General features: G+C 46.7%; 1 protein-coding gene and 1 non-coding gene across 7 annotated transcripts; both read left to right on the top strand.

Moving 5' to 3' along the window:
• The first annotated feature begins 3,911 nt into the window (after positions 1-3,911).
• On the top strand, positions 3,912-103,062 carry DENND2A (DENN domain containing 2A). 6 transcript variants are annotated; one of them, XM_068549570.1, is made up of 20 exons: positions 3,912-4,183; positions 29,705-29,806; positions 32,808-33,971; positions 49,734-49,861; positions 51,480-51,601; positions 59,419-59,619; positions 65,655-65,748; positions 66,215-66,265; positions 67,435-67,622; positions 72,096-72,205; positions 73,135-73,204; positions 74,608-74,685; positions 78,329-78,469; positions 79,838-79,986; positions 94,218-94,395; positions 96,020-96,061; positions 99,337-99,454; positions 99,850-100,095; positions 101,727-101,813; positions 102,733-103,062. In XM_068549570.1, the coding sequence occupies exons 2-20, from the start codon at positions 29,733-29,735 to the stop codon at positions 102,762-102,764; spliced, it is 3,273 nt and encodes a 1,090-aa protein (XP_068405671.1). In that variant the 5' UTR covers positions 3,912-4,183; positions 29,705-29,732; the 3' UTR covers positions 102,765-103,062. The 6 variants fall into 6 exon arrangements, with proteins under 6 accessions (XP_068405671.1, XP_068405673.1, XP_068405670.1 ...); XM_068549569.1 differs by lacking the exon at positions 3,912-4,183 and adding an exon at positions 17,215-17,303 and having other exon boundaries at positions 59,422-59,619; XM_068549568.1 differs by lacking the exon at positions 3,912-4,183 and adding an exon at positions 17,215-17,303.
• Positions 55,886-55,958, top strand: TRNAQ-CUG (transfer RNA glutamine (anticodon CUG)). The gene has a single exon. It is a non-coding gene; the product is annotated as a tRNA-Gln (tRNA).
• Positions 103,063-103,369: the final 307 nt, after the last annotated feature.

Raw genomic sequence — 103,369 nt, 5'->3', positions numbered from 1 at the left:
GGCTTGCCGTTGGCCAATATATATAAATATTTTTAAGGTGATATATAGTTGATTTACAGTATTGCATCTTTGGCCAATATTTTGATTTTGATTTGATTTGATCTGAGAGATATAGGAAGTGGATCAGATATTAGGGCCTTCCAGAAATATGCTCCCCCCCGGCAAGGTGTGCCCTCTGAGAGGCAGCCCAATGACTTACAGCCATTTGGAGGTCTGAAGGCTGAGATCAAGGTCTGGGTGGGTGTTAGCAGAGGGGACAAGCTGGCAGGCTCTAAGCCCAGAGATGTGGTGCCCAGATCCTAACGTGTGATGAAAATGTTTGAAGGGGATTCTTGCCGCCCCCTTATGTCTGAGGAGATTGCCTAGTTGGTCGGGAAGTAGAGGGGAAGGCTCTGAGAAGCAAGAGGTGGAAGCCTTGTGTCCTCAGCAGGGTCCAGAGCCGGTCCGACTGCCCTCCTGTGTTCCGAAATCACAGTGCACAGGAAGAGCGAGACCTGCTTAAACACAGAAATTCGTGCCTCTAAAAGAGTATGTCAGTCACCATCCTCTAGTTCCTTTCCCTGAAGTTTAACTGGATCTTCCAGAAGGAACAGAGAAGAATATAAGCGTAGAGGGTACTGGGCATTGCAGGTATGATAGTTGAGACTTTGCCTAATGGTGAAAGATGCAGGCCTTCCATGACTTGGTTCTCTCTTTTTGTCATAGACACACTAATCCTTGTAAAGTTATGAACGCTTTAACTCTGTGGAAAAAAAAAACATGACCCTTCAAAGTAAGCTAGGGGCATAGAAGTGAAACAGGTGGTGCTTATGCAAAAATTACAGATTATTGTGATATTTGCCAATTCGGTGATTCTTTGAGATTTCCAGTGGTACCCTGACAAATGTCAGTGGTGATCAACAAACGCTACCTTCTCCACAGCACCCCCTAAAGGGCCCCCACAGCTTCCAATCTCCCAGCCCCAGCACAGGAGGTAGAAGGCAGAAGAGCATCAATTGGGGCAGGGTGGAGGGCAGCAAAGACAGGCCCTTCGAAGCTAGGGGAGGATGTCAGAGCACCAGGGCCCTCAGTCTGGGCTCTGCTCACCCCTTCCCCTGGGTGGCCTCCACTTCCCCCGCCCCATACTTCCCCTCCCATCCCACACCTCCTGGATGACATCTGATTGGGACCGAGAACAAACCCAGCCTGGGTTTGAGGTTTGGGTGGGATGCTTGGCTTGGTTTTATTTCCTCAGAGGGAGGCAGCTGGGGGTTGTGGTGGGACTGGCGGGAGGTCGCATCCAGCTGCCTCTAGGCTGGGGAGAATGAGCCACGGATGCAACGCGAGTAGCATGGAATGAGAACGGCAGGAGGGAGATGGCTTCCTGGGGAGGAAAGGAGTAGGATGCCTGCGAAAGACTGAGGCAGCCCTGCCGCCAGCCCAGATGGCTCCGTGGGCTCAGGCCCATTCTCAAGGGATGAGGAGAATCTTCACCAAAGGCATGTCAAGGTGAGGCTGTGGACTTTCCCTGCCCCTAAAATAGGCTCCTTCCTTGCTCTACCTTATCCAAATGTCACGGCCCCAAACATAGATAAGTGATTCCTCTCCCCATCCAGGCTTCTAGATAAAATAATAGTAATTTAAAAAAATAACCAAACTTCTCATCTATCATCTACTGTGTGTATAACTTTCAACTACGCGCTGGCAGGCCAATGGCCTTGAGATAGAAGTTCCTGCCGGGCAAGGAGTCGAAAAGGAATGGGTCACAGTGACCCAAGCAAGGGGTACCCAGTCTCTGGGGAGCGGTGTCAGAGATGCCCGTGGCTTCCAGAGCAGGGAGCATACCCAGGACGAGGGTTGAATGCTTATCCAGAAACCCCCCTCCAGAGTGACTGGTGCTGGGCAGAGCCCTTGCTCTCAGGCAACTTGGTGTGACAACAAGGCCTGGGCCCGTGTGACCTCAAATAAGTCACATAACCCCTTAAAACTTGGCTTTCCCGCCCATAAAATGGTAGGGGTGATAGGTAATTGCCCAGGAGTGTGGAGTGGATCAGGTGCCATGACAGAGGTGAAGTACCTGGAACTGAAAAGACACTCAGGATGTGTGTAGCATCCCAAAGGAATTTAAGTGGACGTTAAACAATTTGGGGGAGAGTAGATGTTCAAAGGCTCCTTCTCAGGCTCTCTCCTCCTCTTATTCAGACTAGCCTCCTTTCCCTGGTCCCGCAGTTCTCCTTCATTTGGCTTATGGTGCGGGCTCTGTGCTGCTAGCCACGCTCTGGCAGAAGGCCCTGGACCTAAACGGATTGGGGGGAGGGGGAAGCTCAACTCAGAAGGGAGAAGAAACACTGCCTGCTGCCCTCCTCCCTCCTTGAACCTTTGCTCCTGCAAAGAAAAGAGATTAGGAAAAGAATAACAAACAGGAGCTGAGGGAGCGCGCCCGCCATAGGCCAGTCCAGGTACTACACCCTTTACTTGAAGATCTGCTTTAATCCCCACACCATGAGGTCGGTTATAACCGCTTTTTCCACCATACGGATGAAGACACTGAGAGTTAGAGGCCAGGCAACCTGCTCCAGAGCCGGATTTGGCCGTTTGTCCCAGAGCCTGTGCTCCTCTACAGGATGCTGAAGGAAGAGGAGGGTGGGGATGAGAGATGGTCTGCAGTGCCTCGTGGTCGCTCTAGGTGGAAACAGCAGCATTCAAGATCAAGAATCAATCATTTAAATGCTCATACTTAAAAAAACAAAAAAACCTGCTTACACCTTGCAAATTTGTATTCTAAAATTTTACCGTGTTTAGTTGAAATGGGTATGGTGTGAAGGAGTTGAGGGAGGTTTAAGGAGGTCTACAAAAGCTTTGAAGATCTTGTAGAATGAGCAAACCCCTCAACAAAGAAGATGGAGCTTTTCTGTCTTTGTGACTTTTATATCTGAATAAGCCTCTCAGAGCTCAGGCCCCCAGTCTGCAGGAACTGCCTAGGCAGTATCTAATGTTCCCCATGTTCTGCAATCCTTTATTTTCTCTTTCCCCTCTCTCCTGCACACCCCTTTTCTGAATTAGTAGGCTAAGCCTCTCTCTCCCCTTTTCACCCCTTGCCTAGGCTGTAGGTCCCTCCTTCTAGGAGCCTCGTGGGCGAAAGACAAGAATGACTTTCCCGGCGGGGTAGACACGGGCCTGGACCCTTCCCCCAACACTCATCAATCACCACTGCCAGCTCCATCTCCCTTTCAGCAGGGCACTCCTCTGCTCAAATCTTTCCATGGTCCCCAGCTGCCCTCAGCATCAACTGCCCACAGCATTTTCACGTGTACTTTGGCAGTCCTAAATCGTGCCGATCTGTGTTCCTTGATCCTTTGTCCTACGCAAGTGGGGGCAGCAGGCACCGTAAAGTCACTTCTCCTCTGGGAAGGTTTCCTGACCCCCGCCCGGTTTGGGAGTCTTGTGCCCCGCGCTCAGGGCCCCTGGGCTTTCACTGATAGTGCCAGGGTGTCGGCGCCCCGGCCAGACTTGGAGCTGCAAGGGGCAAGGGTGGCGGCTGACTCGTTGCCTAGGGTGTCCCAGCCCCCAGCCCCCAGCCCTGCGCCTGAGCCCTAGTAGGTGCCCCATAAACGCGTTAAAAGACTGGAGTGAATTGAGGGTAGGGAGTGTCGCCGCCACTCCGGTGCATCTATCTCACGGTCTCAGTCCCCGGCTGAGCGCGTCGCGCGGATAAACCCCGGGCCCGGTGGAGACGGAGCCTGCCACTCGGTGGTCTCCAGCAAAAAAAGGGTTAAGCCGCCATCTCCCCACCCCCCAAAAAGGGCGAAGGGAAGAGTCCGGCAGAAGGTCCTGTTTACTGGAGCCGCTCGAGTCCGCGCGGCCCTGGGAGAGGCGTTGTCGTGGCAACGGGCCGGGCGCCCGCCAGCTGCGGATGAGCTCACTGAGCGGCAGCGGGCGGGGACCGGCGGGGCGAGCGGCCCGGCTCAGAGCCGCAGCGCCACCGGGAGAGGAAGGGGCCGCCGGCCGAGCCCGCCCTCTACTCGCCCACAGCGGCGGCCGGGCGGCGGGGACGCGAGCGGAGGGCGCCGGGAGAGGCCCGGCCGACACGAGAGCGGGGGGCTGCGGGCCATGGCGCCCCGGGCCCTCGCCGCCCGCCGCCCCCGCCCGCCCGGGCGCCCCCGAGCTGCGCCTCGGAGCCCACGGAGCCTCGGCCCGCCAGGAGGTAGGGCCGTGCCGCGGGACCGAGGAGGGGACGCGCGGGGGGACCGAGGAGGGGACGCGCGGGGGTGTGGGTAAGAGAGGAGACGGCCGGAGCTGCCCCAACCCGGAGCTGGGAAGTGGCTCTTTGCAGACCAAAGACTAGGTTTCCCGTGTGCGGACGTGGGGACCGAGGCGCTTGAGCCCGACCTGTGGGACTGGAGCAAAGTGCTGTCCGGACGTCCTTCCGGGAACTCGGGAGGCCGTGGTCCCGCGCCTGGGAAACCTGCAGAAACCGGGCAGAGCCCCCGCCCTGCGCCGTGCTCGTCCCAGGGGCGCGGGAGAGAGAGAGACAGAGACAGAGAGACAGAGAGAGAGAGAGAGAGAGTGTGTGTGTGTGTTTTTACAGAAAGAAATTTGCAGTGTTGAGAAAGCAGGGAGGTAAAGATGACTGCATGATCTTATTTCTCCCACTTTTCCCCTCAGGATGGAGTTGGGACCAGATGGAGCCCAGGGGTAGTCTCTTAACACAGGATATAATGATATTTAGGAGGGTCACAGGGAACTGGCTTCAAACCACTGAGGAGAGCTGGACCTCAGCGGAGGAATCCTGTCCTTAAGGGTATCGGGTGGGGAAAGCCGGACATTGCCTCCAGGGGCAGAGATTGGGAAAAGGGAAGTGCACTGACTTTGTTTTTAGCCAGCTGGTGCTGGGGAAGGAGCAGACGGACTTGTAGCTGGTGTTGAGATGCGCTTCAGGGATGCAACTTCTCTAGTGTTCTGAATGACACAGAGTAATAACAGCCCCAGGGTTATAATAGGCACTCTACAGTAATTTTGCTATTAAACTCTTACACCTGCAGTGGTTACTACATAAAAGAACAAAATCCTTTCTGCTTGCACCATCAAGTATCAAACACACCAAAGGAGTGGAGTAGACCCTCTTTGGGGTGGACCGCCTAGGATGAGCAGAATTCTACAAGAAGTCAAGGCAAACAGTAACTGTTTTTAGGAAGGGCAGTGAAAAGGCTGGCCTTCAGTCCTACTATTCCGGAAGAGGTGAACCCTGCCTGTGTCGTGCATTCATTCACTTAACAGTTCTACAGCTCGACATGCTAGGCGTTAGGGACAGAGTGATGAATAAGATATCTCCCTTCCTTCCAGGCACTCACCGTCCTAGCTGGGTAGTCAAACAAAAAATTAAATACAGTCTGCATCTGGCCTGGCCATCCATGCGTGCTGTGTGCTAGGGGAAACCAGAGCAGGGCTGCCCAGCTCAGGGGAAACCCACAGAATAGGTAAGGTCAGGCTGAGCCCTGAAAACCTTTTCACCAAGAAAGCAAAGCAGAGAAGGTTGTTTCAGGCTGAGGGAACAGCGTGTGCAAAATCACTAAGCGGGAGGGAGGAGGACAGGCAAGTGTGGGGAATTCATGGTTGCAGTTCCCAGAGGGAAGAAGGATCTCGCTGAAGCAGGGGCCATGGGATTGGTCTGTATCTTAGAAAGCTCACTCTGCTTGCTGGGTGGAGGCTCAGAGGAGGATGAGACCAAGGCCTTGCAGCACCCAGGCTGTAGTTACTGACGCGCAGGATGACCGCAGTGGTGACGTGGGATAGAAAGAGCCAAGAGATAGATAGAGAGGTGGGACCTGGTGACAGACTTGGGCACAGGGTCAGATAACTTAGAACTAAATGCAGAAAAGCTCAGGAGAAAACAAAGCAAAGCAAAAGGAATGAATATTTTGAATGGCCTGAATTTAGCAGATTATAACACTTGGACAATGAATTTGGCTCTAAGTTTTCTGGCAGCTTAGAGACAAACAAAAATACACTAGATTGCACAGTTTTGGATTTTGGACAAGAGAAAGCACACAAATTCAGCACAAATTTTTTCCTGGAATTGAACTCCACTGGGAATTTGTCATGTGGAAGTTTGTGTAAAGACTAGAGTGACGTAGAAAAAGGAATTTCATTGTCAGTGTTACAAAAGATGGGAAGATAAAATTCCACATGACTGTCTTCCTATATCATCTTCCTGTTATGACTTGGGGACATACTGCATTTCTGTGGGGGACTGAGTGCCAGCTCAGGCCTGTGGGCAGTCATGATGCAGGGCAGTGAGGGCCTGGGGAATCCTATATGGAGGAGCCCATGGGCTCTCAAGTGTAGGAAGAGGTGATACCTACTTTGATGAATGTAGAGAGCACAGCACCCCAGGTACCCACCATGAAGGGGGAAGCAGGCACATCCTAGTATAGCCCACAGACAGGTGGGCTGAGACTGGTCTGGAGAAGGGGTCTGGTAGGGCAGAGTATTGGGAGGGTTGCCTTCGGAAATCCTGACCAAAGAGAAACAGAATGGGAAGAGCATTTCAGGATTCCATTCAGCTGGGTGGGTCCACTTCCCCTAGTGGTCCAGGTCTTTCTGCCCTCAGACCTGATGTTAAGGCTGCTTCTAGGGGTGGGGAAAGGGTGGGACTCAAGACACCAGAGATCCATTCTACTGAGGTCAGGGAGGGTGGGAAACTTCTTCGCTGCAACATAAGGAATGTTGCAGAAGAACCGGGAGTGAGGGCTGGGAGGTAAGGCTCTACACTCAGTCGCACATCTCCTGACCAGGCCCTTCCCGTTGGTTTCTGCAGAAGGGTGAATCTGCAGAATCTATGTCAATGCATTTCTTTTTATTTTTTATTATTGAAAAGGGGTTTTTAAAATCAACTTGTTTATTTATTTATGTATTTATTTATTTTTGGCTGCATTGGGTCTTCGTTGCTGCACGCGGGCTTTCTCTAGTTGCGTCGAGCGGGGGCCGCTCCTCGCCGCGCTGTGCAGGATTCTCACTGCGGCGGCCTCTCCCATCGTGGAGCACGGGCTCCAGGCGCGCGGGCCTCAGCAGTCGTGGCACGTGGGCTCAGCAGTTGTGGCTCGTGGGCTTGGTTGCTCTGTGGCATGTGGGATCTTCCCGGACCAGGGCTCAAACCCGTGTCCCCTGCATTGGCAGGCGGGTTCCTAACCACTGCGCCACCAGGGAAGCCCTATGTCAATGCATTTCTGATGTGCCCTCCGAAGTTTAAACCACTTCTTGTCAGCTGTAGAAGTCTTAACACTGAGTAGGTGTGATACTCTACTCCATCATGCCTCCACATCACAGTTCTTAGCATTTTAAACCCAGGGAACACATTACACATTTAAATGCTGGGGTCAGGGGGCATTTTTTAAACAAGTGATTCCTGGGCTCTGCCCCAGACCAAGTAAATCAAAATCTCTGAGAATGGGCCCTGGGCGTCAGTATTTTTATAAGGTGCCAGGTGATTTTAAGGTACAGCCAAGATTGAGAGCAGCTGCTTTAACAATCACCTAGAGGGCTCATTACAGCAGGGGACAGAAACCTCAGATTGCAAAAGCAAGGACCCCGTAGTATTTAAAATTTGGAAGCCTGTTACAATGAAATCAACTGGCTAGTCAGCCTTCAACATCAAGGTCTAAAGCCATCTTGAGCAGATACAGATAAGGAGGCTAGTAACAAACACATTTATGTGAAGTTTTGTGTGTATGTGTGTGAAGCACTTTTTTTGAACAGAAATTCTAAAAGCATAATTACAAGCCTTCTACAGTTAGATCTGTCTGGTCTAATACTATCATATGCAGTGCTGCACCATAGCCAAAACTGAAAAGCCTCAGAACCTTTCTCTTTTTGCCTAGGACCCACATAGGTCTATCTTTTTTGAGTGCTGAGCCTCTGAGTTTTCTTTCTACTTCCCTCCTGATATTCAAGTGTATGTGTTCTCTGACCTCCGTCTTCCAGATTGGAAAGAAGCTGGGAGAATTCATTTGCAATTTAACTTGCCTAAAGTCTCAATCAAAAGGAGTGAATCTCTAAGAGTTGAATTTCAGTAACTCTGACAGGATAACGGGAAATATTTTGAGGCTCCGTGGCTTTCCCAACAACCCTCAAATATACCTCGCAGGCAGTTACTTCTTTGGCTGTGGGCAAAGTTGACTCATCCTCCCCTACTATCTCTGGAATCCAGCCCCCTTATTTTGCTTCCTGAGGGTCTGTGGAATGTCTGACAGTTACTCATGAGTGACAAAGACCCCTGCTTGTGCCTCGTGTCACTCCCAGTCTCCTGTGTCCAGGCATGGTCCCTTCTTCCTTCACCAGAACCAGACAGCTGCCACAGGTACCCTGGGCTCTCTTTGAAACCCCTGCACTGGCCACCCAACAGAGGGACTCACAGGCACCACTGCCCCTTTAATGATGGGAGGCAAGTCAGTGGCGGGAACTGAGGTGAGTGATTCTCTACATTTGACATCCAAAAGACAGCAATATGTCGGGAAGCCAGCGTCAGACCATCTTTTCCCCTCGTGGTAAAATCATTGTCTGATTTGGACAAAATTTATCCAAACTCAGTTTGCCTAGAAGTTAAGCCCCTGCCAGCTGGAGCCCAGAATTGCTTTCTCTTTGGCTTCTCTTTGACACGTTCATCCTTGGCCTGTGGTGGGCTGAAAGAGGGATGAGCCTGAGACCCCCTTTTCCAACTGGCTAAACTACTAAAAACCAAGTTATGGTTTCCCCCGCCCCCAGCCTTAGGGAAAGAGGGGTGAGTCACCCTCGCAGCAAGCTTAGGGAAGAGGTTAGCTTCCCTCTGTATTGGGGAACCAGGAGGTTCCATGCTTCCCTTCAGAAGGAAATGAGAGCAGGATTGAGCTGGAGAATGGGGACAGGACAGGAAGCTGTGACCGTGACCACGACCGTGACTGTTCTTCCATGGTACCCAGGCCTTCCAAGGGCTGCATGTCTTATCAGGAGGGCTGTCAGACCAGTTCAAGCAGAGTATCAAACGCATTTCCTTTTGTTTTGTTTTCTTTAAAAGTGTGCTTTAAAATTTTAGGATTACTTTTATATACATACTTTTATATACACATATGTATTTATATGTAAATATGAAAGTTATCCTTATTATAAAACATTTGAGCAATACATAAAAAGAACACAATGAAAAATGAAAGTTTTCCCCATACTGACTCCCTCCTCAGAGGCCATCACTGTTCGGTGTATATACCAAATCCCCCAGACTTCTTTTCTTTACACGTAATATATTATGTTTGTTTGTTTGTTTGTTACAAAAATGGAAGCATGCTATCATAACTGAACAGTATTTTGTGAGAATAATTCCATGTGGGACATACATAGTCCTCTCCTTTCTAACAGCTGCCTAGTCTTCCTTTGTATGGATCGATTTCATTTGTTTAACACATTATTTATTGATGAGCAATTAGTTGTTTCTGATTTTAGCCACTGCTAAGACTCCCCAGCACTCATTCCAACATTTCTATAAGATGAATTCCCAGAAGTGAAATTGCTAGGTTAAAAGATTTCAAAGCCAAATGCATATTGAATATATCTGTGCCCAGTGATGGATGTTTTAAAAATGAGATTCTGATACTCAGTCTTAAAATATTGTAAAATATTATTACTTCTCTCTCCCCTAACCCAAGTGTCCCCACCCTAGTTCCCCACTGAATTTACTATGAATTTCTATTTAAGATAATACGAAAATTAAAATTCATAGTGTGGTAATTCATAGAGACAATCTATTATTTTGAGTTTTGTTAAATTTAAAAAGGCAACATATTAAAACTAGAGTTTCTAAGAAATTTTTTATGGTTTATAGATTGTCATCCAACAAACTGTCCCAATATTGTCTCTTGCTGTTGGTTTCGTGTACCCAAAATCTTGATCCCATATAACCACGATTTCACATAATTGTGCAGGCTGAAACCTGGGATGGGTGGGCTGGGTTATACACAAGAGCCAACCCAGGGAAATAATCCAAGGTGTCTCCCTCTTTCTCCCTCTTTCTTCCTCACTTTTCAGAAGGGAAGATGTCATAGGGTTGAATTTGATTTAACCCTAAGTTCTCTGCAAATCCACTGTGGATAATGGATAGGGTAACCATATATACAAAGTGCGACACTTGTAAAGTAAAAAGGGAGCACTAAAGATAATTGATATACAGCAGGCCTCTCCTGGGACTGTTCCTGCAAACTGCCACCTGGTGAAGGATTGGACATGCCCATCCATTCTCCCTGCTGGTCCAGGTGCATTGACCTAGGGACATGGTTCTGTGCCATCCCTCTGACCCCAGCCTTTCTCAGCCCCCCTAGAGTAGAGGTCTGAGTGCAGGGAAGGAGGAGGGGGGCAGGTGGCTAACGCAGTGCTGTGTGTCAACTCATTCCCACTAAACGAGTCAGAGGAGACAGGTACCACTTCCCTGCTCCCCGCAGCTCTCCATGGAAAAAGTAACAGCTGCCTTTCCCCAGCAAACTGGAACCATTAAAGCAAGACATTTCTGTAATTTTATTTGTGCTTCTCACGTCCCTGGGAAATACAGGCTCAACCGCCCCGGATGACCGAGCAGAGGTATTTGTAGGGAACCACACCGCAAATCAGGATTAAAACTGACCTTGCATGGTCAGGAGAGAAGTTAGCTGGGGGAGAAGCCATAGAGCACCAATTTGGTCACTGGGCAGGAGCAATGGGACAGCATGAGACACAGAACCTGCATCCCCTACAGCTGGAGTGGGACCAGTTTCTCAGCCACAGACTTGGTCAGAGGGGTGGCTGGGAAGACACGGTGGAGCTTCCCACCAAAACACCTTGCCAGGGCACTGGGCTTCTGCCAGGGCAACGTCTCTAGCTCACCGGGGGCTCAGAGGCATTTCTCCATTTGATACTCTGAGCTGGAGGTGAGAGTTGTTCAGATGTGAAATGAAGTGTGTGGTCATCCAACCCCAAGTATAACTCCCTGGCAGCCTGACATCCTTTACATCTGGTCCATTTCATTATCTGTGTTTGTGACAATCAACAAACATACGCAAGCTCCCAGGACATCAAAAAGGGACCAGTAAAAAAAAAAAAAAAAAAAAAAAAGGGACCAGTGTTCTGTTTACCCGCCAGCCAAACTGATGCATCTAATGGGATAGAAAAACATCAGAGAGGAGAGGCTCCTTGATGCCTCCCAAAACGGTGAGACGTGGAGATTCCGGCACCGCAGAGTCAAGAGAGGCTCCTGTTCCAGGCTCTCCTTTCACCTGAAGGCAGGTCAGTCAAGATCACTGGCCTAGGACAGAGGGAAGAGCGACAGGGAAAAGAGTCAGAGGCTGCTTCTAGGCACACACACAGCCCAAGTTCAGGCTGCCTGTTGACTGGAGGGCAAGAGAAGGAGAATGCTGCTTTCAGGACGGGGAGATAGAGCACCTGCAAGAGCTCCTGGGGCGGGTCCACAAGCTCCTCCTCACATCCCTGAGGTCTGGCCTCCATCCCTAACCATCTGTGGAGACTTTATCCCGTTACTCATGATGCAGTCATTGAATAGCTAGTTTGCTGTTCTCATTGGGTTTTTTTGTTTGTTTGTTTGTTTTAATTTATTTATTTTTGGCTGTGTTGGGTCTTTGTTTCTGTGCGAGGGCTTTCTCCAGTTGTGGCAAGCGGGGGCCACTCACTATCGCGGTCTCTCGTTGCGGAGCACAGCCTCCAGACGCGCAGGCTCAGTAGTTGTGGCTCACGGGCCTAGTTGCTCCGCGGCATGTGGGATCTTCCCAGACCAGGGCTCGAACCCCTGTCCCCTGCATTGGCAGGCAGATTCTCAACCACTGCGCCACCAGGGAAGTCCCAGTTCTCATTGTTTTTGAGCTTCCTAATGTATGCAACTCTCCTGACCCGGGTCACAGTCGATATAAAACTGGTATGATGACACATCTATGCCACTTGTCAAAACGCTGAAATGCTTCTCTACTGGTTGGTTAATAGTCACTCCCGGTGTCCCACAATCCTGGGAGCCCCTAGACCAGATCCAGCCATTAAAGGGTCAACAGTAAGGCCACTGCAATTGGCTGGTGTCCGAGCCCCACCTTTGTGAAGTGTTTTGAAGAATCGCTCCTCCCCTGAGACACCACACCATCTGGGTTGTCCTAATTGTCTTTGGAAAAGGAGATCTTCACTGATTTCCTTTTCTTCTTCGAATTCAACAAGCATTCGTACCACACCCACGATAGACCAAGATCTGATCTAGACATTGCAGAGGAATAAAAAGAAGCCCAATGCAGGTGTTGTGTCATCAGACCTCCCTGTCCGGTTGGAAGGCCCAGATGAAGAAACATTAAAAAGAACTGAGTCAAGAGCTGGGTAACAGGGGTAAAGTGAGAGTCACCCCTACACCTCAATTCTTCACTGTCTTCTTTTGCTTCACTTTCTCCCTCAGAGAGCTTGTTCATGCTCACTGGTTCTTCAGCTGCGTCCCCAGTTTACACCTCCAGGGTTGTGCTTTCGCCAGACTCTTAGATCTCTACCTCTGACTGCCTGCTTTACACATTTCCTGTTTTTTTTTTAAAGGTCTATTTTAAAGATTATTTTTATTTATTAGTTTTAAAAAAATATTTATTTATTTGTTTATTTAGGTTGCGCTGGGTCTTAGTTGCAGCTCGAGGGCTCCTTAGTTGCGGCATGCAGGATCCTTAGTTGCGGCATGTATGCGGGATCTAGTTCCCTGACCAGGGATCGAACCCGGGCCCGCTGCATTAGGAGCATGGAGGCTTACCCACTGGACCACCAGGGAAGTCCCTACATGTTTCCTCTTGAATGTACAAAAAGAACACGTATGTTTATCACGTCTCCTCTTTATGTTCCACAGAGAGCAAACCTTACCTCCTCTTTCTGATTCCAGAACGTCTCCAAGTCTCATCCGCCAGCCCCTTCCATCCTCCTCTCTGTGTTTCCCCATCACACGTCCCAGAGTAGCTGTCCCACCATCAGTCTTGTCCGGGGCAGGGTGCACCGTCCCCTTTTCCTCATGCCCTTGCCTCGCCTAAACACTCTCCCAGCTGTCGGAACCCAATCTATCAAAGGGCCACCAGATTCTGCCTCTTCTCTGAAGCAGTCCATGACTCCTGACTTTCATTGCCTGCCTCTAAATTCCTCCAGTTATATTTACTTCATAACATTTACCACTGTAGTTTGAATTTAGTCCCTAAGCCACTCTCACATTGTGGTTTTTGTTAAACGTGTTGTCAGGCATTCCCTGGACTGCTCTTGTCTTTTCGTCTTGAACAGTTGTAATCTTTTCTTGCTAGTGGTTGATCGGGTTTGCATCTTTTATCCCTAGCTCTAGGGCAGGGACCATTGCATGTATTGGTGAATTTCCCAGCAGCACCTCACATGGAGTACCGTGCTCAGCTCCTTGATTAATCTTACTAATTAATTTCAAATCCATCCATGCTGGCTCAGATTAGCTAAATAAAATCATAGGGGAAAGACCATTGCCCATATCTCAAAGCTTAGCTAAATAAAACTGAGCACATTCCCAGGCATTGTGCAACTTCTAAGTATAAAACACCAAGCACAGATAGTAAACAAACAGAAACAGGGCCTCAGCTTATAAGAAGCCAAAAAACAGGGTGGGAGGGAAGGGGAGTCAGGGCGAGCAGGCCCTGCTGATTGGTGTGGGCCCCTCCTTCCTTTCACGTCTGGCATCAAGGCTGAGCACTGACTCTACTGAAAAGGGAAGAGTGTCAGCTCCTTATCCGATTTCAAAACCAACTTTTACAGATTACATTGTAACAGTAATGATATGTTTGAGAGGTCTTACGACTGTAACACACTTGCAAACAATTGAAGCTGGGTAAGCAGCCCTGCGGATGAGTTGAGAAGGTGGACGATGATGATGATTGTAACAAAGTCCTGTATTTTTACTTGGATTATTTGGCAGAGTTAAGTTCGGTTCATAATAACAGAAGCCGTGTTGGGCGCTTCTTACAGGACACGCACTGTGCCGGAAGTTTTACAGCTGCGATCTCCTATAAGCCTTTCAAAGCGAGCCTTTCTCGCTTCTGTCACCATTTTACAGAGGCGAGAACTAAAGGCTTAGCAAAGTAACTTGCCCAAGGTCCCACAGCTCTCAGGCTTCAGAGCTGGAATTTGAATCTGGGTCTGTCTGCTTCCAAACCCTTTGCTTTCAACGCCCACGATGTGCCATCGCTCAAGCTCGTTCCCAGAACTGGGAGCGGGGCGGGAACGGCCGCAGCCCCCTGCTCCCTCTCGGGGCTCGGGGAGCCACGGTGCTGGCCCCGGAAAAGGGGATGGGAGATGACGTCTCCCTCCAAGATTGCTGCCTTTTGTCCAAATGTGCTGGCCGGGAGCCAGACTGGAAACTCTCTGCTCATGGAAAGAAAGAGAACAGAAGCCAGCAAAAGAGGGTGGGAAAGGGTCTGAGGGGGAGGAAGGGGTCTGAGGGGGAGGAAGGGAAGAGGAGGGCAGGAAGGCGAGAGGGAGAGGAGGTGGAGAGTGAAGAGTTTGGGGCGGCACAGCTGGAGCCAGGGAGGGCTGCCGGGAAGCAAATAAAGCCTGGCCTTCAGGTGCATCCCCTGCAAGTGGCTACTTCTGGTGTGGTGTGAGCTTCCAGGTGTCCAGAGGCCAGGACACAGGACAGATGCCACAGGGGACCCTTCTTCCCCTCCTCAGTACTACCTGTCAGTGTGGCCAGGTTAAAAGAACATGAGGAAACCCTTCAGAGGGAAAAACAAACCCCAAAATGGCAGCCCAAGGGCTGCCTCTGGAAGTGGAGGGCTGGCCAGGTTGTGCCCTGGTGCCACGGTGTGCCTGGAGAGGAGGGAGGGGGTGAATAAAACCCAATTGTAACAATTCCCTGAGTAGCTATTCTGTATCCGGGAGGGGAAGGCCCCTTGCCTTGCCCCCAAGGCACTCAACTTGGCATTAGGCACCTGGACTTGAATCTGACCACCTGGATTCATTCAGCATCCACGTGGCCTTGGGACAAGTTCATCTCTCCAGGCCTTGCTTTCCACATCTGTAAAGTGGAGGCAATTGTAGGGTTGGTGTGAGGAGTCAGTGAAACAATCTGTGTAGAATCTGGCCTAGAAAATATTGTGTTTGACCTGCCAATGATGGGGACATGGGTTCAATCCCTGGTCTGGGAAGATCCCACATGCCGCGGAGCAACTAAGCCTGTGCGCCACAACTACTGAGCCCATGTGCCACAACTACTGAAGCCCACGCACCTAGAGCCCGTGCTTCACAACAAGAGAAACCACCGCAATGAGAAGCCCATGCGCCACAACGAAGAGTAGCCCCTGCTCGCCACAACTAGAGAACAGCCTGCGTGCAGCAACGAAGACCCAACACAGCCAAAAATAAATAAATTTTAAAAATTTTAAAAAATAACTATGTGAAATCTTAAATAAATAACATATAAATAACAATCGAAGCCAACCATGAAAGAGATACCACATGGTTATGCACATTTAGTAGGACTACCAAATGTAGATAAGTTAAAAATATCCAGAGAAATTCAGAGGAGAGAGGAAGAACTTCAGTTTGGGGTGGCCAGGGCTAACCCCAGAATTCTCTCCGGGTTTCTGAAAAGGTGGGCTCCTAGCTGACAAAAAAGAAGAAAAAGGAAGAAAAGAAGAATATGTAATTAGTGGACCCAGGTTCTCCTGGGATAGCTTCTCTATAGATACGTCAGTCTATACATTTCTGGGGAGGGGAAATGAGTGTAGAGGAGGTGAATGAGCCTTAGGTCGACAGATGGGGTGACAGGAACCTTGGGTCCTGCTCCTGCCTCTGCCACCCCCCTAGACAGGTGACCGAAGCTAGGTGAGCCACAAAATCCTGGGCCACAGTGTGAGTGTGGTCATTTCTAGCCCTGACTTCCTCCCTGCTACCTTTGTCTGTTCATATTTGGGAGCTTCTCCATGCCAGGGGCTTTTCTAGCTTCATTATGTACCTTTTTTCCCCCCTTTCCTCTTTGAATTTCCGCAATAGACTGGGGACTCTAAGAAGAACTGTCATTTACAGGCTGGGTTCCCAGTGACTGACGGGGTCACAAGGGGAGAGCTGCCGAGGCCAGGAGGAGGATGTGGAAGGCTGGGTCAGCCAGCGCAGGCGTCATTCCCAACAGGGTCCTGGGAGAAGGGGCTCAGCATTTCCTGAAGGGAAATGACTCCCATAAATAGACAGAGGGATGGGAAAAGGATTCGTCCATCCCTTTCCTACTGTCAACTCAGCTCTTCTTCTGGTGTTCAGACAATGCAACCTCTTGTAAATGTTTTTTTATTCATATGTGTCCCTGCTAGTGTATGTGGGAGAGATGTGAGATCTGCTTTCTTGTATATTGTAGATCCAAATAAGAGCTGAAGAAGGCATACATTCCTTTATTTGTTCATTTACCCACAGTAACCTCTCATTGTAAGAGGCCCAATGTAAGGCCAGAGTTTTTTCAGTGAGGTTTTATTCGGAAGGAAGGAAAGAAACTGTACACCTTCTGATACCATGTCCTATTTAACTTCATCCAAGAGTTCAGCAGATCTTCCTGTACTAATGCTTATAATATGCTGTTCAGGTCCTTGGAAAGATTAGGTCTCATGACATGGCTTTACTAAGACTTCAGATGTTCCCAGCACCTCCAGTGTCATGATGAATCTCCCCAGAAAGGGAAAGGGACTTCTCAATAGGGTAATAGGAATGATTAGATCACAGGCAACCTTCTGTGCCACGCTGGAGGCAAACCTAATGGGGGTTTGGTTTCCTTAGTAGCTGCAGTTGGCTCAGCTTCAGCCATATGGGTGCAGATTCATGTTTAAAACTCACACACACACACACACACACACACACACACTAGCTTTCTTTTTTCGTTTTGGGAAAGTAGTTGAACATAGATTGAACATGACACTGTGTTAGTGGGGATTCTTTTGGTTGCTTAAGCAAACAAGGGTATAAAGATACCTCGTGGAACCCGTGGGCAGGAATGCAGCCTGGCCTTAAGAGTGGCTTGGATTGAGGGAGTGCAGAGCCCTCTTTCCGCCGGCATCATTCTTCTCCCCCACGGCCCAGCTCCCTCTGCTTCTTCGTCCACAGGGTGGAAAATGGCAGCCTCACAACGCCATGTTTCCGTGTTCCAGCCACACTACCTGGAAGCAGAACCTGATTGGCCCGACTTGAGTTAGGCCTCCTCTAGAGCCAATCAGCTCTGGCTGGGGGTGGGATCATCATTCGAACATGGCTGCCCGGGTCTCAGTGGCCTCCGTGGAGGAGGGAAGGGGCAGTTTTCAGGAAAGGGAGCCTTTTGTGAGGTAGGCAAGCCCTGGATAGTGCCTGTCAGATCTACTACCTGTTATGTTTCTGTAACCGTATGTGTTCATTTGTCTTAACCACTGTATTCATAAGAATCCTGGTTCCTCAGATTCACTCGCTACTCTGCTAGAGATAGTGCTTGTGAAGGAGGTAATGGCGTACTAGAGCGAGGGCTTTGGGGCTACACACATCTCTTAAACTCCCAGGGATACTATTATAACTTCCAAATATGTACCTGGTACATGCTGCCAGATGCTTAGTCTGTCTCTCTCCCTCCCTCTCTCTATGTCTCTTCTACCCCTCTCCTTCCTGTCCCCCCTCCTTCTCCCTCCCTCCCTCCCTCCCTTCTTTCCTTCCTTCCTTCCTTCTCTCCTCCCTCCCTCCCTTCCTTCTTTCCTTCCTTCCTTCCTTCCGTCCCTCCTTCCCTCCCTTCCTCCTTCCCTCCCTCCTTTCCTTCCTCCCTCCCTCCCTTCCTTTTTTTGTAACAGTTTTATTGAGGTATAATTCACATATCAAAAAAATTCATCCATTTAAAGTGTACAGTTTAATGGTTTTTAGTATATTCACAGAGCGTGCAACCGTCACCAATTTTAGAACATTTTCATCACACGGCAAAAGAAACCCACACCCCTTAGCCATCACCCCCAATGCCCACTCCATCTCCTCCAGCACTAAGCACTCATCAATCTACTTTCTGTCTCTGTAGATATCCCTGTTCCAGACATTTCGTATAAATGGACTTATACAATATGTGGCCTTTTGTGACTGGCTTCTGTTCATTTAGCATTATGTCTTCAAGGCTCAGCCATGTTGTAGCGTGTGTCGTCATTCCTTTGATGGCTGAATATTATTTCATTGTATGGGTATACCACATTTTGTTTATTCATCAGTCGATGGCATTTGGACTGTTTCCACTTCATGACCATCAAGAATAATGTGCTCTGAATGTTAGTGTACAAGAACGTATGTGGATATATGTCTTCATTTCTCTTGGGAGATGCGTTATTTCTAAGATTATGTTGGTAAAGTGCTTAATACAGTGCCTAACAGGTCATAGGATGTAACAGTGTTCATTTCCTTACCCTGGCCTTTCCAAAGGTTATGAATGAAAGCTATTTCCTGCTTGCTGCCCTTGGAAGAAAGGAGGTCAGGCCTTCAGGTTACTGTCCCCAGGGGTGCTGGCATCACTGAGTAGCAGATTCTTGCATCAGGCTTGTGAGAGGTGTCGATTGGGTGGTTCTGGTTGAAGGTACTAAGAGAACAGATAACAAGGTTTGGGGGCAAAATACAGAATTCGGAGTAGAAAGATACAAATCATAAGATTCTCTATTCTGCTACTTAAACACTGTGATCCTGGGCAAGCCTCTGAAACTTAATCTTCTCTTCAAAAATAAGCATAACAAGAATTACATCTGGAAACTGGCAGGAGGCAGGGGGCTTACGTACGTTATAATGTGTGTATGATGCGGAAATCAGGTGCTGTACAAATGTGTGATAAGCTCTAGGGCTGCCATAGGGGGGAAAATCAGAATTTTGAAATTACGTTCAAATCACAGCAGGTTCAGAGGGCATTTGGAGCTCTTTAGGGGATATGGCAGATACTGGTCAGATCCTTCAGGGGCTACTGTCAACCCCTCAGGGCTGCAGCCCCTCTGTGGAGCTAGTTCTTGCCTGCAGCTGGTTTTCTGGCTCTGAGAAAGACCCAAGTAATTCTCAGTTCACCAGGGCTGCAGGCACATCAGATTCACAGTGTGATCTTACTTGAACATCTTGGGGCTATTCAGTTATTCCAGCACCATTTATTAAAAAGTCCATCTTTGTCCTAGTGATTTAAGACGCCACCTTGATCATATATAAAGTTCTATGAGTACTTAGGCCTATGTCTAGACTTTCTATTCTATCAGTCTATTTATCTATTGTGGCAGTACCACACTGTTTTAATTATAGAGGCTTTATAGTATGTTTGAACATCTGGTAGGGGCAGTCACCTCTGGCCCCCAGCTTTTTTTATTTTTCTGTGTTTTCCTAGCTCTTCTTACACGTTTGGTAATCTGGTTTTAAAGTGTTCTGTGTCCTCCTGGGAGGCCCTGGTGGAGGGTCAGGAGTGGATTGGGGTTGAGTTGTCTTTTGGACCTGGGTGTGCTTACTTCACTAAACTGGTTTTGTAAGATTCTATTTTCTTTTAGATTCATGAGCACTGAAGGCTTCTAGTGGCTGGATAACACTCATTTTCCCTGAAGCTCCAAAAGAGCATTTTAGAATACTCTTTAATTGAGAGAGAATATTAAAACGTGGTGAATGTCGTTAAAGAGTATATGAGTTCTCTGTACTGTTCTTGCAACTGTTCTGTAAACTTGAAATTATTTTGAAATAAAAAAAATTAAGGTCGCCATGCTTCTGGTAACATCTTGGTAAAAGCTTTCAGCAGTCTACACAAGTTGTGTTCAGATTCTGTCTTAGTTCACATCTTGATTGACTCCTGCAAGGAAATCCAGCAAATCAGTTGGGTGTAATTCCTTACAGAATCAGTGCTGCTTTTCATTCAGTGGTTTGTACTTCCTTAAGCATTTAGCCACTTTGAGACTATGCAAACATCTATGCCTTTCACCCATACACCCCAAAGGAAATTCAGCCCACCCTTTGAGCCCAGATCCGCAAAGGAATCTGCTGTCACCTGTTTTGCTTATCATATTGTGTTTTGTATTAAAGACATTTGTTTGCATCTTTTTTCCCTCAGCTTTATTGAGATATAATTGACATATAACATTGTGTGAGTTTAAGGTGTACATGTGATGATTTGATATACATTTGTATTGTGACATGATTACCATATACCGTTAGTGAACACATCCATCGCCTCACACAGTTAACTTTTTTTTGTTTGTGTGGTGAAAACATTTAAGATCTACTCTCTTAGCAACTTCCAAGTATATAATACGGTACTGTCGTGCACATCTTATTTTCTGTATGAGAATGAAAACTCTCAGAGGGCAAGTAAATGATTTAGTTTACATTTCTCCCAGCTTCACTCAGTTCCCTGTGTGAAGCAGACACAATTATTAGTTGGAAGAATGAATTACATGACTATTTCCCTGTTAGCCATAGGTCCCCATATAATCTCTCTTTGAACCCATGGGAACATCTGTACTGGGAAGTGGTTACTGGAGACCAGGGTCCAAGCCTTGGGTGGTCACTAAGGGAAAGGAGGAAATGAGAATAAAGTATCACTTACCCTTTCGTTCAGGAGATACTGTGGCAAAGCGCAACAAGTAGTGGAGTGACGGGCTCAGCCCACCCGATACCCTGCAGCTGTCGTTGTAGCTGCAGAGCGACCATGTGGCCTGTTGGGGGCGCCACAGGGCAGACCCTGACTCCCACAGGTAACAGCTGAGTTTACATTTTCCCCTGTTATTTTTGATAGTAATAATAATGCATGCTTATGACAAAAAATTTGGAAATCTATTTTTTGTTGTTGTTGAAAATATAGATAAGTAGAACAGAAAAAAATCATTCCAAGATTCTTACCCGATGACAGCTACTGTTAATCCTTTGTTACATTTCCTTCCAGTCATTTTCTTATGTGTGAGATTTTGAGTAGGAATAAATTCCTTCCCCCTGCCCCCTTTAAAACCATGTTTTACTCATATAGTATGCAAGCTTTTGGATCCTGTTCCTTTTGGCTAACATTACAACATGAGCATTTTTTCCATTTAGTAATAGTCTTTTTTTTTTTTTTTCTGTGCCGCATGCATGCAAACCAGGGATCGAACCCGTGCCCCCTGCAGTGGAAGCTCAGTCTTAACCCCTGGACCGCCAGGGAAGTCCCAATAGTCTCTTTTCTTTAGCTTGACTTTTTAATTTACTTTTTTAAAAATAACAGCTTTATTGAGATATAATTCACATATAGTACAATTCACCCATTTAAAGTGTACAGTTTAATGGTTTTTAGTGTATTCACAGAGTTGTGCAACCATCACCACAATCAATTTTAGAAATTTTCGTCACTCCAGAAAGAAACCGCATACTCATTAGCAGTCACTCCCCATTTTCCCCACCTACCCACTTCCAACCTAGGCAACCACTAATCTACTTTCTACCTCAATAGAATTGTAGTAGTCTTAAACATAATTTAATTTGCTATATAATATTTCACTGAAAGCTGTATTACAGTTTATATTACCATTATATTGCTTGACATTTGAGTTATTTGTAATTTTCAGTATTATAAATAATATAGCTATGAACATTTATGCATACATTTTTCCATATTTAGGATTATTCTTTAGGATAGACTCCCAAAGTAGAGAAATGTTTAATCACAGAACCATAAAAAGAGAGACCCACAAAAAAACCTTCAGTCTCCTTCCCAGCTCACTCAGTTAGCAAGTGTTTATGAAATTCAGCATGGTGTAAAAGGATAAAGCAATTGCTGATCTTGAAGAGCTGAACAACACTAAAAATAATCAGCTAGAGTCTAGTTCTCATCTAGATTAGAAAATGTAATATGAAGCCACAGTGATCCTGTATAAGGAGTACCAGGCTTGGGCTCAAAACATAGACTCATTCCTGGCTCTACCACTTAAGAGTTGTTATATGTACTTAGACAAGTGACTTAAGTTCCCTTGGTTTGATTTCCTCATCAGAAGAATGGTAGGAGCATTGACATTGACTTCTGCAGAGGTTAGAAATAAGAAGTGGCTTCTGGCCTAGCCAAGAACAGAGAGAAGCAAGAGCAAGTTTAAATGTTTGAGAGTTGAAAGAAGTTAGAACCTGACTCCTCCAAGTTTGGTGACCTGTAATACCTAAAAGAAACAAAAGGAAGTGTCCTTTTTTACTTAAAAGAAATATTTACCTGAATTCAGATTTTTAAACCATATTTTAGCAGTATTAGCATATTTCATAACTCCCATAACTCCTACTTTTATGATTTATGGCAAACTCATAGTAACTTTTTCCAGAGAGGTGACTCTAGTAGTTATCAAGCATTAACCTGGGAGGGCTGACACCACTAAAACCTTATACACACAGTAGTTTAGTGTTCATATGCAAGATGGCCACCTAATTGTACTTTCTTGCTTTTTATCCTCCACAAAATGGTGAACCAAAAGGCAACATACGGAAGTATTTCCACACTGCAAGTGAGTGAAGGGAAACACATGATTTGCAAATATTGTCAAGTGAAAATTTGTTTCCATCCTACTAAGGTGGCTAAATACATCTCCCTATGTAGGATTGTTCTGCAGGTGTGAAAAAAATCCTTCCTGGGTTTACGAAAAGTGAGAATAATAAAAATCTTTCTCTGTCTCTGGCCTCAGGAGCATCAAAAAGTGTGGTCCAGTCTACAGCCTCAGGCTGCTCAAGCCACAGATTCCCAGTGGCTTCATTTGTCAGACAACTGACAGGTGTAGGTCAAGAAAATACTGATCAAGTTGTTCAAAGAAACTGTTATTGTCAGTAACTGGGTATTCATACTCACAGAAAGGTCTTAAAATGACTCAGATTATGCTCTCGGTCTTGAGGCCACTCCTTAGAGTGAAAAGGAGCCTTGCTGTTGAAGCCTGCCTGTGTAGGGACGATCTATGAAACAGCATCTTGGAGCATTTACACCTGGGCTTGAGGGACAGGAGCAACTCACTGTGTGCTGATAACACCTCCATCGGATTTCAGACATGCTCTGAAAAATAGGAGCAAAGAGACACACTGGAGTAAAAGACTGCCTTACAAAGGAAGAGGGCAAAGGAGAGTAGATCTGTTGCTGACTGGCAATACCAGTGACAGGAAAATAAACTCTAGGGTTCGACTCTAAGCCTATGAATTCCCTGGGGAAGTTATAAATGCAGATTCCTAGGCCCTCTTCTAGCAGTCTGATTCACTCAGTCTGGGGTGGGGCCAACACTCCTCACTTTTAGCAGCTGTCCCTGCTGATTAAAAAAAAAAATAACAGGGGACTTCCCTGGTGGCAAAGTGGTTAAGACTCCGTGCTCCCAAGGCAGGGGGCCTGGGTTCGATCCCTGGTCAGGGAACCAGACCCCACATGCATGCCGCAACTAAGAGTTCGCATGTCGCAACTAAAGAGCCCGCCTGCGCAACTAAGACCCAGCGCAACCAGCTAAATAAGTAAATATTAAAAAAAACCCAGCATTATTGAGATATAATTCACATACCATAAAATTCACCCCTTTAATACAGTTTTTAGGGTTTTTAACATATTAACTATAAGTATTTTTAGCATATTAACTATTCTGTGCAACTATCACCACTAATTTTAGAACATTTTCATCACTCTCCTCCCCTGGAAAATCCGTACCTATTAGCAGTCACTCCCCACGCCCCGTCACACAGCCCCTGGCAACACTATCAATACTTCCATCTCTATGGATTTATCTGTTCTGCACATTTCATGTAGATTGAATCATACTATATTTCTTTTGTGTCTGGGCTTTTTTCCACTTAGTATTTTTTTACGCTTCATCATGTTGTAGCATGTAATAGTCCTTCATTTTTTTAAATGGCTGAATAATATTCCGTTTGTATGGCTAGACCACATTTTGTTTATCCAGTCATCTGTTGAGTATAAGAAAATGGTATATGCGTTCGCTCATTCAACAAATATTTCTTTTCTTTTTTTAAAATATTTATTTATTTATTTTTGGCTGCGTTGGGTCTTCGTTGCTGTGCGCAGGCTTTCTCTAGTTGCGGCAAGCGGGGGCTACTCTTCGTTGCAGTGTGTGGGCTTTTCACTGCAGTGGCTTCTCTTGTTGTGGAGCACGGGCTCTAGGTGTGCGGGCTTCAGTAGTTGTGGCATGCGGGCTCAGTAGTTGTGGCTCACGGGATCTAGAGCACAGACTCAGTAGTTGTGGCGCACGGGCTTAGTTGCTCTGCGGCATGTGGGATCTTCCCGGACGAGGGCTTGAACCCGTGTCCCCTGCATTGGCAGGCGGATTCTTAACCACTGCGCCACCAGGGAAGCCCCAACAAACATTTCTTGAACATGCTTATTTAAAGGGGGAATCTTCTGGGCTCAAAGCAGAACTCCTAGAAATAGGAAGACTTTGGTTGTTACCAGAAAAGCCATTACCTTGGCTCTGCCACAGGCTTTACCTGGCGTGTGCACTGAGGACCTGGGGTCTGGTCGTGGTGTGCAGGCACTGTTTAAGCATTTGGTCCAAGAGTGCAGGCTGTGATTTTGCCAAATATGGCCCCCGGGTGTGGTTCTGAGGCATCATGTAGCCTTTGGCTTCCGTTGTTACTCACCTGCTTCAGGATCCCCCATCTTCTTCCAAATGTGAAAATATTGCTTTTTTTGTGAAAATAGTACCCCCCAAAAAGCTGTTATGTAAATAACTAGAGTGGCCTGTTTTAATTTTAAAAATTATTTTTGTTTGTTTGAAGATAATGAAAATGAAGCATCAAGAGGCTCAGGAAAGAGCTTCACTAAGCAGTTAGACGCAGCAAGAGTTGTGTTATGTGATTGTGCACTGTTTTTTTTTTTTTTTTTTCCTTCTCAACATATTTTCTGAAAACAAACACCTTCTGGGTATGCTTGCTAATAAGAAGAATGCTCAGGGAATTCCCTGGTGGCCTAGTGGTTAGGATTCTGGGCTTTCACTGCTGTGGCCCAGGTTCAATCCCTGGTCAGGAAACTGAGATCCTGCAAGCTGTGCAGCCAAAAAAAAAAAATAGTAATAATGCTCAGTTGAGAAAATAACTATTTTTGTTCTACCGTAATTGTTATAGTTTCTTCTCAGTTTTGTTGCCTGCTGTTTACAAGCTGATAAAACTAAGTTATTAGAATCATTAAAGCTGAAAAGCTTGTCTTTTTTTTGTTTTTTTTTAAATTTATTTATTTACTTTTAAAAATAAATAAAAATTTATTTTATTTTACTTATTATTTTTGACTGCGTTGGGTCTTCGTTGCTGCATGCAGGCTTTCTCTAGTTGCGGTGAGCAGGGGCTACTCTTCGTTGCAGTGCACGGGCTTCTTATTGCAGTGGCTTCTCATTGTGGAGCACGGGCTCTAGGTGCGCGGGCTTCAGTAGTTGTGGCACGTGGGCTCAGTAGTTGTGGCTTGCGGGCTCTAGAACGCAGGCTCAGTAGTTGTGGCGCATGGGCTTAGTTGCTCTGTAGCACGTGGGATCTTCCCTGACCAGGGCTCAAACCCGTGTCCCCTGCATTGGCAGGTGGATTCTTAACCACTGCGCCACCAGAGAAGCCCTTGTAGTTTTATTTGCAACACAAATAAAACCACTCAAAGTTTAATTTTATTAGTATGTAATCATTTATGATCTAAACTGTATTTCTCATTCAGTATTTCAAGTCTGACCATTTTATGAATCAAGTTATGTATCATATACATTTACCTACATTTCAGAACTAACATACTAGCCTTAGAACACTGAAGGGCACTGGAAAATTATAGTTATGTATTCCTCACTCCACCTCCTCCCCTACCCAAATTTCATTGAATATACTTACACTGTATTTTCAGTTGAGATATAATTCACATAAAATTCACCATTTAAAAGTACACAATTGGGCTTCCCGGGTTGCACAGTGGTTAAGAATCCACCTGCCAATGCAGGGGACACGGGTTCAAGCCCTGGTCCAGGAAGATCCCACATGCCGCAGAGCAACTAAGCCCGTGCGCCACAACTACTGAAGCCTGAGCACCTAGAGCCAGTGCTCCAGAACAAGAGAAGCCACCGCAATGAGAAGCCCGCGCACCGCAACGAAGAGTAGCCCCAACTCGCCACAACTAGACAAAGCCCGCGCACAGCAATGAAGACCCAACACAGCCCCCCCCCCAAAAAAAGTGCACGATTTAGGGACTTGTAATGTGTTCACTATGTTGTGCAGCTATCATCACTATCTAATTCCAGAACATTTCTATCATTCCCAAAAGAAACCTTTACCTGTTAGTAATCTTCCCAATTCCCCTTCCCTCTATGGATTTACCTATTCCGGACATTTCATATAAATACAATCATACAATGCTCCTTTTGTATCTGGTTTTTTTCACATAGTGTGTTTTCAAGGTACAGCCATGCTGTAGCATGTAATGGTCCTTTATTCCTTTTTAAGATTGAGTTGAATAACATTATACTATATGGCTAGACCACATTTTGTTTGTTTATCCATTCATCCGTTGATCGACATTTCCAGATTTCATTTTTCATTTAAATCACTGTTTTTGTTTTAAGATTTGGGGAAAATCAGTTCTTCCTCCTCCCACCCCCACCATGTCCTGTGGCTTAAACATGTCCAGGGTTTTTTTTATAGCAGTCCCTAAACCAGTACTATCCAAACTTCTTCTTGTAAGTGACCTTGATCACAAAATTTCTGTAGACCATGTATCACCTCCCTGTTCCCAACATAAAAACCCCACCAGAGCTAATAGGAAGAAGGTTATTACTGTTGGTGATATCAACAATCAATGGCATCCTATATAATTTTTAAATATCATAAATGGATAATTAATTAATGCCCAGAACAAAATATGAACAATGCTTTATTATAAGTAGAAGCACTCTAAGAGGCCAAGCCTCAGACCATGAGTAGCTGTCTTACGGGGCCCCTGGTATTTAAGACTATGCTGGCTTCACCAGGTGGTGTTTCCTGCCTGCCTTTGCTGGTTCCTCAAATGGCAGTGGAGGGAGGAGAGCAGGCAGGCGTGGGCCAGATTCTAAAGGAGTTACCATCTCCCCGCTGGGACTCATCGCTTCTCTTCACACAGGGCTGCTCCCCTCCCTCCTTCAGGCACCCTCAGGCTCTCCTGTAAGAACTGCTCTCCGGAAAAGATCTGATATGTCAACTGCCTCCTTCCTACTTGTGGAAAAACACTTTATATCTGTTTTAAAATCTTGACCCTTTTGGGGGGAAATACTTGTTTTTGAATTAATGATTTCACATTTAGTACCCCAAGCCCCTTTAAAAAAATAGTGTTTTCAGAAATCAGGCTGGAATTTCAAGCCTTAGTGGGTAAACTTGAAGGAGTCACAAAATAATATAGCATTTTGATCTAGTAGTGTCAGTCTGGAGCAATTAAATTTTCTGTGGGCTTTTGAGACTGACCAGAAGCATCTCACTATAATCTCTCTCTTTCTCTCTCTTGAAAAAGTAAAGGTAATTCAGAGAAGTAATTAGGAGTAACATGTTGAGATGTTAGAAGGGAGTTCCTAACATTAAAAGCTGAAAAGACTCTCCCACCACTTCTTAACTTCACCTGATCCTTCCAATCAACTTGACATTGATGCCCAAAGAGAACCTTTGAGTCAAGAACAGATTTTACAGTATTCACTTTAGCAGGAAGAAAAACAAAACTTGATTATGGACTAGACTGATAAACATAATCGGCTGTAGATACCGGCATTTAAAAAATATCTTCTTCAATTTGTAAGACAGCTTAAAAAACTTAACGGGAATGTTCAAATATGCAAAAAACATATGAACTTTCATGGACCACACTTTGGGAAACAGCTCCATCTTGTATTCCCAGACCTATAAAATGATAGAGAAGTTTATCTTGGTAATTTAAGTCACAGAGTTCTCCCACCTAGCAAATTAGGCTAGGCTTGTCACCTAATTAATGACCTTTAAACATCAGAGACAAAAGGGAAGTGTCCAAGTTTTGTGGGAGCAGCATTTTCCACTCTTCTGTGAATTTAGAAATGTTGGTGAGCTGATTGCTGAGTGTGCCTGGGGTTCTATGCCCCCTCAGTTCCAGCCCCTTAAGCCCACTTGAACTTGCTTTTCAGACTGTGGTATCAGCTGTTTCTCTAGAGACTGTGGTTTTCGGACTGGAAGTTATTACTGCTTGATGGGAATCAAGTTCACTTAAGTACCGTGTTGTTTAAGTGCTTCTCGGGATCTTTAACCTCAAAGTTCATACATGGTTCTCTGTGCATTAAACACAGTGGGCTTTGTGCTTTTTGAAAAAGCTATGGCTTCCTAGGGAGTATAAGGAAACCGTTCCCTTGAGGAGAGAGGGGGTTATGGGGCTGGTCGTGACCCCAGCACAGTCCCGGTGCTCTCCCCGGAGGCACACACCACGTCTTCCTCATCCTTGAGTGCCCAGAGCATCCTGCACAGGGCCTGGCAGCTATTCACAGAGCCAGTGAAAGAGGATGCCGGCTCGAAGGAAGAGGGTGAGTGGGGAGAGTTGCTGCTCACGTGGAGCAAGGCTGCATCGCTGTGGGCTTGGTCTGTGTGGAGGCGGAGTGCGGACGGGTGGAGGGCAGCGGGGCGTGGCTATTACCCTTGAGTCCCCTGGGGCCTCTGCCAGATGCAGGACAGAAGAGCAGTGTCTGTCAGCCCAGCCGCACAGAGAGGCTCCAGAAGCTTTGCTGAGCATTATGAGAGGGGCAATGAGTTCCTTCCTGTCCCTGAAAGGCCTTTCAGGGCTCTTTTCCCTAACGGAGGGGAGAGACCTGGGGCCTGGCTTCTTTAAAGAACTGGGCTTGCTTTCAACACTGACATGCCCCCAAATGCAGGGTGCCGCTCACTGGAAAGGGGGACAGCTGGGTTCCGTGGGCAGGCCCAAGCTCCGTCCTCCTCCCACAGTTTCTCTAGAGTTTTTTTCAGCTCACCATTTCCTAACCTCCCTCTTCTTTAATTTGTTGCCCGTGTTCACTCTTCTCTTTTTCTTTCTCCCTCTAGCCTCCCTTTCCTTGTTCCCAAGAGTTATATGCATGTCTTAAAGCCTAGCCCTTTGATTTCTTGGGGGGAGGGGATGCCTAGGCCAAGAAACAATAATTAAAATACCTGCACATCCTAGTAGTTAGAAAACTACTAGGCAGGTAAAACTTCCTGAGAGCGGGGATAGGAATCTTGGAAACTTGAGAAGGAGGTGGGAGAGGGATTCCTGGGAGGTTCGGTGGAAAAGACGTGAATCTCTGTACAGGGCTCCAAAGAGAGTGTGGGTTTACACCCAACATGGGGGCAGCAGAAGAGTAGAGTAGCTCTGGGTAGGTATTTCCACTTTAGCAGGTGGTTTATTTCTTGTTTCAAATAAAGTAATAGCTCTTCTCTTCTTTAGGGGCTGTTAGCTCATCACAGGTTCTTACAGAGCCTTGAAAAAGTGTCAAGTTGCGCTGGTATTTATGTTTTACTTTCTAAGGTTATACGTTTTCTTAAAAATTGTGGTTACATTATCTAAAAGACACACACACACACACACACACACACACACACACACACGAGAAGTGCTGGCATGGGGTCTGAATCTGGGTGGACCTCAGGATTCTGTGCCTTTGACCCAACCCCTTCCTGGGTCAGGGATTCTGTATGGTGCACCTCTGTCACCCCCTACTCCTGGGTGGAATCCACCAGAGACAGATAGTTTGGGGTGTGGGCCCTAGATTCGCTGCCATGGCTCACTGAGTGTGCATCCCTGTTCCCCCAGGCGACTTGGAGCTCCTCTTGGTGCTGACATGATGACAGCGTGCAGGCCAGCCAAGGGCAGCCACAGCCAGACTGAAAACCTGGGCCACAAATTGGCTGACAAGTAAGAACTTTTCTCCCCGAGTAACGCAGAAGTTGGCCCGGATTCTCAGTCTCCTTCCTTTTTCTACTGCCTTTCCCTCCTCACTAACCCTGCCTCCCTGAACTAAGGGGGCATTCTTTTCCAGGTCTTAGCGGTGAGCCTCCTGTAAATCATCTCCATGCACTGCGTTCAGTCAGCAGCCCAAGACCAGCGTGGTCAAGGGAAGGTCTTCCTGCTGCCCAGTGTCCGCTTCAGGCCCTATGCCCATGTATGCCTTCCAGTCCAGGGCTTATTCTTCTAACTACTAGGATGTGCGGGTATTCTAATTATCGTTGAGCCCTAAAGCTTTGCAGCTGCATCTGTCCACACAGCCTGCTTTATATTAGCAGGGTTGTTTTCTCCCCAGGTGGAGCCCTCTCCTCTGATACCCTCTCTCACATTCTGCAGTGGAATGAGCAATTGCTGGGCTGTTTGCAGATCACTGAGCTGTTCACGACTATGCATCCCAGTCCAGAGCCCCCTCTGGGGCCACAGAATCCTGGAAACAGGAACTCGAGCAATTCTGGGGTGCAGCAACCATGTGGAGAAGGCACTCTGCCCCTGGTTTCATCATCCTTGCCGCTCTTGCTTGAGCTTTGTAATTCCAGCGTGGTTTTCTAGCAAGCTAGCCTTTTTCCTCTTCAGCTTTTAGATGGGGCCTCAGTGATTGTGAAGCCACTCCAGATGTCTGGGATCTTAGACAATAACTACAATCATTATAATAACACTATTATTATTACCGTTTATTGCCATCAAGGCTTATAATGTGTGCTGTGCTCTGGGCACATTACATATATTAACACAACCATTCATTCATTGTATTTATTAACTACCTACTATGTACTGGGCACAGCAAACAAGATAAATGTGGCCTCTGCACCAATAAAATCCAGTGTTCTCATTTTAAAGCGAAAAAAAATGAAGCCAAGGTCCACACCCAGGTCCCTCTAACTCTAAAGCCATATAGTTATCTACTGCCAATATTTTTTAACAGTCCATAGGATATTTATGATTATATATCATCAGTTCTCACTAAGTGTGAACTAACCTGAATTGTGTTTTTATGTGTCCTGTCTCGTCATCTTGCCTCTAGCACAATGAGAGCAGGGACTTAAATTTCTGTCTTTTGAACTCTCAGTAAAATAACAAACTGATTCTGACTAAAATTTGAATTCATGCTAATGTCCTCAGTGGTGACAGGACCATTAAAAAAGGGTTTCTTTTTTGTAAGCGCTCTGTTATGAATGCTAATTGATTATTTAAATGAGGAATTCTGCTTTGATAGCCATATTTAACATATGAAAATTTGTCTGCAATTTCACAAGTTTCTGGTTTATGCTGAGCAACCAAGAACAACAACATAATTTACGTGTTAATGTCCCAATCCAGGGAGAAGTCTTTACATAAACAACTGTTAGTCTCTGGAATAGAAAGCTAGCTAGTAACAGTATGCATGAAATTGCTAATTATTCATCCCTCATGTGAACCTTAACTGGAGTTTCCATATAGTCAGATCTATATATTCAGAAAACATGCACCATGAAGTCGGTCCATGCATGTTTGCTAATCTTGGCACATTTAAGGTCCCTGTGCTCCTTCATGACCTTTGCTGGTGGAAGAATGCTTTGCATTTCAAAACACAGATACTCCCATTCTCATTAGAATAGCTTAAAATGTTCTGTTTTTCTTTCAAAATAATTTTTAACATCTTCGTGGCACTAACTCATCTCCTAAAGTCATGTATGGAGGCCTATATCCCCACACATACGTGCTAGGCCAGAACTTTCTGCAATGATGGAAATGTTCTTCTGCATCCAGTACAGTGACTGTTAGCCACACATGGCTACTGAGTACTTGACATATGGCTGCTGCAACTGAGGAAGTGAAGCTTGAATTTAATTTGATTTTAGTTCAAATAGCCACATGTGGCTAGTGGCTACTATATCGGACAGTGCAATTCCAGGCCATGCGAGAAATCTGAATCTGCTTGTTTACTCACTTATTCACGCAACAAATACTTATTGACCACCTTCTCTGCCGGATGTTGTTCTGGGTGCTAGGGATGTAGCAGTAGCCAAAACAGGCCACCATTCAAAACAAAACAAAACAAAACAATCCCTGTCCTCATGGAGAGACCAGTCTAGTAGGGCTCACATTCTAGAGGAGGTTCCATTCAAATGCAGCCAATCACTGTGGCTTTACCCACTCAGATCAGGACAATTTATCAAGCCCAGTATTAGGAAAAACCTCATGACTTGTGGCATTGTTTTAAGTAGTCATTCCAAAGGATCATCTGTTGGTATAATCTTCTATCTCATGAAACTTCTCCTATTTTCATCAGGGGAAAAAGCAAATATGGGACTTCCCTAGTGGTCCAGTGGTTAAGGCTCCGCACTTCCAATGCAGGGGGCCCAGGTTCCATCCCTGGTCCGGGAACTAGATCCCACATGCCACAACTAAGAGCCCACATGCTGCAGTGAAGATCCCGCACGTGGCAACTAAGACCCGGTGCAGCCAAATAAATAAATAAATACATAACTAAATAAATAAAATACTAAAAAAAAGCTAATAATAATGACAACTACCATTTATTGTAGACTCACACCATACTAGATGCTTTATATGAGCTACCTTATTAAATGTTTACAGCCACCCTGTTAGATATGTTTATTATTCCCATTTCACAGATGAGGAAACTGAGGTTTAGAGAAGTTAAGCAACTTACCCAAGGTCAGACAGCTGGTCAGTGGTTGAATTAGGATTTAAACCCAAGTCTATTGGACTCCACAGTCCAATAGCTCCTTTCATTTCGCCGTGCTGTCTCCCCAAGAAAAACATAAAGTGATTTTTTTAATGGTGGTTTCAATGTGTGTGGCTTGCAACTAGTATGTAACATTTATATCTAAGTTCTAGCAAATCTGAATGACTAGTTAAGAACAATAACCAAGAATTCCTGCACTCAGTGTTTGTCTTTCTTGTTCAGGGTCAAGGTGGAAGGTCCAAAGGCTGGGGAAGACCCTCAAAGGCAGCCGTTTAGGTCCTCCGTTCCTTTCCTAGAGACTGATCAGGATTCACCCTTCCGAAGAAGCCCACTGGAGAGCCTCTATAACCTGATGCTAGAGCCAAGAGTGGACTGTTTCCAGCAGAACATGTTCAGCTCAAATATGATCATCAGCGACCCAGCTTCAGATCTCGCCACTAAAGGAGCCAGCAGGGCCGGCAAGAGGCAGCTAAGCAGTGTTCAGAACCCCTGCCCTCCCGCCCGAGGCGGGGCCTGGCACAAGTCCCTCAGCATAAAGGACAAGATATCAGAATGGGAAGGGAAAAAGGAGTTGCCCACTCCTGCCCCTGGCAGGAAAGCAGATGGGCAAGAGGATTACCTGACGTCATGTGTGATGGAGAGGAGAAGCCGCGATGGTTCGAGGACTCGGGTCGCAGAGGCTCAGGACGGAACAAGGCTGGACGCAGAGAGTAGAGAGGATGAGAGGAATAAAGCGGTAGTGAAAGTCGGGGCACAGGATGCAGAGCAGAGGCAAGACCTGAGCCAGCCAGCCCGGGAGCTGGCTCCTAGCTTGGGAAGAGGCCGGGAGCCCAGGCTTGGCAAACAGCGCTTTCAGAATGATAGCCTCTCTGTGCTGAAGCAGGTGGAGAAACTTGAGCAGGCTCTGAAGGATGGGTCTGCAGGGTTGGATCCCCAGTTACCTGGCACCTGTTATTCCCCACACTGCCTGCCGGACAAGGCCGAGGAGGGGCCCACCCTTCCTGAGAACCGTGGGGACGGGTGTAGCTCAGAATTCAGGGCCCACCGCTTGGACCTGGAAGGCAGGGAGCCCGCCCCGGAGGCCGCAGAGGAAAGGAAGGGCTTGGGCGGGAGGCCCTGTGACCAGAGGCTGGAGAGTGTGTACAGGGGCTTGGAAGACTCCCCCGCAAGACCCTTCATCAGCCCCCCGCCCAAACCCCGGAGAACTTTCAAACATGATGGCGAAGGGGACAGGGATGGGAACCCAGGCATGAGCTTCCGGAAAGATAAAAGGAACCTGCCTCCTCTGCCCTCTCTACCTCCCCCGCCCCTGCCCTCCTCCCCACCGCCTTCCTCTGTGAACAGGAGACTGTGGAGCGGGAGACCGAAAGCCAGTGCTGACCACAGGTAGGTGACTGGTGGCTGTCGGCTGGAGCCCTTTAGGCCACACTGCAACTGTCTGTTCTCAGCCTAATTATTTACTTTATTAAACCGTTGGATCTTGTAGTTAGTTGAGACTGTTCATAGCTTAAGATGGTTCACTGATTAAACCTGAAAACGTGGTAACGGATACAGGTGTTTTGTGTTAGTTCCTTGTCTTCCAAAAAGAGTATTGGCCTTGAAAAATCACCCTTTGGATGTGATGAGTGCTTGTAATTCAGCAGTAACCAAGAGTTAAATGAACACTTGTATTGACGCTGGCCATCTACTAATTGGTGCTAATGGACGCTCATTCTTCTACTACCATCCCCACCTGGTGCGTGGTGCGCGGAGTCCTTCCCGGCTCTTCCTTTCGTGTATTTTCTTGGTTTGGGCTCTAGAAACACACTGCCTGGCCTACCCTGGCCCTATCATGGTCTATCTAAGTGACTTTGAACAAGTTACTTAACCTCTCGAGGCCTCAGTTTTCTCATTTATGCGTACAGATGCACACACGGTAAATATTTTATAATATTAAAGTAATACCTTAGATAATAAAACATGTGAATGCTTGAAGGTAAAATCTGTGCTTTGGAAACAATTTCTTTTCTGTTTTGAAACCTAATTTCTTGTCTATTTCTGTAATGTGCTAATTGGTTTGATACCTGCTAATCTGGAAACCAGCTACTGAGAAAAACTCCTCAGAACAGTTGTCTGTACCTACTGTCACCACTTCTTCCCCTCCTGTGTTTATCTTGACTCGCTGCAGTTGGGCTTTTGCCACTTATCCTGGAACTGCTCTAGGCCGAGTCACCTATGACCTCCATCTTGCTAAATCCAGTTGCCAGTTCTCTGTTCTTTTCATTTTTTTTTTAATAAATTTATTTATTTATTTATTTATTTTTGGCTGTGTTGGGTCTTCGTTTCTGTGCGAGGGCTTTCTCTATTTGCGGCGAGCGGGGGCCACTCTTCATCGCGGTACACGGGCCTCTTACTGTCGTGGCCTCTCTTGTTGCGGAGCACAGACTCCAGACGCGCAGGCTCAGTAGTTGTGGCTCACGGGCCCAGTTGCTCCGCGGCATGGGGGATCTTCCCAGACCAGGGCTCGAACCCGTGTCCCCTGCATTGGCAGGCAGATTCTCAACCACTGCGCCATCAGGGAAGCCCTCTGTTCTTTTCTTGATTGACCTCTCTTAGCATTTGAGAACCAACTTGACTCACACCACCTTGAAATACTATGTTCACTAGGCTTCTAGGCCACCAGCTTTCCTGATAGTCCTACTTCACTGGCTGCTCCTTCTCAGCTCCATTTTCCTCTCCCTCTACATGTCGGAATAACAGCCCCCCAACCCATCTACACGCCATCCCGGGATTACGTCACCTTTCCTCCATTTACGCTCACGCCCTTAAATGATCTTACCCGTCCCATGGTTTTAAGTGTCAGTTACATGCTTACGATTCCCAGATGTATATCTCCAGCCCTGACTCTCCCCCAGCCTCAGGTTTGTATAGTCCTGTCATGCTTGGGTCTCCATTTGGTTATCTAATAGCTTGGACTTAACGTGTCTAAATCTAAATTCTCAATCCAGGCCACTACTAACGGTCTCCTCCCAAAATAGATGCTATCTTATTAAATGGTATCACCCTTTGTTTTGCTTATGCCAAAAACCTAGGAGTCATTTGTGATTTCTCTCTTTTTCACATATCCCCAATCTAATTCATCAGCAAGTCCTTCGGTTCTAGTTTTAAACATTTTCTTAAAGCTGACCACATCTCCTCCACTGCCACCACCTTAGTCATTTTGTATCCACCCCCAGTGTTCTTCTCCTCAGCAGCCAGAGGAGTCTTCTAGAAATATAGATTTGATCACGTCAGTCCCCTACTCAACATGGTCTGTCAGGTAGGATTCTTTGGGTGCCAGAAACGTAATGTCTTATGTTCTCTTACAGGGGAAAAAAAGTTTGGGTATTCTAGAATTTCTGGAAACACACACATATATATTGTATCCTTTAAAAAATGAAATCATGCTCTAGATCGACTGTTTTTGTTTTTTTTTTTAAACAAACACTTGATATAGGCACCTAGATTTTTCCTCCTCAGGATTTTTTTTCTTTTTTTTTTAAATTTATTTATTTATTTTTGGCTGTGTTGGGTCTTCGTTTCTGTGCGAGGGCTTTCTCTAGTTGTGGCAAGCGGGGGCCACTCTTCATCGCGGTGCGCGGGCCTCTCCCTATCGCGGCCTCTCTTGTTGCGGAGCACAGGCTCCAGACGCGCAGGCTCAGTAGTTGTGGCTCGCGGGCCCAGTTGCTCCGCGGCATGTGGGATCTTCCCAGACCAGGGCTCAAACCCGTGTCCCCTGCATTGCATTAGCAGGCAGATTCTCAATCACTGCGCCACCAGGGAAGCCCTCGACTGTTTTTTACTTAGGATCTCATTGAGATATTTCAGTGTTTCCACTTTCCTTTCTTTTTTTCACCTTCCTTTTTTAACTGCCATCTTTACAGCACGTGGCTAAACCATATTTTATTTAGCCATTCCCCTAGTGATTTACACCTAGGTTGTTTCCAGTTTACAAATAACGCTGTGACGAACACAATGTGGCATCAGAGAAGACTCTAGAGCCAGAGAACTTACTAGCTCTGCACCTTACTAGCTGTGTGACACCGGACAAGCTCCTAAATTTGTCTGAGCCTCATTTTACTGATTTGTAAAATGGAGATGTATAATCATCTCCATATGACCACTTCATAGCTTTGTTGTGAAGATTGGATGAGTAAATATTTGTAAACATAAGTTAAAACAGAGCCTGGCATATAGTAAATGATCAATAAATGTTAGCTGTTATTTTTTTCTCGCTCTATTCTGTTTAGTTAATCAGGGTACCTATTTCTTTTCTAGGACCAAACTGTTTTAATTATTTTAACCTCATAATCTGTTTTATTTATTTATTTTAATTAATTAATTTATTAATTTTTGGCTGCATTGGGTCTTCATTGCTGCACGCAAGCTTTCTCTAGTTGCGGCGAGCAGGGGCTACTCTTCGTTGCAGTGCACGGGCTTCTCATTGCAGTGGCTTCTCATTGCAGAGCACGGGCTCTAGGCGCACGGGCTTCAGTAGCTGTGGTGCGTGGGCTCTAGAGCGCAGGTTCGGTAGTTGTGGCACACGGGCTTAGTTGCTCTGCGGCATGTGGGATCTTCCCGGACCAGGGATCGAACCCGTGTCCCCTGCATTGGCAGGTGGCTTCTTAACCACTGCGCCACCAGGGAAGTCCCTGTTTGGGTATAGAATTCTTAATTAACAATATTTTTCTTTCAGCCTTTTGAATATGTGATCCCAATACCTTCTGGCCTCCATAGCTTCTATTAGAAATCAAATAATCTTACTGAAGATCCCTTGTATGTGAGGAGTTAGGGCCTTCAGTAGTTGTGGCACGTGGGCTCAGTAGTTGTGGCTTGTGGGCTCTAGAGCGCGGGCTCAGTAGCTGTGGCGCACAGGCTTAGTTGCTCCGCGGCATGTGGGGTCTTCCCAGACCAGGGCTCTAACCCGTGTCCCTGCATTGGCAGGCAGATTCTTAACCACTGTGCCACCAGGGAAGTCCCCTCATAATCTGTTTTAATATGTAGTAGAGCTTACAGAAATTTCTTATTGTTGCTAATAATTAGTGGATTCTTTTGGACATGCTACATATACTATCATGTAATACACACACGAATGATCATTTGGTCTCCTTTTTAATAATTATAAACCTCTTATTTATTTCCTAATTATTCTCCTTATTCAAAAAATGTCTTGAATATTCTGATGTCTTTTCCTAAATGGTCTATATTATCACTATCAAATTTCACACACACACGAAATATGTCAGCTTTTAATTGGGATTCTATACATTTGCTAAGTTTATTCCTAAGTATTTTATTCTTTTGTTGCCATTGTTAATGTAATCTTTTTTCTCATTATATGGTCTTTGTATTTAAGAAAACTATTTATTTTTGTATATTATTCATTTAAAAGACTCCTTAAAGAAATTTCTTATTGTTTCCAATTGTTTGTCAATTGTTTCTCTTGGACTTTCTGCATATATAATCATATTGTCTACAAAGAATTATCATTTTATGTTTTTCATTTTGATTTACATCTCCAAATTCTTTCTCTTACTAAAGTGCACTGACTAATATTTTCATAACTGTGTGAAATAATAGTGCTGATAGCACTGGGCAGCTTTATCTCACCCCTAACTTTAGTGGTAATGCTTCTGGTGTTACTCTCAAGCCCTCTTGTTGGAGTTATGTTTTCATGCTATCTAGGTAGTGTTCATTGGTAATCCTTTTTTTACTAAGAGTTTAAAAAATTAGGATTGGGTTTTGTCAAATTACTTTTCAGAAACTTTATATGATTGTGTGGTTCTTCTCCTTTGACCTATTAATAGTGAATTTATATCCTACCATTTGGGGGATGAACTCCCGCTTTGTTCTGGTTCATTATTCTTTTAATGCACAACTGAATTCTATTTGCTAATATTCTATTTAAGATTTTTTTTAAGATTTATTATATTTTATTTATTTATTTAATTTATTTTTGGCTGTATCGGGTCTTAGTTGCGGCACACGGGATCTTTTGTTGCGGCGTGCAGGCTTCTTTCTAGTTGTGGCGTGCAGGTTTTCTCTAGTTGTGGCGTGCGGGCTCCAGGGTGCGTGGGCTCTAGTTTGCGGCACGTGGGCTGTAGTTGAGGCGCACGAGCTCAGTAGTTGTGGCGTGCAGGCCTGGTTGCCCTGCGGCGTGTGGGATCCCAGTTCCCTCACCAGGGATCAAACCTGCATCCCCTGCGTTGGAAGGTGATTCTTTACCACTGGACCACCAGGGAAGCCCCCTATTTAAGATTTGTGTACCAGTATTCTATAAATGGGACTGATCTATACTTGGCTTTTATTATACTAACTTTACCAGGCTTTGGTATCAGCGTTACGTGATATCTATAGAAGAATTTACAGGCTTCCTTCTTTATGCGCTGAGAAGGTTTGAATCCACCTCCAATTCTAAATCCTTTCCCAAACCAGTGCCAACCTCAGGGCCCTAAGTGCTCTCCTGACTTTTCTGCTCCTGTCCCCAGAGCTTACCCAGAGTAGCCCTTCCATGCCCGTTCTGGGCTATTCCTCCAAAGAGGCCCACTCTCCCAGGGGCAGCTTCGTTCTGGGAAATTGGAATCTTTCAGCTGTGTCATCACTGGGCAGACAGATCAACCTGGTGAACAGTTATTCCCATTGTCTTTTCTCTCTTAGCTACCATCTGCTCTTTTCAGTCTTCCAGCATTTTCTTTAAAACCAGCTAAAGTTACTTAGTTTCAGTCCAAAGATGTAACTTTTCTTGGCCAGTTTGAATATGGTTGCATCAACTGTGTTTTAAGAATTTTGGCTTTGGATTTTTCGTTTTGTTTAAAATTGTACAACGGAGGTGATTAGGGCAAGATGTTCACTTTCTACTCTTAGAAAAACAAAGTATGCCCTTTATTGTGGTCCTATCGCTTAAGAAAAAAAAAAAAAAAGAAAAGACCCAACTCTGAATTTGGCAGGCTTCCTGTCCTCTCTGAGGCAGGAAAGCCCAGCCAAGGTTGAAGAAAGAAATGATTAAGGATTTTGAGGTTATGAGGGTTTAGAATTACACGGCCAGGCTGCACGCTCCCAAGAACGTATTCAGCTTATTTTCATAGGCTGATGAGTCCACCTCAGCAAGAGCCAAACCAGTGGATTCAGAGTCTCAGTTTGAGAAAATGTCTTTTTCTTTTTCTTCTCTTTCTCTCTTTCTATTTTTCCCTGCTCTTTTTTCTTTTTTCCTCTTTTCTCTTCTCTTCCTTCTTCCTTCTGTCTCTTCTCTCTTCTTTCTTCATTTCTCTAAAGCCCCAGGAAATTAACTGCAAGGACTTATGCCTTCAATCCTAAAATGGAAAATGAGAAACCCTCAAATGTCAGGAAATTCCACAGATAAGGTTCCTACAGCAGCATTAACTTGGTTATGTATATTTTATGGCATACGTTTAACAACTTTGGCAGGAATGCCTTCAGGCTGACATTTAACAAGAAAAGTTATTATTTTTTAAGTGTAAGCAGCATCCTGAATTCACATGGGTCTGTATATCCAAAATGTTTTCATTCGAATTCGGATTTTTTGTTTTAGTTTAATTAGATCACATGACAGAGCTTTTAGATCTTTATGAAACCAAATAACTATGTTGACCAAAACTTCAACTTTTCAACTGATTATTTTGGCATCACATAGACTCAGCCTTTCCTTGGGGCTTCAGTGTAAGACTTTCAGAACTTTCTGAGAACACGAAACCTCAGTCATTATATGGCTGCCAAATCATACGGCACTGTTATCGATTCCATAACTTCCATCTACTCTAGGACTGATAGGGATCCCCACAGAAGTCCGGCTGGGCAGCAGCCCTCAGCTATCATGGGTTTAGTCGTTAAAGTTAATGTACCAGCCACGCTGTGGTCTGTCTCTGTCACCATGGCATCCATGAGGCAACTCTAACTACCATGTCTAAAAACTGAATGTTTAACATCTTCAAAGGGGCAAATTGTTTGATTAATTTGAGATTTAGAGCAAAAGTAACTTTGAAAGCGGCTGAGAAGCTTGACTCTGTAAATTCATTTATTTCGATAGTAGTTGCATTGGAAGACAAAGAGATGAGAGTAGAGAGGGTGGTTGTCATTCTACGTTAGAACAGTGATTGTCATGTCTTATTTCTCATGAGAAGGTGGAAATGGTTGGATTTTAGGTACAATGGTGGCTAAGGATAGTTTTTCTTCTGACATTTCTATTTTTGCATCCAGGGTAGAGGTAAGTGGAAACCCAACATGCGTAGTCATAGCTCTCGACAGAGGAGATACCCGGTAGCAGAGTGAGAGCTAAGAGCTGACGTAAACATTCTCTCATTTAGCCCCCTACTCTGATCACCTGGTGGTGGGACAGGCTGGGACCTGGGACTCTTTGCTGCAGTGCTGCAATGCTTGCACCCGGACAAACATCTCCTTGAGCAGCAAAATACAAAGAAACTATAAGGGACTAAAAATAACTGCGTGCATGTGCAGTTGGGGCAAATTCTGGACAAAAGATACAAAGAGACCAAAAAACCCAACAGCCACTTTTGAAGAGCCAGGCGCAAAACAAGTGGTCGGGAGAAAAAGTAGGGTACTGCGCATGTCCCCTGCATACAACACCACCTAAGGGGTGGGAAACCCACCTAAGCCGTCACTCTAGCCCGACCCCTGGACACACCCCTACCGTCACCCCATATAAGGAACCAGCTCGCAGCCCCTTGAGCGAATGAGCAAGCAAGGGAACCTGTTGTTTGTTCTCACTCCGCACTGCTGCAGCAGGGGCCCCAATAAAGTCTTGCCTGAATTTCTTGTCTGGCCTCTGATCAATTTCTATTGATTAAGGAGGCCAAGAACCCTGGTCAGTAACAGTGGTGTGAATGCCCTTCCCAAGGAGAAGAGCTGCCCCTGATCACCGGGGATGGAGGAAAGAAGAGAGTCTGTGGCAGCTGGAGGGGGATGAGGGAATCAGAGCAAGGCATCCCTGGTTTCTAGCTCATCTGATTGGTGTTTTAGGTGGGTGCTGGGTCTCAGGCTGTCCAAGCAAATTTAAATACAGCTGAAAATAATTCTGGGGGAAATGTGTTCAAACAATTGACTAAAATTAGCTCTCAGAATACAGATAAAATATTTCTTTACCCCAAAACAGGGATAAATTATAAGCAGTAAAGGTGGCCATTAAAACCAGCTTTTAAAATATTCACTCACTTACTCAACCAACAAATATTTACTATACCTATGTAGTATTATGCCATAGCAATGAATAAGACAGACTCAGACCCTGCCCTCATGAAACTTACGTACTAGTAATAGTCAGAACTATACAACTGGTTATGTAACTAAGCACTCTCAGGGCCGTGAGGAAGCCCGTGATGCTGTGGGAATGTTCAGCAGGGGTAGCTAGCCTGTCATGGAAACCGGGCCAGCTCAGAGAGGAAGTGACACTCATGCAAGGCCTGAGGTTCCCAGGCAAGGGGGTGGGCTGGGAAATGGGGCGGGGGGGGTGCAGTTTGAGTGGACAAACAAGCAGAGGCCCTGGGGCAAGAAAGAATTTAGCACGCTGGAGGACTGAAAGGCAGGGGGTGGGCCAGAGGGGTAGGAAGAGTGTGAGCTGGGGCCCAGAAGCCCTCTGGAGTCAAGAGCCTTGGAGCCCAGGCGAGGGTTTTGGCCTGTTACCGAAGGGGAATGGGAAGCATCTGGAAGTTTCTAAGAAGGGGAGAGACACAATCCGATTTGCGTTTCTAAGAGGTTGCCCCACCCCGCAGCAGCGGGGAGAGTGGAAGGGGCACCAGTGGACTGCGTGGGTAGTCGGGGCGGGTGGGAGGGAGATCAAGGAGGTTTGGGGGTTACCGTGTGGTATAACTGCAGTGGGGATTGAGAGAAGTGGGTGGATCCCAGGGATACTTTGCAGGTAGAACTCGTTGACTGGTTAGACGTGGGCAGTGATGGAGAGGGAAGGCTGCACAGGACTTCCAGGGTTAAGGCGTAAACACTTGGACGGATGGTGATGGCCTTTGCCGAGATGGCAGCATTGGAGAGGGAGCTGGTCCTCGTCAGGGAGTGGGGAATGGTGGTATGAGTTCAACTTCGGATCTGTTCATTTTGAGCTTCCCGTGCCTCATCTAAACGGAGATGTGGGATGAGCTCTTACGTTAGTACTTCGTTTACAGAAATATGGAAAAGTCACAAATAACATTCAAAATGCTACTTGAAATTACGCTATTTTGCCGGGGGACACCACACAGCTTGCCGGGTCTTAGTTCCCCAGCCAGGGATCCAGCCTGTGCCCCCTACAGTGGAAGCGCTGAGTCCCAGTCACTGGACCTCGAGGAAATACATTCCCAGGGACTTCTTACCCGTGCATCACCAGCTGTGAGCTCAATTCCACCCTTTATGAAGGTGCTTATTAAACATGCAGCTGGATGTGGAACAAACGTGGAAGTGTTTAAACGAGAGAGAAGCCAATTTGGATGTGGTTATCATTAACCTTTCAAAATTTCCTTTCAAAGTTAATATGTAAATAACCCTTTCAAAATTTCCATTCAAAGTTAATATGTAAATAACGGTATTAAAACCTTTTCTTCAATTAAAAAATATTTTCATAGAAAAGACTTAGCTAAATGATTGGATGATTAGTTTAATCATATTTCTCCTCTTTGGGACCCTAATCATCTACTTGAGCCTCAGAACCAAAGGACTACAGTCCTTGGAGGCATTTATGCAGATTATAGAAATAGTGCTGAGGAGGAACCAACCACCTAATAAAGCTAATGCTTGCAAACATGTCACCAACACAGGACAATGAGAAGTCGAACTTTGTGATTGGAATTTTGTTTTCCCACTGCCTCTAGAAGCTGGGCATGTAAGGATTTCTGGTTTCTTCTTGATCTTGGATGGACAGCAGCTTCATGTTGATTTAAAGTTGGTCTTTCAGGCTTCCTGTATAAGAATTAGCCAGCTAAAACCCAACATTTTAATACAGAAATGGAACTACTATTTAAGAAATCCTGTGATGAATTCTTTTGCAAATTAAATAAGAGTTTTGCACTGTGAATAACCATCCTCTAATCACCTTTTTTTTTTTTTAATGGAAGTTTGTAACATTTTAAGTGTGGGCTTTTCTAATACTGTTTAGACTGGTGGTACCTTTTATGTGTTGGGAATCATATGCAAAATATAGCTGATATCTTGTTTTAGCATCTTGTTCTTAGAAATATGGAAGGATCATAAAAAAACATTCAAACTATAGCTTGAAATCCCAGGGTATCTGACAGCAGCCATTTGGATTACAGGCTAATCCCATCCTAACAAACCCCAACAGATGATCCAGATTCTTTTTTTTTTAAATTTTATTTATTTATTTATTTATTTATGGCTGTGTTGGGTCTTCGTTTCTGTGTGAGGGCTTTCTCTAGTTGCGGCAAGTGGGGGCCACTCTTCATCGTGGTGTGCGGGCCTCTCACTATCGTGGCCTCTCCCGTTGAGGAGCACAGGCTCCAGACGCGCAGGCTCAGCAACTGTGGCTCACGGGCCCAGCTGCTCCACGGCATGTGGGATCTTCCCAGACCAGGGCTCGAACCCGTGTCCCCTGCATTGGCAGGCAGATTCTCAACCACTGCACCACCAGGGAAGCCCATCCAGATTCTTGATTGTGCCACATATGCTCTAAATAAGTGAGCCATCCGCTGGGACTTGGAGAGCCTTTAGCATACAAGCATCTTTATTGTTAGGGCATTTATTATTAAAACATTTGAACTATTCAGATATTATTTCATAAATATTTTATAATAATTTTATTATTTTAAAATTTGACCTATACAAATATCGCTTCACTGGTACCTCAAATGAGATTTTTAAAAATAAATAATGATAGGGCTTCCCTGGTGGCGCAGTGGTTAAGAATCTGCCTTCCAGTGCAGGGGACACGGGTTCGAGCCCTGGTCCGGGAAGATCCCACATGCCACGGAGCAACTAAGCCCGTGAGCCACAACTACTGAGCCTGCGCTCTAGAGCCCGTGAGCCACAACTACTGAGCCTCCGAGCCACAACTACTAAAGCCCACACGCCTAGAGCCCGTGCTGCACAACAAGAGAAGCCACCACAATGAGAAGCCTGCGCACTGCAATGAAGAGTAGCCCCACTCGCCCCAACTAGAGAAAGCCCGCGCGCAGCAACGAAGTCCCAACGCAGCCATAAATAAATAAATAAAATTAAAAAAATACATAACGATAGGGCTTCCCTCTTGGCGCAGTGGTTAAGAACCCGCCTGCCAATGCAGGGGACGCGGTTTCGATCCCTGGTCCGGGAAGATCCCACGTGCCGCGGAGCAACTGAGCCCGTGCACCACAACTACTGAGCCTGCGCTCTAGAACCCACACGCCACAACTACTGAAGCCTGCGCGCCTAGAGCCCGTGCTCCGCAACAAGAGAAACCACTGCAATGAGAAACCTGTGCACCGCAGCGAAGAGTAGCCTCCGCTCGACGCAACTAGAGAAAGCCCGCGCGCAGCAGTGACGGCCCAATGCAGCCAAAAATAAATAAATTTATAATAAATAAATAAATAATGATAGAGCTCTCTCCATGGCAAAGCAAGGCACAGCTGCAGCCCCTTTCTGCAATCAAAGAAAAGGCCCAGCTTAGCCAAGGTCATGCTGGAATCCCAGGCAGTCAAGGCTTTAGCCGTAGGCAGTGGCCACCACCCTCTCCCTCTGCTGCTGGGAGTGGAGCTTCCTGCTATTGTGGCAGAAACTGCTCAGCTCCCAGTGAAGTGACTCCCCACCTGTCCGCTCTTCTCCCTGTGAGGGTTCATAGCATCTCTTCATCGTATAGTTCAGTTACGTTATGGGAAATAGAGGGCTTGCCTGGGCAATGCTCAGTAATGTGTAGTATGGTTTTATAGAGAAAATTAGTTTGGGACTTCCCTGGCGGTCCAGTGGTTAGGACTCCGTGCTCTCACTACCAAGGGCCCCTGGTTCAGTCCCTGATTGGGGAACTAAGATCCCACAAGCCGCGCAGCCGGAAAAAAAAAAACAAAAACATAGCTCAAGTTCCTAACAGTAACCTTTGGAAACCTGACCTGTTTTAGTCTGGGGACTGGGACTGCAGCTTTCCTCCTGCCTTGCCTTACTTGCGTGCTCTGCAGCATGCCTGTCTTTTTTTTTTTTTTTTTTTAATTTATGTATTTTTGGCTGCATTGGGTCTTCCTTGCTGAGCACAGGCTTTCTCTAGTTGCAGCACACAGGCTTCTCATTGCGGTGGCTTCTCTTGTTGCGGAGCACAGGCTCTAGGCACATGGGCTTCAGTAGTTGTAGCACGCAGGCTCAGTAGTTGTGGCTCGTGGGCTCTAGAGCGCAGGCTCAGTAGTTGTGGCGCACGGGCTTTGTTGCTCCACGGCATGTGGGATCTTCCCCGCCCAAGGCTTGAACCTGTGTCCCCTGCATTGGCAGGCGGATTCTTAACCACTGTGCCACCAGGGAAGTCCAGTGCCTGTCTTTTTAAGAGCACCAATCTCCAACCAGATTTCCTGGGTTCTCCCAAAGTGACTTTGAGCAATTTACCTTATGTCTCTATACCTGTTTTCTCATGCATAACATGTGTATAATAATAGCAGTCTTTCACAAGGTTGTTGTAAAGTTTGAACGTGCTGATCCAAGACAAGCAGTTGGTCAGTACACAGTAAGTACTGAATGAATGATTCTGTGGTCTCTGAACAGTTTGTATTTTCCCTACCATGTAGCGTACATGCTGAGGACTAGCTAACGTAACTTGGTTTGCTCAGCAGGGGAAACCCAGGAGTTCTGGCCCACTCCAGGCCAGTTACCTCACTCTGCTCTGGGCCACACCTCCAGCCCCAATCAGCTGCCTGGCTGATGCCAGCCTGGGCTAATGGAAACTGGACTAGGAAATGTTCAGAGTGGGGTCACAGCACAACCCATTCCCATCTTAGAGAAAACGGCTCAGACCTGCTTTCCCCCAGGTCCCATCTGCTAGAGCTCTGAAGCTCAGTCCTTCCTCTCCCCGCTGGACACCTCAAGGGGAGAAAGAAGGGGCTCATGGATTAGTATCCCTTTTTTTGGGCACAGACTTCTTTTCATAAGTCAGAACCCTGGGGCACTGGTGACGGTTTCAGCCTTGTGACCTGACTTAAGGCCATAGAGCTCCAGCCTAGAAGCCCATCTTTGTGCTCCTGTCCTATGTGCCGCATTCAAGTTCATAAAGGAATGAGGGTGGGTTGGAGATAAGGGGTGATGAATTCAGTTGTGTAGATATTAAAGTATAGAACCTAATGAATTCCCCGGTTGTCCAGCGGTTAGGACTCGGCACTTTCACTGCTGTGGGCCCAGGTTCAATCCCGGGTCGGGGAACTAAGATCCCACAAGCTGTGCAGTGCAGCCCAAAAAAAAAAAGGAAAAAAGTATAGAGCCTAAAGAGGAGAAGCCTTGGGAAACACTATAGCCCAGAAAGAGGAAGAGGTAGAGAGCTGCCAGCGCAAGCCCAGGAGGAGTGGTCTGACAGGGCAAGTAGGGTTAGGGCAGCCCTGCACCCGCCTCCTCAGACTGTCAGGAGGGCCTGTTTGCAGGTGTTTCCAATCCTTTGCCAAACAATACTTTTGTAAAATATAATAAAAAAAAGAATTACCAGAGGAATGTAATGAAAAAAGACGTCAGTATACAAACCTCAGTTTTTTTGTTTTCTTTTTTAAGTTCATTCTGTCAAATTGTTTGAAAAGTTTCTAAACACTTTCTCTCAATGTCTGTACTTATCTTGTCAAGGACCGGAAACAGTTGGCACCCCAGCTCTGGCCCACAGATTTCACTTTGAGCACTGCTACCTTATGCTGTAGAAGCCAAGTGGTGTCCTGTAATGAAAGGACCCAGAAAGTTGTTAGGTTCTACCAGAAACTCGCTAGTGACCTTTAGGAGGAATTTCAGGAAAGGGATGCACACGGACAGGTTGAGAGGGTGGGGGAAAGAAAAACGAGTGAACTATGGTAAACTAAGAGAATAATCTCTGCTCCTCCTCCTCCCCTCCCCCTCGTTAAAAGTGTTGGCAAGGAAGGTGAGAAATAGAACCACAAAGGTCATTGCTCCAAATGAAAGCTTTTTAAGATAGAGGAAACCTGTGCATGTTTAAAGAAGGAGAGAAAGAAGCTAGTGGAGAGGGAAAGATTTAAAATGCAAGAAATCCCCAAAGCTTGGAAAGCAGGCAAATGGCCTCTGCTTGGTTCTGCTGTCTCATTGCCTGGCACACTCCACCCTGTTCCCTGCAGCCCAGCCATGCTGTCTGTCTGCCGTTTCCTGAAATGCACCGAGCTCTCTCTGTAGACTCAGGACTTTCCCACATGCTTTTCCCTCTTTTTGGAATGCTCTTCCCCCGACTAAGTTCTTTTTATCCTTCAAGGCTCAGCTTCATGAGTGACTTTCTCATAGAGGCCTCCCTTTATGTATCCCGCAACCTACGTTGAGCCTTCCTCGATATCCTCGCAACCTGTGCTTTTCCATCACTGAACTTAACCCAGTTTATAATTCTGTTTATTTGTGTGTGAGCTGGTTGAACATCTGTCTTCCTCCCTAGAATGTAAGCTCTTTGAGGCAGGGACTCTGGCTGTTTTAGTCCTTATTTTTCAAACCCTGAGCACAGTGCCTCCCACACAGTAAATGTTCATATAAAGCACTGGCTACATAAATAACTAATAGCACCATGACAGATAATAATAGCTAACATTTGTTGAGGGCTTATTAGGTGCCAAGAACTTTACAAACACCCTCTGTTCTATGGACAGTCCTATGAGATAATTACTATTTTACAAATCAGGACACTGAGTTTGAGCTCAGGTAGTTTATCCAAGTTGAAAAGACTTGTGAATGAAGGATTCGGGATCTGTGTCCAGATTTGTTTAATCCTAGAGCCACCAGAGGGGCACTTCCTCCCGGGGCTGGAAGCGTGGACGAGGAAACAAGGGCGCTCTGCATTTCGCAGCGGTTAGCTGCAATGTGCCATCTGGCATGCGCAGAACACTGTGCTAGACACACGTGAACACAGTGAGAGAGAAGAGTGGTGATTTCTGAGCCAGAGGAGGGTTGTGAGCGTCTGGACCCTGTACCAGAAGGAGTGAGGGGCCGGCACCAAGTCAGCTCAGGGATGTGCCCTGTTTAACGTGGGTGGACTGCATGTTCACCTAAATTCCATTCACAGAAGGCCCAGGTGTGTTCAGCAGAAATTCCTGATAAATCTGCTTGGGGGTAGGAGAAGGTGAGCTTCTGGAGCCTGAGTGGGCCGGACTGTTCTGCTCCAACAGGGAGAAGTTGTGGGTTACTTTGGAGAAGGATAGGGAGAGAGAGAAGAAAAAGGGGGGAGGTGGAGTGAACCTGTGAGATGGGTGACGTTTTGTATGTTTCATAATATGACCCACCTCATGATCTCCCAAATGTTCCATAAAGTTACAAAAGATCATAGAAACTCAAGGTGAGTGGCCGTGTGTGTGTGTGTGTGTGTGAGTTGGAGAAGGGGCTAGGTTTCACAGTAGAGTCAATACCAGCAGAACAGGGACAGCCTGTGTGGATGTAAGATGGGGCGAGGGTGGTGGTGAGCCAGGCCCCAGACAGAGCCCCAGGCACATTTGCACAGATCTCAGGGTGGGGTGGGGTGCCTCAACTGGCCCTTGGGTTTCTGATAATAACCACTTGGGTGAGAGAAGGGGGAGGTGCTCAGGCTTCTTGTCTGCTCTGAACTGGCCATTACTACTCCTTTGTGTTTATTAATGTGTGCTCTGTAAACACTGTAGAACATTTGAAAAATCCAGAAAAGTACGAGTGAAGAGAAGACACCAGTCATCCCTCGGCCCTGATATAGCAGCTATATGTTTCACTTCTCTTCTTTTTATCTTCTATGTATATGTTTGCTTACAAAGTTGGGATTGTATTTTATATGTATACTTCACTATCTTTAGCTGGCATAATAGCATAAACATTCTCACAAGTAAAAACCACATCTCATATTTGAGGATTTTCACACTTTCTTATAAAAAACAGAGTTGATTTAAGTATTGGAAATCCTTGCAAGAAAAAAAAACATTTTGGCGTGTATTCTCTGAACCAGCCTCATTTGATTTGAGTTCTCGGTTTTTTTTCTTCCCACCTTGTACAACCCAGAAAGTCCTATGAGTTTGAAGACTTACTGCAGTCTTCCTCTGAGAACAGCAGGGTTGACTGGTGCGCACAGACGAAGCTGGGGCTCACACGCACTTTATCGGAGGAGAACGTCTATGAGGACATTCTAGGTAAGAGGCCAAAATGTTTGAGTGAGTCTGTCTATGAGAAGGAAGAGGGAGGAAATGGGGCTGGCTGCTTGAAATACACACACACACACAGAGTCACACTCAAAGACAAACACGTACTCAAATGAATGAGAGATCGGGTAGGTGGGTGGAAGAGTGACCCATGGTGAAATACGTGAGAGAAAAATGGGCTGGAGTGGAGAGGAAGGGCTGGCGATGAACGGCCAAGGAGGCAGCGTGATACAGCGGGGAACACACGAGAGCTGGAGCCTCAATATCCATGACTGAGTCTTGGCTCTGCTACTTGTTAGCTGTGTGACATTGAGCTGGTGACTTAACCTCTCTGAACTTCAATTCTCTCACCTCTGTACTAAGGAGGATGACAGCTACCTTACAGGGTTGTTTGAGGGCTGAAGAAAATGGTATGTAAAACACCTGGTTTATAACAGACTCTCAGTGAATTGTAGGGATTACTGAATGAAAGAAAACCAAAGACCACCGTACTCTTTCCAAAACTGTAGGAATGTGGCGGTAACGGCATCACAATTCAGACTGAAATGAATGTCTTCTATTTAAAAAGTAACTTTGGCCTTGCTCTAAAGAATTCTCTGATTCCAAAATGGGACTCAGATTCACAGAGCTTTTGTGCATTTAGATTTGGTGAGTTAAATAATCTCCACGGAGGATCACAGTTTCAGTAAGGTGTAAACTCAGACCACGTCTGCATATGTTGAGGGTGGCAGTGGGGGAGGAAATGAGCTGAGGAAGAAACCCTTCTGTGTCCCTATGCAAGGGGCAGAGCAGGCAGATATACATGTACTTACATGCATGCAGTCATCAACACTAGAAGAAACTCCATGGTAGGAGGAAACATGAGACTTAAGGAAGGGCGTATACTAAGCCGAGCTATTTGAATTGCTATGTCCAAGCTGCCAGAGATGGGTTCCTGCCAAAGCAGTAGGCTTCCCAAATCCAAAGTGGGTATGAGATTTAGACTTCTCTTAGCAGTGTGTACCTGACAGAGAAGCTTTCAGTTACAAGGAACAGAAAACCCAGCTGAAACAACAAAGGGAGTTTGTTGGCTCATGTGACCAGAACTGGCTTTTTCTTCCTCATTTCTTATCTCTCATGTTAGCTCCATTCTCAGCAGGTTTCCCACGATCCCCATGATGGCTGCCATTAGCTCCCCAGAATCTGTGCCTTGCAGCGAGAAAGGAAAGCCTGTGTCCTGCAAGTCCCAGCAAACATCCTGAGGTTCACTCTGATTAGACTGATTTAGGTCCCTTGTTCACCTTCAGAGCCCAGGAATGCCATGCAGCAATTGGCTTAGGCTTGGAATATGAGCCCTTCCCAGAGCTGGTCACTGAGGCAGGGATTCGGGATACTCAGATTGGCTTAAACCCTGAAACTGGGAGCGGAGTTAATCTCACATTTCTAACAATGGGGAGTCAGGGAGTTACCCCGGTGAAAACCAAGGTCTGTTACCAAGAGGAAAGCTAAATGGATAGCAAGACAACAGACTTCCCCCACAAGGAGAGACCTGATAAGGTGTTGGGTCGAGATCTGATAAGGAGAACTTCCTTAGTGTTCCCAGTTTCTAATCCGTTGCCTTTGACTGCAGATCCACCAATGAAGGAAAACCCTTATGAGGACGTTGAGTTACATGGTCGATGCCTCGGGAAGAAGTGTGTCTTGAACTTTCCAGGTTCTCCCACCTCTTCCATCCCTGACACACCCACCAAGGTATGAGCCCCCAGAGGAGCAGTGGGGGAGAGGGGTCCCCAGCACCATGGCCTTGAGCAGGCTGGAGTTCTGGGTTACACTGGAATGCCAGGCCACCCTCACTGCCAGGCTCCTGGATTTACACATCGGCAGACTGCCTCTAGTTCTCTTGGAACCCCTCTGCTCAACAAGGCTTTCTAAAGTATCATTTTAGCTTCTAGGTCAGAATTCTCCCCAGCTGAGTAAATAAAATAGTACATCCATGTTATACAGCTATAAAGAAGAATGTCCTGACATGAAACAAACTCATATATGTTTGTGAATGTACAAGAATATCTCTGTAAGGGTCCCTAAAAATGAGTAAGTGGGTACCTCTGTGGAGTTGTCTGAGTGTCTGAGTATCTGGAGGTCAGGAAAGAAGACTGACATTTTCACAGAATATCTTTTTGAACCTTTTGCAGTTTTGTACTATGTGCATACAGATAATATTACTATATTCACATACATAATAATTTCAACACATTGCCTACAGAACTGAGTTCATATTCTTTTTTTTTTTTTTGGCACATGTAGTTTTATTTATAATGGTCCCAACTGGAAACAGCCCCAATATCCTTCAGTGAGTGAACGGTTACATATAGTATAGTACATTCATATGGTAGAATACTATTCATCAATAAAAAGGAATAAGCTATTGATGTATACAACAACCTGGATAAATCTCCAGAGAATGATGGCAAGTGAAAAAAGCCACTCCCATAGGGTTACATGCTACATGATTCTGTTTATATAATATTTTTGAAAGGACAAAATTGTAGGAACAGAGAACAGATTAGTATGAATTCATATTCTTTAGCATAGCATTAAACTTCCTTCATAATTGATCCCTGGTTACCATTTCCCGCAGTTTCTACGTGCAAAATCTTCTCTCCAGCCAAAGCCTACTAACTGCCCCTCTGATACTGTAGCCCCAGGATCAGCAAACTTTTTCTCTAAAGAACCAGAGATCTGGTTATATATGATGATATATGATCTCTGTTGTAACTACTCAGCGCTGCCATTGCGGTGCAGAGAAGCCACAGACTATATACAAACCAGTAAGTGAAGCTGTGTTTCAGTAAAACTTTATTTATGGACGCTGAAATTGGATTTTATATAATTTTCTTGTGTCATGAAATTTTTTTTTTTTTTTTTTAGCCATTTAAAAGTGAAAATATTCTTGGTTCATGGCCTGTACAAAAACAGGTGGCGGGCCAGATGTGGCCCATAGGCCGTACTTTGCCCACCCCTGTGCTAGGTCATTTCTACCTCTGCCCTTGGCTCTTGCCTGGACCTCTCCCTTCCCATCCTTTAAGGCCCAGTTCAATCATGCCTCCTTCAGGAAGGTTCCAGGGCATCCCAGTCCCTGGGACTTGTTCCCCCTCTGCTTGCCTGTAACACTCAGTGGGCTAAGCATTCATTTCACACCATACTGTATATACTGTCTTATGATATCTCTTACTTTGATGATTTGAATTCTGATTTAGGTCATGTAAAATATCTTAAAAACATCTCCCCAACTAGATTGTAAATTCTTCAAGGTCAGAAAGTATATATTTGGTTTCTTTGTGTCTCCCATAAGTAGTTGTTATACAATGGTTTAGTTGTTGAAGAAACTAAATAAAGGAAGACCAAATCCAGGCTGCAAGTGTCCGTTTAAATCCCATTGAAAGGATCTGTTTCCAGCCTAAGAAAAGAAGCCATCTTCCTCTCTGGGCTCCACTCGAGGTCAGGATTTGCTGGCGGGCGGGGGTATACACATGAGACATGATAATCACAAAGGGAATCTTCTTCAAGAGGGTGGAAGGTAGAACCTTTCATGAAGGGTGGATCTTAACCCACCCAAGTCGATTGCTGCAATACTTGCCAAAACCAATTAACTGCTGCTTTCTCCTCCTATGGAAAAGAGTGTCATCATGAATAATCCATGACAACCAATGATTAGCAAATAGTTTCTACTTGCCTTTGAAATGTGTTGTTTGTATTTTCATTGGAATGTGGATGTCTTCAACATTTAGAGAATCCTTCATTCCCCACAGTGGATAAGTCTGGCTTAGAAGAAGAAGGCTGTCTGTAGACTTTTTGATGATGTCCATTCTGACCGGTGTGAGGTGATACCTCATTGTAGTTTTGATTTTCATTTCTCTAATAATTAGTGATGTTGAGCATCTTTTCATGTGCCGCTTGGCCATCTGTAGGTCTTCTTTGGAGAAATGTCTACAAACAATAAATGCTGGAGAGGGTATGGAGAAAAGGGAACCCTCCTATACTCTGTTGGTGGGAATGTAAATTGTTACAACCATTGTGGAAAACAGTACGGTGGTTTCTTAAAAAACTAAAAATAGAGCTATCATATGATCCAGCAACCCCACTCCTGGGAATATACCTGGAGAAAACCATAATTTGAAAAGATGCATGCACCCCACTATGCATGGCAGCACTATTTACAATAGCCAGGACATGGGAGCAACCTAAATGTCCATCAAAGAGGAATGGATAAGGAAGATGTGGTACATATATACAATGGAATATTACTCAGCCATAAAAAAGAACAAAATAATGCCATTTGCAGCGACATGGATGCACCTAGAGATTGTCATACTGAGGGAAATAAGTCAGACAGAGAAAGACAAATATCATATGATATCACTTTTATGTGGAATCTAAAACAAATGGAACAAATGAACTTATTTACAAAACAAATAGAGTCACAGATGTAGAAAATAATTTTATGGTTACCAGGGGGAAAGGTGGGGGGTAGGGATAAATTGGGAGGTTAGGATTGACATATACACACTACTATATATAAAATAGATAACTAATAAGGACCTACTGTATATAGCACAGGGAATTCTACTCAGTACTCTGTAATGACCTATATGGGAAAAGAATCTAAAAAAGAGTGGATATGTGTATATGTATAACGGAATCACTTTGCTCTACAGCAGAAACTTAACAGTGTAAATCAACTATACTCCAATAAAAATTTAAAAAAAGAAGAAGAAGGCTGTCATACCCAGTCTGCCCCCTTCGTGTCTTACTCAGTTCTACCCCACTTCATGCAGGGAGTGAACTGCATGGCCTCTTAGGAACAATGGAAAACATCTGCCCAAAGCAGCTCTGCCTGCAGAAGTGGGTGCTCCTCCCTCGTACCAGAAAATAAAGGCTTAGCAGCCCTTTTCTTCCCCTTACCTGCCAGGCTAGAGAAAACCTAGGTCCCCTGTCCCCAAAACAGTAAAACACAGTAGGTAATCATGTCAATGAGAACTTGAAGTCCAGAGGCAGCTATCCTGCAGAAAGAGAATCCAGTTGCCCAATGCACATGTCCGATTGCCACAGATACTTGCAAGCATTTTGGGCCTTTGCAAGTCATTAGCAAGACTCTGTGTCATGCTCAGTTCTCTGCCTTCCTACATCTGGGTGTCTGGTTTGTGTCCCCGTTCTGGGGGACAGCTGCAGACTTCTCCACCTCCTCCATTTAGCTCATCAATATTCATGGGGCATCTGCCACATCTGGGCTGCATCTGGGACTGAGAACTTCCTGAAGCCGTCTTTCCGTGACAGCCTCCTCTACCAGCCACAGAAAAGTCCTAAGACATCTTTGAGGATTTTTATTTAATTAGATTGTGCCTAGTCCCAGTAGAGAAGTAAGGGTCAACTGGACAGATTTTCCTCAGCAAGGAGAGACGTGCAGCTGGGGGCAGATGCTGACACTTACAAACACACAATGCAAGCTCCTGAGAAGGGGCCGTTTTCTTTTCTTGCTATGTGTCACCCACCATTCCCACACGTAGAATAGCACAGTGAATATGTTAGGAACTATTTTTTGTAATAAAGGAAATCTAGGCTAATATGAGATACTCTTTCTTATATGTTGACACCTAAGTGGGAAAAGTCACTAACTGGCATTCTCCGGTTGCCTGGGTAGCTCACCCACACCATCTGCCACCAACAAATCATCTGTTACTTAGCTGCGGCTACGTAGAGACCGTATCTGGTCAGGTGTGCAGGTTCTGCAGCCTGACTGCCTCCATTCAAAACTTACCTAGACCACTTTCTAGTTCTGTGACTTTGGGCAAATAATCTTATCTCTATACATCTGTATGTCATTGGTAAAAATATGGAATGATAATTTTACACTCCTCTTAGGGGGTCTTATGAAGATTAGTCAAATTAATTCTTGTAAACCACTTAGATTAGTGCCTGCAACATAACTACTATTTATGTGTGTTTGCTAAATAGATAGAATTATGCCTTTCAGGGACTTCCCTGGTGGTCCAGTGGCTACGACTCTGCACTCTGAATGCAGGGGGTCCGGGTCCGATCCCTGGTCAGGGAACTAGATCCCACATACTGCAACTAAGAGCCCATATACTACAACTGAGACCCGGAGCGGCCAAATAAATAAGTAAATATATTTAAAATTTTTTTTAATTAAAAAAAAAAAGAATTATGCTTTTCAATATGTGTTTTTTCATTAAATTTGGTGGCACCAGGTCTTAGTTGCAACACGTGGGCTCCTTAGTTGTGGCTCCCAGGCTCCTTAGTTGCAGCTCACCAGCTCCTTAGTTGCTGCATGTGAACTCAGTTGCAGCATGTATGTGGGATCTAGTTCCCTGACCAGGGATCAAACCCAGGCCCCCTGCATTGGGAGCGTGGACTCTTATCCACTGCACCACCAGGGAAGTCCCTCAATATGTGTTCTTTATAAAATAACCTCATTTTCTAAAAACAGAACATTCTCATTATAAAATTCTTTTTAAATACCAAGAAGTATAATTTTAAAAAAACTCATCTGTAATTGGGAATTTTTATTTTTTCTTTGTACTCACCTATATTTTTTTCTATAATAGGTTGTTATTATGTGTGTATGTGTGTGTGTTTTTAAAGTATTTTTATAAATTGCATGTAATCCCAACACCCAGAGAAAACCACTGTTAACACTTTGGTTTACTTCCATCCAGACCATGTCACACTGTGCATGTATGTGTGTGTGTGTGTGTGTGTGTGTGTGTGTGTACATAAAAAAAGGTTTGGGATGATATTGTATATACATTTTTGCTGCTCTTTTACATTTATTATGAGTGTTTCCCCATGTCATTACTTTCTTTTTAAAAACAATTTGTATTGCCTGCATGGTATGCCATCATTTAATGTAATGCCATTACTTTACATTAGTGTAATGTCCCAATTGTTGGAACGTGTGTGTATGGTTCCCTGTGTATTTCTATGTATGTATAGTTAAGGGAGCTTCTGTGTATTCATGTGAATATGTGTACCTGTGGGCATATGTGTATGTGTGTGCGAATGGCATCTGAGTACTTCCTGGGGGAGGCCTCTGTAGAAGAGAGTAGGAGTCAGGGTGAGATAGGTGAAAGAGGAGATGGGATATTTTATATCAAGGACCCTTTCAGTCTCCTGCTGTCAGTCTCCTGAGGCAGTAAGACAGGGACACTCGAGGACTGGAAGGAGTGAAGCCATCAGCCACCATTCACAGACAAGAAGGGTGAATGAACTCTGGCTGAGTCCAGGTCAGCTCCCTCTTCGAGGCACAAGTCACGTAGCTTCCTTGTCGCCCCCTCCTCCCAGTGGATGCTCCCTGGCCAGGGCCCATCGTACTGTCTCCTGAAATAAGAGGTTTCAACAGAGGGTTCTTGTCTGCCTTTCCCTTTTGGACACTACAGATCTTTGGTTGAGTCCATTGTGAATCGAATATTTCTAAGGTTAGGGAGCCTCTGGGGGCCTCTGCAGCTAGGCCGCTCCATAGAGATTACTCCATAGAGACACCATAGGGTGGGTGTGTTATCATCAGGGCTTGTTGGTCTGAGGTGCTCTGATCAAAAGCTGGGATCTTCTCTGGACCATAGTCTGACACAGTCATTCCTAGGGTCCTGTAGTGACTTTCCTTTTATACTATAGTTCAAGTTTGGCAAATTGCTGATGGTTGCCTGATTTTGTAAATAAAGTTTTATTGGAACACAGCCAAGCTCATTTGTTTGCATATTGTCTATGGCTGTTTTTGCACTACAGTGGCAGCATTGAGTAGTTGTGACAGAGACAGTATAGGCCACAAAGCCTAAAATATTTACTGTCTGGCCTTTTAGAAAAACCTTGCTGATCCCTGCTGGCTTCATATCCTCACTTTCAAAGGCCTTCTACAGACAATTCTGTCTTCATTGTTGACCATCTTTCCATCTGTTTCACTGCACTGGCTGTAAACCCTGAAGATTCTCTTGGTTTTATTTGCTCTTCCTCGCCTCTATTCCTGTTCTCAGATTGTGCTTGTTATACATGATAATGCTCTCCTCAACAGCCCACTAAGCATTTTTATCAGTTAAGAAGCTAATGAGGGCTTCCCTGGTGGTGCAGTGGTCGAGAATCCGCCTGCCAGTGCAGGGGACACGGGTTTGAGCCCTGGTCCGGGAATATCCCACATGCCGCGGAGCAACTAAGCCCGTGCGCCACAACTACTGAGCCTGCGCTCTAGAGCCCGCAAGCCACAACTACTGAGCCTGCGTGCCGCAACTACTAAAGCCTGCGTGCCTAGAGCCCATGCTCCGCAACAAGAGAAGCCACCACAATGAGAAGACCGCGCACTGCAATGAAGACCCAACGCAGCCAAAAATAAATAATTAATTAATTAATTTAAAAAAAGAAGATGTGGTACATATATACAGTGGAATTTTACTTAGCCATAAAGAAGAAGGAAATAATGCCATTTGCAGCAACATGGATAGACCTAGAGATTGTCATACTGAGTGAAGTAAGTCAGAGAAAGACAGATATCATATAATATTGCTTATATGTGGAATCTAAAAAAAAAGGTACAAATGAACTTATTTACAAAACAGAAATAGAGTCACAGATGTAGAAAACAATCTTATGGTTACCAGGGGGGTTGGGGGGTAGGGATAAATTGGGAGATTGGGATTAACGTATACACACTAGTATATATAAAATAGATAACTAATAAGGACCTACTGTATAGCACAGGGAACTCTACTCAATACTGTATAATGAGACCTATATGGGAAAATAATCTAAAAAAGAATGGATATATGTATATGTATAACTGATTCACTTTGCTGTACAGCAGAAGCTAACACAACAGTGTAAATCAACTATACTCCAATAAAAAATTTTTTTTAAATGTTTCTTCAGTGGAGTTTTAATGGTTTTTTTTCTGATTGAGTGAAGCTAAGAATCTTTTATATATATAAAAGTTATTATATTTCCTTTCCTGTAAACTTTTGATTCTCATCTTTTGCCTGTTTTTCTTCTGAGTTGTTAGTCTTCTTCTCATTAATATGTAGCATGTATTAAAAATATGAGTTCTATAAGTCGCAAATTTTTTAAATTGGTTTTTTGTTTGCCTTTTGACCTTAAAGCAGCTCATTTTTAGAAATAAGACACTGAGGCCCAGAGAAGTGAAATTCCTTGTATAGAAGGCACTCAGCTTACCAGTGGCAGGGACAAAGCTATGCTTAGGTCTTGTAACTCCCAGTGCATTGTATCAGAAAGCCTCATTTGTAAAGTAAGGGATTGAGCCAGGTGAGTTCCCACTTGTCTAAAAAGAGAGACTGGATTAGACTCGCATCCTTTATCATGCTCATTTTCCATAATTGAATGATGTGTTTATTGAGCACTTAATAATAGCGTAGGCAAACTCAACATACCCTTGGGAATGTAGACCAGCTTCCCTTCTTGATCTTCTTGGTCTCCATCACTGCCACCACCAGTTACCGCTCATTTAGTCCCCTTGTATTTATTTACTCTTCTTTTTTCCTCTCCCCTCACAGCAGTCCTTGTCCAAACCTGCTTTTTTCCGGCAAAATTCAGAGAGGAGGAACTTCAAACTGCTGGACACTAGGAAGCTGAGTCGGGATGGCACTGGGTCCCCTTCTAAAATCAGCCCTCCCTCTACCCCCAGCAGCCCTGATGACACTTTCTTTAACCTCGGAGACCCACAGAACGGCAGGAAGAAGAGAAAGATACCCAAGGTAAGGCTTGCAACAAGCTTCGTGTTCAGATGTGCACTCCGCCTTCCCTGCAAAGGAAGGCTGCAGAGGAGTCTGGGCAGAGATCAAATCACTGGGCCCTTCTACCTGCTTCACCACAGGCCGGGTAGACACGGTGAAGCCAGCAGGCTGAGATATCTGGCCCTTTGTCAGAATAATTGTGGTGGTCCTGTAGCCTTCCTCTTAGCCATCCCTCTCCCTGCCTTGATGACTCTTAGGATCCCAAACTGTGTTTCCAATACCCAGCCTCAAAAGGCCACATCTCCCTCCTTCATGGCCTCAAGAAGCAGAGCTCCATCCCTCGTGCTCTGACTCAGACTCCGTCACCTCCCACTGCAGAGGTGGCACCACATGGAGCCTGCGCTCCGAGGGAGCATTTGTCAAAAATACATCTTTTCTGGCTCTTTTCAGCCCCAAAGGCAAAACGTGCCCAAGGGCTTGGATGTGCATCTAATGTGGCCGCTGTTGCTGTTGTATTTCCTTTGCTCAGTCCAACCCCTGCAGTGCCTGTCATTCTTCATTGGCCACTTTGGTACCAACTTCCCACAGGAACTTTTAGAGCAGGAATTCTTCATTTCAGAGTCCATGGATGGACTTTAGGGGATCACGAAACCCACAAAATCATGTAAAACTGTATGGATGAGTTCGGGGGGATAAAAGGAAGAGGGGGTGGGTTGTCTGTAGGTTTCATCAGATATCTCAAAGTGACCCATTGACCTGAAAGTGCAGGGACATTTTCACAAGCCAGTCCCTCCTGACCCAGTTTTGGTTAATCAGTGTTATGAGCCATAATATCACCCCTGCCCCCCACATTCTTATTCAAGTGAAATTAAGTCACCTGGACAATCAAGAGGGCATTCTGGGGGCTTCCCTGGCAGTCCAGTAGCTAAGACTCCGCGCTTCCACTGCAGGGGGCACGGGTTCGATCCCTGCTCAGGGAACTAAGATTCCCCAAGCTGCACGGCGCAGCCCAAAAAAAAAAGTGCATTCTGAAGGGTAAGGGCAGTTAGGCTCAGGTGGGCAAGAGAAGACCTATCACCTGCAGCCCAGCAGTGGGGTTGCAGGTGGAACAGGGGAGAAGATGTCTTGCTTTGTGTTGTTGATGGAGGGCAGGAGTCAGGCCTCGTTCCCCTTCCTGCTCTCCTGGTTCTGCCTCGCACCACCCAGGGCGCAGTGCAGGTTGCATACTGATCGTTGGATGCTGGCTGAATGAGCTCCCACTGGTACGTGGATCCCAGTCTCCTTCGCCCCTGGTGGAATCGCTTTCTGTCTCCCTTTGGCTGTCTTTCAGTCACTGTCTTAACTCGCCTCTTCTTGTTCTGGCATGACTCACACATATCTGTAATGTCAAAAACCTGCAATAGTGGAATAATTACAAGTGGCTATTAACATCTATACAGCCTCACCGTTATTTTAGCAAATTGAACAGGAACAGTCAAATGAATCAGCTGAGGTTAAAAGAGCTTTGATACAACTCTAAGTTTGACTATGTATCTCTTAATAAGCATTTAACCTCTATCTTCTACCCCTGCGCTTTTACCCATCACTTCCCCCTTTATACTATTATAATATTTTTAAAAGATAGAGAGGTGGAGAGAAAGGTAGAACTATTTCCGCCACTTCATATGAGTTTAACTTGCAAGCAGCAGTTTGTTCCCTCTTAGTTTATTGCCTGAAATTGAAGAGAGTTGCCCCACTTACAAGGTGCCCAGGCACTTACTCACGTAGGGTTTGGCAGGTGTAATCAAATCTGGAGAAAAATCAGCATGTTTTACCTGTCACTTTCACAACAACAACAACAACAAAATCTTATTAAAATTTTAGTCATAAAGGTGGAGTACTCAATTCTTCAAAGGAATGTTTAAAAAGAAAACAAATGACTAATTACAGGGACTTCGCTGGTGGCGCAGTGGATGAGACTCCGTGCTCCCAAGGCAGGGGGCCCGGGATTGGGTCCCTGGTCAGGGAACTAGATCACACATGCATGCTGCAACTAAGAGTTTGCATGACACAACTAAGGAGCCCGCCTGCCGCAACTAAGACCCGACGCAACCAAATAAATAAGTAAATATTTATTTTAAAATGACTCATTACAGTTTATTAGATGTCTCATGAATCCTCAGTTCTATCACTTGCTACTTAATCTTAACCTAAGCTTGTCCTTTCCAAATGCTTTGAATCCTTTACTTGAAGTCAAAGGTTCTTTTTCAGGCACGTTCATGACTTCCAGGTTTTGGAACCTTAAAGCATTTGCTATCCAAAACCCTTGCTTTTGTGTTTTTATCTAGCAAGAAGGACTTAAGGGTCTACTCACAACTCATCAGTTAATGGGTTGGTTGGTGTTCCTTCGGCTGCCTCTGCTGTGACGTGTAACATGAGTCCCTTCTGGAAGTATGGATGCTTCCCTTGATTTCTCCCGCCTCAGCCCTAAGAGGAATGGAGGTCCCAGTGAAGGAGGGGAGAGAGAAAGAGACAGTCCTTCCCTGTATTCTCCTAGCAACCCTGTACCTTCATTGACGTGGCAGCTGAAACGGAGCAGTTAATTACACAGTGGTGTGATGTCCCCAGGATTCATGAAACATTGTGCTGTCCTTTATAATGAGAAGTGAGCTCGCCCTTAGCACTGTAGCAGATTTATGTGGAATCCTTTGTTTCTTAGGCAACCATCATAGGCAGAATTAGGTCCCAGATGACTCTGTCTGAAACAGACTGTCTTCCAAATGAGCTTATAGTTTAAAATGTTTGTTTTCAACTTTTAAAAAGTTTCTAAAAAGGCCAATACTTCCAGTACAGAACACATTTATTTGTTTTTGGTTTTTTTTCAGAAGACTTTTAAAACAACAAAACTTATCTCCTGTTAAAGTTCAATTATGTGTGAAAGCCTGTTTAAGTTTTTCTCCCTGGGGAAATTTTTTTTTAATAAAAAGGAACAAAGATTTATTAACTGAAGTATATATATGGCTTCCACTTACTCCATGACCTGATTTAAAATGAGAAAAACCTTCTCTGTCATATTATTTATACTACTTACATAGCACTCATGAATTGTCTTATAGTTATGAATGCACCTTCGTCCTTCCTATTAGCTTGTAAACTCCCTGAGAATGTGTGCCATGTCCCATATATCCTTTTATCCCTCACAGCTCCTAGCAAAATCCCTTGCACATAGGAGATGCTCAGTATTCATTCAACAAATTAATAATCAACAAATATTTATTGAGTACCTACTGTGTGCCAGGCCCTGCTCCATTCCATACAGGTACTGTGACAGCAGTAAACAAAAGTGACAAAAATTCCTGCCTGCATGGAGCTTACAGTCTAGTGTTCATTTTATTTAAACACATGGAAGGATGTTAACTATATTGTAAATGTCTTCTTTCTAGTTAATTTTTGGATATTTTGGGGGGAGATTTTGAATAGGTTTAAAAATTTCCTTCTCTCCAAAAACAATTTGACCTAGCAACTCATTTGTTTATTTACCTGTATTTTAAAAATCGTGATAAAATATACATAAAACTTACCGTTTTGACCATTTTTAAATGTATAGTTCAGCGGCATTCACATTCACATTGCTCTGCAACCGTCACCATCATCCATCTCCAGAACTTTTTCATCTCCCCAAACTGAAACGCTGCACCTATTAAACACCTCCTCCCCATTCCCCCCTCCCCCCAGCCCCTGGCAACCACCATGCTACTTTCTGTCTCTACGAATTCGACTACTCTAGGTACCTTGTATAAGTGGTGTCATACAATATTTGTCCTTTTGTGACTTATTTCACTTAGCATGAAATCCTCAAGGTTCATTCACGTTGGAGCATGTGTCAGAATCTCCTTCCTTTTTTTTTTTTTTTTTTTTTTTAATAAATTTATTTATTTATTTATTTATTTTTGGCTGTGTTGGGTCTTCGTTTCTGTGCGAGGGCTTTCTCCAGCTGTGGCGAGCGGGGGCCACTCTTCATTGCAGTGCGCGGGCCTCTCACTGTTGCGGCCTCTCCCGTTGCAGAGCACAGGCTCCAGACGCGCAGGCTCAGTAGTTGTGGCTCACGGGCTTAGTTGCTCCGTGGCATGTGGGATCTTCCCAGACCAGGGCTCGAACCCGTGTCCCCTGCATTGGCAGGCAGATTCTTAAACACTGGGCCACCAGGGAAGCCCTCTCCTTCCTTTTTAAGGCTGAATAATATTCCATCGGATGTACATACTATATTGTGTTTATCCATTCATCCATCAGTTGACATTTGGGTTGTTTTCACTTCTTGGTCGTCGTGAATAATACTGTTGATACGGTGTCTTCTTCCATGGGAAATGGGGTTAGTGTTACATCCCACTAGTTAGAACATGCGGGAAAAGAAAAGAAGGCCAATTCAGGGGTGTGAGCTCTCAAGGAGACGGCTGGTTCGTGAGAGCAAATATAAAGAGCTGCCACATGGCAGGGATTTGGGGGTGAAGGCAGAGGCCTCATTCGGGTCAGGTTCATGATTAGGGAAGAGGAGTTCACACAGAGAGCTGGCAAGGCCAGGGCTGGGCTGCCCGTCAGGAGCCAGAGGGCGCAGATGTCCGAGGCTACGGCAGGGCAGTGTCAGTAAGAGTCTGCAGAGCTGGGGGGACAGAACCCAGGCCGGCCACAAGGAGACCTTGAGAATAAGCCCCCTCCTCTCTAGTGGGCCAGTGCTTGTAGAGAGGAGCTGGTGAACTACTTTAAGGAGGGGGTCCTAGGAGTAGAGGGCAGAGGTGGGTATTGGCGACTGTCCCTGACGGGTACCCATCACCCAGTTTACCATAGCACATCTCCTCCTTTTCTTCCCAATGTATGAAAGAATTTTAAACTTTTCAAGGCAGCAACTTACAGACAGCTCCCCTTTAAAGTCACTAGTTGGTTTGTGTCGATTATGCATGGGTAGACTTCCCTTTCTCCCAACCAGGTGGAACCCAGGAAGCTTCTACTCTTTTTTTTTTTTAATTTATTTTTGGCTGCGTTGGGTCTTCGTTGCTGTGCGCAGGCTTTCTCTAGTTGCGTTGAGCAGGGGCTACTCTTGGTTGCGGTGCGCGGGCTTCTCATTGCAGTGGCTTCTCTTGTTGCGGAGCACGGGCTCTAGGCGCGTGGGCTTCTGTAGTTGTGGCTCGTAGGCTTCTAGAGCGCAGTCTCAGTAGTTGTGGCGCACAGGGTTAGTTGCTCCGCGGCATGTGGGATCTTCCCGGACCAGGGATCGAACCCGTGTCCCCTGCGTTGGCAGGCGGATTCTTAGCCAATGTGCCACCAGGGAAGTCCAGGAAGCTTCTTCTCTTGAAAGTTGCAGGTGGTGCCGTAAAGCCTGAGGGGAAGTGACCCAGGGCCTCAATCACCAGACGGTTCTGCTATAATCAGTCTGGAGGATGTGCTGCTTACTAAGGTGTCTGCTGAGCAGCTCGGCTTCTGAGCGCCAGAGAGGTCATGAAAGGCCTCAGCAAGTCTGCGGCCAGTGTGTCCTCTGCAGGAAGGACAATGTGCCCGGTGCACAGCACTCCTCCGCGCCATCCTGAGCTCGGACTCAAGAGCCACCGCAATCCCTGCTCCCTTCCTGCTGCTCAGACACTCTTTGGCATGGTTCCCATGAAAGGGGCCCTGCCTGGGAACATTTTTTTTTTTTTTCTATCGCTTTCTTTCCTTGTTTTGCTTTGGGGGCAAAAGCTCCTTCCCAAACCACAGTGACATTGCACTATCGGAGGGGAAGCAGCCATCACACCATTTAGCCAATAAAATCGTCTCCCTCTGTCTCAGCTGGCTGCGTTAGCATATTCAGACGACACCCGCCCATACATCAGTGAGGCTGGCAGCGTCCTTTAGTGTTCTTGACAGTCATGCTTCTCTCTGGCCCAGAGGAATGATTGAAAGACGCCGGCGGGCCAGTGGGAAGTGTCTTCCCCCACCCCCTTTCCCTGGCCCGCCGCCCTCCTGAAAGAGAATATGGGCAGCGAAGGAATCCCAGCTGCCACGGGGAAGAGGGTGCTCACACCGGCTCTTCTCCCCGTGTCTGGCAGCTGGTGTTGCGAATCAATGCCATTTATGAGGCCCGGAGAGGAAAGAAACGGGTGAAGAGGCTGTCCCAGTCCACGGAGAGCAACTCAGGAAAAGGTAGGGCCCCGCCACCATCCCTTCTCCCCCAAGAATCTGAAAACAGAATCTTCCTAGAAGTGGCTTCCTGTTGTTTGGGGTTGACTCAGCAAGGAGGAGAACAAGCTGGGGGCTTTGGAAATGTCCCCCACCATCCTGTCTCCCTGTGTATCCATCAGGTCAGCCTAGGGCTGCATGCTCTGACCTCGCCATGGGAGCAGCCTTCTTTGCTTAATATACATTAAAGGGGCCAGTATCTTTTGCTGTACTTATATAGGTACCATCTGAACTAAAGCCAAATTAATTTGGAAACACATATAGTTGGACAAAGACATAGTTTGTTCATTACATTTAAATAGACAAAAAGAAAACAGCCCCTCTGAACTAGAAGTCTTGGATTTGTGCTACCACATATAATAAGTTTCCTGCGTTGGAAAAACCCACACTTGCAACTTTCTTCCTTTTGTTGTTGTGTTTTCTTGTCTAGTGACAGATGAGAACAGTGAGTCTGACAGTGACACCGAGGAGAAGCTGAAAGGTGAGAAGAGCAGTTGCCGTGCAGGGCGCGTGCAGGTGGCTGGGAAGCTGCGAAGGTGGCCCTTCCTGTTCAGCGTGAGCGATGGGACACAGTGGCCTTGCACGAGCTTGTTGGGCAAGGCGTGAAAGGCTGAGCCTGGCCAGAGTGGGCCTGTTCGGTCCCTGAGCCTACAGCTCCGTTCTAGAGATCCAGGGAGGCTACCACTGCAGTGACACCCCGTTCCTGTGCCTTTCCGTTATGCCATAGGTGTTTTTCACACCTGTGTAAGGTACAGTGTGCTGGCCTGGGACTCCAGAGACCTGGGGCTCTTGCCCTACTCGTGTTAAAATGGCTCTGTGATCTGGAGGAAATCACTTGAGATCCAGGGCCTCTAGTTCCTCATCTGTCAAATGAAGTCGCTGAAATCATTGGTCCCTGTGGTTCTAAATTTGGTGATCTCGGTCTAGGCTTTAGTGAGTTTTCCACAACTTTTCAGACCCTAGGGGGAAGCCACAGAAAGCCATAGTCCAGCGCTGCTCAGTGAGGTGATGGGGACCCGTCTTCTCGGTGGCCCTGCCTCATTTGCCTCCGGCGCCCGCCTGCTCCCACCTCTGGAGTGAAGCCAGTCACTTCCATTGCACAGAATGGTGGCAGGAGAGAAGGCAGATGGGGTTCCTGAGTTAGTCAGGTCGCTGCCAGTTGAGCCACACGGAATGTTTTCAAAGCTCCCAGCTCCAAAAGCTCTAGGGTCTGGATTTTGTCACATCCCCCAAACTGAAAGATGAAGGAAGTGAGTGAAGGGAGGAGTCCCCACCCCATCTGACAGAGGAACCCAAGGGTCACTCAAGCCGCTGCCCCAAGTCCAGACAGCAGAGCCCACATTCCAGGCTCCTGCACCCCGATTAGCCTGGTGGCCCGGCGGGTGCTGCTCCAACTAGAACTCTGGCAAGAATCCCAATAAAGAGCTTTGTACTAATTTGTTAAATGCGGGCACACTCTTCCAGGATTAGAAAAAGTTCTTTGAGCTAGGAATTACACAACGTGTTGCAGCTCTTTGCAATTCCATATTGGGAGTGAGTCATTTTCAGGCGTTCTCTCCCTCCCTCCCTCCCTCCCTCCCTCTCTCTCCCTCTCCCTCCCTCTCTCTCTCTCTCTCTCTCTCTCTCTCTCTCTGTCTCCTCCCTCTCCAGCCCACAGCCAGCGCCTGGTCAATGTGAAGTCACGCCTGAAGCAGGCTCCAAGATACCCATCACTGGATCGGGAGCTCATCGAGTACCAGGAGAGGCAGCTCTTCGAGTACTTTGTGGTCGTGTCTTTGCACAAGAAGCAGGCCGGGGCTGCCTATGTGCCCGAACTCACCCAGCAGTTCCCTCTGAAGGTACAGGGTGGGCCAGGCCTCTGTGGCCTGCCAGGGACTGCAGCATTCTTGACAAAATCGTACTGGGACTCACGGTTTCAGGGAGGTACAGGAGCCCAAGGAACATTCAGTGTCTAGAATTTCAAAAATGGGTCCTAATTAAGGTATATCAAATGAAAAAAACTGCTGCTGGAGAATTTGGGAGGTCCGAGGAGGTGTGAGAGTCAAGGCTCAAAGCAGGGACAGAAATGCTTACCCCCTTCCTGTGGTCACTGTGCTGACTGTACTATCCTCTTCATCCTCCCCGTCTCCTTATCCAGCCACGTCTCTTCCCAACCTGTCCTAGAAGCTTCTTTCCATCAACCGCACAACTCTCCCTAAGGAGTGTCATGTTTGTGTCCATGCTACACACCCCTACGTGCCCTGTGTGCCTCCGTATGTGCGTATGCATGAGAATCCTGTTCTGTTCTCACATGGGTCATGGCTATGTGGATGTGGCTTTACCATATATTAAATCATGGCTCCTAAAATGAAACGGCGCTCAATAAAGCCGAAAATGACATGGCCTAGAATATATAAATTATTCTTAGCCTTTGACATCAGTAATAAAGAGCTTCCACCACATTCTAATTCAGTTCAGCCAGAATTTACTGAGACCCTTTTACATTCCAGCTGTTTTCTGCTTGGCCCCAGGGCATTACAAAGATGAGCAAAATGCGTTTCCTGTCCTCAGGGAGCTTACACTCTGATAGGAGGGCATGAGATAAGCCCACGAGGACTCACGAGGTACAATGTGACAGTCTCTGTACAATTCATACAGTGCAGGTGCTCAGAGACAGGACCAGGGGAGGGCGCTCATGTCCTAGTCCCATCAGGGCCTCCCTTTGCTGCCACCACCCAAGCATAATCCCAGCATCTACCAAGACCTAGGTTCCAGCCGTCCCTCTCCTCCTTTCTCGGGCCAGCCTTCCTTCTGTCCTGCACACTGGGTTCCAGCACAGCAGTCAAGTGCTCTGCTTGGAGTTTAGGATGGAAATGTGTATAACTGAAATAAACCACAGGCACCAGCCCTCCACACCGGCACTTATTCCACTTCCTCTATCTGAGCTCCAAGGATGATCCTCTGGAAACCCCAGTGCTATGGGTGTGCCCATATTTAGTTGAGAACCACACTTGCACCAACGCATGAAGGACTGTCCTATTATTTTATTTACTTCCTTTGGGGCGCAGCACAATGTTATACATATAGCAATACTTAACCAGTGTTCCAGGAATAAAAGCGTTAATTTGTGAATGAATTAATGAATCAACCTAACTATTGAATGCTTGAGTTTCCAACGTGGAATCTCCAGACTCCTAGACATCACATTAAAACTTTTTTTGAGTGGAAAGTTGCATAGTCACTGCTGAAAGGGGGACTAATCCAGAAATGTATAAAGAAAAAAGTCATCTCTAATCCCACAGAGATCATCACTGTTAGCATTTTATTGTGTTTTCTTTCAGTCTTTTCTCATAGTATAACTTTCTTACAAAACTGAGACCACACATTGTGTAATTTCCGTTCCATGTTTTATAAACCTGTCATTGTTTATAAACATATTTAATACAAATTCTAAAACATCATTTTTGAAATTACATAATGCTGCATTATGTGGGTATACCCTAATCTATTTTTTTTAATAAATTTATTTATTTATTTATTTTTGGTTGCATTGGGTCTTCGTTGCTGCGCGCGGGCTTTCTCTAGTTGCGGCGAGCGGGGGCTACTCTTTGTTGCGGTGCACGGGCTTCTCATTGCGGTGGCTTCTCTTGTTGCGGAGCATGGGCTCTAGGCGCGCGGGCTCAGTAGTTGTGGCTCACGGGCTCTAGAGCTCAGTCTCAGTAGTTGTGGCGCACGGGCTTAGTTGCTCCGCGGCATGTGGGATCTTCCCAGACCAGGGCTCGAACCCGTGTTCCCTGCATTGGCAGGCGGATTCTTAACCACTGTGCCACCAGGGAAGCCCCTACCCTAATCTATTTAACCACTGTCTTTCTGTTGGAAATGTATCTTGCTGCCAGTATTTCTTTAGATATATATTTTTAATGTTACGCTGATCATTCTTTATATGCATTTTTGCATGCCAGGCTACTTTATATCTCCTTTCCTTCACTTGCTCCCTCTGTCAGAAGGCCCCTTTTCTCCTTCTGCCTCCTCATTTTTAACACTTTTTCATGAGTTTTATCCTCCACCCCTATAGCCACTTTAATCAAGGTTTACACTCCATATTTGCACACTAGAGATCATGCCTGCCGTATTCCATTAAAATGCTTGATATCTTGCAGTTATCTTTATGACAACTCATGGAGGTCAGGCTGTTTTCCAGCCATCTGTGATTGGTTGTATTTGTAAGAGAGATCTCTGGGTGCCACTTCCTATAAATGTGCTCCTGTGCATGTAAGAGCGTGTGTGTGCACATACGGATTGATGAAAGTGTGTGTAAGCACATGTGTATATACACATATTTATGGATATCGTGCATGTGGTCTGAGGGTGGGTGCATCCAAATGGTGACTGGGCCACATTGAAAAGCTCTAGAACTCATTTCCCTACAAGGCCTACGCTTCAGTTCTCTAATGCTGTTTCCACTGTGGAGAAATGTCATTGTTCCTTCCTTTTGTATTATTTATAGTTTGGGGTCCTTCACTCTGTGATGATTAATGACCCCTTCCAACAACTACACCCAGCTGGTATTTGCTTCTCTGCAAGACTGTCCAAGGGTAATCAAAAATTATTGCTTTGGCAACAGTCTGAGCTAGTGAATTATCAACTCAAAGACTGTTCCAGGACCATTTGGAATCCTCTGAGTCATGGATAGAAGAGAGAACAATTATACAGAAAAGAAAGAGTGACTATTTATTCTGAAGAAGAAAAACTAAAGGACAATTAATGACTGGCTTTCAGTCTACATATGGTGACTGTGTTTCACTCATTGATAGTTGTCTCAACCATTAATAGTGGTAGCAGCTTTAGTTAAATTTGATCTAGCCTAAGGGGAATCATACTAGAAGTGAGTTTTCAAATTGAAAGCCATCAGCCTGGTGCTCTATTCCTTTGGATGCTCCCTTCAGAGACCTCTTTTCTCTGACGTTTCATGGCCTTGGGGAGGCTTGTAGATCCTCTGTGAAGGAGTCAAAGGTTCTGTTGGCCTGCAGATGTCAGAAACTCTCTGCCAGCCTGGCTTAAGGTGGAGGCCAATGGCAAACTATGAGAAACAAAATAAGAAATTATGGAAAATATTATAGTAAGAATTTAGGTTAGACATTACAATTTCGTAACTTTAGAAATTCATACTCCACTCACATCAAATATCTGATATTTCAAATGACTGAAGATAATTTTAGCATAATTTATTTTTCTTTAACTGTTTATAAAGGAAATTTAACAAGTGTAAACCTATCATCAACAACACAACAAAAGCCAACAATTCTTCCCAACACGTTAGAAGTACCAATTTATAAGCTAACTGTGCTAATTATAAACTATTCCTTTCTGTATCCCAAACTTATACCTAGAGTGCCTTTGTTTTTCAATTGAGACAAAAAACCACACATAACATAAAATTCACCGTCCCAACATCTCCAGGTGTACAGTACAGTATGGTTAATTACATGTGCATTGCTGTCCAACAGATTCCCCAGAATGGGGTGCTTTTTTTTAGCACAGATTACCTGTTCAGACACAGAACAAGCAGACTCATGGCTTTAAATATCATCTCTAAATCAGACTTTATTGATTCATTCCGTTTTGAAATGAGATGATATTCATCCAGTCTGTGGTATGTCAGATAAATCAGAGAGAGAAAGACAGACAGACAGACTAGAGATTAAGATCATTTTGATTCTTTACTAGATTCCATACTAGCTGTGTGATCATGGACAAATCACTTAACTTCCCGGGGCTTATTTTCTTATCTCTAAAATAAGAAGGTCAAGCCGGATGATGTCTAGTTTTCCTTTAGTTCTGACATTCAAAGACTTCCTGAAATGAGTTAAATTTCACCATATAATATAATTTAGCTGGATGTAGTCACTAAAAAGTGTTGTAAAACATCTTTGCCTAGATCAAGGAGGGGCGCATTTGCCTGGGCCCAGAGGTCAGAAGACTGGATTTGAGGCTCTGCCTTGCAGATTCATGAGTCTCCGATTTGGAAGGGATTGCTATGACAGCGTTTCCTTATTGATTAAAATACTTACATTCCAGAATGTTCTGCATAGAGAACATTTCTCTAAAGCACACTTTTTTTTTTCTCCTCACTTCCCCCATAAGATTATAGTTGGAACTGCCCTGGAGACAAAAAGCCCCAAGCAGACTGAGCTGCAAACCCTCCTCAAGGTGGAGATTAAGGTGGCAGTCATGACTTCAGGAAGGTGGGAGATGTGCTCTTGCCAAGCATCTGCCTCACTCTCCAGTGCTGCGGTTTATTCTCCCATCTTCTCTTGCCCTTCTCCCTGCAGTTGGAAAGGTCTTTCAAGTTCATGAGAGAAGCTGAGGACCAGCTGAAGGCTATCCCCCAATTCTGTTTCCCTGACGCCAAGGACTGGACTCCTGTCCAGCAGTTTACCAGGTATGAGCTGGCATCCCCCTCCCCTCCTGCAGAGACTACAGCAAGAACTAGAGGGGGTCATAGATGGTAGACCCCATAAGTCGGTCCTACTGTTAAGTGATCCTGGTGGGCCCGAGTGTAGCAATTTCCTCCACAGGTGTTTTTAAAACTTGCCTGAAGACAAGAATCACCTTGCTAAGTATGCAGATTCCCAGACCTCCCGCTCCACCTGGGAATGTGTTTCACAAGCTGACGTGATGGGCAATAAGGTAATTCATAGCCTAGGAAAACATTGCCCGTCACTAATACTTGTCCAGTGCTCTGGAAACATTTCTTCAGTAGCCCATCCAGCTGTTACTCGGATTGTGATAAGTTTACATTTCTGCTTTAACCCATGTTGTTGGAGACCAATATTTTTTTATCAGATGTTTCAGTAGCTGACCAAACTCAGGAGGCTCCAAATCCTAAGTGTTTGAGGGATACTAAGTTCCTTGAAGTTGGCCCAGCAATCTTTGGGGATGGTCCAGGCCTCGGGCTGGCCTGCACAGACGGTGCCTAGGAGAGCCGCGCAAGGGGCAGTTCCGAGCGGGGCACAGAAGTGTCCTACTCTTCCACTGCCCCCTCGCTGAGGCACGTCCCTAGATCAGCAGATGCCACCTCACTCCCGGGCTCAGATAATGACTGCTGTGTGCATGCAATGGGATGGCCCAGGTGATAGGATTATATGAGGGCTCAGGGTGAAAAGAAAATTCCTCGCTTCCTCTCAGGACGCGGCGACACTTTAGATCTCCCTGTCCCTGACACAGACTCCAAAGCTGTAGGTGACCGGAGCCCCAGCCCAGAGATGGACAGGCCAGACAGCCTCCTCCAGAATGTCCCCTGGTTGCTCAACGCGACGTGACTTTGGTTTGGTTTTGCTTTGTAACGCACTTTCGTTTTCCCAACCACAGTGAAACATTCTCGTTTGTCTTAACTGGAGAAGATGGGAGCAGGAGGTTCGGTTACTGCCGAAGACTGCTGGTCAGTACGTCCTGCTCTCAGGCAGCAAGAGCTCTGTGCGGAGCCGGCACTGGCTTCCTGAGGTCTCATTCACCACGTGCCACACGAGAAGGGGCAGGAGGTGTAGCAAGTTCACCGGGGCAGTTAAAAACAGGGAGGAATATTTGGGGGTCCACGTGAGTCTTACTGGTAGATGGGAACACTGTCTGTCTCCTTTGGAAAGGAAATACTTTCTCCATTGTTTTCCCTGCCAAATAAATGACCTTTCTCTCCTCACGCCAAATGTCCTTTCTAATAAAGTGTGCTAAACAGACTTTGAGAGCTTACAGAGAACATTCATAATAGTTGTTAGGGCAGAAGAAGGATGGCTTTATTGTTTATGACGCAAATAATTTAAGTGTCTCCTTCAGAACATTAACCTTTAAAAGTCAGAAACTTATTTCAATGAAATGATTATGCCAAAACATTTAAGAACGGGTCTTTTTGAGGCCGATTTTGGGGACAATCTTCTGTAGTGGCAAATCATTTTCCACCGAGAGTATATTTTACTCTTTTTATAAATAGGCTAATATAGTCAAGAATAATGCATGGCACATAGTGGCTGTTTAGTAATTAGTGAATAAAAAGTATGGATAAGGGGCTTCCCTGGTGGCGCAGTGGTTGAGAATCTGCCTGCCAGTGCAGGGGACACGGGTTCGAGCCCTGGTCTGGGAAGATCCCACATGCCGCGGAGCAACTAAGCCCGTGAGCCACAACTACTGAGCCTGCGCGTCTGGAGCCTGTGCTCCGCAACAAGAGAGGCCACGAAAGTGAGAGGCCCGTGCACCGTGATGAAGAATGGCCCCCACTTGCCACAACTAGAGAAAGCCCTCACAGAAACGAAAACCCAACACAGCCAAAAATAAATAAATAAATTTAAAAAAAAAAAGTATGGATAATAGTTGAAAAAGTTAAGTGGGATAATAAATTTTGTTGATATAATTACTTTAGAGTTTAAGTGTTGAGATTGTTTTCCTTTTTTGTTTTGAAAATTAAAAGTCAGTTTCCAAAAAGGATTTTCAGAAATGATTTCTCATTTGGAATTATTATAATAATGATAAAGAACAAATAATTTCCTTGAGAGGAATTACAGTGATATGGGTAAACAAGTTAAGATTCCTTATTTTATGGTTCTATAGGCCATATTGAGCACCTGCTGTGTGCACAGCACTCTTGATTTGGTCCCTTTGGGAGAATTAAAAAATATGTCCACGTAACCAGAAGTGCTTTCACCTATAAGACGGGGTATTGGTAACTGCTTACCTCACTGATTTTCAAAAGCTATGGTGTATGGAAACAATAGGCACCATGTTAAAAACATTTGGGGTCTTTCCTCCCCTGAGATTGGTAACACTCATGATTTCCTTGTGTTTCACTCCAAAAAGCCTGGTGGCAAAGGAAAGCGTCTCCCTGAAGTTTATTGCATCGTGAGCCGCCTGGGATGCTTCAGCCTCTTTTCGAAGGTGAGGACTTGGGCCTCAGAAAAGGGAGGGAGGGAATGCAGGGCAGGGCCCAGGAGGACACAGGAGACACCCTAACTCCCGTGACTTTTATCCTCTTATTCCCCCACCCGTTTTCCTTCCCACTTCTTCCTCCTCCCTTCCTTGAGCCTCATCTATTCTCTAATCTTTGGGACAGGAAATGAGTTGATGAAGGTTGTGGCCCAGAAAGTGGGGGAGGGGAGAAGGTCAAAGTCATTGCAGTTGAGGATGGGAGGGACAGAGGATCTCCCCAGAATGTTCCATACGTTTTACTTTCCTTCTCTTAAGCATTATCTTTTGTCACATTATGTGTTGTATATATGTGTCGTGTGTGTATATCTGTTGTGTGTGTGCAAGATTTGTTATTGCAAGACTGCTCTATCAAAATCTTGGTATAATTTGGTCCTTCATTTTGGAAAATGAGCCAATATATCAAGATGTAGGAATTGCCGTGGTGAATTGGCTCACCCACCCCAGTATTCCAGAATGGCGTGTAGGAGATAATTACTATGCTATATGATGCCAATCTCAATAGTTAGGTATAATTCAATGTTTTTTTCCTGTGTTAACCAGATGTGAATATATAATCCATAAATTTTTTTTTTGGCCACACCACAGAGCATGCAGATCTTAGTACCCCAACCAGGGATCGAACCCATGCCCCCTGCAGTGGAAGCCTGGAGTCTTAACCACTGGACCGCTAGGGAAGTCCCTCCATAAATTTCTTTTAAATCCTTCTTGAGCACGTATTTCAGTCTGAGCTTTCTTTTAGAGAATTGAAGTCCTACATCTGCTGTCCACGGATGTAAGCAGCACTCCCTAAATGCATTCCGAAACAAAAGTCTCCCTCCTGCCCACCCTCCTCCTGAACTCAGAGGAAGCCTGAATTATACTGATGTAGTGTGACCTCTTGCCACAGTAGAACTTGTATGCAAGTCTGAGGTAATTAATGTTATCAGTGTAATCTGAGTCATGGTCTTACCTCCACTCCACCTGAAGTGGTAGTCATTGTACATTAAAGTCAGTCATTTACAAGCTGTAGCACAGATATGCACTGCTGCTGATGCCAGTCTTCAACATGGGTTTGTTTAAACATGGAAATAAGGCTGTAGGTCATAGCCCTTGTTGTTGTAAGAATGCTTATGAATCTAGGAGTAAACAGCTGATGTGAGGTAGCCCAGCACCCAGTGGCAGCTTTGGAGTTCACATAAGCTGCATTGCTATGTCATGGGCAGGGGGTGCAGAGCAAGTAAACATCCTCACATACTTGTGTGATGCACAGTCCTGCATTTTCATGTCAGTTTTGTGACAGCATATTTTTTAAGATTGTAGTATGAAGACTTGCCAAAGATCACACAGCAAATATTCAGCATAGAACCATAGACAGAGCTTTGGCTAAATGATTCCAAGATCTCAAGCTATTTCTAGGTGAGGGACAAGGATAAGTAAAATGGCAAATTGTCCTTGTACAGAAAGAGGAATCATGGATAAGAACAGCTCTCAGAATCTCTGAAGAAAGGCAGAAGTGTTGCTACAATAATGCTATGTAACAAACCACCGTGGCGTAAAGCAGCCATCGTTTACTCTCACAGAGGGGCCGGCCGCTGGGGTTCGGCTCTGCCGGTCTCCTTGGGCTCACTCACGTGCTGCTAGTAGGCTGGGGGTTGGCTGATCTAGGCTGGCTGGGCTGTGCTTAAGGCTGCAAGTCTGGGTGCGGGTCTGGCTCACACATCTGTCACCTCCCTTACACAGTAAGCTGTCCCATGCGTGCTCTTCTCGCAGCTGTGGCAGGGGCACGAGAGGGCGAGCAGAAACACATAAGGCAGGCCTCCTAAGGCCTGGGCTTAGAACCGGCACACTGTCACTTCTGCCTCATTCTGCTGGCGCAGTGGTCCTCAACCTTTTTTTCATTATTGATCCCCTAAGCAGCCTTTTTAGATATTTTTTTTCTCAATTGCCTCCCCCTCCATGAAATTATTTTTTAATTTTTTGTCTTTTTATTGTGCTAAAATACACATAACATAAAACTTACCATTTTAGCCATTGTTAAGTGCACAATTGATTGGCATTATGTTTATTCACGTTGCTGTGCAGCCGTCACCACCGTCCATCTCCAGAACTTTTTCATCTCCTCAAACTAAAACTCAGTACCCATTAAACACTGACTCTCTGTTCCCTCCTCCCCCAGCCCCTGGCAACCACCACTCTACTCTACTTTCTGTCTCTTTTATGAATTCGACTCTAGGATCTCATGTGAGTGGAATTATACATTATTTGTCCCTTTGTGTCTGGCTTATTTCACTTAGCACAGTGTTTTCAAGGTTCATCCATGTTGTAGCACGTATCAGTATTTTATTCCTTCTTATGGCTGAATAATAATATTCCACTATATGAATATCACATTTTGTTAATCATTCATCAGTTGATGGACATTTAGGTTATTTCCATTTTTTGGCTACTATGAATAATGCTCTATGAACATTCATGTACAAGTTTTCATGTGAACATGTTCTCATTTCTCTTTGTTAAATACCTAGGAGTGGAATTGCTGGGTCATATAGTAACTCTATGTTTAACTTTTTGAGGAGCTGCCAGACTGTTTTCAAAAGAAAAACTTCACTAGTTTACATTCCCACCAGCAGTGTATGAGGGTCCCAATTTCTCCACTTCCTCACCAATACCTGTTACCTGTGTTTTATTTCAGCCATCTTAATGGGTATGAAGTGGTATCTCATTGGTTTTGGTTTGTGTTGCCCTAATGGCTACCCCCCAGAGAAATTTTTTTTAATTTATTTAATTTAATTGATTGATTGATTGATTGATTTGGCTGCATTGGGTCTTCATTGCTGTGCATGGGCTTTCTCTAGTTGTGGCGAATGGGGGCTACTCTTCGTTGCAGTGCGCGGGCTTCTCATTGCGGTGGCTTCTCTTGTTACGGAGCACGGGCTCTAGGCGCACAGGCTTCAGTAGTTGTGGCACGTGGGCTCAGTAGTTGTGGCTCGTGGGCTCCAGAGCGCAGGCTCAGTAGTTGTGGCGCACGGGCTTAGTTGCTCCGCGACATGTGGGATCTTCCCAGACCAGGGCTCAAACCCGTGTCCCCTGCATTGGCAGGCAGATTCTTAACCACTGTGCCACCAGGGAAGTCCCCCCGCCCCGAGAAATTTTAATTCCATAAATATATCGCATATCTGTTTATGTACTATGGCACCTTAGAAGGCTATAAACCCTCACAATATCTAAGGTTTTCACCACCAACCCCCAAACCAATTTTTACCTCTTTGGGGGTGCTATTCTTCCCATTGAGAATGCATATATCAATCCAGTAAGTCACATGGCCATACCCGTGTGACAAATAGGACAGTTCTCAAAGTCAAGGGGGCAAGAAACTATACTTCACCCCTTTAGTGGGAGAAATTACAGAGTCACGTGGAAAAAGAGTGGCTGCATAGAGGAGAGAATTGGGGCCCTAACACACAAGGTGAAAGAGACTTTATTTGGCCTGATGAGGACAACGAGCTTCCCCACAATTCCTCAGCCTCTGTGGCAGGCCCACTTCATCTGGAACAGAGCTACACCTTGGTGACCTGACTTCAGGATAGCTGAGCTGCTTTTCTGCCCCTTGCAGATCTTGGATGAGGTGGAAAAACGACGAGGCATCTCTCCTGCCCTGGTCCAGCCTCTCATGAGGAGCGTCATGGAAGCCCCTTTCCCAGCCCTGGGCAAAACCATTGTTGTCAAGAACTTCTTGCCAGGATCAGGAACTGAGGTAAGCCATCAGAGTCCTTTCCTGTCCTGGGGGGAGTAGCCCAGACAGTGGCCAAGTCCTAGTGGTCCCAGGGGCTGGCTTTCAGTGGGCTGTCACATTCAGTGATGTCCCCTTGCTCCTCAGCCTGGCCCAGATCACCCACCTCTAAGAGTATCATAAATTCCACCCTAAGTCCAGTCCGTCCAGCCCAGGATTCTGGCTCAGAACTATGCCAGGGCAGTGAACATCTTTAGCTTCTCTTATTAGCCTACTACCTTCATAAATCGTATTTGAACCTATTTAGGTTTTTGGTCTGCATCACCTCTACCACTTGATAGTGTAAAGCAGATTCTTTTCAGGGAAGATAAGCTCAGGTACTACCTTTTATTCATCCTAGACTTTGAAGCATGTCCCTTTCCTTGGCTGGGCTGGAAAAGGGCTTGTTTTCATCCTTCCCATTCCCTATGTGTGACTCTGTGGATATCAGAGGGCAGATCCCATTCAGTCTTGAGTCTCCAGTTCTAAAGACCCTCGGAAGAGCAGGTCCCCTCTGGGGACCAGGGAAGGATGAGGATGTGTCTGGGATATTCTGGAACAACCCAACTTCCCAGCACAGAGAGGAGCAGTCTCCCTGTTGCTGGAGAATCCTAAACCACCCCTACAGACGCAGGTGGCTTGGCCATGGGGGTGTCAACCTTAGTGAGCCCCACTGTCTGGGCAGCACCGGGCAGGTGCCGTGCTGAGAGTAGAAGCCAGTCTCTGCTCACCAAGAAGGAGTCAGCTATTTAAAAAGAAAAACCTGCACATGAGTAATGACTTGAACTCAGGAACATTTCAACAAGTACGGAGTGAGAAGATACGCACACTAAGCATACAAGCTGAAAGAGCCATCATTGGGAAGGGGCTGGAATGGGGTTGAGTTCATTACGAATCGCCTTCTAGAGGAGGCGAGTCTTGAAAGAGGTGCTTGGATCTGCTGGTCCTTCTGCGTGAGCCTGTGATTCCCATGTGAGACGGAGACGCTTTGCTGTGGGACTGCGAGGGACAGGACCTCAACAGTCATAGAACTCCCTGTGTGGGCTCCAGATATGTTATCGACAAGGAGGGTCTCCAACCATCCTGGGCCCAGGGCCTCTTGTTCTGCAGTCCTCTCTCCCCACCTCCATTCAAACTGTCCTCACACGCAGCTGTGAGACTGAGTCCCTACCAAACACACCTCCTTCCCCAATCTCCTGCGATCTCTTTTCCCAGTCCCTTTTGTTTTCTTCCTTTTTTCTCTTTCCCTTTTCCACTGGCAGTGGGCCACCCCTGCTGCAGATCGCAGAGCCCCAGGTCTGCACTGCGTGTGAGAGGCCTGGCCCCCCTCATGCTGCTCCTGTTCCCCGGCAGGTGATTGAACTGTGCCGCCCTCTGGACTCCCGGCTCGAACACGTGGACTTTGAGTCTCTCTTTTCCTGTCTCAGCGTCCGACACCTGCTCTGTGTTTTTGCCTCCCTGCTTCTGGAAAGGAGGGTCATCTTCATCGCAGACAAACTCAGGTACCACCCGTGGCTACTCCTGCTAAGGTGTTTGAGCGGCGGGCGTCTCACACTGTCTGGAATCTGTAGAGTGGGGACTGCCTGGGACTGCAGAGGCAGATCCTCTGAAGAAGGGGTGTGAGTCAGTGGGCAACTAAGGCTGGAGGTTTGTGAGGCACACCAGTTGTGTAAAGTGAGGTGAGCCCGCACTTCTGTGCACTACTTTTCTGGTACTTGGTCTACTTTTCACTCATCCTGCTTTGTGCTGGGCACCCTTCCATGTGCTAAGGAAAGAGGCATAAGAGACACAGAGCTGTCCTCAAAGAGGCCTCAGTCCAGGGGGGGAATGGAGAAGTAAACAGACCACCCAGCAGCATGTCGTAAAGGCTGACTAGAGGCAGAGCATCTGGAGAGCGAGGAGGGTGCGCATTCCCAGAGGAGGCGAGTTCCCTGTGTCTTAAGGTGAAGAGCAAGTAGAAAGCACATTCCGGGCAAAAGGAGCTGTCTGTACAAAGGCAGGGAGACGGGAGGCCAAGAGCATCGCCTTCAGGAACTTGCAAAGCAGCTCAGTGTAGCTGCGCAGAGAGGAAAGCCCAGAGGAAAGCCAGGAACCGGCAGAGATGGGCAAGGCCCGTTGCATGGAGGGCTGCAGGGCCATATGGTGGAAAGCAGAGACAGAGCCTAAGGCATCCCTTCCTCTCAGTACTAACGTAAATCACACACACAGACTCACTGCCCAGTAGGATGCACCCACATCCTCGTGGTCACATTCAGTGATTTGCAAAGCCCAGGCCACAAATCAAAGAAGATCCTGAAGGAGATGCAGGTAGGGATTTGGGTTAATTCTGAACTTTGAAAAAGAAAAAAAAAAAAATTCCTGGCATTTTCATCATTTCAAAATACCGAGTCAGAGCCTTCCTCGCTTTGGAGCTGAGGACATAGTTGCACAAGTGGTGGCTGCAATTCCAGGAAGGGCTGAGATATGGGGCCCAGCTAGAGACGGGCCAACCGACCAGGAGAGGCAGGGAGGCCAGCTGAGAGTCCATCTGGAAGGAAGAAATGCCAAAACACGAAAATTGGAGAACTGTGGTTTGGAGAGGAAATACGACTCTCCACTCTAGAAAACAAAAGGGAGGAAGAAGAAAAGGGAAAGAAGGACGGAAAGGACCAAGTGTATGAATGTGGGGTCCATCAGGAGGCGTGGTGGGAAATGGAATCCAGCCCTCTCTCCGCCGCAGCCCATCTGGTCACCTTGATGATGCTAGTCCTTGGACGGCAGCCACTTGGCTACCCCCAGGCTGCTCCCACCCTGCCTTTGAGCCAGCTATTCACTTTTAATGTCAGAGCTATTGTACTCCCTGTGTACTTTTGTCAGCTCAGGAAGCAGGCCCTGCCTACAGCCTGCAGCTGGTGCTGGGCGCCAGGCAGCTCTCCAAGCTCCCTGGGCACCGGGGAATTTGGACCAGAGAATTCTCCGGGTTGGGGCCCTGGAAGCTAAGGATGAGAAATAACCCTTCCGTGACCAGGATGGGATTTCACCGGCACTCACTCGAGTAACTGTCTGTACTCTCTGGAAGCCCCACCATCCCCGGCGCCCGCACCATCTTTAGTTGTAGAATTCTCAGGCTTTCCTTTGGGGGAGGGGAAAATGATGGATCTCAGAAAGACCTAGGCAAGGAGTAGAAGGCCCACCAGGAGTGGAGATGGGGCAAACAGCCCCTTGAGGCGCTTGCTTCTGGTTTAAAGATGTTAGGCTCGGGAAGGGTCCAGCCTGAGAAAATGTCTGAGAAGGTGGGCGTGGCTCGAGAGGAGCGGCCACCAGGGCCTGTGGGCCCCCCCCCCCCCCCCCCCGCCCTAACCCAGGCTTTCCTCAGGGGGAAGGAGAATAGAAAGTATCATCTGTCTTTCTCATGAAGGTACAATGAAAGAGAAGCTGGGAACAGAAAGGGAGGGGAGTCTCATCAAAGACCAGTGCATCCCCGCAGGGCAGCAGAGGGCAGGTGTCAGAGGCTCAGGGCACCAGGACACCGGGAAGTACTTAGGACACAGATGTCTGGGAAGGGACTTGGCCACCTCTACCTTGTCCCTGGACAGATTTCTGGGTTGACACGTTGAACTCTGGGCATCCCCTCACACGGAGCTGCTGTAATGAGAGACAATGGACGGTGAAGGGACCCCATCCCTGAGAATGGAGCCTGCCCTGCCCTGGGTCTTGGTCGGTCCTCCCAGCCCCCCCACCTCCTGCTCTGGCAGGAGACAAGTCACCGCGGTGTTCTGATTAGAGGGACTTGGGAGTTTCTCTCGTCACCCCACCTGCCATGGTGCCTGGCACTCTGCCCTGAGAGATTTAGTCTCTTCAAGCAGCAAACACCCACGAGAGCGTAAAGTGCCAGCTGTAGCTGCTGCACGCCGTTCTCGCCATAGGGCCCTTACTGCCCACTGGCTGTTTTCTTTTGCAGCAGCTGCCAGACGTGGGGCACTGAGGAGACGGGGTTTTTGTAGGGGAGGAGGCGGGGGCAGGGACATGGGTAATTCTGGCGCCTGCTTTGGGTCCGGAGCCAGGCCATGGTGCACTAATTAGTGTGTGCCAGTGCATGCATGTGCATATAAAATACCTGGATTACATCTTTAGACCCTTTACAACATTCAGACGTGCACGTCCATCTCTCATCACACAAGAGGGGTCTTCCCGGATAGGGAGGAGGCCTGAACACCCTCAGCTGTTGGCCCCGGGTCTCCTCATTTAGGAAACAAGGGCTTGTCTGTGACCGGCCCCTCGGAGCTCTGACTTGCTAGGGCTTCGGTGTCTCGTGGGCTCCTGTGTCTCATGGTCCCCAGAAGCAGCCCACGATTGTCCTGTTACAAATGGCTCCGAGTGTTCTCTCTCTTGCCCGATAAATTATCTTTCCACCCAACACTAGTTCCACGTGGACCTGAAGAGGTGGGGAAATAAAGAAAGGAAGGCCCTGAGAGCTCTGAGGCAGGAAGAGAAGGAAACACAGCATGGGCGAACCTGATGAGAATAACAACAGCGCAACCGTGAGAGCAGGGAACGCCGGAAGCTGCCCTGGGCCAGGCTCCTCTAAGGGTTTGGCCTGTATCCTCTCAGGCTCTTGACAACTCAGTCAGTTAGGTTCTATGAGTAGGAAGCTAAAAAGCACACTGGAGGTTAAGTCGCTTTGCTCAAGGGAGGGGTCAGTGGGAGAGCCGGGCTTCAGGCAAGGTCAGCTGGCTCCAGGGAAAGGGAGGAGGCGGAGCAGGCCGCCATGGTCTGGGGGTGGGGGGAGGTAGTGTCTGTGAGGCTGTCCGGCTACAGTCTTTTTAAAAACATGCCATTAGGACCCCCTTGGTGCTTGGCAATCAGGCCAGAATTGTCTCCTGAAGACGCTTAGACACCTGTGCTTCTCTCCCCAGGGCCCACCCTCCCTTACCGCCTTCAGCCTTCCAGCCGGGACCCCAGTGAGGCATGTGGACTGGGTGACCTCCGGAGTCTCTCCCAGCTAGGACCTGCTCTGACTCTGCGGCCAGGGTGCCCCAGGCCTCCTGGCACTGTGCTCCTTGGTGTCTGCCCTCCCAGCGATCTTACTCCAGGACTTACTAAGGTCCCCCGACCCCAATTCCTGACCCAGGACTCATCCCCCTCAGGCATCCTGTGATTTTCAAAGTGCCCCAGGGGGCACTTCCCTGGTGGCCCAGTGGTTAAGACTCCACACTCCCAAGGCAGGGGGCCCGGGTTCGATCCTGCACGCATGCCACAACTAAGACCCTGCACAGCCAAATAAATAAATAAATATTTTTAAAAACCAAAAAACAAGGGGCTTCCCTGGTGGCGCAGTGGTTGGGAACCCGCCTGCCAACGCAGGGGACACGGGTTCGAGCCCTGATCCGGGAAGATCCCACGTGCCGCCGCGGAGCAACTGGGCCCGTGAGCCACAACTACCGAGCCTGCGCTCTAGAGCCCGCGAGCCACAACTACTGAGCCCACGTGCCACGATTACTGAGCCTGCGCTCTAGAGCCCGTGCTCCACAGCAAGAGAAGCCACCGCAATGAGAAGCCCACGCACCACAATGAAGAGTAGCCCCCGCTCTCCACAGCTAGAGAAAGCCCGCTTGCAGCAGTGAAGACCCAACGCAGCCAAAAATAAATAAATAAATTTTTAAAAAGTGCCCCAGGGGACAACCACGTCATCTAGCCAGCTGTGAAGTGGGGGAGTAGACTGTGTAATTCCTGTGGGACCCCTCTAGCTCCAATGCTCTGGGATTCTATGAAGGCGCTACTGAGGGAAAGTCAGCCCTATAACCAGACATCTGCCCCTCCCCACCCTCAAGGAGGCCCACTCCTCTCCCGGGGGATCTGGTTCAGTAGAAACCATCTAGATAGCGTTTCCCTTAGAGGGATTCTAATCGTCGGCACTTCAGGGCGGTGAGATGCTGAGGTAGCTCACTGTGAGAGCTCCGCTATGGCCCTCTTCACCTTATGTGGGTTAGAGATAAATACACACCGTGCTGTGGATCCGCTCCCACGGGATTCCCAGGCCTCTGCTCTAGCCTGTGCTCAGCAGCTGGGGGCACCCTCTGCACCTCCTCTTGCAGCTTTAACTGCCTTCTTCTGAGGGGGCCTCTCTCACCCTCAGATGTGCCCCCTCCCCTAACAGGGAGCGCGCACAGGAAGCCTGGCTCACCTGGGAGGCAGGGACCTAGCTAATGATCGAAGCACAGAAACGCCGCCAAAAAGCATGGTGGGTGTGACGTCGCTGAGGGAGAAAGCCAGAACCCTCCTTCTCTCCTCCACTCCGCCTAAGGGTACTCCTCTGGGAGGCGTCGGCCTCCGTCTAGTTCTGATTTACGGGAAAATAGCTAGAGGGGATTGAAGTGTTTTTCAGCCAGGCCATGACAAACAAGTAGCTGGCCGCAAGCTGTCTGACCTGGCAGAGTCTATTAAGAAAGCCTTCAGCCTAAGTTCAGCCGGTACTTTCATCCTCATCAGCTGACACTGCTCTCTACAGGCTGCACATGCACTGAGTTCCAGCCCTGCTTAGTGAGAAGCAGGCCTCTCCCGATTGCCGTCCGTAGCCCCAGTCTTCTTAAGACCACAGAGCAGGGCACGAGAACAGGGCATGCCGCAAACTCAGGGAGTGGCCCCGTGATGTCGCGGGGCGGACGTTAGCCTGCTTGCGGCCTGTACTCAACCGCCACCAGCACCCTCCACATCGCACGTCTCATCTGCTCAGCACCGCGGGTGCGTCTGCCCGCTGCAAGAGGGAAGAGCTGGGAGCCGTGGCAAACACCGTGTGAGTTACAGAAGGGTTTTAAGTTGAGCCAAAAATCTATCAAATTTAGAATAACATTTCTGCTCCGTTTCATCTCTAGGGTGGACACTGAGTGTTTCTTAAGGCTCTGTCAAGCCAAAGTTTAGCAGATGAAAAAGAAAGAATGTTGTTGTGATGGCTTGTTCTGTTGTCATAACAACCCAAATAAATATTTCCCTATACCCCTTTCTTCATTTCCCTGATGATAAACATTTTGTTTTTTAGTTTATTAATTTCAGTTCCCAAAGTTTCGGCCAAATCTACAGACTAGGCTGAATAATGAAGTCAGAGCTGCACGTAAACAATTTGTACAGAAGTTGTAGACAGGTTGAAGTTTGTTTGTTTTTAATTAATTAATTTATTTATTTATTTTCTGGCTGCATTGGGTCTTCGTTGCGGTGCGCAGGCTTCTCTTTGTTGCGGAGCACAGGCTCTAGGCGTGCGGGCTTCAGTAGTTGCAGCACACAGGCTCAGTAGTTGTGGCTCATGGGCTCTAGAGCGCAGACTCAGTAGTTGTGGCGCACGGGCTTAGTTGCTCCGCAGCACGTGGGATCTTCCCGGACCAGGGCTCGAACCCGTGTCCCCTGCATTGGCAGGCGGATTCTTAACCACTGCACCACCAGAGAAGTCCCAGGATGAAGTTTTTAATAGTCAAGAAATTTACTTCTTATCTTTTTGTAGTGCATTAAGACCAGAAGCCAAATGACAGACTTCTAGCTAATGATAAGTAGGATTAGGTGGTCAAATCTTGACAAATTTAGAGTTTGAACCTTGGCCTTGACATGGGATAACTAAACAAATAAGTCCATGTGTAGCTGTGTGCCGTCATCTTGTTGTGTGTTCATTTTTAATCAGTTTCTGTAAGCTTAAATGGGGTCCCCTATCTTGTCTGGAATCAGTTGCACCAGCAATGTTTGCCATCTCAGAAAAAGGTTGGGTTTGTGGCATGCCCTCTCCAGGCAGGTGAGCTTGCCAAGGCCTACCCAAAAGTGTGAGTAGCTGCCATCTTGGTGGTCTGGCACCCAGAAGACTACTTCGGAGGTCCTCAGAGTGGCTGACAGGGGAGATACCTACATTTAATTCAGCAGAGTGCCATGAAAGATGCAATTTTAATAGCACAATGCCATCAGACTGATTACATATTAACTACCTATTTTTGCCTATAAACACCAAGAAGATAGCATTTGAAGCAACATTTAGACAGTAGCACAGCCACAAATTGTCTTCTACTCCAAACCCATCACTGACAGAATCTTGGGCTGGAAGCGTACTCCAGTTCTTCCCTCAGATTCAGATCCCTCCCAGGCTGTGCTGGCTTTGTGTGTAGTCTTTTGGGGCCTTACTGCAGCAGTTTAAAAACTCTCCAACACTTGTATCCATTAGTTGCTCAGACTGAGGTGTCGCCATTGCTCTTCTGTCCTGTCTGTGCTAATGAGCTATAGAATTACCCTCTGATGACAGGCCTCGGTTCTTTTCAATGTCGCTGTTTCCAGCTCCTGGCTCCTATTTCCACTTCCTGGCTTTCTCTCTCTCTTTCTTTCTTTCCTTCTGTCTTTCTTTCCTTCTTTCTTCCTTCCTTCCTTCCTTTCTTTCCTTTCTCTTTCTTTCCTTCTTTCTTTCCTTCCTTCCTTCCTTTCTTCATTTCTTTCTTTCTGTCATTTTTTGGCTGCGTTGGGTCTTCATTGCTGCACACGGGCTTTCTCTAGTTGCAGCGAGCGGGGGCTACTCTTCACTGCGGTGCACGAGCTTCTCATTGCGGTGGCTTCTCTTGTTGCGGAGCACGGGCTCTAGGCGTGCGGGCTTCAGAAGTGGTGGCACATGGGCTCAGTAGTTGTGACTCGCGGGGTCTAGAGCAAAGGCTCAGTAGTTGTGGTGCACGGGCTTAGTTGCTCTGCAGCGTGTGGGATCCTCCCCGACCAGGACTCGAACCTGTGTCCCCTGCATTGGCAGGTGGATTCCTAACCACTGTGCCACCAGGGAAGCCCTCTCTCTCTCTTATAGTTCATAGTTTGTAGATGTTAAAGCTGGAACGTCCACTTTCCTCATGTTAAAGATGAGGAAGCTAAAGCCTGGAGAAGGGCTTTACCTGAGATCACACAGAGAGCAGCAGACCCAGTTTTCTTGAGGCCCAGCCTGTGTTCTTTTTAACTCGGTGACACATTACTCCAGGGTTTGAAAGTATAGTAATGGAAATACGGCAGCCACCTCCTACTAAGTCTCACCAGGCCCCAGACTAGATCCGAGTTACCTTTCACTCACGTTCCTGGGATTGATGCACAGTAGGGGAAACGCTTTGCTTGGAATGCTAAAGGATGCTGATGGGCTCGTCCTTCAAATTCCTGGGGTCTATCCAACTCTGGAAACTCATCATTTAATTTCTGGTAGCATCTTAGAGAAAGCTCTGTGCTTGATTCTTACTGGTTGCTAGGTGAGTTGGGAGGCTGCCCAGCACAGTAACCCCAAGTAGGGCACAAGGGCTTTGTAGCAACCACAACCATAGTGTCTTCTCCAGGAGAACTTACGCAGTCACAAGTGTATATGTCTCTGGACTGATGCTTCGACCCTCAGGAACCACCACAGAACTGCAAAGCATTCTGAGACATGACCCTTCTCCCCTGTGCCCATCTTTTAACCTTGTGTCCCAGCCAACCTCCCACTGGGGCATCTCCTCCCCCCCCACCCCACCCCCCGCTTTTGTACAGATTGATCACAGCTGCGGGCCCTGGTGTTCCTGTCCATCACCCCCACTGTAATGCGAGCCAGCTTCCAGGGCTCTCTTCCTAGGACTTCCTTCAGAAACACTGCCTGTCCTCCAACCAGCAGATGCTCAGTAAGGCTACACATTAAGGGGCAAGTGAACTTGAAGAGTCATCCTTAGCATCGCCAGAACCACAGACTGTTCTTTGCATATTCCTAAGAAACCACCAATCCCAGCAGGGCCCACCCCCGTGGAAGGCTCCTCTAGCCTTCACGAGTCGGGGAATAAAATTTCGACAGGCTACACTCAGAATAACCCCTTCTTTTCCCTTCCACCATTTATTTTGGGGGAAGAGCTGCCACTAGCTGTATTATTTACAGAATCTGACCTTTCCTTCTAGTGTTTCAAGAGGCAGAACTTTTTTTTAGAATATTGGTGGGGCTGGAGAGCAAGAGGGATGTGACGCTGCCAGCACTGCCCACCTGCCATGTGGCTCCTGACACTCTGGGCTCCACAGGTGCCAGCTAACGAGGTGGCAGTGGGAACCAGGTGTGGAACATTGGGACCCAGCTGCAACAGCGAATCAGACTATTCAAAAAACAAACAAACAAACAAAAACAACTTGTTAGGAGAAATCACAAACAGAGGCAGCACCTACCTACATGGCCAACAGGTGACTCAGCTGAGTTGTCATCAAACTGAGTACAGTTGTCCCTTAGCTCCCTGCGTTCCAGTTAAATGAATGAATTTCTTCTTTCTTTCCGTGACGTTTATTCACCGGCCCGATGTATCCAGCGCTGGCGTTGCTCATCATTGTCTTCTCAACTTGTTCCAATGCCTTCCCGGTCCAGTTGGTTCACACTCACTGCACCTAAGCCGGCACACCCTGTCCCCCGACCCCGGCCCTGCAGGGCTTCCACCAGGAGACACAAAGCGCTGCAGCAGCACAGAGAAGGGAGAACCCATTAGACTTTCTCCTTCTAGGATGAGGCCAAAAGAAAGCAGAAGGGCGGGAGGCCTTTTCTTTGAGTTGGGAAAAAAACAGTTGAACAGTTGTATTTTTCTATTGCAGCGACTGAGAAAAACCCAAGGGCTTCTGGCTGTGCCTCTTCGTACCTCCATTCCTCAGTCTGTATCTCTTTACCGCCCCCAGTCTGCAGGACTCCTCTGTCCCCACCCTGCCCCCATCCTGAATGCAGAGGTTACTTTAACCTCTTTTATTTTATTTATTTATTTTATTATTATTTTAATGTTATTTATTTATTTGTTTGTTTATTGGCTGCGTTGGGTCTTCGTTGCTGTGCACGGGCTTTCTCTAGTTGTGGCGAGCGGGGGCTACTCTTCGTTGTGATGCATGGGCTTCTCATTGCCGTGGCTTCTCCTATTGTGGAGCACGGGCTCTAGGTGCACAGGCTCCAGTAGTTGAGGCTCGCGGGCTCTAGAGTGCAGGCTCAGTAGCTGTGGCGCACGGGCTTAGTTGCTCCGTGGCATGTGGGATCTTCCCGGACCAGGGCTGGAACTCGTGTCCCCTGCATTGGCAGGCAGATTCTTAACCACTGCGCCGCCAGGGAAGTCCCTACTTCAACCTCTTTTAGCCTCGGGCTTGTTAGCTATAAAATTCAAAAGGCGATGCACTCCATCTCTAAAATCACTTCCAGGTCTAAAATTCTGTGATTCTATAACTTCCCTGGAGTCAAAAATGCTCAAATCACACCTCTGAAATGTAAACGGACTCTTTTTTTTTTTTAATATTTATTTATTTATTTATGTATTTATTTATTTTTGGCTGCGTCGAGTCTTAGTTGCGGCATGCAAGATCTTTCGTTGCAGCCCATGGGCTTCTGTCTAGTTAGGTGCAGGCTCTCTAGCTGTGGTGTGGGCTCCGTAGTTGCGGCACATGGGCTTAGTTGCCCCACAGCATGTGGGATCTTAGTTCCCCGACAGGGATCGAACCCACGTCCCCTGCATTGGAAGGCAGATTCTCAACCACTGGACCACCAGGGAAGTCCCCTGTCAATGGACTGTTAAACATGAGTGCTGCATTTTTATTCTCTTTTAGTGAATTGACTAAAGTGAGAGTTTCAAAGACTTGCTGAAGAGACCATGGATGACAGCGTCCGTGGCCTGGACCATCGCATGATCCACTCTTTTCCAAGTAATATTTAGGAACTTACAACAAATGTGCTATAAAAAGAGGTGGATTTCATACACAAGGCTTCCTTCAGGGAATTCCTTCTTAGGGTCTCTTTTAAGGGACTCCCTCTAGTCACTTGGAAATGAAAACCAACATCCCAGTAAAACATGTAAATGTCAAAATTCCAACTCAACCATCACTGTCTGTCTACCTGTCTCCACCCCCCGCCCCCACCAGTTCTCTTGTCCAAATCATTAGCTTCCAAGCCTTTTTACTGCAGTCCCCAATAAGAAATACATTTTAGGGACTTCCCTGGTGGTCCAGTGGTAAACAATCCGCCTTCCAGTGCAGGGGACGCGGGTTCGATCCCTGGGCGGGGAACTAGGATCCCACATGCTGCGGGGCAACTAAGCCCGTGCGCCACAACTACTAAGCCTGCGCACCTCAGCTAGAGAGCCCACGTGCCGCAAACTACAGAGCCCATGCACTCTGGAGCTCACACGCCACAACTAGAGAGGAGCCCACGCACCGCAACGAAATATCCCGCATACCGCAACAAAGATCCCGCGTGCCACAACTAAGACCCAACGCAGCCCAAAAAATAAATAAATAATTTTTTAAAAAGAAATACATTTTACATTCAGACCCAATATACTACCCACATAATACACACAGATAGTTATTTACAACTGGAAAAAAATGCAGCATGTTCTCTTATTTTCTATTCTATTCTTCTTGTGGTAGTTGTTGTTTTTTTTTTTTTTTTTTAATTAATTTATTTATTTATTTATGGCTGTGTTGGGTCTTTGTTTCTGTGCGAGGGCTTTCTCTAGTTGCGGCAAGTGGGGGCCACTCTTCATCGCGGTGCACGGGCCTCTCACTATCGTGGCCTCTCTTGTTGCGGAGCACAGGCTCCAGACGCGCAGGCTCAGTAATTGTGGCTCACGGGCCTAGTTGCTCCGCGGCATGTGGGATCTTCCCAGACCAGGGCTCGAACCCGTGTCCCCTGCATTAGCAGGCAGATTCTCAACCACTGCGCCACCAGGGAAACCCTGGTAGTTGTTTTTAATGCTAATAACAACCCACTGAAATTATTTCAAGACCCCACAATGGGCTGTAAATATAGTCTGCAAAAACCTGTTCTAGACACAGCTATCCTTGTTTATATTTTAATGTCCTTCTAGTTTTCTAAGTCATGACCTCACACCCATAGTACTTGAGCAGATCAACTTTGTAGACTGGTCACACACAAATACAGATTAGTCCTAAAAATCAAAAAGTTTTAGAATAAAGTGAATTCAACACATTCAGTGATCTATAGATCAAGGAAATTAAACATAAATGGCAAGCAATTCACTAAAAGTATCAACGTTCTTGATGTCTAGGAGAAAGTGATGCCTTAAGAAAAAAAGCTTCTGTGCTTTTCAAGAAGATCCTTTGAAAGGCGGAAGTCACTTCACCCCAAGCTGCTGGCTGAATTATTGATGTTGCTCTCCTTGGTATAAGTCTGAACTTTAGTCTGTCTCACCCTTACTCAGCTAATAAAGAAGGTATTATAGTGATAAAAACAAAACGTTGGGGTAGCATCTTTCTCATTTTGGGGGTGATCATTTGAAAGAAAACACAAGACCAAATGTCAGAGAAATATGTGGATGCTACGCTACTAAGAGGCATTTCATGACTCCAGTGAGTATTAGGAGATTGATTATTTGCTAAGATAGAGAACAGGAGGGTTAGGAGACATGCTGATAAATGGACGAGATTCAACATTACCCTTATTAGGTTAGGGGCCCCAAACTGGGAGCAGGATAGGAAAGAGGGCTAGTGTATATTTTAAGGATTTCTCAGGGGGTACTGGATTTAGAGGAACTCACTAGATTCAGAGGAACTTAAATGATTTGGGGGGGGGGGATTGCTTTCTTTTTTATATATATAAGTTTATTTATTTATTTTTGGCTGCGTTGGGTCTTTGTTGCTGCGCGCGGGCTTTCTCTAGTTGTGGAGAGCGGGGGCTACTCTTCATTGCGGTGCGCGGACTTCTCATTGCGGTGGCTTCTCTTGTTGCGGAGCACAGGCTCTAGGCACGAGGGCTTCAGTAGTTGTGGCACGCGGGCTCAGTAGTTGTGGCTCACGGGCTCTAGAGCTCAGGCTCAGTAGTTGTGGCACACGGGCTTAGTTGCTCCGCAGCATGTGGGATCTTCCCAGACCAGGGCTCGAACCTATGTCCACTGCAGTGGCAGGCAGATTCTTAACCAATGTGCCACCAGGGAAGCCCTGCTTTTCTTATTGCAGTAAAATATACATAACCATAAAATTTACCATTTAAATCATTTTTAAGTGTATGATTCAGTGGCATTAAGTACATTCACAGTGTTTGCAACCATCACTACTATCCCTTTCCAGAGCTTTTTCATCATCTCAGCTGTGACTCTGTACCCTTTAAGCAACAATGCAACACTCTCCCTTCCCCCAGCCCCTGCTAACCTCTATTCTACTCTGTCTCTATGGATTTGCCTATCCTAAGTCCCTCATATAAGTGGAATCATCCAATATTTGTCTCTTTCTGCCTGGCTTAATTCATTTTTTTAAAATATTTATTTTATTTATTTATTTTTTAGGCTGTGTTGGTCTTAGCTGCGGCACGCAGGATCTTCTTTGAGGCATGCAGGCTCTTCGTTGGGGGGCGTGGGCTTCGCTCTAGTTGTGGCGCTTGGGCTCTCTAGTTTGTGGCACACGGGCTCTCTAGTTGAGGCGTGGGACCTCAGTAGTTGTGGCGTGTGGTCTTAGTTGCCCCGCGGCATGTGGATGTTAGTTCCCCAACCAGGGTCCAAACCCACACCCCCTGCATTGTAAGGCAGATTCTTTGCCACTGGACCACCAGGGAAGTCCCTAGCCAATATCTTTTAATCCACCTCTTTTCTCCTTAAGTAAACCAGAGCTAAGTGATTTTTTTAAATGGCCTCAGGAAAGTTTTATGACAGTGAGATTATAGGTGCCTGACATCATGGGAACCTAGTAAAGGAGCATTCATCTATCCAGAACTCAGCTTCCCTGCAACTTTGCGTAAACAGAGCACAGCTGAGAACTAGGGCAAATGTTCCAAAGATGTCCTAACAAATGACATGCTGGTTACAGGGCCCTGAAGATGACTTGGTATACTCACAGACGAATCCACTGGGCCCTCACTTTTGTTTTATTCTTACCGTAGACATTTCTAACAAGCTTCTAAAGTTTCCAATCCCATAGCATTTTAGAAACAGCATATTAGAATGAGAGGAGAGGGAAGCAGCTGTGAGCAGGCTCAGTAGCGAAAAGAAACGATTGCAAGGGAGAAGAGAAAGTCTGCTCTCACTCATCTCGGAAGGCCGCCAGTCATCGCTGTGCTGCGGCTCCGTAGGACTGATATCAAAGTGATAATCCCAAGTAATCCACCCTTCATTCAACAAACTGAGTCTGAATCCAGGCACTGAGCAAAGCGCCGTGGATCACGCGTGATTAATAAGGCCCCGCGTTTGCCAATAAAAGGTTACATTATGGGACTTCCCTGGTGGTCCAGTGGGTAAGACTCCACGCTCGCAATGCAGGGGGCCTGGGATCGATCCCTGGTCAGGGAACTAGATCCCACATGCATGCTGCAACTAAAGACCCCAGGTGCCACAACTAAGACCCAGCACAGCCTAAATAAATAAATATGTATATTTTTTAAAGAAGGCTACATTATGATCATTCTGCTTTAAGAGAGACTATTTCTCCGAATGTTGTTATTTTTCTATGTGTTGGGTTCTGGGCAAGAAGCACCTGTATGTGAGTTTCGCTTTTACACGAACCGAGCCGTTTGGAACGGACGGCTGCACATGAATACTGAAGGACTTACCCTGTTTTCCCTTGATCACACCTAGGTTTTCATGCTTGGCGGAGAGACTGTGTGTTTGAATACAAAGCATCTTCAATAAGAGAAGGAGTACCCATGAGAAGAGAGGCTTTTGTTGTTTGGGGGTGTTTGGGGAGGGAGGGGGAGTGGGAGCTGGAGTGTGAACAGCTCTCTCTGGCCCCCGTGGAGGCTGCCCACCTCCCCTAAATCGGCCCTTTCTCCCCTCTCTCCCCGCTGCAGCACCCTGTCCAAGTGCTGCCACGCGATGGTGGCGGTCATCTACCCCTTCACCTGGCAGCACACCTACATCCCCGTGCTGCCCCCTGCCATGATCGACATCGTGTGCTCGCCAACCCCCTTCCTCATTGGGCTGCTCACCAGCTCGCTGCCGCTGCTCAGGGAGCTGCCGCTGGAAGAGGTGAGCTCGGGGAGGTCCCCTGTGCCCTGCCTGTGGGCCGGGGCAGAGGGCAGGTGCTGGCTGTGGCTCTGCCAGCAGGCAGGGTCGGGGAGCAGGGGGACCCCACAGCTTTGTCTGGGAGTTCGCCGCCCCAAGCCGGCTTCAGTAGACCCTCAGTGACTGCAGACTCGGTTTCCCCTCTGAATGAACCTACTGCCATGTATACGCATTGAGAAGGGCAGCAATCAACAATTTACCCAGATTTTAATACACCTAATCCATAAAGAGCCATCCACCCTATCCTTCCCTTCTCCACCCCGCAACACCGAGGGAAGAAAGCACACAAAGAGCTAACAATAACTGGAAATTATCTTTGGGCTAATAACGAAGTCTTGACGAAGACTGTGCTCCTACAAGGAGGTCCTTTTTCGTATCAGTTAAAAAACAGCAACCAAAATGTTTTTCATGATGGAGTTGCGGATTTTCAAGTTGGCATCCCAGTGAGGAAAGCCCTTGGCGTTTCTGTGGTTATTTAGTCGCAGCCCCTTCCTCTAAACAGTCTCTGTCCCCGTGTACTGAGAACTTCCAGCAGTCAGAGCAGAACTGTGGGGGCTGAATGACGCTGCGCCGTCCTGAACCCCCAGGGAACCCCTGGCCCTGAAATCCTCCCCGTGTCCCCAGATGCAGCTCCTCTAATTGCCCAGATAGTCCTAAAGTCCCGTTAAATGTCAACCATCAGACTCAGGTCTTCGAGTGTGGGTTTGTGAACTGCCAAGAGTTTGCCTGGGTGCCCTCAATCCCGCACATGGCCCAGTTCCACCCCAGGAGAAGGTGTGAGAAGGAAGGAGAGCGCTCCCTTAACTCCTGGGCCAGGTGTCAGAGCCCATGATTCCCGCTGCTGGTGGAATCATGGTGGCCATCCAGGCCCCTGCTCATCCTCCATCATAGCCAGTGGCCCAAGCTGAGGCCTGGGGCTCGGCCACTCGCGTGATCCTATGAGTGAGCGCCTCCTTAAGTTTCGCGCCCTAGGCCCTTCACTTGCTTCACCCTAGTTGTGGCTCTGGGTCTCAGCCTCACTCTCAGGCGGGAGGAGGGAGGTGCTTTAGCCTGAAAGCCTTGACTCATGGAAGCCCAGCACCTGTAGCTTGACTTACTCTCCCGTTGGGTCCAGTCCTCTGGGTCTCTCCCCTCCTATCCCATTAAAACAAATGACAGGGCTAAGTGTGTCACTGGGAGGTAGGAGGAGGGAGGCTTGGGGGGTGGGTGAGTGGCAGAACCAAGTGGAATGGGAACGATGGGGGGCTCTAGCCTCTGGCACCTCCTCAGTGACCCACACACTAAAAAACGGTCTGAGCGGCTTTGCCTTAGCCAGTCCGGGAACAGGGCAGGGAGTCCAGCCTGTGGCCCACACATGTCCCAACCTGCAGTTACAGTGTTGAAAGTGTGCATTTCTGGAAAGCCCTTTGCCTCACCTCCCCTCTTCATCATTTGTGGCTACGGTGGCAACGTCAGGAAACCACAAATGGCCCCCTCCACCCCCAGCCCTGCTGCCACTCTGGGTGCCAAGAAGGAGGAAGGCTAAGAGTCCATCTCTGTATCCCGGAAGCCCTGGTAACAATAATAGTCCCTTTTCCTTATCTCATAGGTCCTTGTGGTCGACCTTGTCAACAATCGATTCCTCAGACAGGTGAGTAAGAAGTGCAGCTTCAACTCACTGCTTGCTCTGTTTTCACCTCCTTGTTGTTCGGAGCTCAGCTTTCCAGCTATGGAAAGGCTCCCTTGTGTGCCTGAAATTGCACAACAGGTCAGGGGACTTGGGCAGTCCCTGGCCAGGGCTCGACTGAGGATAGGACAGAAGACGGGGCCAAAGAGGAGGGCTCTGGACAAAGGAATGATTCCCATGTGTTCTGTCACAAAACGGTTTACTGACAATTAGAATCTTTGTATAGGTTATAACTATAGACACTTGTCTTTCTTCAACATGCTTTTCAATGACATTTGATAACAAATTTCATGATATAACATGAAGTGGAAAAATCAGGATGCAAAATTGTATACATTATTTTGCTGACCTTGTTTTTTTAAAAAAGAATAGAAATAAGAAAGAAAAGAAAAAAAAAAAAAATATATATATATATATATATATAACTCTAAAAAAGATTGAAAGGAAAACTCACCAAAACATTAATTCTGGTTGTCTTGGGGTGGGAGACTGAAAAGGAGACAGATTATGAGTGATTTTTAATTGTTTTGATACTTTCATAGATTTTCTATAATGATTATAAACTACTTTCATTATCAGAGAAAGTAATACACAGTTAGTTTCTTGTTAGCACTTGCCAGAAAGGCCTGACTCCTATCAGATCTTGCAAAGGATCATTACATAAAGGCTTTCTGGGCATCCTGAAGGACTGCTTTTACACTTGGAATGGCCACTGAAAAATTATACATGTTAATGCCTTTTTTTTATCATTAGTTCCATCTACTTTCACTTCCCACAGGCCCTCTGGGTAGGCCCATCCCCAAGGCCTTCCTGCTTTGAGACCCAGATCATAAAGCCAGCTTTGAATAATACTGGTCATCTGCCCTGACCCGAGTCCCCGGATTAGAACTAGCCATCCCATGGGGTCGGGGGGTAGGGGACAGTGGGAAACATTGATTGAGGAACCACTAGGTGCCAAGCACTTTCACAAATTAATTGTGTTGCATTTAATCTCCCCCCCCCCCAGCTTTATTGAGATATTATTGACACATATCATATGTAAGTTTAAAATGTACAACATGATGATTTGATGTACATACACGCTGAGAAATTATAACCACAGTACGGTTAGTTAACCCCCCATTGCCTCACATAATTACCTTTTTTGTGTGGTGATAACATTTAAGATCTACTCTCTTAACAACTTTCAAGTGTATGTTAACTATGGTCACCAAACTGTACATTAGATTCCCTAGAATTTATTCATTTTATAACTGGAAGTTTGTACCCTTTGACCAGCATTTCCCCATTCCCCTCACCCCTCAGCCCCTGGTAACCACCATTCTACTCTCTATTTTTATGAGTTCAGTTTATATATATATATATATATATATATAACTTTTTTTTTTTTTTGGCTGCGCCACGGGGCTTGCAGGATCTTAGTTCCCTGACCAGGGATTGAACCCAGGGCCCTAGCAGTGAGAGCACTGAGTCCTAACCACTAGACCACCAGTGAATTCCCTGAGTTCAGTTTTTTTAGATTCCACATATAAGTGAGAACATACAGTATTTACCTTTTGCTGTCTTATCTACTTCACTTAGCATTAGTCTATCCATGTTATCACAAAAGTCAGTATTTCTTTCTTTTTATGGCTGAATAATATTCCATTATGTGTATGTGTATGTATGTGTATATATGCACATACACATGTATATACACGTACATACACATCTATAAAAACGTCTATTCATGTCCTTTGCCCATCTTTTTTTCTATTGAGTTGTATGAGTGCCTTATATATTTTGGATAGTAACCCCTTATCAGATATATGCTTTACAAATATATTCTCCCATTCTGTAAGTTGCCTTTTCATTTTGCTGATTGTTTGTTTTATTGTGCAGAAGCTTTTTAGTGTGATGTACTCTCACTTGTTTACTTTTGCTTTTGTTACTAGTGCTTTTGGTATCAGATCCCAAAAAATTGTTGCTAAGATCAATATCAAGGAGCTTTTCAACTATATTTTCTTCTAGTAGTTTTACAGTTTCTGTTCTTACATTTAACTCTTTAATCCAATTTTTTTTAATCCACATAATTTTTGTGAGTCATATAAGATAGGGGTCCAATTTCATTCCTTCGTATGTGGATGTCCAGTTTTCCCAACACCATTTATTTAAGAAACCATCCTTTCAGACTTCCCTGGTGGCACAGTGGTTAAGAATCTGCCTGCCAGTGCAGGGGACACGGGTTCGATCCCTGGTCCGGGAAGATCCCACATGCCACGGAGCAACTAAGCCCATGTACCACAACTACTGAGCCTGTGCTCTAGAGCCCACGAGCCACAACTACTGAGCCTGCATGTCACAATTACTGAAGCCCATGCACCTAGAGCCCATGCTCCGCAACAAGAGAAGCCACCGCAATGAGAAACCCACACACCGCAGGGAAGAGTAGCCCCCGCTCGCCGCGACTAGAGAAAGCCTGCACACAGCAATGAAGACCCAGTGCAGCCAAAGATAAATAAATAAATAAATTTATTAAAAAAAAAAAAAAAAAAAAAAGAAACCATCCTTTCCCCATTAAATATTCAGCTCCCTTGTCAAATATTAGCTGACCATATATGTACGGGTTTATTTCTGGGCTCTCAATTTTGTTCTGTTTGTCTATATGTCTGTTTTTTTGCCAGTACCATACTATCTTGGTTACGGTAGCTTCGTGATAAAGTTTGAAATCAGGAATTATGATGCCTCCAGCTTTGTTCGTCTTTCCCAAGATAGTTTTGGCTATTCAAGGTCTTTTGTGGTTCCATACAAATTTTACGATTGTTTTTTCTATTTCTGTGAAAAATGTCATTGGAATTTTCATAAGGATTGCATTGAATCTATAGATGGCTTTGAGTAGTATGGACATCTTAACAATGTTTATTCGTTCAATCCATGAGCACAGACTATCTTTCCATTAATTTATATCTTCTTCAGTTTCTTTCATCACCGTCTTATATGGTGCATTTAATCTTCACGGTGAGGTAGATACTGATTGGTAGCCCATTTTACAGATGGGGAAACTGAGGCTCACATAGCTTGTAAAAAGTGGAATCAAGGTTCAGACCTCAGACCTCTAGTTCTAAGTTGTGTTCTTTCCACTAAAGCAGGAACTGTGCCAGGCCTGCCCCGCAGTGTCCAATGTGTCCTGCTGGCCAGGATGCAGCCACCATCCCCAGAAGCACTGGGGCGATGGCCCACCCGTTTTTTCTGCTTTACAGATGGATGACGAGGATTCCATTCTGCCCCGGAAGCTTCAGGTAGCCCTGGAACACATTCTGGAACAGAGGAATGACCTGGCTAGTGACCAGGATGACAGGTCCCCCGACTGCAAGCGTGGTAAATGCTCATGCACCTCCCAGACCGCACCCCCTCTTCCATCATTGGAGTCAGGGAGCAAATGGACTCTGAGCATCTGTCCCACTTGGCACTGGGTTAAGCAGGAAAATAGGCAAGAGGTATACAAGGAGAGAGGCTGGGTGCTCATCCCCTTTACAGGACCTCATTCTAACAATGAGTTGTGGGGAAGACTTTTCCCACCCCATTTTGGCCCTAAAGTATCTGTTTAATGGTGGGAAAGAAGTGACGTGCTCACTGTGGGTAATCTTTTCCGTGGGTCATTGCAGTTTGCCATCCAGGGAGCTAGCATCCTTGTCTTAGTGACTGGCTTGTCCCAAAGGCTCTGCCTCAGCCCTCCGCCCTCACCGGTCCTGGTCCTTCCCCATTTTGCTCAGGCCCTGAGTCCAGCCCCTTGAACGAGGTGGTGTCCGAAGCCTTCGTCCGCTTCTTCGTGGAGATCGTGGGCCACTACTCGTTGTTCCTGACGGCAGGCGAGCGAGAGGAGAGGACCCTGCAGCGAGAGGCCTTCCGCAAAGCCGTCTCCTCCAAGAGCCTCCGCCGGTTCCTGGAGGTCTTCATGGAGACCCAGACGTTTCGGGGCTTCATCCAGGAGCGAGAGCTGCGCCGGCAGGATGCCAAAGGTCAGGAGGCATGTTCCCTGTTGGGGGCTGAGGCAGCCGGAGGTGCCCAGACCCCGGGTGGGTGTTGAGCAGGGAGGAAGGTCGGGGGCCAGGGCACAGATGGGAACGGCATGCGGCCTCCTCTGGAGGACGTTCATTCTCGCCACCTCTGAGCTGGGGAAACTGCCCCTACGTCCTGCCGTCTCCTCAGGCGTCGCTTCCCCTCTGCTGCCCATTCCCAGAACCACACTGCAGGTTCTGGCGGCAAGTTCCCTCCTGTTCTCTTCTCCCCAGCTGGACAAAACTCTCAAGGACACCCTTCCCTTCCCCTCTCTGTGGTGCCTCTTCTCCTTTTCCTCAGGCCTCCTCTGGTTCCCTCTACCCTTCTTCCTCCCCCTCTCCTCCGGGACCTGGGGATGGGATAGAGGAGGAGAGGATGGCCCCACGCCCTCGGCTGTACGTGGTGCCACTGAGCCCAGCGGGCTGGCCATGGGGGAGGCAGGACAGCAGAGACTCCCCCAACCTGCGGAGTTTGTGAGTCATCGCTCCACGAGACCACCCACCCCCGCCCCACCCCTCGCGCCTTGAGGTTCCCCTGTCTCTCCTAGTCTCCTTGTCCCTGTTGCTGGATTCCGTCACGCTTGTAGTGATGGAGGAGCAGGGAGTGTGCACCAGGAGAATGAAGCCATTCCCATCTCCTTCTCACATCGTTTTAAGTCCTTTTGGGAATCTAAAAACTAGAAACGTCAGCAAAGGCTATCCCAGATGGGAGCTGGACCCAAGAAGGGGAAAGATGCTCAACACTGAGGAGGTGCCTCACAGTGACCAGGGGTCAGGGCCAGGGAAGCAGCTGGCCCAGGCCTTGGTGTCCTCTGGGGCTGCGATTGCAGAGACTGATCCGAGGAACCAAAGCTCTACATTCCCAGAGCTCTTTGCAAGGCAGAAAGGGAGTCTGCCACACTTCAGGTGTTCTGATGAGTGCTATCTGAAGAGACGAAAGAAAATGGATTAGCGAGTATGAGTCCCACAACTCCTGATGAAAGGATTCCTTTTAATAGAAGACCTGCTGGGTACACAGATCACTATTTGATAGAGAGAGCGAGACATAAGGCTTACAAGTAGCACAGAAGGAGGCCCCTGTCTGTGGAAGATCAGCAGGAGATGAAGACAGGGTGCCTGAGGCTCCAGTCCCGGGTAAGAACTGAAGGACCCTCAGAGGTGACCTGCCCACCCTCCTGAGTCTGCAGATGGCAGCCGGGTTCCCAGGAGGCCAAACGACTTGGCCAGCAGCCCTCTTGTGGGAGAATGCGAGGAAAAGGGAGCTCTCAGGAGCTCCTGAGAGCCAGGGCCGTCTGGTTCATCTTTGAAACTGCGGCCCTGGCACGGTGTAGATGCTTGGAAGGCGTTTGTCCAGTAAAAATAGGGTTTCACATACGAGCTAGCTTTACAGCTTTCCAAAGACAGTTATTGCACAGCTTGGACAATTATAAGGGCAGTAAAAGCCCTTATAAATCTCATGATTCAGAGCATGTTTATGGGAGCAACTTCATCTCAGAAGCAAGGTTTCTCTTTTCTATGGCAGTAAGGAAATGGATACGTTTAGAAGCACGAAGAGAAGGAACTAAAACGGCTGGGATTTCTCTTGTCAACAGGTCTTTTTGAGGTCCGAGCCCAAGAGTACCTGGAAACACTCCCCAGTGGAGAACACAGTGGTGTCAACAAGTTCCTGAAGGGACTAGGTGAGGCCTAGGGGTCTCGGTTCCCATCAGCAGCCTCTGGGCCATGGGGTCTTGGCCAGTTCCCTCCCCTAGAGCTGGGGCCTAATAATGCAGAGCTCTGAGGCCTGCACCGAGTGGGCCAAGTCAGCATTTTACCCACCTGCTCTAATCTGTCCCCAGATCGTAAGCAAAGGACACAAATGGCCCCCTCCCTGCTTTCCTGGGCCCCTGGCTGTCTTGCTGTTCTTTCACTATTATCTCCCCCGCTCTTAAATCTTCTGGGGTATTGGGCTTAGAAGCATGATGAATGGAAGCAGAGAAAGGTGTCTGGCAGTAAAGACCTGGACCAGCCTCCAAATGATGCCCCTAAAAAGTGGAAATGTAAGAATTTTAATAAGGACTGCAGTTTAATCAGGAAAAAGGCCCTTACTAGGAAAGGGAGGAGGAGAAGAAAGCGAAAAAGATGAAGGAGGAAGCAGGCCCCAGTAAGGAAGAACTGCGGTGAGGAGGACCCCACGGAGGACTTGCAGGGGGCGTGCTGGTGCCTCAGCCAGGATGGCCAGCTGCCTGGGAAGGGACGACCTACCTCCCGCGCTGCTGGGAGTTTTCTCCTCACTTGGCTCTCAGGGGTGTGTTACAGTCAGTGCTTCCTGTATCACCATTTCAGAAGCAACATCTACAGCTCTGACATTCTTCCTTTCAAAACTGCCCCAAGTCTGAGGAAGATCCCTTTTCACGGGGCGGTGCACGAGGAGTGCAAGGGGGCAAACAGGCAGGGCGAACTCCCCCAGCTTCTCCTGAGCTCTGGGGTGAAGCTCTGGGGGGTGGGGTGGGGGGGTGGGAGGCCACAGCTGTCCGCACTGCCTCTGGGGTGAAAAGGGCAGGATTTAACTCAGCCCCTTTGTCTGCCTGGTGAAATGTTCTTGCTTTCTTTTTTTAGGCAATAAAATGAAGTTTCTCCACAAGAAATAGCCCTCAATCCAGCCTCCGGGGAGAACTTTTCCTAGGGCAACCACGTGTTTTAAAAACAGTCCTGGTGGTCTTTCTGAAATGTTGGGTCCTTGGTTGTCCCAGGGGCTGGGCTAAAGGCCGGCGTGGTTTCCGGCCACCCCTGGGCTCTCCCCAGGACCTGGGACCCCCGAGCCACCGGAAGGTGCCGCTTCTTTAGAACAGCACTGGAAATGGGACCTGAGACCAGGCACATTCAAACGGATTGTTTTGGTTGTTGGTTTTGGGTTTTTAAAATTTTTTTTATCTTAGATATTAAAAAAAAAAAAAAAAAAAAGAAAAGTGTTTGGGTTTTCCTTTTATTATGCCAAGGCTAAGACAGCTGTCCTGCCCTGTGTCATCTCTCCCTGGTTCATCCTGCCTGGCAGTTGCGCTCTGGAGCCAAGAGGAGGCGATGGGAAGGAGCGGCCCCCAGGTGCTCCTCTGGGCAGAACCGGGGACCGGTGCGGGGGTGAAGGGGGGAGCACTGTGGGGACGCCTACAGACACTACAGACACCACACCACAGGTGTCGGGACAGGAGTCCTCTTGGGGAAAGGGCTGGCAGGTAGTGGAGTGGGGTCAAATCTG

Source organism: Eschrichtius robustus, chromosome 8 (assembly GCF_028021215.1).
Source record: "Eschrichtius robustus isolate mEscRob2 chromosome 8, mEscRob2.pri, whole genome shotgun sequence".
Classification (NCBI taxonomy): domain Eukaryota; kingdom Metazoa; phylum Chordata; class Mammalia; order Artiodactyla; family Eschrichtiidae; genus Eschrichtius; species Eschrichtius robustus.
The sequence above is the reverse complement of the archived record's forward strand: the minus strand, read 5'-3'. Positions and strand labels throughout refer to the sequence as shown.

What these genes read in the sequence shown, in the direction of transcription:
- DENND2A (XM_068549568.1), top strand. Translation starts at nt 17,230, where the DNA reads ATGGCTGCCCGGGTCTCAGTGGCCTCCGTGGAGGAGGGAAGGGGCAGT. An exon ending in TCCCTGACACACCCACCAAG is followed by an intron (nt 51,602 to 59,418) that starts GTATGAGCCCCC and finishes CTCCCCTCACAG; the next exon opens with CAGTCCTTGTCCAAACCTGC. An exon ending in GTTACTGCCGAAGACTGCTG is followed by an intron (nt 73,205 to 74,607) that starts GTCAGTACGTCC and finishes CACTCCAAAAAG; the next exon opens with CCTGGTGGCAAAGGAAAGCG.